At 44.5% G+C, this 144,179-nt stretch overlaps 1 protein-coding gene across 1 annotated transcript; it reads left to right on the top strand.

The window, feature by feature from the left end:
* Positions 1–57,618: 57,618 nt before the first annotated feature.
* On the top strand, positions 57,619–120,363 carry LOC120998911 (vomeronasal type-2 receptor 26-like). Its single transcript, XM_040429789.1, has 4 exons — positions 57,619–57,651; positions 61,904–62,095; positions 113,606–113,729; positions 119,444–120,363. Exons 1-4 carry the CDS (start codon positions 57,619–57,621, stop codon positions 120,361–120,363), a joined length of 1,269 nt encoding a protein of 422 aa, XP_040285723.1.
* Positions 120,364–144,179: the final 23,816 nt, after the last annotated feature.

Genomic DNA, 144,179 nt, shown 5'->3' with positions numbered 1-144,179 from the left:
TGGAAAGAAGACACCCCAAGGTATTCAATGAGGGGCATGGCGAGTTCATAGAATTTTTTTTTTTTTGGCACAAGTTAGCGGAAATTGATATTTTTTATTTTTTTCTCACAAAGTCTCCCGTTCCGCTAACTTGGGACAAAAATTTCAATCTTTCATGGACTCAATATGCCCCTCACGGAATACCTGGGGGTGTCTTCTTTCCGAAATGGGGTCACATGTGGGGTATTTATACTGCCCTGGCATTCTAGGGGCCCTAAAGCGTGAGAAGAAGTCTGGAATATAAATGTCTAAAAAATTTTACGCATTTGGATTCCGTGAGGGGTTTGGTGAGTTCATGTGAGATTTTATTTTTTGTCACAAGTTAGTGGAATATGAGACTTTGTAAGAAAAAAAAAAAAATTCCGCTAACTTGGGCCAAAAAAAAGACTGAATGCAGCCTTACAGGGGGGGGGGGGATCAATGACAGGGGGGTGATCAATGACAGGGGGGTGATCAGGGAGTCTATATGGGGTGATCACCCAACTGTCATTGATCACCCCCCTGTAAGGCTGCATTCAGACGTCCGTATGATTTTTACGGATCCGATCAGTCTATCAGTGGATCCGTAAAAATCATGCGGACATCTGAATGGAGCTTTACAGGGGGGTGATCAATGACAGAGGGGAAATCAATGACAGGGGGGTGATCAGGGAGTCTATATGGGGTGATCACCTCCGTCATTGATCACTCCCCTGTAAGGCTGCATTCAGACGTCCGTATGATTTTTACGGATCCGATCAGTCTATCAGTGGATCCGTAAAAATCATGCGGACATCTGAATGGAGCTTTACAGGAGAGTGATCAATGACAGAGGGGTAATCAATGACAGGGGGGTGATCAGGGAGTCTATATGGGGTGATCACCACAGTCATTGATCACTCCCCTGTAAGGCTGCATTCAGACGTCCGTATGATTTTTACGGATCCGATCAGTCTATCAGTGGATCCGTAAAAATCATGCGGACATCTGAATGGAGCTTTACAGGGGGGTGATCAATGACAGAGGGGTAATCAATGACAGGGGGGTGATCAGGGAGTCTATATGGGGTGATCACCACAGTCATTGATCACTCCCCTGTAAGGCTGCATTCAGACGTCTGTATGATTTTTACGGATCCGATCAGTCTATCAGTGGATCCGTAAAAATCATGCGGACATCTGAATGGAGCTTTACAGGGGGGTGATCAATGACAGAGGGGTAATCAATGACAGGGGGGTGATCAGGGAGTCTATATGGGGTGATCACCTCCGTCATTGATCACTCCCCTGTAAGGCTGCATTCAGACGTCCGTATGATTTTTACGGATCCGATCAGTCTATCAGTGGATCCGTAAAAATCATGCGGACATCTGAATGGAGCTTTACAGGAGGGTGATCAATGACAGAGGGGTAATCAATGACAGGGGGGTGATCAGGGAGTCTATATGGGGTGATCACCACAGTCATTGATCACTCCCCTGTAAGGCTGCATTCAGACGTCCGTATGATTTTTACGGATCCGATCAGTCTATCAGTGGATCCGTAAAAATCATGCGGACATCTGAATGGAGCTTTACAGGGGGGTGATCAATGACAGAGGGGTAATCAATGACAGGGGGGTGATCAGGGAGTCTATATGGGGTGATCACCACAGTCATTGATCACTCCCCTGTAAGGCTGCATTCAGACGTCCGTATGATTTTTACGGATCCGATCAGTCTATCAGTGGATCCGTAAAAATCATGCGGACATCTGAATGGAGCTTTACAGGGGGGTGATCAATGACAGAGGGGTAATCAATGACAGGGGGGTGATCAGGGAGTCTATATGGGGTGATCACCTCCATCATTGATCACTCCCCTGTAAGGCTGCATTCAGACGTCCGTATGATTTTTACGGATCCGATCAGTCTATCAGTGGATCCGTAAAAATCATGCGGACATCTGAATGGAGCTTTACAGGGGGGTGATCAATGACAGAGGGGTAATCAATGACAGGGGGGTGATCAGGGAGTCTATATGGGGTGATCACCACAGTCATTGATCACTCCCCTGTAAGGCTGCATTCAGACGTCCGTATGATTTTTACGGATCCGATCAGTCTATCAGTGGATCCGTAAAAATCATGCGGACATCTGAATGGAGCTTTACAGGGGGGTGATCAATGACAGAGGGGTAATCAATGACAGGGGGGTGATCAGGGAGTCTATATGGGGTGATCACCTCCATCATTGATCACTCCCCTGTAAGGCTGCATTCAGACGTCCGTATGATTTTTACGGATCCGATCAGTCTATCAGTGGATCCGTAAAAATCATGCGGACATCTGAATGGAGCTTTACAGGGGGGTGATCAATGACAGAGGGGTAATCAATGACAGGGGGGTGATCAGGGAGTCTATATGGGGTGATCACCACAGTCATTGATCACTCCCCTGTAAGGCTGCATTCAGACGTCCGTATGATTTTTACGGATCCGATCAGTCTATCAGTGGATCCGTAAAAATCATGCGGACATCTGAATGGAGCTTTACAGGGGGGTGATCAATGACAGAGGGGTAATCAATGACAGGGGGGTGATCAGGGAGTCTATATGGGGTGATCACCACAGTCATTGATCACTCCCCTGTAAGGCTGCATTCAGACGTCCGTATGATTTTTACGGATCCGATCAGTCTATCAGTGGATCCGTAAAAATCATGCGGACATCTGAATGGAGCTTTACAGGGGGGTGATCAATGACAGAGGGGTAATCAATGACAGGGGGGTGATCAGGGAGTCTATATGGGGTGATCACCACAGTCATTGATCACGCCCCTGTAAGGCTGCATTCAGACGTCCGTATGATTTTTACGGATCCGATCATTCTTTCAGTGGATCCGTAAAAATCATGCGGACATCTGAATGGAGCTTTACAGGGGGGTGATCAATGACAGAGGGGTAATCAATGACAGGGGGGTGATCAGGGAGTCTATATGGGGTGATCACCACAGTCATTGATCACGCCCCTGTAAGGCTGCATTCAGACGTCCGTATGATTTTTACGGATCCGATCAGTCTATCAGTGGATCCGTAAAAATCATGCGGACATCTGAATGGAGCTTTACATGGGGGTGATCAATGACAGGGGGGTAATCAATGACAGGGGGGTGATCAGGGAGTCTATATGGGGTGATCAGGGGTGATCAAGGGCTAATAAGGGGTTAATAAGTGACGGGGGGGGGGGGTGTAGTGTAGTGGTGCTTGGTGCAACATATTACTGAGCTACCTGTGTCCTCTGGTGGTCGATCCAAACAAAGGGGACCACCAGAGGACCAGGTAGCAGGTATATTAGACGCTGTTATCAAAACAGCGTCTAATATACCTGTTAGGGGTTAAAAAAAAACACATCTCCAGCCTGCCAGCGAACAATCGCCGCTGGCAGGCTGGAGATCCACTCGCTTACCTTCCGATCCTGTGAACGCGCGCGCCTGTGTGCGCGCGTTCACAGGAAATCTCGCGTCTCGCGAGAGGACGCACCGGCGCGTCCACCCAGAACAACAGGACCGCCGCAAAGACGCAATCCTGCGTACGGCGGTCCTGAGGAGGTTAAAACCCCAGAAAATGATGGCTGTATTTCTAGCTTAAATTGCACACTGACTAATCCAGATGTTGAATATTGCCAAAAAAGAGTTTTTTTGGTAACAGAATATGAAAGCTGTATATATTAAACTTGAATTTAACACTTGCAGATCAGGGAAGAAGTGTTTTTTGGCAAAAAAAAGTGTGTTTTTAAAAGCCTAGAAAATGATGGCTGTATTTCTAGCTTAAATTGCACACTGACTAATACAGATGTTGTATATTGCCAAAAAAGTGTTTTTTTGGTAACAGAATATGAAAGCTGTATATATTAATCACTTGCAGATTTGGAAAATAGTGGTTTTGGCACAAAAAAGTGTGTTTTTAAAAACCCAGAAAATGATGGCTGTATTTCTAGCTTAAATTGCACACTGACTAAGGCTACTTTCACACTAGCGTTCGGAGCGCATCCGTCTGATGTTTCATCAGACGGATCCGCTCCTTTAATGCAGACGTTCGCATCCGTTCAGAGCGGATCCGTCTGCATTATAACTTAGAAAATTTTCTAAGTATGAAAGTAGTCTGAGCGGATCCGTTCAGACTTTACATTGTAAGTCAATGGGGAACGGATCCGCTTGAAGATTGAGCCATATGGTGTCATCTTCAAGCGGATCCGTCCCCATTGACTTACATTGTAAGTTTGGACGGATCCGCTCGCCTCCGCACGGCCAGGCGGACACCCGAACGCTGCAAGCAGCGTTCAGGTGTCCGCTCACTGAGCGGAGCGGAGGCATAGCGCTGGCAGGCGGATGCATTCTCAGTGGATCCGCCTCCATTGAGAATGCATTGCGGCCAGATGGCTGCGTTCAGGACCGCTCGTGAGCTCCTTCAAACGGAGCTCACGAGCGGACACCTGAACGCAGGTGTGAAAGTAGCCTAAGCCTGCAAATGCACCAGATGTTGTAAATTGCCCAAAAAATTGTGATTTTCAATGTCCCAAAAGCTCAGATGCAGTGCTAGTGCACTGAGCTTGAATAAAATGGCTGCCTCCGCCGCCCACCTCTCTGACTTATTAAAGTTATTTTTTTTCGGTCACTGGGCTCAGTGTCCTGCACCCACACAACACAATGGGCCAGATTTATCATGACTCTGACAGCTCACTCCACTTTCACATATGGCTAAAGTCAGTTTTAGCCAAGTCAGATTTATGATCGTCCCTTTAAGACTGTAATAAATGTGGTTTGATGGTAGCAGTTTATCCGTCAGTAAGCAGCTTTACAAAAGTTGCACATCTTTACGAAAAAGTAGCACGATTTACGAAAAAGTTGCATGTTCTATTAAAAAGTCTCATAAGATAAGCATGGTCCTCACTGGAGTGAAAGTGCACATTTTTTTGCGACTTTTTTGAGACTTTTTAAATAGTCCTAATAGTAAATCTGTCTAGAGATTAATTTACATAAGTAAACACGCCCACTTTCAGGAAACTGGCGAGCATAGTGCAGAGCAGTAAAAAGTGGCAAATTTGTGCGCAGTTTTAGCGTTTGCGCATTTTTTTCCGACTTTTTCACTCCATTATTCTGACTTGAGCTAATTCGGGTTCGCTGACAGTTCGGGTTCGCTGAACTCTAGTTACCACCTGTACGTGGATAACTTTTATACTAGTATCCCCTTGTTCCAGTCCCTCTCCGCCAGATCCACGTCCCCTTGTGGGACCGTGCGGAAAAATCAACGCGGCCTCCCTACCCACCCCCTCCAGGTACCTTTTCCCAGGGGTGAGACCCGTGCCCTTACCAGTGAAAACCTGTTGCTGGTCAGATATAAGGACAAGAGGGATGTCCTTGTACTGTCCACAATTTATGGTAACGGCATCACCCCTGTCCCTGTGCGGAGTACCGCGGCAACGGTCCTCAAGCCCGATTGTATCGTCGACTACAATCGGTATATGGGAGGAGTTGATCTCTCTGATTAAGTCCTCAAGCCATATATTGCCATGCGCAAAACCTGGACATGGTACAAAAAAGTTGAGGTCTATTTGGTGCAGGTTGCCTTGTACATCTCTTTTGTGCTGTCCCGGAGTGCTGGCAACACAGGGACATTCCTTCAGTTACAGTATATGAGGCAGTCCTCAAGGACCTGATCTTTTCTGACCGGGAAAGAGCAGGCCGGAGTACCTCGGGAACTGGAGGCGCCCGGATCGTCCCTGGCCAACACTTTCCAGGTGTGGTCCCCCATACTGGAAAGAAGGGACAGACCCAAAAAAGGTGCAGAGTGTGTGGGGGGATACAGAAGGAGATCACTACTCAGTGTGACACGTGCACCGATCATCCGAGCCTCTGCATTATTGGTTGCTTCAGGGAGTACCACACTTCCATGGAGTACTAAATTTATAATCCCGTTCCCCAATTTAGCCACTGACAATCGGATAAAAAACTATGGTTGTCAGACTTGAGACACTAAAACAATTTTTTTTTTTATGGAATATTAGACATATTAGGTATCGCCGCATCCGTAAGAATCTCCTCTATAAAAATACCCCATGATGAACACGGTCAAAAAATAAAATAAAAACGGTGCAAAAAAAGGCATTTTTTTGTCACCTTACAGCACAAAACTTGTAATAGCAAGCGATTAAAAAGTCATATGCCCCCCAAAATAGTGCCAATAAAACCGTCCTCTCATCCCGCAAAAAATGAGCCCCTACCTAAGATAATCGGCTAAAAACTAAAATAAAAATGACTCTTAGACTATGGAGATACTAAAATGTTTTTTTTTTTTTTTTAAAAAGATAATATAGTGTAAAACATAAATAAATTTTAAAAATGTAGACATATTAGGTATCGCTGCATCCGAAAGAATCTGCTCTATAAAAATACCCCATGACCTAACTCCTCAGATGAACACGGTCAAAAAAATTAAATAAAAACGGTACCAAAACAGTAATTTTTTGGCAGATTTTCCATTTTAATCCGTTTTTTTTCCAGTAAAAAAAGCAAGGGTTAACAGCCAAACAAAACTTAATATTTATTCCCCTTATTCTGCAGTTTACAGAAACACCCCATATGTGGTTGTAAACTGCTGTATGACCAAACAGCAGGGCACAGAAGGAAAGGAACGCCGTATGCTTTCTGGAAGGCAGATTTTGATGGCCTTTCTTTTTTTTGGCACCATGTCCCATTTGAAGCCCCCCTGATGCACCCCTAAGTAGAAACTCCATAGAAGCGACCCTATCTAAGAAACTACACCCCTCAAGGTATTCAAAACTGATTTTACAAACTTTATTAACCCTTTAGGTGTTCCTCAACAGTCTATGGCAAATGGAGATTAGATTTCAGAATTTCTATTTTTGATAACCTTGCCTCACAAAAATGTAATATAGAGCAACCAAAAATCATATGTACCCTAAAAATAGTCCCAACAAAACTGCCAGCTTATCCCGTAGTTTCCAAAATGGGATCACCTTTATGGAGTTTCTACTCTAGGGGGGCATCAGGGGGGCTTCAAATGGGACATGGTGTAAATAAACCAGTCCAGCAAAATCTGCCTTCCAAAAACCACACGGCACACTTTCCCTCTACGCCCTACTGTGTGCCCGTACAGTAGTTTACAGACACATATGGGGTGTTTCTGTAAACTACAGAATCGGGGCAATAAATATACCATTTTGTTTGGCTGTTAACCCTTGCTTTGTTACTGGAAAAAATTATTAAAATGGAAAATCTGCAAAAAAAAATTAAATTCTCAAATTTCATCTCCATTTGCCAATCACTCTTGTGCAACACCAAAAGGGTTAACAAAGTTTGTAAAACCAGTTTTGAATACCTTGAGGGGTGTAGTTTCTTAGATGGGGTCACTTTTATGGAGTTTCTACCCTAGGGGTGCATCAGGGGGGCTTTAAATGGGACATGGGGTAAATAAACCAGTCCAGCAAAATCTGCCTTCCAAAAACCACACGGCACACTTTCCCTCTACGCCCTACTGTGTGCCCGTACAGTAGTTTACAGCCACATATGGGGTGTTTCTGTAAACTACAGAATCGGGGCAATAAATATACCATTTTGTTTGGCTGTTAACCCTTGCTTTGTTACTGGAAAAAATTATTAAAATGGAAAATTTGCAAAAAAAATTTAAATTCTCAAATTTCATCTCCATTTGCCAATCACTCTTGTGCAACACCAAAAGGGTTAACAAAGTTTGTAAAACCAGTTTTGAATACCTTGAGGGGTGTAGTTTCTTAAATGGGGTCACTTTTATGGAGTTTCTACCCTAGGGGTGCATCAGGGGGGCTTTAAATGGGACATGGGGTAAATAAACCAGTCCAGCAAAATCTGCCTTCCAAAAACCACACTGCACATCTTTCCCTCTATGCCCTACCGTGCGCCCGTACAGTAGTTTACGCCTACATATGGGGTGTTTCAGCAAACTACATAATCGGGGCAATAAATATAGCATATGTTTGGCTGTTAACCCTTGCTTTGTTACTGGAAAAAATTTATTAAAATGGAAATTTTGCCAAATTTTGCCAATAAATTCTGAAATTTTATCTGCATTTGCCATTAACTCTTGTGGAACACCTAAAGGGTTAATGACATTTGTAAAATCAGTTTTGAATACCTTGAGGGGTTTAGTTTCTAGAATGGGGTAATTTTTGGGTGGTTTCTATTATGCAAAGTGACTTCAGACCTGAACTGGTCCCTAAAAATTTGTTTTTGGAAAATTTCTGAAAAATTTCAAGATATGCTTCTAAACTTCTAAGCTTTGTAACGTCCCCAAAAACGAAAATGTCATTCCCAAAATGATCCGAATATGAAGTAGACATATGAGGAATGTAAAGAAATAACTATTTTTGGAGGTATTACTATGTATTATAGAAGTAGAGAAGTTGAAACTTGGAAATTTGCTAATTTTTCCCAAATTTTGGTAAATTTAGTATTTTTTTATGAATAAAAATAATTTTTTTTTACTTCATTTTACCAGTGTCATGAAGTACAATATGTGATGAAAAAACAACCTCAGAATGGCCTGGATAAGTCAAAGTGTTTTAAAGTTATCAGGTTTGCGTTTTAAAGTTGGTCAGATTTGCAAAAAATGGCCTGGTCCTTAAGGTGAAATATGGCTGTGTCCTTAAGGAGTTAAAAGTAATATCAGGAAGTATTACTTTACTGAGAGAGTAGTGGATGCATGGAATAGCCTTCCTGCAGAAATGGTAGCTGCAAATACAGTGAAGGAGTTTAAGCATGCATGGGATAGGCATAAGGCCATCCTTCATATAAGATAGGGCCAGGGGCTATTCATAGAATTCAGTATATTGGGCAGACTAGATGGGCCAAATGGTTCTTATCTGCCGACACATTCTATGTTTCTATGTTTTTAAGCTAAGTTAACTAACATTACTATTAGCTCGGCTCCAGGTCCAAATGGATTACACCCAAGAGTTCTTACAGAACTCGGTTCAGTTACTGCTGTGTCGCTGTCATACTTTTTAGAAATTCTCTAGGGACTGGTATAGTGCCATATGACTGGTACAAGGCAAATGTGTTGCCAAACGGCTCTAGGCCCTCCACAGGTAATTATAGACCAGTTAAACTTCTATTGTGGCTAAAATGTGTGAAGGACTCTTAAGGGACTGTATCAAGGAGTATGTGACTGTAAATAATATCGTTAGTGATAACCAGCATGGGTTTATAAAGAACAGAAGTTGTCACACTAACCTGATTTGTGATTATGAGAAGGTGAGCAGAAGCCTTGACAGAAGGGCAGCTGTGGAGGTAGTGTTTCTGCATTTTGAAATTTCTGCAAATGAAATGCAATGTGGATAAATGTAAAGTTCTGCATCTGGGTAGTAACAATCTAAGTGCATCATATGTCCTAGGGGAAGTAACAGTGGTAGAATCACTTTTCGAAAAGGATTTGGGTGTACTTGTAGATCGTAGATTAAGGGTTAGAGTAACTCTTAACAGCATACAATGTCAATCAGCTGCTTGTAAGGCTCGCAGGAAATTTTCATGTATTAAGTGAGGCATGGACTCGCGGGACAGGGATATAATATTACCACTTTTACCACTTTGCAAAGCGTTGGTGTGGCCTCACCTGGAATATGCAGTTCAGTTCTGGGCACCAGTCCATAGAAAAGATGCCCTGGAGCTGCAAAAAGTACAGAAGAGAGCGACTAAATTGTTGAGGGGCCTGGAGGGTCTTAGGAAGGATTAAAAGAATTAAATGTATTTACTCTTGAGAAGAGACATCTAAAGGGGCACTGTTCAGTCTCCAGAGAGGTCAAGGCTTCTTTACTGTAAGAACTGAGAATCTATGGAATAGTCTACCTCAAGACGTGGTCACAACATAACAGTGGGCAGTTTTATGAAGGACTTAGATAAATTCTTAAAAGTAAATAACATTAATTCTTATAAAAATGTGCAGAAATCTGGGTCTCACTCGCCTTTTTCTAAAATTTGCTTCCCCACTTATCCCTTGGTTGAACTTGATGGACTTATGTCTTTTTACAACCATGTTAAGTATGTAACTATGTAATAGTTGCATTTCTTCTGCAACAAGGTACCTCTAAATGTAATAATGTCTATCAGCTCCTGAAAAAGATGCTTCTAAATGTATCCTCACTGTTTGCATAGATCTATGTCTACAACATTGTACATGGAAATATGGAGCATGGAAATGAAAAAAAAAATAATTTATGTCTTTGGTACACATGGTCAATATATCATGTTTATACATCTTGTAGACCATCTCTTCATTTGGTGAGACATCTCCTGGTCTTCATGTTCACCATAGAAGAAATAAACAGAAGATCTGACCTCTTACCTAATATCACTCTGGGATACAAGATCTATGACTCCGGTTTGTTAGAACATAAAGCTGTACAGAGTGCACTGAGTATACTGTCAGGACGAGAAGAAGCCGTCCCCAACTACAGCTGTGATGAGAAGAACAACGTGGTGGCTTTTATTGGACACTTGATGTCTTCCTCCAGTCTGTCCATAGTGGAGATAACTGGGATCTATGGCTATCCTCAGGTAAAAAAAGGACAAACACTTGCGATATGCTTTTCTTATACAGTGGACTGAAGGTGAAGGGAAGGTTGTGAAACAAGGGAGTCAGTCACACGCTGGCAATACACAGGGAGAACATACAAACTCCATGCAGATGTTGCCCCTGGTTGGATTTGCTGCCCAGTAACATTGTTACAGTATACTGCTGAAAAACATCTAAAAACAAATAGTAAAATCCTTATAATAGAGATGATAAAGCATGAAAATAGAACAGCTAAACTTACCTGCAAACATATATGTCATGAGGTAATCAAATACAACCACTGTGGGTTAGCTTTGTTCACATGGCTTTTTTTTTAGGCCAGTTTTAAAGATTTTTCACCTGGAAGAGAGCATAGCAGCCCAAAGTCAATTTTTTTATTTTTTTTTATTTTTATCTAATGATGTGTGAAGGAGACTTTGTAAGGTTTCACAGAGTGTCCAAACTATGTAGAAACCCCAATTTACTGTAATGTAGAAACCCAATATACAAAAGCCATTGAAAAGCAATTGAAGGTGTTTGCTTAACGCATTTAGTTTAGATAACACGTCTCATAAATCATGAGTGTTAACTTTACTACATCTGTACTGTGATGTCCCTCGATATGTCCAGTAATAAAAAACCTGAAATGTATGTTTCTCCTTGCTAGTAGTGTTGATCACGAATATTCGAATTGCGAATATCGGCACTTCGAGAATTCGCAAATATTTTGAATATCGCTAAATATATTCGTAATTTTAGGCAAATTTTATGCAAATTTTCTCAATCAAGAAAATAATGCCTGGAGATCATGAATTCACGAATTTTCGAATATATGGCAAATATTCGCGAAATATCGCGAATTCGAATATTGCCCCTGCCGCTCATCACTACTTGCTAGATCAATTTTAACCTCTTAAGGACACATGACGTACCGGTACGTCATGATGTCCTGGTACTTAAGGACACATGACGTACCGGTATGTCATGAATTGTTCCGATCACTGCCGCTCGGCGGGCGGTGATCGGAACCCGGTGCCTGCTCAAATCATTGAGCAGGCACCTGGGGCAAATGCGTCGGGGGGTCCTGTGACCCCCCTATGTCGGCGATCGCAGAAAACCGCAGGTCAATTCAGACCTGCGGTTTTCTGCGTTTCCGGGATATTCGGGTCTCTGAAGACCCGATAACCCGGAACAGGATGGTGATGGTGGTGTGATTTCACTCCACCAATCACCATCCAGCGATCCTGAGTGGTGATGGTGACATCACCACTCAGGATCGCTTTCTGATTGGTCTGTGGGCGGTCCGGCGGCAGATTCAAAAGATGCAGGCGCTCCTCTCCTCCTCCTTTTGTGTTCCGGAGCCGGAGGAGAGAGGAGCTGCCTGCACGTGTGTCTGCCATCGCTGCCAGCACCCCCAGGACCCGATCTCTGCCCCCAGGACCCGATCTGTGCCCCAGCACCCCCCATCAGGTACATAGGGACAGCACAGGGAAAGTTTGTTTTAGGCAGGGAAAAAAAGGGAAAGTTAGTTTCTGAACTTTGATTGCATCACCCTAAGTTAGGGTGTCTGGGGTCCACAGCACAGCTGTGTGACCCTAGACCCCCCAGGGGTGCTGCCACTATAGCCCCCCCCCCGCCCCCTGCCCCCCCCCACCTTTTTTGGGGTGCATTTTTTTCTTTTTTTTTTCTTTTTTGGTGTACGCTGACTGTGGCCGGCACTTAGTGTCTGGCCACTGTTAGCGCATCGCACACATCACCGCTGATCAACTTCGGACGGTTGATCAGCGATTTTGAATTTTTTTTTCACATTTTTTGCCCTTTTTTTTGTTAGTTGTTTTTTTTTTTTCTGTTAGTTTTAGGGTGAGGTCGTGAACACCCTTGCCCCCACACACACGCAAACAAAATAAAGAGTTACACACACGCACATATACACGCAGACACACACTCCCCTATGGCCCGCCGGATGTTCTCGGCCGAGGAGGCATACGCCCAGCTTGCCTCCGACTCCGAGAGTCCCAGTGAGGACGAGGATGACCCCACTTTCCTGTTGTCATCCGCGTCCTCCTCATCATCTAGCGATGATGATGAGCCCCCAAGGCGGCGGAGACGCCGCCAGGCAGAGCAAGGCGACCGCCATGTTAGGGACCCTGTGGCCCAGCCTAGTACGAGCAGCTCTGGGGCTCGTGCTGGTTTCCCGGCCCACCAGTTAAATCCACCGGAGCACCCTGCCGGTGAACTTGTCTGGTGTAGCCCAGAGCGATACGAGCCCGTGATTCCTGATTTTGTAGGCCAATCAGGAATCCAGATTTCCACAGTGGGCTACACTGAATATGACTTTTTTCGTCATTTTTTCAGTAAGCCACTGGTAAATCGGATGGTGGAGCAGACGAATCTGTACGCCCAACAGTTCGTCGCTCAACACCCGGGCTCCTTTTTGGCCAGGCCCGGTGGCTGGACGCCGGTCAGTGCAGCCGAAATGAGGACATTTTGGGGCCTCGTGCTGCATATGGGCCTGGTCAAGAAACCCAGTGTCAGGCTGCACTGGAGTGGGGACGTCCTATACCAGACCCCACTTTACAGTACAGCCATGACCCACTCCCGGTTTGAGGCCATCCGGAAATGTCTGCATTATTCCGATAATGCAGCATGTCCACCCCGAGGTGATCCTGCCCATGACCGTCTGTATAAGATACGGCCGGTCATCGATCACTTTGGGGCCAAATTCATGGAGGCCTATGTACCTGGAAGGGAGGTCGCAGTTGATGAGACTCTCATTGCGTTCAAGGGGAGACTAATTTTCCGCCAGTATGTGCCCTCCAAGTGGGCGAGGTATGGCGTAAAGCTATACAAAATTTGTGAGAGTACCTCAGGGTACACTTACAAATTTCGTATATACGAGGGGCGAGATTCCCGGATTCAACCACCAGAATGTCCCCCCACTCTGGGTGTTACCGGGAAACTTGTGTGGGACCTTATGTACCCACTGCTGGATAAGGGTTACCACCTGTACGTGGATAACTTTTATACCAGTATCCCCTTGTTCCAGTCCCTTGCCGCCAGATCCACGTTCGCTTGTGGGACCGTGCGGAAAAATCAACGCGGCCTCCCTACCCACCCCCTCCAGGTACCTGTCCCCAGGGGTGAGACCCGTGCCGTTACCAGTGAAAACCTGTTGCTGGTCAGGTATAAGGACAAGAGGGATGTACTTATGCTGTCCACAATTCATGGTAACGGCATCACCCCTGTCCCTGTGCGAGGTACCGCGGCAACGGTCCTCAAGCCCGATTTTATCGTCGCCTACAATCGGTATATGGGAGGAGTTGATCTCTCGGATCAAGTCCTCAAGCCATATAACGCCATGCGCAAAACCCGGACATGGTACAAAAAAGTTGCGGTCTACTTGGTGCAGGTTGCCATGTACAACTCTTTTGTACTATCCCGAAGCGCTGGCAGCACAGGGACATTCCTCCAGTTCTATGAGGCAGTCCTCATGGCCCTGATCTTTTCGGACCGGGAAAGAGCAGGCCGGAGTACCTCGGGAACTGTAGGTGCCCGGATCGTCCCTGTCCAACACTTTCCAGGTGTGGTCCCCCATACTGGAAAGAAGGGACGAACCCAAAAAAGGTGCAGAGTGTGTCACAGGAGGGGGATACAGAAGGACACCACTACTCAATGTGACACGTGCCCCGATCATCCGGGCCTCTGCATTATTGGTTGCTTCAGGGAGTATCACACTTCCATGGAGTACTAAATTTATATCCCAATTTAGCACTGACATCGGATAAAAAAAACTGGTTCTCAGACTTGAGACACCCAAAAAAACGAAAAAAAAATATTAAAAGTAGATATATTAGGTATTGCCGCGTCGGTAATAATCTCCTCTATAAAAATACCCCATGACCTAACCGCCCAGATTAACACGGTCAAGGAAAAAAAAAAAAAAAGGTGCAAAAAAAGATTTTTTTTGTCACCTTACATAACAAAAAGTTTAATAGCAAGCGATCATAAAGTCATATAGCCCCCAAAATAGTGCCAATAAAACCGTCCGCTCGTCCCGCAAAAAATGAGCCCCCACATAAGATAATCAGATAAAAAAATAAAAATAAATGACACCTAGACTTTAGAGATACAAAAATTTTTTTTTTGTATCAATAAGGATAATATAGTCTAAAACCTAAATAAATGTAAAAAAAGTAGACTTATTAGGTATCGCCGCGTTCGTAAGAATCTCCTCGATAAAAATACCCCATGATCCAACCCCCCAGATTAACACGGTCAAAAAAAAAAAAAAAAGTGCAAAAAACGATTTTTTTTTGTCACCAAACATAACAAAAAATTTAATAGCAAGCGATAAAAAAGTCATATAGCCCCCAAAATAGTGCCAATAAAACCGTCCGCTCGTCCCGCAAAAAATGAGCCCCCACATAAGATAATCGGATAAAAAAAAAAAAAAAATGACACCTAGACTTTAGAGATACAAAAATTTTATTTTTGTATCAAAAAGGATAATATAGTCAAAAACCTAAATAATTGTAAAAAAAGTAGACTTATTAGGTATCGCCGCGTCCGTAAGAATCTCCTCTATAAAAATATCCCATGACCTAACCCCCCAGATTAACACGGTTAAAAAAAATAAAAAAAACAGTGCCAAAAACGCAATTTTTGGCACTTTTCCATTTCAATCCGTTTTTTCCGGTAACAAAACAAGGGTTAACAACCAAACAAAAGTTAATATTTATTACCCTGATACTGCAGTTTACAGAAACGCCACATTTGTGGTCGTAAACTGCTGTATCAGTAAAAGGGAGGCCGCAAAAGGAAAGGACCGACATGGTTTCTGGAAGGCCTTTTTTATTGACACCATGTCCCTTTTGAAGCCTCCCTGATGCCCCCCTAGAGTAAAAACTCCCTAAAAGTGACCCCATCTAAGAAACTACACCCCTCAAGGTATTCAAAACTGATTATACAAACTTTATTAACCCTTTAGGTGTTCCTCAACAGTTAATGGCAAATGGAGATGAAATTTCAGAATTTCAATTTTTGGTAACCTTGCCTCACAAAAATGTAATATAGAGCAACCAAAAATCATATGTACCCTTAAAATAGACCCCCAAAAAATGCCACCCTATCCCATAGTTTTCAAAATGGGGTCACTTTTAGGGAGTTTCGACTCCAGGGGTGCATCAGGGGGGTTGAAACAGGACACGGTGTAAATAAACCGGTCCATAAAAATCAGCCCTCCAAAAACCAAACAGCGCACCTTTCACTCTACGCCCCGCTGTGTGGCCGTACAGTAGTTTACGGACACATATTGGGTGTTTCTGTAAACGGCAGAGTCAGGGCAATAAAGATACAGTCTTTTTTGGCTGTTAACCCTTGCTTTGTTAGTGGAAAAAATGGGTTAAAATGGAAAATTTGGCAAAAAAATGAAATTTTCAAATTTCATCCCCATTTGCCAATAACTCTTGTGCAACACATAAAGGGTTAACGACGTATGTAAAATCAGTTTTGAATACCTTGAGGGGTGTACTTTCTTAGATGGGGTCACTTTTAGGGAGTTTCTACTCCAGGGGTGCATCAGGGGGGTTGAAACAGGACACGGTGTAAATAAACCGGTCCATAAAAATCAGCCCTCCAAAAACCAAACGGTGCACCTTTCACTCTACGCCCCGCTGTGTGGCCGTACAGTAGTTTACGGCCACATTTTGGGTGTTTCTGTAAACGGCAGAGTCAGGGCAATAAAGATACAGTCTTGTTTGGCTGTTAACCCTTGCTTTGTTAGGGGAAAAAATGGGTTAAAATGGAAAATTTGGCAAAAAAATGAAATTTTCAAATTTCATCCCCATTTGCCAATAACTCTTGTGCAACACCTAAAGGGTTAACGACGTATGTAAAATCAGTTTTGAATACCTTGAGGGGTGTACTTTCTTAGATGGGGTCACTTTTAGGGAGTTTCTACTCCAGGGGTGCATCAGGGGGGTTGAAACAGGACACGGTGTAAATAAACCGGTCCATAAAAATCAGCCCTCCAAAAACCAAACGGCGCACTTTTCACTCTACACCCCGCTGTGTGGCCGTACAGTAGTTTACGGCCACATATTGGGTGTTTCTGTAAACGGCAGAGTCAGGGCAATAAAGATACAGTCTTGTTTGGCTGTTAACCCTTGCTTTGTTAGTGGAAAAAATGGGTTAAAATGGAAAATTTGGCAAAAAAATGAAATTTTCTAATTTCATCCCCATTTGCCAATAACTCTTGTGCAACACCTAAAGGGTTAACGACGTATGTAAAATCAGTTTTGAATACCTTGAGGGGTGTACTTTCTTAGATGGGGTCACTTTTAGGGAGTTTCTACTCCAGGGGTGCATCAGGGGGGTTGAAACAGGACACGGTGTAAATAAACCGGTCCATAAAAATCAGCCCTCCAAAAACCAAACGGCGCACCTTTCACTCTACGCCCCGCTGTGTGGCCGTACAGTAGTTTACGGACACATTTTGGGTGTTTCTGTAAACGGCAGAGTCAGGGCAATAAAGATACAGTCTTGTTTGGCTGTTAACCCTTGCTTTGTTAGGGGAAAAAATGGGTTAAAATGGAAAATTTGGCAAAAAAATGAAATTTTCAAATTTCATCCCCATTTGCCAATAACTCTTGTGCAACACCTAAAGGGTTAACGACGTATGTAAAATCAGTTTTGAATACCTTGAGGGGTGTACTTTCGTAGATGGGGTCACTTTTGGGGAGTTTCTACTCCAGGGGTGCATCAGGGGGGTTGAAACAGGACACGGTGTAAATAAACCGGTCCATAAAAATCAGCCCTCCAAAAACCAAACGGCGCACCTTTCACTCTACAACCCGCTGTGTGGCCGTACAGTAGTTTACGGCCACATATTGGGTGTTTCTGTAAACGGCAGAGTCAGGGCAATAAAGATACAGTCTTGTTTGGCTGTTAACCCTTGCTTTGTTAGTGGAAAAAATGGGTTAAAATGGAAAATTTGGCAAAAAAATGAAATTTTCTAATTTCATCCCCATTTGCCAATAACTCTTGTGCAACACCTAAAGGGTTAACGACGTATGTAAAATCAGTTTTGAATACCTTGAGGGGTGTAGTTTCTTAGATGGGGTCATTTTTGGGTGGTTTCTATTATGTAAGCCTCGCAAAGTGACTTCAGACCTGAATAGGTCCCTAAAAATTGAGTTTTTGTAAATTTCTGAAAAATTTCAAGATTTGCTTCTAAACTTCTAAGCCTTATAACATCCCCAAAAAAATAAAATATCATTCCCAAAACAATTCAAACATGAAGTAGACATATGGGGAATGTAAAGTCATCACAATTTTTGGGGGTATTACCACGTATTACAGAAGTAGAGAAACTGAAACTTTGAAATTTGCTAATTTTTCCAAATTTTTGTTAAATTAGGTATTTTTTGGTGCAAAAAAATTTTTTTTTTTTTACTTCATTTTACCAGTCTAATGAAGTACAATATGTGACAAAAAAACAATCTCAGAACGGCCTGGATAAGTCAAAGCGTTTTAAAGTTATCAGCACTTAAAGTGACTCTGGTCAGATTTGCAAAAAATGGCCTGGTCCTAAGGTGTAAAAAGGCTGTGTCCTTAAGGGGTTAATGTATCAACAGTGGCGCTCTCTAACACTCCATTACAAACCAGAGACAGTCCTGTAGACAGCATTATCTCAGGGTCCTTACCCCTCAACAGCACAGAGCAGCGGGCCGGTTATCAGGTTGGGCTGAGCTCATTTGCATATTTGTACCTATTGACCGTTAAGGTTCTGTATTTGCTCTATAAAAGAGATGACTTTTGAAATGTCTCTAAAGAGCTTCCTGAAGTTCAGTGTGGTCCTGTAATCGGAGGCCACTGCTGCCACAATTCAGTTCCCTAAATGTCGTCCCCCCTAGATATTACAACAATGAGTGATATAATTGCAAAGTGGAACCAAAGCACTCAGCAGTGAAGACCACGTAAAGTTGGAGAATGGAGTCGCTGAGTACTGAGGCATATATTTCATAAAAGTCACTAACACTCTGCTGACCCCAATACAAACCTACTCTGGAATTAACATCAGCACAAAAACTGTACTTTGCCAGGAGCTTCATACTTGGGTTTCCATAGCCGAGCAGCTGTGTGCATTCTGGCTCTGGTGGCTGACAGAGGGGATAAGTGTCCAGCAGATGCACCCATAAATCCATGAATTCCTCTCTAGTACTCTTTTTTCTTATTATTTCGTTTCCATCAGGGTACCAGGTACCAGGTAGGTATCCTGCCTGATCCATTATTCGTAGAAACGTTGGTTCTGAAAGAAGGGTTTATAGTTTATGGTAGTAAGCTTGTGCTGTAGAGCTGAACAAACTAATTTAAAATAAATTGTGTCCGATTTGTCTTATCTAGAGATGAGCGAATTTCAAAAAAATTTGATTCGCTGAAATTCCCAAAAAGATTTGCTTCAATCCAAATTTATTTGCGACAAATTATGTTAAAAAACAGCTATATCCTGGCTGCAGAAAGCCTTTATAGGGGTGTAGAACACTGTGCCTGGCAGTAACATGCATAGGGAGTCTGCTGTGGTAGTGAAATAACAATGTGAGTCCATATGACATGCAGATGACAGGCGTCGCTCTTAGAATCACTGCACACTTCACTTACTTGGGCAGTCAAGGCAAAAACTGACCAAATAACTCAAGTATGAACTCAGCCTTAGGCCTCATGCACGCGACCGTTTTTTTTTTAAGGTCCGCAAAAACAGGGTCCGTGATCCGTGTCCGTTTTTTTCTTCCGTGGGTCTTCCTTGATTTTTGGAGGATCCACGGACATGAAGAAAAAGTCGTTTTGGTGTCCGCCTGGCCGTGCAGAGCCAAACGGATCCGTCCTGACTTACAATGCAAGTCAATGGGGACGGATCCGTTTGACGTTCAATGTAAAGTCAGGAGTTAATATACCATAGGATCTGAGTTTTCTCCAATCCGATGGTATATTTTAACTTGATCGGAACGCCTCTATGTTAGAATATACCAACGGATTTGAGTTAGATCGTCAAAACTCAGATCCGACAGTATATTCTAACACAGAGGTGTTCCCATAGTGATGGGGACGCTTCAAGTTAAAATATACTAAGAACTGTGTACATGACTGCCCCCTACTGCCTGGCAGCATCCAATCTCTTACAGGGGGCTGTGATCAGCACAATTAACCCCTCAGATGCCGCATCTGAGGGGTTAATTGTGCGTATCAAAGCCTCCTGTAAGAGATCAGGTGCTGCCAGGCAGGAGGGGGCAGACCCCCCTCCCCAGTATTTAACTCATTGGTGGCCAGTCCGGCCCCCCTCCCTCCCTCCCCTGTATTTAACTCATTTGTGGCCAGTGCGGCCCCCTCCCTCCCCTGTATTTAACTCATTGGTGGCCAGTGCGGCCTCCCTCCCTCCCCAGTATTATATTCATTGGTGGCCAGTGCGGCCTCCCCTCCCCCCCTAATTAAAATCACCCCCCCATCATTGGTGGCCAGTGCGGCCTCCCCTCTCCCCCCCTCCATAATTAACATCACCCCCCCCCATCATTTGTAGCCAGTGCGGCCTCTCTTCTCCCCCCCTAATTAAAATCACCTTCACCCATCATTGGTGGCAGCGGAGAGTTCCGATCGGAGTCCCAGTTTAATTGCTGGGGCTCTGATCGGTTACCATGGCAGCCAAGACGCTACTGCAGTCCTGGCTGCCATGGTTACTTAGCAATAGAAGCATTATACCTACCTGCGATGTCTGTGACCGGCTGGGCGCTCCTCCTACTGGTAAGTGAAAGGTCTGTGCAGCGCATTGCTTATAGCACAGACTTGTCACTTACCAGTAGGAGGAGCACCCGGCCGGTCACAGACATCGCAGGTAAGTATAATGCTTCTATTGCTAAGTAACCATGGCAGCCAGGACTGCAGTAGCATCTTGGCTGCCATGGTAACCAATCGAAGCCCCAGTGATTAAACTGGGACTCCGATCGGAACTCTCCGCTGCCACCAATGATGGGGGAAAGTGATTTTAATTAGGGGGGCGGAGAGGGGAGGCCGCACTGGCCACCAATGATGGGGGAAGGTGATTTTAATAAGGGGGGGGAGAGGGTAGGCCGCACTGGCCACCAATGAATATAATACTGGGGAGGGAGGGAGGGGGGCCGCACTGGCCACCAATGAATTTAATACATGGGAGGGAGTGGGGCCGCACTGGCCACCAATGAGTTAAATACAGGGGAGGGGGGTCTGCCCCCTCCTGCCTGGCAGCACCTGATCTCTTACAGGGGGCTATGATACGCACAATTAACCCCTCAGGTGCGGCACCTGAGGGGTTAATTGTGCGGTTCACAGCCCCCTGTAAGAGATCGGGTGCTGTCAGGCAGCAGGGGGCAGTCATGTACACAGTTCTTAGTATATTCTAACTTGAAGCGTCCCCATCACTATGGGAACGCCTCTGTGTTAGAATATACTGTCGGATCTGAGTCTTCACGAGTTTCCGCAGAAAATCACGGAAAACAGAACAACGGCCACGGATGCACTGTCATGGTCTTACCTGCTTGCTGCTCTCCTTCGTTTGACATGTGCTGGCGGCCATCTTGGTTTCTGGGTTTCTTGTAGCCTTCCACCCTGCGGCTCCTCCTTCCCCTGGGAGGAGCTGGATGCCTAGCTCATATATATAGGAGGTCTGTGGCTTCAGTTCCTTGCTTGGTCCTCTTGTGTTCACATGCTTCTAAGACTGCTGCTGCTTCTGGTTCCTGATCCTGGCTTCGTCTGACTACCCTGCTGGTTCCTGATCCTGGCTTCGTCTGACTACCCTGCTGGTTCCTGATCCTGGCTTCCTCTGACTACCCTGCTGGTTCCTGATCCTGGCTTCGTCTGACTACCCTTCTGGTTCCTGACCTCTGGCTTCGCAAAGACTCTGCTCGGTTTCACCATCCGTTTGGACTTTTGCTTTACAGCTTTATTTTCAATAAAGCCTTCTTATTTTCATTTATCTCTTGTTGTACGTCTGGTTCATGGTTCCGTGACATTAGGACCAAGCCATGAATTCTGACGGTACAGGGCCATCCTCGCTACCCACGCTGGTTGCCAGACTTGATCAGCAGGATCACCTGTTGGGTCGGTTCGCTGTGGTTTTGCAAACCCTGCTTGAACGCACGGCTCATTTCGCTCCCGTTGCCGATGGGTCGGTTGTCGCTCCTGGGCTCGCTCCTACTGCCGCTCCGGTTGTTGCGCCAGAGTCTACCCCGACACCTGTTGTTGCGCCTGCGGTGTTTCGGGGTATGACCGGTTCTGCCCCTCTTCCACAGCGCTTTGGGGGAGAGCCAACTCAGTGCCGAGGTTTCCTTAACCAGGTGGGCATTTATTTCGAGTTGCTGCCACATGCCTTTCCTACTGAGAGATCAAAGGTGGGCTTCTTGATCTCGCTGCTCTCGGACAAGGCCTTGGCCTGGGCCAGCCCTTTATGGGAGAACAACAATCCGGTGGTTGCCGAGTTTTCCGGTTTTGTTGCTTCTCTTCGGAAGGTATTCGATGTGCCGGCTCGTGCTGCCTCTGCTGCGAAGCTCCTTATGTCCATCAGACAGGGTTCACGATCCGTAGCTGAATACGCCATTGAGTTTCGTACCCTGGCAGCAGAGGTGGGCTGGAATAATGAGGCTCTGGTCGCTGCTTTCTCTCATGGTCTCTCGGATGCCTTGAAGGATGAGGTTGCAGCTAAGGACCTACCAGTTGAGCTCGAGTCTCTTATTTCTTTCCTGATTTTGATTGACACCAGACTCAGGGAGAGACCTTCCTTTAAGGAGAACCTGCGGAGGTCTTCTAACAGATTGGTGCCTACGTTTGCTGTCCCACCCGTGCCTCCCTCTCCTCCCACGCCTCCTGGGGATGACTTGTCTGGGGGTGAACCCATGCAGCTGGGGTTTGCTCGCCTGTCCGAGGGGGAGAGGGCACTCCGGAGACGCGAGGGCCGATGCATGTACTGTGGTCTCGGTGGGCATTTTCGGTTGGCATGTCCGAACCGTCCGGGAAACGCTCGTACCCTGAGATCCTGTCGGGGGCAGATCTTGGGTGGAGTCTCCTCGTCCCCGGTTTCCCGTGTTGACAAACCACTGATCACTGTTGTCCTCTCCTGGGTCGGGGGCTCAGTGACGACCCAGGCGTTGGTGGACTCTGGTGCTGGTGGTTTGTTCATTGATAGTGTGTTCGCTGCCGCCAATTCCATTCCTCTGCAGGCTCGAGGTTCCCCACTGGCTCTTGAGGCGATAGACGGCAGACCCCTTCTGCCGCCACACGTGACTCATGAGACCCTTCCAGTGGGGATAGCCATTGGTGCCGTTCACAGAGAGTCGGTCTGCCTCCAGGTTATTTCGTCTCCACACTACTCGGTGGTCTTGGGGTACCCCTGGCTCCAGAAGCATAATCCGACTTTCGATTGGAGATCGGTCGAGATCCTCTCGTGGTCACCGCAGTGTGGGGCTAGTTGCATCCATGGGTCTGTCAAGTTGCTGTGTACTTCCTCGGACTCTCTGTTGCCTCCTGAATACGAGGAGTACCGGGATGTATTCGATAAGGTGCGCGCGGTTGCCCTACCTCCGCACCGCCCATACGATTGTGCCATAGAGTTACAATCTGGTGCCGTTCCTCCTCGTGGCAAAGTCTATCCACTGTCGGTAGCGGAGAATGAGGCCATGGAGGAGTACGTGAGGGAGGCGCTTTCACGCGGACACATTCGCAAATCTTCGTCCCCGGCAGGGGCTGGATTTTTCTTTGTGAAAAAGAAGGGCGGTGAGTTGAGGCCTTGCATCGATTACAGGGGTCTCAATCGCATCACGATCAAGAACGCTTACCCGATACCCTTGATTTCCGAGCTGTTCGATCGCCTTAAAGGGGCCACGGTCTTTACCAAACTCGACCTGAGGGCGGCATATAACCTGGTAAGGATCAAGGCGGGCGATGAGTGGAAGACCGCGTTTAACACCAGGACCGGTCATTACGAATCCTTGGTTATGCCCTTTGGGTTGTGCAATGCGCCCGCAGTCTTTCAGGAATTCATCAACGATGTTTTCCGTGACCTGTTGCAGCAGTGTGTGGTAGTCTATTTGGATGACATCTTGGTATATTCTGAATCCATGGAGGCCCACATTCTGGATGTCAGACGAGTGTTGCAACGGTTACAAGAGAACAAGCTGTTCGGTAAGCTTGAGAAATGCGAATTTCACCGATCCCAGGTAACCTTCTTAGGTTACATCATTTCCGCTGAGGGGTTCTCCATGGATCCTGAGAAGGTTTCGGCTGTCTTACAGTGGCCCCAGCCCAGTGGTCTTCGTTCCCTGCAGCGCTTTCTGGGCTTCGCCAATTATTATCGGAAGTTCATCAGGGACTTTTCCATGCTGGCCAAGCCTCTCACGGATCTGACCAGGAAGGGCAGTAATTCCCAGGTCTGGCCGCTCGAGGCCATCCGAGCTTTTGAGGCCCTAAAGTCCGCCTTTGTGTCGGCTCCGATTCTGTCGCATCCCAACCCTGGGTTGCCCTTTGTCCTCGAGGTGGACGCGTCTGAGACGGGAGTAGGCGCCCTTCTGTCTCAGCGTAGAACACCAGAGGGTCCTCTGCTTCCTTGTGGGTTTTACTCCCGGAAACTGTCTTCCGCGGAGTGCAACTATCAGATTGGTGACAGGGAGTTATTGGCCATCGTGCAGGCCCTTAAAGAATGGAGGCACTTGCTCGAGGGTTCGGTGGTTCCGGTTCTCATCCTGACGGACCACAAGAATCTGACCTACCTTTCTGAGGCCAAGAGATTGACACCACGTCAGGCCAGATGGGCTCTGTTCTTGTCACGTTTTAATTACGTGGTCTCCTACCTACCCGGTTCCAAGAACATCAGGGCGGATGCCTTATCACGGCAGTACTCCGAGCTGTCCAGGGAGGAGTCGATTCCGACTTCGGTCATACCTCCGAATCAGATCCTGGCCGCCATTCGCACCAGCCTGACCTCTCCCCTGGGTGAGCAGATTTTGGCGGCTCAATCTGGTGCTCCCTCTGGGAGACCCAACGGCAGATGTTTTGTGCCTGAGGAGTTGCGCACTCGGTTGTTGCGAACCTACCATAACTCCAAGACCGCGGGGCATCCTGGAAAGAATCAGCTGTCCTGGGCTGTTTCACGTCTGTTCTGGTGGCCTTCCCTACGTTCCGACATCGCCGCATATGTAGCGGCATGCTCCGTTTGTGCCCAGAGTAAGTCCCCTCGGCACCTTCCGTTGGGCCTTCTGCAACCCATAGCCACCGGGGAGCGCCCATGGTCACACCTGGGGATGGATTTCATTGTGGACCTCCCTGCATCCCGAGGCCATACGGTCATTCTCATGATTGTGGATCGGTTTTCCAAAATGTGCCACTGTGTTCCTCTCAAGAAGTTACCCTCTGCACAAGAGTTGGCCACGATTTTTGCCAGGGAGGTCTTCCGGTTGCACGGTTTGCCTAAGGAGATTGTGTCGGATCGGGGGAGTCAGTTTGTGTCCAGGTTCTGGCGCGCCTTTTGCTTCCAGTTGGGGATTCATCTCTCCTTCTCCTCGGCCTACCACCCTCAGTCCAATGGGGCCGCAGAACGATCCAATCAGGCCTTGGAGCAATTCCTTCGTTGCTATGTCTCCGATCACCAAGACAATTGGGTTGACCTCCTGCCTTGGGCTGAGTTTGCCAGGAACACGGCGGTGAACTCTTCCTCTGGGACGTCTCCCTTCATGGCCAATTATGGGTTCCAACCTGCCGTGTTACCGGAGGTATTCTCTCCCCAGGATATTCTGGCTGTGGAGGATCACCTTTCCGTCCTACGTGCTTCTTGGGTACAGATCCAGAAGTCCCTTGAGGTCTCTGCGCAGCGCCAGAGACTCCAGGCTGATCGCAGACGAGCGCCTGCTCCTTCCTACCAGGTCGGAGACCGTGTATGGTTGTCCACCCGCAACCTCAACCTTCGAGTGCCCACTCCCAAGCTGGCGCCTCGCTTTGTTGGTCCCTTCCGAGTGCTTCGCAGGGTAAACCCGGTAGCCTATGCCCTTGCGCTTCCTCCTGGCATGCGGATCTCCAACGTGTTTCATGTCTCCCTGTTGAAGCCACTGGTGTGTAATCGTTTCACTTCCTCGGTTCCTCGGCCTCGTCCGGTCCAAGTGGGCAATCGTGAGGAATATGAGGTGAGCAATATCCTGGACTCACGCCTGGTCCGCGGTCGGTTGCAGTTTTTGGTCCATTGGCGTGGTTATGGTCCAGAGGAGCGTTCCTGGGTTCCCTCCGCAGATGTCCATGCTCCTGCCTTGCTCCGAGCCTTCCACGCACGCTTCCCTCAGAAACCGTTTTGTGCTCCGCGGAGGAGGGGCCCTTGAGGGGGAGGTACTGTCATGGTCTTACCTGCTTGCTGCTCTCCTTCGTTTGACATGTGCTGGCGGCCATCTTGGTTTCTGGGTTTCTTGTAGCCTTCCACCCTGCGGCTCCTCCTTCCCCTGGGAGGAGCTGGATGCCTAGCTCATATATATAGGAGGTCTGTGGCTTCAGTTCCTTGCTTGGTCCTCTTGTGTTCACATGCTTCTAAGACTGCTGCTGCTTCTGGTTCCTGATCCTGGCTTCGTCTGACTACCCTGCTGGTTCCTGATCCTGGCTTCGTCTGACTACCCTGCTGGTTCCTGATCCTGGCTTCCTCTGACTACCCTGCTGGTTCCTGATCCTGGCTTCGTCTGACTACCCTTCTAGTTCCTGACCTCTGGCTTCGCAAAGACTCTGCTCGGTTTCACCATCCGTTTGGACTTTTGCTTTACAGCTTTATTTTCAATAAAGCCTTCTTATTTTCATTTATCTCTTGTTGTACGTCTGGTTCATGGTTCCGTGACATGCACACAACGGTCGTGTGCATGAGGCCTTAAGCCGAAATCACATGTCCGTGGAACACGGTCCATGAGATCCCAGCCTGGAGTCCTGCTGAGTGCAGGAGCACACGGTGTCATTGGTTGCTATGACGCCGTGCGCTTCGTGCCACTTCTGCTGTACAGTAATGCACTCGTGTGATCTATACGAGTGTATTACTGTACAGCAGCGACGGCACGAAGCGCACAGCGTCATAGCAACCAATGACGCCTTGCGCTCCTGCACTCAGCAGGACTCCAGGCTGGGATCTAACGTACCGTGTTCCACGGACGTGTGAATTCGGCCTAAGGCTGAGTTCATACTTGAGTTATTTGGTCAGTTTTGGCCATAATGAATCTACAGGTTCTTAAAACCCTATGTCAGAGACACTCCCTCCCATCTTGGTGATACTTCGGCAGTGGTTACATTGTTAGAAAATATGTACTGTCATCCAAATTGGATACTTGCTGCACTTGACGTGAGCTCACTGTATACGAGCATTAATCACAGTCAGAGTATACAAGCAATATCCAAAATATTGTCTCAAAAAGGCAATTTATCATTAGAACAACTACAATTTATATTAGATTGGATTAATTTTGTACTTGGTCATAATTATTTTTACTTTGAGTCCAGTTTTTATTTGCAGAATACCGGCACCGCCATGGGTACCAGGTTCGCCCCCAGTTATGCCAATCTGTTTATGGCAGCATGGGAGCAGGACACCATCACCCCGAAACTTGGGGCGGACCTGGTCCTATGGCGGCGCTATATTGATGATATTTTGTTAATTTGGGGAGGATCACATTCATCTCTATTACAGTTCATAGATGAGCTCAACACTAATGGGTTTAATTTGAAATTCACACCAAATATTAATTTACAAACAGTGGAGTTTTTAGATCTACGGATAGAAAAGAGACTAGAAACCTTCGTTTGCAGTACATATCAAAAGGATGTAGCCAAAAACAGCTTTATCCATAACACTAGTTGTCACCTTCCGAGGTGGCTCTTAAATGTTCCCTTTAGCCAGTTTAGGCGTTTAAAAAGAAATTGCACCGAACAAGAGCAATTTGAAGTACAGGCACAATATATGAAAGCACAATTTCTGACGAAACATTATTCAAATGATCTACTTGAAGATTCCATACAAAAGGTGAGACAATTGAATTTTTAAACCTAAGGAAATGCCTGATACTACCCAAAAGGAAGACATGACGGCCAAAATAATTTTACCATTCAATAAAGACTATAGGTTGGTAAATAATATTATTTATAAACATTGGCATTTAATAAAAGAGGATAAGCTTTTGGGCCCTATACTTCCAGCCCATCCTTCAATTGTCTACACCCGGGCTTCAAATTTGGGCCTTCAGGTGGCTCCGACAATAAGGAAGAACACAATAAAATCAATGATAACTCCATGGTCCAACCTGAAAGGCTTCTTCAGATGTGGCTGCTGCCACAATTGTAGACAAACACATTTTGACAGGGACACAAAAGAGGGAGCATCAACCACCAATAATTTCAAATGGGAAATTAAAGAAATTCTGTCACGTAACAGCAAAGCAGTGATCTATATAATTCAATGCCCATGTCCAAAACAGTATGTAGAGCGCACAAAAAGAATGTTTAGGACCAGAATTGTGGAGCATATCAATAATATTAGAAAACAGTCAGAAACACATCCACTATCTAAGCACTTCAAATTATACCATGCAGGTGATCTCAGCAAGATGAGATATATATGCCTATTCAATCGGTCAAGCAAGACTAGAGAGGGGGTGATTTTGCGGCCAAAATGTCCAGACAAGACTCTAAGAAGATTTTTGAGTTTGGGTCTCTGATGCCTCTAGGATTAAACTCAGAGATGGAGATCTTCGGTTTCCTATAGGGGAGGTGGGATGGATTGCACAGGGAGTCGATGCCAGGCTGTGTATCAGTGCATTGACTCCCTCTGCATCTTTCCCCCCTTCCCCAGACCTCTGGAGTCTCTGAGTCTGCGATTTAATTTGAATATTTGTATTTTTTATTTTTTTTGTATTGTTGAGTTTTTAAATGTCTGTATTTTATGGTTTATAATAAGTATTTTTTTTTTAAAAAGGTTACTATTTTGTATTTTTATATACCGTACCTGAAGTAGTGATTATGGGCGTGCAGTTTGCAATCAGCTTGATACTGCACGGTCTGGAATCCAGTTCATATATTATAGTATGCCCAAATAGGGTATTTAAAGGCATGACCAGCAGGCTTTCATTCAGCATTTCATATTCTACTACTGAGGAAGGAACTTATGTTCCGAAATGTGTCTAGTGTGAATTTGACCCAGCTTTCTGTGCGTTTTTTCTAACACTGCAAAAAGGACTTTGTGATTATTCCATCAAATGTATTATTTTGAAGGTGGTGAGTTCAATACCGGCACCAAGGGACATCAGTTTAAAATATCATCACAACCGATCCACCTATGCCGGCATGCCCTACATAGTGTATTAACTTTGTTGCATGGAACTGAACTCTATACAAATCGAACTCTGTTTCATTGATTTCCGTTATTTCGATTAACCCAATCGGATTCTATTATCGACCAACAAATCCTTCCCCTGGCTAATCACGTGGGACGCCACGTAGATCAACACGAGGGATCACTACGAACGAGGCGTCAGTGAATAAGTACGGGCCGAAGGCGAGACATGCACCATCTGGAAGCGCTGTTTGAGCGCAAATTTTCATCATTTAAAATCGCAACGAGGACATTCCTTTGAACATCCAGGTTCCAACTACCGATAAAATCGCACAAAGTTATACGATTATTTAGTAGTCAAATTTTCTACTGGCAAAATCGTACGATTATCTAGTAGTTGAATTTTTGCAGATAGGCGATAATACTGAAAGCAAAGAGGTCATATTTATTTGGAGTACTCCAGTTATATAGATGTATGCGTGAGCTCCGCATTATATGTATCTATATGTATTTATGCTGATATGAAATAAGGTCATGTTTAATATTTTAAAATTTTTATGATGCTTTTATTGGGATAATACATTTTGTATATGCAAAAATACTGTGAGCCAGCCTGATTGATTCATTATTGATTTATTCCTTTTTGATCAGCTGGTAACTGATAGGCTGGGCTCCAGTAGTTTGCTGGTGGAGCTTCTCTAGAATTTATTTATCAACATCTGGATTAGTCAGTGTGCAATTTAAGCTAGAAATATAGCCATAATTTTCTGGGTTTTTAAAAACACCCTTCTTTGGCAAAATCCACTATTTTACACATCTGCACATGTGAAATTCAAGCTTAATATATACAGCTTTCATATTCTGTTACTAAAAAAACACCCTTTTTTGGCAATATACAACATCTTGATTAGTCAGTGTGCAATTTAAGCTAGAAATACAGCCATAATTTTCTGGGTTTTTAAAAACACCTTTCTTTGGCAAAATCCACTATTTTACAGATCTGCACGTGTGAAATTCAAGCTTAATATATACAGCTTTCATATTCTGTTAGTAAAAAAAAACACTTTTTTTTGCAATATCCAACATCTTGATTAGTCAGTGTGCAAATTAAGCTAGAAATACACCCATCATTTTCTGGGCTTTGAAAAACACACTTTTCTTTTCAAAAAACTGTATTTTCCAGATCTGCAAGTGCTAAATTCAAGTTTAATATATACAGCTTTCTTATTCTGCAGCATCAGCACGTGTGAAATTCAAGGGTTATATACAGCCTTCATATTCTTTTTGTAATAAAATAAAAAATGTTGGCAATATCCAACATCTGGATTAGTCAGTGTGCAAATTAAGCTAGAAATACAGCCATAATTATCTGGGTTTTTAAAAAACACAAAATACACCATTTTACAGCCCTTGCAGCATCAACACATGTGAAATTCAAGGGTTATATACTGCTGTCATATTCAAACACCCAGTTTGGACAAAAACTTAAATTGCGGCCTAGTCTGGATCAGTCCGCGTGAGATCACCATTTAGATACCGTGGTTATATCCTTCTTGGGCAAAATACAAAATTTTTCTGGCCTTGAAGCATCAGCACGTGTGAAATTCAAGGGTTATATACTGCTGTCATATTCAGTTATTAAACAAACACCTGTTTTGGGCCTTTGCTGCATATGTCATTGTGAGATACACACTTTACATACTGTGGTTCTATTCTGTTATTTGAAAAACACCCATTTTGGGCAAGATCCTAAATTTGAGAAATATGAGGAGAGCGTCAAATAAAGTACATGGCCCAGATCGTGGTGCTGCTGGTAGAGCTCCTGTTGCAGGGAGAGGATGTGGTCGATCTGTGCCAGCTACACGCACAAGTGAAACCCCTTACTCAGGTGTGAGTAGGCGACAGAACCTGCAGCGGTATTTGGTCGGGCCTAATGCGGCTCTACGAATTGTGAGGCCTGAACAAGTACAGGTGATAGTAGATTGGGTTGCTGACAGTGCCTCCAGTTCACATTGTCTCCCACCCAGTCTCCTGCTTAAAGATCAGAGTTGGCACCTGCAGCCGATGTCCATCAGTCTTTCACCTCACCCCCTTGCAAATCAGCCAAGCAGTCTGAGCCCCAAGTCATGCAGCAGTCTCTTCTGCTTTTTGATGACTTTGTTAGCAGGGTTTCCCAGGGCCATCCACCTAGCCCTGCCCCAGAAGTGGAAGAGATTGAGTGCACCGATGCCCAATCACTTATGTTTCAAGATGAGTACATGGGAGGACCATCGCAGCACGTCTCGGATGATGACGAAACACAGGTGCCAAAATTCCCAAATAAGACAGCTCACGACCTCAGTATCGATGTCCGCATGGGAAAGGAGCAATCCCCATAAGTTGCATAAGAAATAATCCCAGCAGACGTACGGATGGATGGGTGTCTGGCCACAGATTTGTTTCGTAAGGAAACAGACAGGAATAGCGTACTACACTACCAGAGTGCACATCCACTTCCCCTCAAAAAGGCTATCCCCAAGTCCCAGTTTTTAAGGGTTAAAAGGATAGTGTCAACTCCTGAAATACAAACCTTGAGGATGGAAGAGATATCTTCCAGGTTCCAGGACAGAGGTTATCCAGAGGGGGTACTCAGGGAAGCGAGGAGTGCTAGTGAAGATATAATTACAGCCAGGGACAAGGAGGCAGGTGCACGCATACCATTTGTTCACAAATACCACCCATATAACCATATTTTCGATAATATTGTGTGCGAAAACACTGGCATATCCTGGGTAAATCCTATCCAATGGTAGAGGAGTTTAAAAATCCACCTCTTATATGCAATAAACGCAGCCCCAACCTGAGGGATCATTTGGTTCACTCAGATGTTGAAACCAGTAATAAAATACAGATCCAGAGAACTTTGGTCAGTCAAAAGGGAGGTATATTTCCTTGTCTCCACTGCATGAAATGTAGTAATGTACAAAAAGGACAATATTTTTATCATCCACGCACTGGGAAGGTCTATAAGATTAGAGGCTACTACACCTGTGACACAAAAAATGTCATCTATCTTGTCAAATGCCCGTGCGGGTTATTGTATGTGGGAGAGACAATTGAAATGGTGAAAGATCGTATATCTAAACACAAATCCACAATACGGAAACAAAATTTGCTGTTACCTATTCCCTCTCATTTCCATAACCACAATCATTCTGTTGCACAATTGAAATATCAGGTCATAGAGCAGGTATGTCAACCAAGGAGGGGAGGTGATTTGAAGAGATTATTGTTACGCAGGGAGGCCTTTTGGATCCATACGTTGGATACGTTATATCCAAAGGGGCTTAATAGGGATTATGAGGCCATGTGTTTTTAATTTGATTTTCTCATTTGTTATTTTTCGCAGAGTGCAATGCCACGAAGCTAGCCTGGAAAGACACGAATCAGGACGTCAGGTGTTTCTCATCATTAGCTAGTGATGTCTATTACTAATTGATTGATGATGCCATGATCATGTGACTGTGATTTAGGTCTATATAATGTGAGAAAGTGTCAGTGTGTACTGTGCAGTTGAGGAAGGCTGACATGCCGAAACGCGTTCTGTGAACCGTTCTGTGAACCGTTTAATAAAGCACATTCTGAAGAGCAGGTACGTCTGCTGGGATTATTTCTTATGAAACACAGGTGCCAACTGTGGCTTTCGAAAGTGTGCAGACCGACAAGGAGGGCAGGGGTAAAGACTGGGTGAAAGATGATGTGGAGGACGATGAGGTCCTCGACCCCACATGGAATAAAGGTCATGCGTGTGACCTATGTAGTTTGGAGGAAGAGGCGGTGGTCGCACAGAGCCACCAGCACAGCAGAAGAGGGACTAGGATGCAAAAGCGGAGCAGCCATCCTCTAGACCACGGGTGTCAAACACAAGGCCCGCGGGCCGAATCCGGCCCGCCAGACCTTGTCATGTGGCCCGCGCAGCCGCCGCCGATATGCGGCAGGCGAGCGAGCTGGCGGCGGCGGCGGAGCACAGGGAGATGAGCGCTTCCATTGTGGAAGCGCTCATCTCCAGTCATCTGTATCGCCGTCCTCAGAACAGCGATTCAGATGCCTGCCTGTGCTGCGGTAGGGGAGGGAGAGGCGTGTCCCTTTCCCTTCCTCTGATAGGCTGCCGGCCTAGTGCCGGCAGCCTATCAGAGGCCGGCGCAGGCGGTGCTATGACGTCATCGCGCTGCGCTGCCTGAGCCATACAGCGTGGGACACAGGCCAGAAGAGGCCTGCATCGCATCGCTGCCAAGGAGGTAAGTATGTGGTTTTTTTTTTATTATTTTTATTATGTACAATACTTTTACTGGCGGGGGCTGTTATTACTGGCGAAGGGGGGGGGCTGTTTGTTATTACTGGCGAAGGGGGGGGGCTGTTTGTTATTACTGGCAAAGGGGGGGCTGTTTGTTATTACTGGCAAAGGGGGGGCTGTTTGTTATTACTGGCAAAGGGGGGGCTGTTTGTTATTACTGGCAAAGGGGGGGCTGTTTGTTATTACTGGCAAAGGGGGGGCTGTTTGTTATTACTGGCAAAGGGGGGGCTGTTTGTTATTACTGGCAAAGGGGGCTGTTATTACTGGTGGGGGCTGTTATTACTGACAAAGGGGGGGCTGTTATTACTGGCAAAGGGGGGGCTGTTATTACTGGCAAAGGGGGCTGTTATTACTGGTGGGGGCTGTTATTACTGACAAAGGGGGGGCTGTTATTACTGGCAAAGGGGGGGCTGTTATTACTGGCGGGGGCTATTATTACTGGCAAAGGGGGGGCTGTTTGTTATTACTGGCAAAGGGGGGGCTGTTATTACTGGCAAAGGGGGGGCTGTTATTACTGGCAAAGGGGGGGCTGTTTATTACTGGCAAAGGGGGGGCTGTTTATTACTGGCAAAGGGGGGGCTGTTTATTACTGGCAAAGGGGGGGCTGTTTGTTATTACTGGCAAAGGGGGCTGTTATTACTGACACAGGAGGGCTGTTATTACTGACACAGGGGGGCTGTTATTACTGGCACAGAGGGGGTGTTATTACTGGGGGCTGTTATTACTGGCACAGAGGGTCTCTTATTACTGGGGGCTGTTATTACTGACACAGAGGGGCTGTTATTACTGGGGGCTGTTATTACTGACACAGAGGGGCTATTACTGGGGGCTGCTATTACTGGCACAGGGGGGCTGCTATTACTGGCACAGGGGGGCTGCTATTACTGGCAAAGGGGGGGCTGTTATTACTGGCGGGGGCTGTTATTACTGGCAAAGGGGGGGCTGTTTATTACTGGCAAAGGGGGGCTGTTTGTTATTACTGGCAAAGGGGGCTGTTATTACTGGCAGGGGCTGTTATTACTGACACAGAGGGGCTGTTATTACTAGGGGCTGTTATTACTGACACAGAGGGGCTCTTATTACTGGGGGCTGTTATTACTGGCACAGAGGGGCTGTTATTACTGGGGGCTGTTATTACTGACACAGAGGGGCTGTTATTACTGGGGCTGCTATTACTGGCACAGGGGGCTATTATTACTGGCACAGGGGGGTGGGGCTGTTAATACTGGCACATGATTGGGGGCACTATGGGGGCATCTACTGAGGCCACAAAGAAGGGGTATTTTATATGGGCTCTCTGCACAGTACAATTTTATACTGGGACACATGGTGGGTACTATGGGGAAGGGGGGAGAGGAGTACTATGGGGTCATCTACGGGGGACACTAAGAAGGGGTATTTTATACTTGCAAATTATGGGGGACACTGAGGGCATCTACTGGAGCATTTTATACTGGCACATTATGGGGGCACTATGAGGACATTAGCTCAAATGGGGGCATTACAAGGGGGTATTTTTTGCACTGTCACATTATAAGGAGAATTATTACTACTGGGGGGGGGGGCATTATGGTGGGCTTTATTACTCCCCCATGGTATGACCCCCTGGTAGCATCACCAGCCTCTCCCTGCTCTGCTATCCTTCTGCACCTTCTCCAAATACTTATTATGAAATCTTTCTCATTAGGATAAAACACCTCATCAGCTCCACCGAGCCCCCGGCCAAAGTGTGAAAGTGGCGTCCGAGATCCCCAAGGGTCAAGCCAAGTAACTGTAAGTTTTCCGGCCCTTTGAGGGTGACCAAACTGCTGATGCGGCCCCCGATAAATTTGAGTTTGACACCCCTGCTCTAGACAGTACGCCTGCTACTGCCCACCACAGCAAGTGACCGAGCACACCAAAGACAGCTCCAAGGAGTTCCTTGGCGTGGCAGTTCTTCAGACAATGTGCTGACAACAAGACACAAGTGGTTTGCACGCTGTGCAATCAGAGCCTGAAGCGAGGCATAAACGTTCTCAACCGGAGCACAACCTGCATGACCAGGCATTTAAGTGCAAAGCGCGAAACCAAGAAAGGTCTCTGGCTCCTCCTGCTTCCTCTTCTGCTGCAGTCTCGGCCTCTTTATCCACCTCTGGAGTGACAGTGCCACCTGCCACCCCGCAAACAGAGAATCTGCCAGCAACACCAACACCTGGGTCACCAAGCATCTCCACAATGTCCCACGGAAGCGTTCAGCTCTCCATCTCCCAAATGCTGGAGAGGAAGAGGAAGTACCCCCCTACCCACCCATGATCCCTAGCCCTGAATGCCAGCATTTCTAAATTACTGGCCTTTGAAATGCTGTCATTCCGTCTGGTGGAGACGGATAGTTTTAAAAGCCTTATGGCGGTGGCTGTCCCACAGTACGCCGTGACGAACCGCCACTACTTTTCCAGGAGAGCCATCCCTTCCCTGCACAACCAAGTAGGGGACAAAATCAGGTGTGCACTGTGCAACACCATCTGTGGCAAGGTGCACCTCAGTACGGATACGTGGACCAGTAAGCACGGTCAGGGACGTTATATCTCCATAACAGCACACTGGGTAAATGCAGTGGCGGCTGGGCATGAGGCGGATAGCAGTTTGGCGCATGTCCTTCCACCACCGAGGATTGCAGGGCGCTTCAGTTTGCCTTTTGTTGCTTCCTTCTATTACTCTGCCTCCTCATCCTCTACCAGCTCCTCATCCGGTCAGCGTAACACCTTCACCACCAACTTCAGCACAGCCAGGGGTAAACGACAGCAGGCAGTTTTAAAACTTATCTGTTTGGGGGACAAACCCCACACCGCACAGGAGCTGTGGACAGGCTTTGAACAACAGACCGATGAGTGGTTTGTGCCAGTGAGCCTCAAGCCCGGCCTGGGGGTGTGCGATAATGGGCGAAATCTCGTAGTAGCTCTGGGACTAGCCGGTTTGACACACATCCCTTGCCTGGCGCATTGGCTGAATTTGGTGGTGCAGAGATTCCTTAAAAATTACCCCGATATGTCAGAGCTGCTGCATAAAGTGTGGGCCGTCGGTGCGCGCTTTCAACGTTCTCATCCTGCTGCTGCTCGCCTGTCAGCGCTGCAGCATAACTTCGGCCTTCCTGCTCACCGCCTCATATGCGACGTGCCCACAAGGTGGAACTCCACCTTGCACATGCTGGCCAGACTGTGCGAGCAGCAGCAGGCGATAGTGGAGTTTCAGCTGCAGCACGCACGAGTGAGTAGCTCAACGGAACAGCACCACTTCACCACCAATGACTGGGCCTCCATGTGAGACCTGTGTTCCTTGTTGCGCTGTTTTGAGTACTCCACCAACATGGCCAGTGCCGATAACGCCGTTCTCAGCGTTACTATCCCACTTCTATGCCTCCTTGAAAAAACGCTTCTGGCGATGATGGAAGAGGATGTGGCACAGGAGGAGGAGGGAGAAGGATCACTTCGTAGGGATTCCAGCCAGTCATTCCCAAGTGGCTCCAAGGGTGGGTTTCTGTACCAACAAACCCAAGGTACACAATTGTTCAGCCAGGGCACAGTTCTGGAGGATGACGAGGTGGAGGATGAAGAGGAGGAGATGCAGGAGGAGGAACCGTGTTCACAGCAGGGTGGCACCCAGACCAGCTCATGGCCATCACTGGTGCGTGGCTGGGGGGATACAGAGGACACAGACGATACACCTCCCACAGAGGACAGCTTTTCGTTGCCTCTGGGCAGCCTGGCACACATGAGCGATTACATGCTGCAGTGTCTCCGCAATGACCGCCGAGTTGCCCACATTCTAACTTGTGCTGATTACTGAGTGGTCACGCTGCTGGATCCCCATTACAAGGACAACATACCGTCCTTAATTCCCTCACTGGAGCGTGATCGTAAGATGCGCGAGTACAAGCGCACGCTGGTAGGCGCGCTGCTGGTGGCATTCCCACCTGACAGCGGGGCACAGTGGAAGCCCAAGGCGAAGGCAGAGGACGAGGAAGAGGTCGCCAATGCAGCTGGGGCACCGCCAGCACCTCAGAAGGCAGGGTTAGCAGGGCCGAAATGTAGAAATGCTTTGTCAGCACGCCACAACAACCAGCACCACCAGCTGATATGGAACGTCTTAGCAGGAAGCAGCATTTCACCAACATGGTGGAGCAGTATGTGTGCACACGCCTACATGTACTGAATGAAGGGTCTGCCCCCTTCAACTTCTGGGTCTCCAAATTGGGCACATGGCCTGAGCTTGCCCTTTACGCCTTGGAGGTGCTGGCCTGCCCTGCAGCCAGTGTATTATCTGAACGTGTGTTTAACACGGCAGGGGGCGTCATCACAGACAAGCGCAGACGCCTGTCCACAGCCAATGTGGACAAGCTCATGTTCATTAAAATCAACCAGGCATGGATCCCTCAGGACTTGTCCGTACCTTGTGCAGAATAAATGCACCAAAAACCAGTGGTGGCTACCTCGTCCTCCTCCACCGCCTCTTCCACCTACTCTGCTACGTCCACCGCCTCCTCAAATCCTACTCTATATGGAACTCCACCTGATAAATCAATTTTTATTTTTTTTTGTACAAAGTTTAATTTATTTTTAGTAATTTCACTACTTTGTCAGTTACATTTTCGGGTGGAATTCACCAATTTTTGGGTGTGATGTATCTCTGTTACACCTAGTAGACAGTTAAAAAAAATAAAAAATTGTCAGTTACATTTTTGTGTGAACATCAACAATTTTTGGGTGTGATGTACCACTGCTATACCTAGTAGACAGATAAAAAAAAATTAAAAAAATTGTCAATTACATTTTCAGCTGAAATTCACCAATTTTTGGGTGTGATGTACCTCTGCTATACCTAGTAGATAGGTAAAAAAATAAATAAATTTGTCAGTTACATTTTTGGTTGAAATTCAACTATTTTTGGGTGTGAAATACCACTGCTATACCTAGTAGACTAGTAAAAAAAAAAAAAAAATTTGTCAGTTACATTTTTGGTTGAAATTTAACAATTTTTGGGTGTGATGTACTATTGCTATACCTATTAGACTGGTAAAAAATAAATTGTGAGTTACATTTTCGGGTGAAATTCACAAATTTTTAGGTGTGATGTACCTCTGCTATACCTAGTAGACAGGTAAAGAAAAAAATAAAGAAAAATGTCAGTTACATTTTCGGTTAAAATTCAACTATTTTGGGGTGTGATGTACCCCTGCTATACCTAGTAGACAGGTAAAAAAAAAATAATAATAATTTGTCAGTTACATTTTCGGGTAAAATTCACCAATTTTTGGGTATGATGTACCACTGCTATACCAAGTAGACAATTAAAAAATAAATAAAAATAATTGTCAGTTACATTTTCGGGTGAAATTCACCAATTTTTGGGTGTGATGACCCCCTGCTATATACCTAGTAGACAGGTAAAAAAATAAAAATAAATTGTCAGTTACATTTTTGGTTGAAATTCAACTTTTTTTTGGGTGTGATATACCACTGCTATACCTAGTAGACTAGTAAAAAAAAATTAAAAAATTGTCAGTTACATTTTCGGTTAAAATTCTACTCATTTTGGGTGTGATGTACCACTGCTATAGCTAATAGACAGGTAAAAAAATACATAAAATTTGTCAGTTACATTTTCGGTTGAAATTCAACTATTTTTGGGTGTGATGAACCTCTGCTATACCTTGTAGACTGGTAAAAAAAATAAAAATTGTCAGTTACATTTTTGGGTGAAATGCAACTTTTTTTGGGTGTGATGTACCATTGCTATACCTAGTAGACAGTTAAAAAAAATAAAAAATTGTCAGTTACATTTTTGAGTGAACATCACCAATTTTTAGGTGTAATGTACTACTGCTATACCAAGACAAAAACACAGAGATGAAGTGGCAATTCTGGAGGAGCTGCTCAGCCCCTGACACTGTGGCGTGTCTTTTATTGGGGGAGCAGCCCCACCGCATGCGGACCGCAATAATCGACTAACCCCAGCAAAATATGCATACAATGGAGGACGTCGACGCGGTCCACATGCACCACAAGAGCAAACTACACAGAATGTAGCAAATAAACATATGAAACACAGAGAGGAAATGCACCAAACAGAAATGCTACTGACTATACTGGGAAGTCATACATGCAGGTATTAAAAGCTGAGACTTTCGCCAATATGTTCCAGTCAGGAAGATATCGGAGCCCATCAATGCACCACGTCACGGTCACTCAGCATGGCAAAGGGTCCTAGCCGCTACTCTAACTATGGTGTGAACATGGTCTGGGGGTGATATAATTCAGCACACAGCCAAGCCTCCACACAAAGGCCCAGCATGAATACTGTGGTAGTACAATGTGAATGAGGCCAGGCCGTGAGCCACACCTATGCCAGACCATGTGATGGAGGTTACCAGGTGCAACAGAGTGTCCAAACACACTCAAATCTAACAAGACAAAAACACAGAGATGAAGTGGCAATTCTGGAGGAGCTGCTCAGCCCCTGACACTGTGGCGTGTCTTTTATTGGGGGAGCAGCCCCACCGCATGCGGACCGCAATAATCGACTAACCCCAGCAAAATATGCATACAATGGAGGACGTCGACGCGGTCCACATGCACCACAAGAGCAAACTACACAGAATGTAGCAAATAAACATATGAAACACAGAGAGGAAATGCACCAAACAGAAATGCTACTGACTATACTGGGAAGTCACTCTGTTGCACCTGGTAACCTCCATCACATGGTCTGGCATAGGTGTGGCTCACGGCCTGGCCTCATTCACATTGTACTACCACAGTATTCATGCTGGGCCTTTGTGTGGAGGCTTGGCTGTGTGCTGAATTATATCACCCCCAGACCATGTTCACACCATAGTTAGAGTAGCGGCTAGGACCCTTTGCCATGCTGAGTGACCGTGACGTGGTGCATTGATGGGCTCCGATATCTTCCTGACTGGAACATATTGGCGAAAGTCTCAGCTTTTAATACCTGCATGTATGACTTCCCAGTATAGTCAGTAGCATTTCTGTTTGGTGCATTTCCTCTCTGTGTTTCATATGTTTATTTGCTACATTCTGTGTAGTTTGCTCTTGTGGTGCATGTGGACCGCGTCGACGTCCTCCATTGTATGCATATTTTGCTGGGGTTAGTCGATTATTGCGGTCCGCATGCGGTGGGGCTGCTCCCCCAATAAAAGACACGCCACAGTGTCAGGGGCTGAGCAGCTCCTCCAGAATTGCCACTTCATTTCTGTGTTTTTGTCTTGTTAGATTTGAGTGTGTTTGGACACTCTGTTGCACCTGGTAACCTCCATCACATGGTCTGGCATAGGTGTGGCTCACGGCCTGGCCTCATTCACATTGTACTACCACAGTATTCATGCTGGGCCTTTGTGTGGAGGCTTGGCTGTGTGCTGAATTATATCACCCCCAGACCATGTTCACACCATAGTTAGAGTAGCGGCTAGGACCCTTTGCCATGCTGAGTGACCGTGACGTGGTGCATTGATGGGCTCCGATATCTTCCTGACTGGAACATATTGGCGAAAGTCTCAGCTTTTAATACCTGCATGTATGACTTCCCAGTATAGTCAGTAGCATTTCTGTTTGGTGCATTTCCTCTCTGTGTTTCATATGTTTATTTGCTACATTCTGTGTAGTTTGCTCTTGTGGTGCATGTGGACCGCGTCGACGTCCTCCATTGTATGCATATTTTGCTGGGGTTAGTCGATTATTGCGGTCCGCATGCGGTGGGGCTGCTCCCCCAATAAAAGACACGCCACAGTGTCAGGGGCTGAGCAGCTCCTCCAGAATTGCCACTTCATTTCTGTGTTTTTGTCTTGTTAGATTTGAGTGTGTTTGGACACTCTGTTGCACCTGGTAACCTCCATCACATGGTCTGGCATAGGTGTGGCTCACGGCCTGGCCTCATTCACATTGTACTACCACAGTATTCATGCTGGGCCTTTGTGTGGAGGCTTGGCTGTGTGCTGAATTATATCACCCCCAGACCATGTTCACACCATAGTTAGAGTAGCGGCTAGGACCCTTTGCCATGCTGAGTGACCGTGACGTGGTGCATTGATGGGCTCCGATATCTTCCTGACTGGAACATATTGGCGAAAGTCTCAGCTTTTAATACCTGCATGTATGACTTCCCAGTATAGTCAGTAGCATTTCTGTTTGGTGCATTTCCTCTCTGTGTTTCATATGTTTATTTGCTACATTCTGTGTAGTTTGCTCTTGTGGTGCATGTGGACCGCGTCGACGTCCTCCATTGTATGCATATTTTGCTGGGGTTAGTCGATTATTGCGGTCCGCATGCGGTGGGGCTGCTCCCCCAATAAAAGACACGCCACAGTGTCAGGGGCTGAGCAGCTCCTCCAGAATTGCCACTTCATTTCTGTGTTTTTGTCTTGTTAGATTTGAGTGTGTTTGGACACTCTGTTGCACCTGGTAACCTCCATCACATGGTCTGGCATAGGTGTGGCTCACGGCCTGGCCTCATTCACATTGTACTACCACAGTATTCATGCTGGGCCTTTGTGTGGAGGCTTGGCTGTGTGCTGAATTATATCACCCCCAGACCATGTTCACACCATAGTTAGAGTAGCGGCTAGGACCCTTTGCCATGCTGAGTGACCGTGACGTGGTGCATTGATGGGCTCCGATATCTTCCTGACTGGAACATATTGGCGAAAGTCTCAGCTTTTAATACCTGCATGTATGACTTCCCAGTATAGTCAGTAGCATTTCTGTTTGGTGCATTTCCTCTCTGTGTTTCATATGTTTATTTGCTACATTCTGTGTAGTTTGCTCTTGTGGTGCATGTGGACCGCGTCGACGTCCTCCATTGTATGCATATTTTGCTGGGGTTAGTCGATTATTGCGGTCCGCATGCGGTGGGGCTGCTCCCCCAATAAAAGACACGCCACAGTGTCAGGGGCTGAGCAGCTCCTCCAGAATTGCCACTTCATTTCTGTGTTTTTGTCTTGTTAGATTTGAGTGTGTTTGGACACTCTGTTGCACCTGGTAACCTCCATCACATGGTCTGGTATAGGTGTGGCTCACGGCCTGGCCTCATTCACATTGTACTACCACAGTATTCATGCTGGGCCTTTGTGTGGAGGCTTGGCTGTGTGCTGAATTATATCACCCCCAGACCATGTTCACACCATAGTTAGAGTAGCGGCTAGGACCCTTTGCCATGCTGAGTGACCGTGACGTGGTGCATTGATGGGCTCCGATATCTTCCTGACTGGAACATATTGGCGAAAGTCTCAGCTTTTAATACCTGCATGTATGACTTCCCAGTATAGTCAGTAGCATTTCTGTTTGGTGCATTTCCTCTCTGTGTTTCATACTGCTATACCAATTAGACTAGTAAAAAAATTAAAAAAAGTCAGTTACATTTTCGGGTTATATTCACAAATTTTTGGGTTTGATGTACCCCTGCTATACCTATTAGAATGTTAAAAAAAAAAAAAAAAATTTCAGTTACATTTTCGGGTGAAATTCACAAATTTTTGGGTGTGATGATGTACCCCTGCTATACCTAGTAGACAGGTAAAAAAAAAAATTCTCAGTTACATTTTCAGGTGAAATTCACCAATTTTTGGGTGTGATGTACCACTGCTATACCAAGCAGACAATTAAAAAAAAATAAAAAAAATTGTCAGTTACATTTTTGGGTGAAATTCACAAATTTTTAGGTGTGATGTACTACTGCTATACCTAGTAGACAGGTAAAAAAATAAATAAATTTGTCAGTTACATTTTTGGTTGAAATTCAACTATTTTTGGGTGTGATATACCACTGCTATACCTAGTAGACTAGTAAAAAAAAAAAAAAAAATTTGTCAGTTACATTTTTGGTTGAAATTTAACAATTTTTGGGTGTGATGTACTATTGCTATACCTATTAGACTGGTAAAAAATAAATTGTGAGTTACTGTACATTTTCGGGTGAAATTCACAAATTTTTAGGTGTGATGTATTACTGCTATATCTATTAGACAGTTAAAAAAAAATAATTGTCAGTTACATTTTTGGGTGAAATTCACCAATTTTTGGGTGTGATGTACCACTGCTATACCTATTAGAAGGTAAAAAAATAAAAATAAATTGTCAGTTACATTTTCGGGTGAAATTCACCAATTTTTGGGTGTGATGTACCTCTGCTATACCTAGTAGACAGGTAAAGAAAAAAATAAAGAAAAATGTCAGTTACATTTTCGGTTAAAATTCAACTATTTTGGGGTGTGATGTACCCCTGCTATACCTAGTAGACAGGTAAAAAAAAATAATAATAATTTGTCAGTTACATTTTCGGGTAAAATTCACCAATTTTTGGGTATGATGTACCACTGCTATACCAAGTAGACAATTAAAAAATAAATAAAAATAATTGTCAGTTACATTTTCGGGTGAAATTCACCAATTTTTGGGTGTGATGAACCCCTGCTATATACCTAGTAGACAGGTAAAAAAATAAAAATAAATTGTCAGTTACATTTTCGGGTGAAATTCACACATTTTTAGTTGTGATGTACCACTGCTATACCTAGTACACAGTAAAAAAAAAAAAAATCTGTTACATTTTCAGGTGAAATTCACAAATTTTTGGGTGTAATATTCCCCTCCTCTACTTAGTGGACAGCTAATAATTTTCAGTAATTTTTCTGTTACATTCTTGGGTTGACATTTTACAATTTTGGACGTGAATAAAATTTCAGAAATTCTTCCTTAATTGATGCGCGCCACCTCCTTTCATTTGATGCTTAAACTTTAACAAGTTGTCCCACATTTGCGCTTCAACAATTTGTCCCACATTTGCGCTTTACTAATTTGTCCCACATTTGCGCTTTACAAATTTTTCCCACATTTGTGTTTCAATAATTTTTCCCACATTTGTGTTTCAATAATTTTTCCCACATTTGTGTTTCAATAATTTTTCCCACATTTGCGCTTTAATAATTTGTCCCACATTTGCACTTTAATAATTTGTCCCACATTTGCGCTTTAACAGGTTTTCCCACATTTTTGCTTGATTTAAAAAAAATGTAATCCATTTATCTCCCTTGGATGTGGTCTCTCTTTCTCACGCTCCCTCTCCGGCGTTGAACCCTGATTCACCGATAACCGTGATCAAAATGGTATGCTAGGTTACATTGTCAGGTGACATTTTAGCAATTTTGCCAGATAGAAATCCCTGCTCTGCATAGTTGACAGGGAATAACATTTCAGAAATTCTTCATTAATTGATGCGCGCCACATCCTTTTATTCAATGGTTAAACTTTAAAAAGTTGTTCCACATTTACGCTTTAATACTTTGTCCCATATTTCCGCTCTATCATTTTTAATTTTAAACAATTAACCTCCCTTGAATGTGGTCTCTCTTTCTTACGCTCCCTCTCTGGCGTGGAACCCTGATTCACCCATAACCGTGATCAAAATGGTAGACTCAAAAAACAACATCGAAAGTTGAGAGAGAAGATATCCAAATGGATGGTGGACGTCACAGGGACGTGCGATCAGGCAGAAGTTATCTAGAGTCAACAAAGCGGCAGCAGGGCCTCTCCTGTCTAACGTTTCCTCATCCAAAATACCCCAGTGATATCCCTTATAATTTTTTATTAATAATTCCAATAACAGGGCATCTTAAGAGTCTTGTATTGTTATTTATCGTCACTACCTCCCCGAGTCGGGAGTGGGTAATTGCCGCGCGCCCCCTCCTTAAAGGGGTTTTCCAAGTTATATTTATTGATGACCTATCCTCAGGATAGGTCATCAATATCAGATCGGCGGGGGTACGACACCCGGCACCCCCGCCGATCAGCTGTTTGAAGAGGAGGCGTGCGCCGTGCCAGCGCTGCCTCCAATTCACTGTTTACCTTCTAGCCGTTGCATCTGCAGTGGTGAGCAGTTGTAATTACACCTAACCGTCCCATTGAAATGAATAGGACGGCTTGGGTGTAATTACAGCTGCTCACCACTGCAGATGCAACGGCTAGAAGGTAAACAGTGAAGAGGAGGCGGTGTCGGCATCATGTTAATTCCCTGTGCTGGCATCAGCACAGGGAACGAACTACGCATGCGCTAGCTCGCGCATGGGGAGATTTCGGCACTCCAGCTCTGTGACGTCAGCCAGCAAGGAGGAGATTCGGAGGACGCGGGGCGGTGCTGGGCTCCTTTCCGCTGGACTTATCTCCGGATACAGGACTCATATCAGGTCATTTGCATATTGATCAAAAAGGGTTTTTAACACAATAAAAGCGCAGAGAGCTGTGGGGACTGGATATTGCAGATGTGCTAGCGGCCATCTAGCAGTCCATGTCCCCAGCTTTATGTACAAAATCCTGGTGACAGGTTTCCAAAAAGTCCAAAAAATTTCCAAGGCAAGAGATTAGCCATGAAATTGCTGCATTTAGGAAAAATATGGAATCCGAAATAAGGAGACTAAATAACAAACCTACATACAATAACTTAACTAAATCCGAGATGAATGCCATCAAAGAACTACAAGCAATAAACAACATTACAATTAGACCAGCTAACAAGGGTGGGGCAATCGTTGTACTAGACACATCCCAAAATTACTCAGAATGTCTGAGACAATTATCAGACAACACTACATATAGAAAATTGAACTCTGACCCAATACATACTTTTTATAACGATTTAATAAAATACTGTAACAGAGGTTATGCCAATGGCATACTCCTGGAACAAGAGCATAAATGTATCATCAATACTCCAAAACGTTTACCAATTTTCTATTGTTTACCCAAAATCCACAAAGACCCTGTGCAAACACCCGGTAGACCCATAATATCGGGAATAGGTTCAATAACATCCAACCTTTCACAATATCTAGAGAAATTACTCCAACCAGCAGTCAAAAAAATCCCCTCATACATAAAAGATACAACAGATATAATAAAAACATTAGAACAACTGTAATTTCAGAAACATTTGAAATTAGGTACTATGGATGTGAGTTCACTATACACCATCATAGAACATCACCAATGATTGGAAGCCATTAGACAACAGCTAGAAATTGCCAACACACTACAATTAGACCAGATAGAATACATACTGGAAGGAGTAAAACACAAATTGACACATAATTATTTCTGTTATGAATCTGATTTCTACATTCAGGAGAGGGGCTCAGCCATGGGCACCAGATTTACCCCCAGCTATGCAAATCTATTCATGGTGCACTGCTAAAGTGAGGTAATTGCGCCACAGCTGGGGACAAGTCTGGTGCTCTGGCGTCGTTATATCGACAACATCATTTTGTTTGGCAGGATACCGAAGAACATCTAAATGAGTTCCTGTCACAAATTAATCTTAATGACAGGAACCTAAAGTTTACCACCAAAGTCAGTGACACCGAGATTGAATTCCTTGATCTCAAGATAGAAATAAAAGATACCAAACTGCAGTGTAGTACTTACCATAAGCCGGTCATGAAAAATGGATATATACTATACACCAGCTGCCCTCTCCCTGTTGGCTACTAAATATTCCAGCTAGACAGTTTAGAAGATTAAAAATAAAATGTACTCTCAATGAAAATTTTGAAAAGGAAGAGGAAACACTAAAAGAACCATTTCTGGCCAAACAATATCCTGAAAAAACCTTAGACGCAGCCCTAACTAAAGTAAGGAATATGAATAGAGAATCCTTTTTTCTATTTTATTTTTTTAATAAATTTTTTATTTTCAAAAAAGAGAAAACAGTATACGGTACATATTAGATAAGCAAAGCGTCTGACATGACGCAACAGCAAGTACAGAGATCATACAATCTGAGAGAGCAGAGGTAGGACAATAAGGACACGGTACGCATCATAAGATCAGCAGACTTTGTAGACAGTTACATTCTTACAACCCAAGGATGAAAAACAATATAGGAAAATAACTATGTATTCATAAGATCTGTCACAAGATATCAGAAGGTACGGAAAAGTATAGTTAACAGTCAACATAACCCTTTCTTAAATCGAGATAGTGTGAGAGTGCTGGTCAGTGAGAACCTGAATTCCCGCCAGAGTTTCCATTGTTTTACGAATTTTTGATAGTTCCTAGCCTCCCATGCAGAAAGTTCCTCAAAACAATATAATTGATCAACTTTCTGCCTCCATTGTTCCATTGAAGGAAGGGTAGTAGAAAGCCAGTATTTCGGAACCAATAAACGTGCTGCAATAAGCAGTTGTCTAAACAAAAAGGGGGGGGGTGAGTATCAGTGGACTCATTTGTATCATATATGTTAAGTAAAGCTTTGAGAGGAGAGATAGTCACTGAGGTTTGGCATATCTGATTGCTGAGGCGAAAGATTTCCTTACACCAGTCTTTTATAATGGGGCAGTCCCACCAAATGTGGAAGAAGGATCCTCTTTTATCTAAGCACCTCCAACATCTATCCGACGCTGATTCAGAAAAAAGACATATCACGTCTGGAGTTTTATACCATCTTCTTAATAGTTTGTATCCGTTTTCTTGTATAAGGACACATCGAGACATGATATGCAGAGTTAAAAGTATGTCTGGTAGTTTGGAAATAGGAAAATCTTGACCTAAATCTCGCTCCCAATGCTTTATGAAGGCAGGTTTAGTGATAAGTGGTGGAGAGTTCAGCCTATGAAATAGTTGGGAAATCAACTTTTTTGGTGGATTGGGATTGTTAATAAGGGCCTTAGTCCAAACAAGTGGTCGGGAAAAATCACTTCTAGAGATGTGTTGCGAGAGATAGGAATGTAGGTAAGATAGGGGAGAAATGCAATGTTGGTATGGATAAAACTTTTTTTGGAGCTCTGATAAGGATAAGACTTTGCCATCTATATCAAAGAGAGAAGAAATAGGAATAGCAAATTCTTTCATGGATCGAGGGGTATATTCAGTCACCAGGGTAAGAGCTGTACCTAATATGTCTTTCAGTGAAAGGAGGGGGGATGGAAAGGGTATTGAGCAATGTGTGGTTTGAAACCATTTCCATGCCTTCAATGTGGCTTGGATGATGGGTATGGTGAAGAAGGGATATTAATGAGACTGGAATTACCTAATAATAAGGAGCGAAATGGTTTCCCTAGGAGCTCTTGCTCCATCATCACCCATGGTTTGGGATTGGAGTTCCTAAGCCATTCTACTACCCTGGATACAAGAACCGCTTTCCCGTATAACTCAGGTTCCGGTAGCGACATCCCTCCAGACCTTTTAGGGCGAGATAAAGTGTCATATGACAATCTAGGTCTTTTGCCATTCCACACAAATTTGCGGAAGATCTTCCTAAGTGATTCATAATAAGTGTTAGGTATAGGTGTCACAACCAGACAGCTGAGAAGCTCTGACAGGAGCCGTTCAGATCCTCCCCCTTGAGTTTCTTTGTTTTGGTTTCTGTTCCTCACCTCGTTAGGCTATCTCAGCTGTCATGCAGTCAGACTCATTAACTCCCTTTAAATTCTTCCCCATAAGGTAGTAGGGTGCGGCTGATACAACTTCCTGGAATGTGTGTGCATGCTGTCCTCAGCTCCCAGCTCCCAGCTACCAGTTCCCAGTCCACAGTCGTCTGCAGATAAGTTCTGTTTAAGTATTTATGATTTTCTGTTGTCTGGATCCAGGTGACCCTGACTCCCTCCGTGTCTGTGTAGGGAGCCGGTGGTCGTGTCCCCTCACTATTGTAGGGCCTTCAGGTTAAGATAGCCGAGGTACGTGGATATGCGCCCATTCACCTTTGGAGTGGTCGCATAGGCTGAGCAATAAGGGAGAGCGGCAGGTCGATTGCAGGGGTCTCCCTTTTTGTTCCTTAGTTGTGGATCCAGTGAGTCATCGTTTGTATTTGTATCTTCTTGTTTCCTGTACACCATCCGTGACAATAGGTATGGGTAAGACCTGTTGCAAATATGTGAGGCAAGGTATTATTAGAGACATAAGAAGGTTTTTTCTTCCTATCCACGAAATTATATGGGTATTCAGTCTATCTATACTGGAGGATATGGATTGTAGTAATGGAACGTAATTGAGGGAGAAAAGATCAGATACATTGGGGCTTATCTTGATTCCCAGATAAGTAAGGTTTATCTTGATTCCCAGATAAGTAAGATGTGGAGATGACCAATCAAATGTTGAGTCATGTTTTAAACATTGTTGTTTTGCTAGTGGGATTCCAAAACAGATGACAAGTGATTTTTGTTGATTAATTTTAAAGTTAGAGAGAGTACTATAATTATCTAGATGATTTTGGAAAGGGATTGTAAGGGATGCTTCTGGGTTTGAGGTCATAATCATAATATTGTCTGCAAATGCAGCCAACTTATGCTCTCAACCCCCCAAAAAGGTACCTTTTATATCTGGATCCATCCTCAATTGGGTTAATAGAGGTTCAAGGGCTAGTACACACAAAAAGGGTGAAAGGGGGCATCCTTGGCGGGTGCCATTTCAGATACGAAAAGGCTCTGATAAATCGCTATTAACTAAGACCGAATCTGAGGCCTGGGAGTACATGGCGAAGGTAGCTTGAACAAAGGGACCAGGCAGGCCGAATCCCAGCAGAACTTGGTTCAGATAGGACCAATTTATCCTATCAAACTCTTTCTCCGCGTCTGTGCTTAGAAGTAGGAGAGGTTTAGATCGGAGAGCAGAATGGTAAACAATATTGAGTACTCTAGATGTATTGTCTCTACCTTCCCTGCCCCGGACGAAGGCCACCTGGTCCCCATGTATCAAGGATGAGAGGACCGTAGATATTCGGTTCGCTAACATCTTCGCCAGCAACTTAAGGTCAATGTTAAGAAGTGAAATTAGCCTGTAATTAGCACACTGGTTAGGGTTCTTCCCCTCTTTGGGTATCAATGTTATATGGGCCATTGTCATGTCTCTCGATAATTGTTTCCCTTGAAGAGTCGAATTGCACACTGAAAGCAAGTGAGGGAGAATATATTGTTGGAAAGTTCTGTAATAAGAAACAGTCAGTCCGTCTGGGCCTGGGCATTTACTAGAGGGCGCTTGCTTTAATGCCAATTCAAGATCTTCAAGTGTAAACGGTGAGGATAATTTCTGCTTGGACTCTGCCAAAAGAGTTGGAGGTTAAGTGAACTCAAAAAGGAGGTTGTTAAGGAGGAATGGGATTCTGAGGTGGTTGCAGAAGGTAGGTTATATAGGGATTCATAGAATTCCCTAAAACGAGTTTCTATTGATGTAGAGGAGAATAGGGGGGTAACCTGGGGAGAATCTATTTGGTGAATATAATTTGCAGCTTTCCTATTTTTTATTCTACGCATCATGAACTTTGATGCTTTGTCGCCATGGGCGAAAAAGTTGTGTTGTGAATTAAGGAAGTACTTAGCTGACGAATATTGTAGAAGGGATTTTATTTCCGCTCTAATATTGGAAAGTTCCTGTAAATGGGATTCTGATAGGGAACGTTTATGCAAATATTCAAGGGATTTTATTTTTTGGCTAAGGACGTCTAGTTTTTTTCCCATCTCTTTTTTAAGGAACGAACCCAGGCTAATGAAATGTCCTCTAATATAAGGTTTATGGGCGTCCCATAGGGATTGGTTTGATGTTTCTGGGCAATTATTCAAGGTAAAGTATTCTTTCAAAAGGTTGGCTATCTTTTCTTTGGCCATAGTATTGCCCAAAAGTGACTCATTCAGTCGCCATCTAAATTTATTCGGATTTGGGGTAGGAGCCAAAACAGAAAGAAAAATGGGGGCATGATCTGATAAATGGATGTAGCCCAGTTTAGCTTCTTGGCATAACTCCAAGTGAGTTTTAGAAATAAATAAGTAATCTAACCTTTGATATGTCCCATGTACATGAGAATACAAACTATAGTCCCTTGTATTAGGATGCAATGTGCGCCATACATCTACAAGATGTACAGTAGGTTCCAAAAACCTTCCCTTATCCAGCGTAATGCGCTAGCGGATAAAGCGGATCTCTGGGTGGAAGAATCAATTTGTGGAGTTAGGGTAGCATTAAGATCCCCTCCCAGGACCAGCAGACCCTCTGCAAAACTCTCAATAATGGGAAACACTATGGAAAACCATTTAGCTTGGCCTGAATTAGGGGCATAAAGGTTAATGATAGTGTATAGTTGTGGACCTATATTACCCTTGACCAAGATGTACCTCCCTTCTGGATCCTGTAGATGAGATGCATATTTGAATGGTACTTTCCTTTGAAATCCAACACTCACCCCACCAGAAGCGGATGAGTTTCCCACCACAGTAATACCACTGGGAATAGTGAGCATAAGATAAGTTAGGGTAATGGTTAAATTTGAAGTGCGTCTCCTGAAGAAGTAAGACACTAGCCCCAGATTTGCGCAGCAATGTAAAAATCTGACTCCTCTTGGAAGGGGAATTGAGACCCCTAACGTTATAAGACGCAATCGCTAAGTCAGCCATTATAGCTTAATCGATGGGGGTTACCTTGCTGGGGCGCGTCTGCTCCTCCAGGAGACGTACCACACTCACAAGAGAACTGAGCTATCAGGCGGGGCTGGCTGGATGTCAGATGCGTTCTATGTATACTCTGAATTTTCAGAAAAGGTGAAATATGTACCTTAAACAAAATAAAAATAGAAATAAAAACAACATAAAATGAAACAGAAAGAAAAACTGTCAACAGGGTAAGCCTTTTAAGGCAGCTCATCACAATATAGATTGAGGGTCGTAAGGGGAGAAAGGTTGATCAACCCAATTACGATCCCCATCGCACAGAATAAGGCCTCACAGAGGAGGCTATCAGACAGACATAAGAGAGATGTAATAACGAGACCGACACTCCGTAGTTTCTTTGCAGAGTAGAAAACGTCTTTATTCGTCACCCATACGTGACGTGCGTTTCGGCACAAGTGTGTGCCTTTATCATACAACAGGTGATAGTAGCTCAATCCCACATGTAAAACACACCATTTAAATACGCCTTTTAAATAACCCGCCCCCTAATCACATGAGTAATCACGTGACTGTGGCTGAAGGCATCTGCCCCCCCAGTCACATGACCAGTCACATGATCATGACATCATGTTGCTACGTGACACTAATGCAAACAAAACTCAATCTGAGAAGAAAATAGAACAAGGCAGAGTATATTATATATTGCTATGAGATCTGAGTAGTTAAGTCAGCAATCTATTATACAACCAAATGCCCAACATATTACAATATATATATTTTTTGTTTGATCGTCATACGTTCCACAGGCTCGTTTCAAATGAAGCTGTTCAATGAATATTCCTTGTTTAGACCCTTAGGAGCAAGCGTCTCAAGCCGGTGGATCCAATATGCTTCACGTAGGTGGAGCATCTGGATTTGATTCCCTCCACGTCGAGGTAAGGTCACTTCCTCTATAATTTGAAAACGCAGTTGTGAAATGCGATGTTTTTTCTCAATAAAGTGTTGAGGGATAGGTAACAAAATTTTCTCTTTCCTAATTGTGGATTTGTGTTTCCCCACTCGATCTTTTATGCGCATTGTGGTCTCTCCAACATAACACAACCCACACGGACATTTTAGTAAGTAAATGACGAAACTACTGTCACATGTAAAGTGGCCCCGAACTGGGATTTGTTGTCCTGTGTGAGGGTGTGATATGTTGGAGCCCTTAATAACGCTTGAACAATGGACGCAGTTCAGACAGGGAAATGTTCCCTTCCTGACTGTGGAGAGAGTAAGCTGTCGTAAAGAAGTCCTGTCACTACCTATGTCCGCCCGAATGATTTTATCTTTGATGTTCTTATTACGTTTGTAACACATCATAGGTAGTTCCCTAAATTCCTGGATTGTGGGATATGATCTTTGTAAGATGTTCCAGTGTTTATTAACCACTGCTTTTACTTGATCCATCCAGGGATGATATTTGACAATCAGTGGTACTCGCTGTCCTTTCTCTGTCTTTTTTTGTTGTTCTATAGGGTTTTCTACCTTGTTTCTCTGTTCCTGAGAGGGGTAGCCTCTATCTACAAATTTTTGTGTCATTTCCTGCATCCTAAGACTACGTGTGTCTGAGTCCATTACAATGTTGCCACTCTTTTAAATTGCGAATATGGCAGTGATTTTTTTACGGCTGGAGGGTGATTACTGCGGAATGATAACAGGCTATTTCTGTCTGTTTCTTTGACATGTAAATCAGTTGTGATCCTGTTATTCATTCCCCTGATCACCCATGTATCAAGAAAAGATACACGTTGTAAATCTTGGTGCACCGCCATACGCAAAAAATATCATCGATAAAACGTTTCCAAAATATACAATGGTTTTGATATAGCACATTTGGGTAGATATACTCTCTCTCAAAATGTGCCATATAACAATTTGCGTACGGCGGTGCGGCATTGGACCCCATCGCGGTCCCGCACCGCTGCTGGAAAAATGTGTCCTGAAATAAAAAGTAATTGCGTCGCAGAACAATAGAAAGTAGAGACAGAAAAAAATCCCTCTCAACCCTAGTGTATGTGCTCTCATCTAATAGAGCTTGAGTTGCCTCTAGGCCTTTTTCATGAGTAATGCTAGTATATAAGTTACATACATCGAGGGTGACTAGGATACAATCTTGTGACAGCTCAATCTCCCTTATTGTCTCCAAAAAATGTTGTGTGTCCCTAAGGTATGAGGGGGCCTTTTTTGTGAGAGGGGTCAACACTTTATCGAGAAATATTGCAGGGGGAGAAAGGACCGTGGCTGCAACAATGGGGTGTCCAGGTGGCTGCTCCAAGGATTTATGCACCTTGGGTAGTGTATAAAATACGGGTGTTACAGGATGTTGGTTGATTAAAAATTCAGCTAACTTTTTGTCGATGACACAGTGTTTCAAATTATCATCCACCAACATTTCACAACTGCGTTTTCAAATTATAGAGGAAGTGACCTTACCTCGACGTGGAGGGAATCGAATCCAGATGCTCCACCTACGTGAAGCATATTGGATCCACCGGCTTGAGACGCTTGCTCCTAAGGGTCTAAACAAGGAATATTCATTGAACAGCTTCATTTGAAACTAGCCTGTGGAACGTATGACGATCAAACAAAAAAAATATATATTGTAATATGTTGGGCATTTGGTTGTATAATAGATTACTGACTTAACTACTCAGATCTCATAGCAATATATAATATACTCTGCCTTGTTCTATTTTCTTCTCAGATTGAGTTTTGTTTGCATTAGTGTCACGTAGCAACATGATGTCATGATCATGTGACTGGTCATGTGACTGGGGGGACAGATGCCTTCAGCCACAGTCACGTGATTACTCATGTGATTACGGGGCGGGTTATTTAAAAGGTGCATTTAAATGGTGTGTTTTACATGTGGGATTGAGCTACTATCACCTGTTGTATGATAAAGGCACACACTTGTGCCGAAACGCGCGTCACGTATGGGTGACGAATAAAGAAGTTTTCTACTCTGCAAAGAAACTACGGAGGGCCGGTCTCGTTATTACATGTCTGTGGGGATCCGACCTATTGCACCCGGACTTTAAAGTAAGCACAGTGCCGTCCATTTCTTCAGACATAAGAGAGATGTCAAGAACGGCTCAAATATAAGTAGGTATAATAGGAAAGGAGAGAAGATACAGTGAGAAATGGAGGGGAGTAAGCAATATGACATATGAGGATAGAAGTGTTTCAGAAGAGATGAATGAATAAAGGATAGCCCAAAATTATCATGTAGCATATTGTTTAGTGAAAAAGGAAATATCAATGAACCAGTTCCTATGGAGTGAACTGAATACTTCTCCGCTTGGCCTTCTGCGATTTGGAGTACGAGGATGCTCAAAAGGTACGATCATTGGAAGCTCTGGTAACTCCAGGATGTCTTGGTATAACTCCCAGTTCTCTATTTCCATGGGCGGAATCTGTAGGTGGTCGAATACTCCGGCTAAATCGGCAAATGCGGAGATAGTGAGACGGCGACCAGCATGGGCGAAGGTGAGACCAAACGGAAAGTTCCACTGATACAAGATCTTGTTAGATCGAAGCCAATCGGTCAGAGGTTCCAAGGTACGGTGTTTTTTTAATGTTGAAGGAGCTAAGTCCTGGAAAATCGAAACAGGCGATCCCTCGCATACTATATTATCTTGATTTCTGGCCGCTTCCAGCACTGCTGCTTTAATCTGAAAGTTGAGAAAACTGCAAATTACATCCCTTTGGGGTTCGGACGGCTTCGGTTTAGGCCTCAACGCTCTGTGAGCGTGATCGATAGTGATGTCCATCAGTTGTTCCGGGCCTAGTAGGGACTTGCACAGCGCCATCACAGTAGTAGATATATCTGAGGCAAGGACTGTTTCAGGTATCCCCCTGAACCGAAGATTATTCCTACGTCCTCGGTTTTCTTGATCCTCCATAGCACTGTGGAGGTCATTTAAGTGAGTATGGCACTTTTGTAGAGAGGACGCAGTGGCTGATTGGTGAGCCAGAATCGCGCCCTGGTTTGTCTCTTTGTTATGTTATGTTATGTTACTAAGTCCTTGTATAGCGCTCTAGAGGAACTCAATCCGATCGAAGCGCTTGTGGACGGCTATAATGGTGGGCCCCTACGTCATCCTACACAAATAGCCAGGTCTTAACCAGCTTCCTGAATTCCAGGTAATCTGGTGTTGTTCTGATATGTTCTGGGAGGGAGTTCCAGATTTTGGGGGCTAATACTGAGAAACGCCTGTCCCCCCTTGTCTTGAGGCGGGTTCTTGGCACCGACAAAAGGGAGGCTGAGGTGGATCTCAGTTCTCTAGGAGGATGGTAACGTGTTATCTTTTTTTGCAGATAGATGGGGCCTGTTTTGTAGAGAGCTTTGTGTGTTAAGCAGCACAGCTTAAACTGCACTCTCTCTTTCACTGGGAGCCAGTGGAGTTCCCTGCGTGCTTTTGTAACAGAGTCTGTCCAGTCTAGTTTCTTGATGAGCCGGATGGCTCTGTTTTGACAGAGTTGCAAAGCTCTCAGATCTTTCTTTGGTAGCCCCGCATACATTGCATTGCCATAGTCCAGGTGGGAGTTGACTAGCGCTCCCACCACGACCTGTCTGCATGTGTTGGGGAGAAACGGTAGGGCTTTTTTTTAGAAGGAATAGGGCGAAGTTTGCTTTCCGTATTACTTCTTTAATCTGGGGACGGAGGCTCATTTCTTGATCCAAAATTATCCCCAGACTCTTTCCTTGTGTAGCGATGGCAACGTTTTCCCCAAAGATAGATGGGGCGGCAGCCTCAGGTGTTTTATGTAGTGCAATAAGCTCAGTCTTGGTCGGGTTGAGTTTGAGGTGGTTATGTGCTAGCCAGTTCCTGGCCTTATTTAGTCCTTCTTGCGTGAGTTTATAGTCATCAGCGGATTTCGATACTCTCAAAAGGATCTGTGTATCCTCCGCATAAGACTCATAGCTGATGTTATACTCCTTCAGAATGGCGAGCAGAGGTCGGACATAAATGTTAAAGAGTAATGGCGAGAGGGGGGATCCCTGAGGGACTCCCCACTCCACCTTCTCGACTGGGGAAAAGAATGAGCCCAGTTTGACTCTCTGAGTTCTGTTTTTCAGGAAAGAGTCAAACCAGGCAAGTCCGTGGTTATCTACTCCAATGTCAGCTTTTAATCTATTTAGGAGGATGGAATGGCTGATAGTGTCGAAGGCTGCCGACATGTCTATGAGAACCAGCCAGGTCCCCCCTCCCTCGTCAGCGACCCCTAGGGCTTCATCCCAAAGGCTGACCAGGGCTGATTCCGTGCTGTGTGTTGGCCTGAAGCCCGACTGATGTTCATCTAGAAGTCGATGCTTTTCCACGTGCAGCTGGAGTTGGCTTGCCACTGCTATCTCCATGATATTAGCTATTAGGTGGATATTGGTAATCGGTCTGAAGTTGGCCATCATATTTATGTCTGCTCCTGGTTTCTTGAGGAGGGGAGTTAAATTCCTAACTTGAGAGTCTCGGGGACGCTACCACTGAGAAAGGAGTCATTTATAATTGTTAGAATTAACGGGGCAATGGTGGTCGTGCATTCAATAAGAGATTTAGTTTGGATATTGGAGAGTGGATAAGTATCTTTGGACATGTTTTTCATGCTTTTAGTTAGGTCTTCAAGTTTTAATGGGCATAGAGTGAAGGTGTGGGTAGGGTTTGTCACGTTGTTCTCTATGGGGGGGACAGTTGCCTGTTGAGCTAGCAGGATGTCGTTTTGGATGTCATCAACTTTTTGTTTAAAAAATTTCGAGATGTCGTTGCAGAGGTCTTGGGATTCAGGGATAGTGGTTTTAAGGCCATCAGGGTTAGCTAGATCGAAAATGATCTGAAAGATCTTTTTAGGCTTTTGAGCAGCGTTTTCGATCTCGCTAGCAAAATGGTCTTGTTTGGCCTTGAAGATTGCTTTGTGGTAAATCGTTAGTTGGGTCTTATATTTTAGCTGTGATTCTTCTATCGGATTTTTCCTCCATGCCCTCTCTAGTCTGTTGCATTCTATTTTCACTATTTTTAGTTCTCTCGTATACCACGGTGCTTTTTTCCCTGATTCCTTTACCAGTCTCAAGGGGGCATGTTGGTCCGCCGTTTTTTTGACGATGTCGTCAAATTGTAATGTGCGTTTCTCACAGGGCAGTTTGAGGTCGATTTTGCTGATGTGTTCTTCTAGGGTAGGTAGAATTTTGTCATATGTCAAGTTGTTGTTATTTCTTCGCCAATTTTTTTCTCCTGTGGTTGGCTGCTTTGTATTAATTGGGATGTGGAGTTCGAAGGCTATGAGCCTATGGTCAGTCGAGAGCAATTCTTCGGGATCTTCTACCGTTAATTTTAGATTTTTTTCAAAAATCGGATCGAGCAGGTGACCCGCTTTATGTGTGGGTTTGTCAACCCTTAAAGTGAGCTGGGCTAAGTCGAGCTGTGTGGTGACTTTTTGGGCTGAGGTATCTTGTTTATCGTTGAACCAAAGGTTAAGGTCCCCTAGAATAAGAAGTCTATGATGTTTTATTGTGAGATCCGTGGCCCATTCTATGAAGTTCAAAATTTTTCATCAATTACTTTGGCAGTAGGTGCTTCCATTTGGAGAGAACACCTATCCGTGAATTGTTGACAGTAGGGCCTCTGTAATTTCCTATTCACTACTTATGCTTCAATACTTTCCGCTCGATTACATTTAATTTCATCCATTAACCTCCCTTTCATGTGGTATCCTTTTCTCAGGCTCCCTCTCCAACCTGGAACCCTGATTCCCTGCCACCCGTGATCACCATGGTAGGCGCATAAAAGAACATCGAAAGTTGATAGAGCAGATATCAAATTGGATCGTGAACATCACGGGGACGTGCGACATAGTGGGGCAGTAAGTGTGCACACGTCTACACGAACTGACTGACAGGGGTCAGCCCCTGCAACTTCTGGGTCTCCAAATTGGGCACATGGCCTGAGCTTGCCCTTTACCCCTTGGAGGTGCTGGCCTGCCCTGCAGCCAGTGTATTGTCTGAACATGTGTTTAGCATGACTGGAGGGGGTTATCACAGGTTATATTTCCCAATGTTTTGCGGTGTACCCTAATTTATAAAAATAAAAATTAAATTTAAACCAAAAAGCAGTGTAGGCTACCTCCTCCTCCTCCACCGCCGCTTCCACCTACACCGCCACATCCACCGCCTCCTCAACCTCCTACTCCATATGGACCTCGTCCTCCTAGATCAAGATTATTATTTTTTTATTTTTACATATTTTATGTTATTTAAAGTCATTTCCCTATTCAAATTTGTTTTAAGAGCACTTGTCATGCTCTTAACCACATTTTGATGCCATTTGCAGCCCTCTAGCCCTTTCCATGACATTTTTACAGCCATTTTAGTGCTCAAAAGTTCGGGTCCCCATTGACTTCAATGGGGTTTGGGTTCGGGGTCAGGTTCGGGTCAATTTCGGTTCCCGAACTCAAACTTTTTTGTGAAGTTCGGCCGAACCTGTCAAACTCAAACATCCAGGTGTCCACTCAACTCTTCTCCCTATCCTTTCCCTACAGCATGAATAATCTTTCCCTGAACATGTAAATCATTTTTTCAGCACAATGAAGTCTTTCCTATCACTGTCCCTAGCGCCTGCTGACGTCTCTTCCTGCACTAAGTGCGCTGGAAAATGGCAGAATCCCAGATGGCTGAGGCTATTTATAGGGCTGTGACATCACAGGGCTGGCTGCTGATTGGCTGCTTGCAGGGCCGGTTTTAGACAAAGTGTGACCCTGGCCAAAATTGAAAGTGGGGCCCCAAATCTTGAAATATTGGACGAGCAGTCTGACAGACCTTTGTAGGCACGGACAGCGGTTGTAACCACAGCAGCTGAGTGTAGAACGCCACATTATATCTCTTTAGCCTTTCCACTGTAAGCTGCTGATCCTGCAGCCTCTTTGGGTATGTTCACACAGAGTATTGTCTCTGCTTAATAAACCTAATGCAGAATCGCATCAGGTGTTTTTGGATGTGTATTTTTTTCTAATTTTATAACAGACTTTTTGATGCAGTTTTGGCGTGGATTTTCATTCCTTCCCATTTTCTTTCTTTTAAAGTAATTTTTATTGGTTTTTGCAATTTTTTAAAGCATAAGGGAAGATTGTACACATGAGAATATTATCAACCATATTTCACATATGTAGTCTCATATGATATGTTAAAACAAAACAAACAAATAAAGAGAGGGTACATGTATGGATATTACCAGGCATGAGGACAATCTTTAATGCTATCAACATTTGTTGTAAGTAAGAGGATCGTGTGATTATGCTACAGATACGGAAATAGGTTCATTACAGGATCTTGATTGTGAAACTCTGGAAGACGGCAGTCATACCGGATATTAAAGATATCATAAACATTGTATCCAAAAATTACTCTTGCTGTGGAATACATGGCTGAAACATTTCCCCAGACAGTAGATTGCGTTCTGTGTGTGTCAAGGATTGGTCAAGAGAATTGACAAATGGAAACTCACGTCAAATTCTTTATTCCGTCCTTCCCATTTTCAATGGGAATTGTGGACATGGGCCCCATGTTATGAATGGCCTGGGCTCTTCTGTTTTTCCAATCTGCAAAAAAAGGTGTTGTCCCATCGGGCCCTTGAGGTGAAGGGAGAGCACAGTGTGCATGCGCGGTCATCCTCCATTATGCTATGAGTGTTCTGATAACAGCTGATCACTGGCTCTGCTATTTTTAGAAATTCTATAGCAGTGAATGGAGATAATGCTGCGCATGCACACTGTTATGGGGGATCTGTGGATGTCACACTGTTATGGGGGATCTGTGGATGTCACACTGTTATGGGGGATCTGTGGATGTCACACTGTTATGGGGGACCTGTGGATGACACACTGTTATGGGGGATCAGTGGAGGACACTTTTATGGGGGATCTGTGGATGACACTGTTATAAAGGACCTGTGGATGTCACACTGTTATGGGGGGATCTGTGGATTTCACACTGTTATGGGGACCTGTGGATGACACATTCTTATGGGGAATATGTGGAGGACACTGTTATGGGGGATCTATGGAGGACACTGTTATGGGCGATCTGGGGAGGACACTCTTATGGGGGATCTGTGGAAGAAACTGTTATGGGGGATCTGTGGAGGACACTGTTATGAGGGACCTGTGGATGACACACTGTTATGGGGGACCTGTGGATGACACACTGTTATGGGGGACCTGTGGATGTCACACTGTTATGGGGGACCTATGGATGACACATTTTTATGGGGGATCTGTGGATGACACTGTTATGGGGGATCTGTGGAGGACACTGTTATGGGGGATCTATGGAGGACACTGTTATGGGGGATCTGTGGATGTCACACTGTTATGGGGGAACTGTGTTGATCGAATTTTTACAACAACCGGGAACCTTCCCTGTGATGCACAGCTATTTGTCCTGTTCAAGGTGTTGTCCCTGGTGCTGAACACAGAGCTGAAGGCTGTTAGGTTGTTGTGGGATTTTCTTGCTTGCAGATTTTGCAGTGCAGCATGAACTTATCACTGGCAGCAGCTATATGAAACAGACCTCTCTGAATGACCCGTCCCTTCCTATGCTTTCCCCGATAAAACCCTGAATCTACCTATTTATGTCCCTATGGAATCCCTATACACTACCTACCGCACCTACTGTAATTGACTAGCATCAGAATCCTGCCCTCTGACTGGCTGACAGGCTGTCCATCAACCTTTCAGCCAATCAGGGCTAGCACCCTCCTCCCCCGCCCTCCCAGGGTCATGTGATCTTTCATCTTTCCTTTGGTTTTCCCCACCAATTTCCACAGTAAAATGGCCTTGGTAGCGTTTTGGCGCTATGTGTTTGAAGTAAATCGACAAATCTTCAGATTAGTTTGAGAGCAGGATGTTTGTGAAATTGGTAATGAATCTGATAAATTCAGAATCGGATAAATCATCCTTAATCTGCTTTCTAAGTTGTAATTGGGTCTCCTGTAACCTAACTTTACCTCCAGTCTTGCTACTAGAGGTAAACCAAACCCAGGCAGACATTAATGTGTATAGATAACTTTAGGGTCTGACCCGAGGATTGCTTCCATTGGATACACATGTCATTCTTAGTTTGATAACACACAATTCTCACATTTCTTTGATGTTTTCTTGTCCTGTTTTCTCCCTACAGATCAGCTATGGAGCGATGGATCCCATCTTCAGTAACAAGCTCCTGTTTCCTTATTTCTATCGCACAGTCCCTGATGGGTCCACTCAGTATGAAGCCATTGTCCTCCTACTGAAGAACTTTGGCTGGAGCTGGGTGGGGATGGTGACAGTAGATGATGAGAGCAGCCAACGAACCAGCATGGAGCTCTACAATGTAATAACACGGAGCGGGGTCTGCATAGCTTATAGAGAATCTGTTAGTGATTTTGCCCATTTCAAAATATCTATGGCCTCCAGGAAGGTGTTATATCAAATACAGAAGATTCACTGCAATGTGATTATATTTGTTGGTAGCTCATATGGCTTAGAGTCATTGCATTTTATATTGTCAGATGACTTAAATCCTAGAAGAGTTGTAATCATGCTCTCAGTTATTTTCCCTAAAAGATTAATCTTATATACTACATTTCATGGATCTTTGCAGTTCACTCTTCACAAAGGAATAATTCCAGGTTTACAAGAATATTTACTCACAGCCGGTCCTCTAAAATATCCAGAGGTTGAGCTGATGTTTGAAGTATGGAATAAATATCTTTCTTGCAGCTCTAGACAGTATTTATCTTTTAGACCATGTAATGAAAGAGATGTTCTAGGTAATGTGGATCGCTCCCTGTATGATGTAGACAATTTCCGTTACACATTCAGTGTGTACTCTGCGGTGTATATTGTGGCTTATGCCTTACATCATCTGATCTACTCACATAAAATACAAGAACATCTCCAAATATTTACCACCCAAAATGTCAAATTGAAGGTAAGATTATTCAGACTTTTCCAACATTTTCTGTCATATTCCAAACTCCAGTAACACTAGTAATACACATAATTTTGTGTGACTGTCTGCTGTAACCCTCACTAGCAGTAAAACAAGGAGACCTCATTTAATAACATTTACTTAGTCAATGAGAGGAGCAGAAAATGAGGAGATTGCATGGTTGCCCAACATGGTGGCCCCACATATGTGCCCCATTTTGCCACTCATTAGTTCTTGGCCCTTATGTTGATAACAGTTTTGTGATCCACTTGTTAATGAGGGCACCACCCTACCCTGACAGCATTACTGGGGGTGATGCCAACCATCACAGCAGTCCCATGCAGAGCTCAGTGTTGTACTGCTAAGTGCTGAAGAGCAGTTTGCTGAACCACTGAGGGGAGGGGCAGGAGAGGTGTTATAATGCAGAGTATGGAACCAGAAAGAGAGAGTATGGAATAACTGCATATAGTACCAGAGTAGACTCTTGAGGAAGCAGTAAGAAAGTAGGACCTTGAGGCAAGAAGTGGCTGGAGGGAAATCTTTAAAATATATGGCGCTTGACAGGACCTGTGTAGCAATAGCCAAATGCAGCCACTGAGAGCTGGTGAGAGATGTTGGTAGCCATTGCTGTGTCAGTGGATGTGACAGAGGAAATTACAGCAGGAAGTAAGAGACTAACCACCATGAAGCCGATCCAACCAAGTCTATCAGATTGAGTGGATTAGTAGAGAAGAGACACAGTACCATACCTGGAGAGAGCTATACTGCTCATTAGGAGACATTATCAATGTTTAACATTTATTGTGAAATCTAAGGTTTGGAAAGATTTTAGAGACTCCTAGGAATATGATTACTGTAACAAAATGCTCAAATCAATATGTCAGACTCAGACTCATGTCTACTGCCTTTAGCTGAACCAATATATAAGAAGAGTTCAGTTTATAACTTCTGGTGGAGATTCCATTCACCTTGATGAGAAAGGAAACTTTCCGACAAGATTTGATCTGGTAAATTATCAGGTATTTGCTAACCGAACCGTGGGGAGACAAACAGTGGGACATCTCCGTGAAGACAAAGGTCATCATCAGTTTCTTATAAATGAGAGCTCAATTATTTGGAAATCACAACTTCTCCAGGTGAATTTAGTGTCTGATTCTTTATTACACATTAACAACTGTCATCTGTTTATCCAAGACTAAAACGTTTTAACAGACCTCTTCAGTGTGGCTGGACCATAGTGAGGTTCATACTTACCAGGACCCCACCTCTAGATCTGCAGCTCTCCATGGCTGCCTCGGCAGGTACCAGGTCTCTCGGAATAAAGATCCTGTTGATGGGCATCACAGTGATGTACCAGTGATTGGCTGCAGAGGTCACATGACACCTGTCAATAGGGTATTGATTCCCAGAGACCCAGGACCTGCTGAGGTGGCCATGGAGTGATGCTGCCGGGATCCAGCAGCGGGGATCAGGTAAGTATGAACCCCACCGCTGGTCCAGCCAAACTGAAAAGGTCTGTTAAAAAAGTTTAGTCTTGATAACCCCTTTAAAAATACATACCCATTATAGGTATATTGATGTGGACCCCCCTAAAGCTGCAAAAAATCTCTTCTGGTCTCACCTCCATGTATACGTCAGGCTGACTTAAAGCTCAAATCGAAGAGAGCCTTATAAATACGGTGGAAGAATGAAGTTTAAAGAGTTTGTCCAAATGTAATATATCTACAGGGCCTGCGTACCCTCAGTTAGGTCATTAGAATAAAATTTTACTTTTATTAAATCCAATTTTTGCACTTTTTGTTTATTTGTTGCTTTATAGGCAATTTAATCTGCACTAAATACCCAATTCTGCTTAGTTGTAAGCTGCCAAAGGTTCAAGTTACCTTGACATCTAAAACTGAGCCAACAGGGTAAGGACTGCTGACCGCCCCTCCCCTGCCTGAGCTCACACACTGCTCCCCCTCCCCTCTCCGATCTTCTGCTTCTACAGGTTAGACTGCTGACGGCTGCACTGACATAATAGGAGAATTGGAAACATTTGAAAATGGATGAGGAACTAAGATGGGAGTCCCCGACCCTTCCCTCCTTTCAATGGTTGATCATTGGCTGAGGACAGAATACGCTAGCATGCTGGAGCATGCACCATAGTATTACTGATCGCATCATTGTTTGCGTGTTTGTTTGCCATGTGGTGTTGACATGACGCCCAGCACGTCATTATGGGGGGGAAGGACCACCACCACTTGTTACTAGTTTACTCTATCAGTATGGTGATGTGGGGAATAGGACATATCATCACTGGGGGGAGATTTAAACTAGATGGCGTGGCAATGCATCCAGGTTTACGACACCCAACTTCAATTAGTTTTGCTGCTACATACAGAAACCAGCAGCAGACCTGGTCGGAAGTCCCCTGAAACACATGGGGACTTTGATTATTCTAATCCTGGGAACCTGACTAATCCCTTGACAGCAGGACTGGTACCACCTGGGTCAGGGCTGGACATAGGGCTCCCAGAATAGTGAGGAAATGTCCAGACGGGTGGCCTTTGTTGGGCAAGGTGCTCTGCTTAGCTGGACGAAATAGTTCAGGCTAGGCCGAGCAGGGTGAGAGGAGGGATAGCCTCATCCTGCTGTTACCTAGAGAAAAGAGACCCGCACTGTGACCCCTTCCTATTCACTATTGCACTCCCACACACTGTCTTGTATCTACAGAAGTGGTAAGACTGCTCCATTTTTATTTATTGAGCACCACTGGGTTAATAATCACTATTTGGATGCAGCATTATGTAAGCAACTGGTACGGCCTACTGTGTGGTCAAAATATAGAGGGAGATTTATCAAACTGCTGTAAAATTGAACTGGCTTAGTTGCCCATAGCAACCAATCAGATTCCACCTTTCATTTTCCAAAGGAGCAGTGAAAAATGAAAGGTGAAATCTGATTGGTTGTTATGTGCAACTAAGCCAGTTCTACTTTACAGCAGATTGATAAATCTGCCCCATAGTTTTTACTAAGATGTACTAAAAGTTATGTTTTATTATAATCACTAGGGGTGAGTGAAGCACGCTTCAGATCCGAAGTCAATTCGTTCTCCAACTTTGTTTTAATGCTGTATGGGCTTTGTCGGACGAGACTTCGGTGAAGAACTTCGACCTTCGATTCTACATCTTTAGAAACATTATAAAACAGCAATCGGTACCGAGGTACTAGTCTGTACTGGAGCCGGCTTCGGTCGCGAGGTACTAGTCTGTACTGGAGCCGGCTTCGGATTGCTGTTTAAAAAAGCTCTTTGCCGAGGTCTCTTCAACTTAACAAAGTTTGCCTCCAAGAAGCCCATACATTTTATGGTGTACAGATACAGATCTCCATACAACATTAAAACTAAATTAGGGAACAAATCATCTTCGGTTCGTGGATTAGAAGCGCGATTCGCTCAACTCTAATAATCACACTGTGATTCGCAGGTCTTCTAGATATATTATGTGTACTTTTGGGTGTCATTTACATATTCAACCAGGATCTTAATTGACCATGTATTGTCTAAATATTGTCTGAATTTAGCAAAAATTGGGGCATGGTGGAAAATAGGAAAACAAGTATTAAGTCCATGTCAAATTGTTCACCACTCCAGCTGTTCCATCCCGGTCTTCCCTTTGGTGATTTAGCAGCACTGATGTCATGTCTACAACACCTGACTGCTGCAACCAATCACTGGCCTTCAACAGTGTACCCATAAGGTAGTAATTGGCTACAGAAGTCATATGTAATTGAGGTGAGGTCATCACTTCAGCCCTACTGTCACAACCGCTAACCCAGCAGCAGTCGTGTCGCACCAGACGGAGGGGAAGGGGGACCCTTATCTACGGATGGGAATAGTATGGCCACCCCTGATTAACCCTAAGCTGGCACCTGTCTGCCCTGATACCCTAGACGGGGTGTGAACCCGTGCGGCGAGCAGGATGCCTAAACCCTCAGTCACCCTAACAAGACTAGACTGGGGATCGGCCGATGGGAGCACTAGTCACCATCGCTCGCATCTAGGAGAACAACTGGGGAAGACAGCAACAAACAAACAATCAAACAGCGGAGATAGACTTATCCAGTCACAAGCAGAGAAGGCGATCCCAATCACGACAGTCCACGCCGGACAAGAGCTCCACAGCAATACCGTCAAACGATCTCCTTCCAAGGTCAGAATAGCACTGGAAGAAAGGACTATATCTGGCAATGACTGCAAGTGAAACTGAAACTAATATAGTAGCTGGGAGTGGCAGACAGGACTCACCTGAGAAGGATGCCTACAAACTCCCAGTCAGGACAAAAAGGTTCACAAGGCAAAACCCGGATGACATACCCTGAACCACGGAGCAAACTCACAAGCTATCGCGAGTAGCAAGTCGCTGCGACCTTCTCCTCCCAGACCTGTCTGGATCAGTCACAGTCGTGACAGTACCCCCCTTTCTACGAGGGGCCCCCGGACCCTCAAGAGCGGGCCTCTCCGGATGGGAGCTATGAAAAGCTCGAATGAGTCTGTCCGCTTTTATCTCTGATGCTGGAACCCACATTCTCTCTTCGGAACCATAACCTCTCCAGTGCACCAGGTACTGAAGAGAGCGGCGAACATATCGTGAATCAACAATCTTTTCTACCTGAAACTCAAGACTGCCATCAACAACCACCGGTGGAGGCGGTAGTGGCAATGGTTCAGGAGGTTCTACATATCTCTTAAGCAGGGATCTGTGGAAGACATTATGGATCCTTAGAGTCTGAGGTAGCTCCAGACGAAAAGCCACCGGGTTAATGATCTTAATTACCCTATAAGGACCAATAAATCTCGGACCTAATTTCCACGAGGGAACCTTCCACTTGATATTTCTGGTAGACAACCATACCAAGTCATTCACCCCAAGGTCCGGACCTTCAGAGCGCTTCCTATCAGCCACACGTTTGTATCTACCACCAATTCTCTTCAAACTTTCTTGCACACTCTGCCACACTGAAGAAAGTGAAGACGCAAATCGTTCCTCCTCGGGAATCCCAGACGGCCACCCTTCACTAAACGTACAAAACTGAGGATGGAAACCATACGCACCAAAAAATGGTGACTTATCGGTGGATTCTTGACGACGATTATTAATGGCAAACTCGGCTAACGGTAAATAAGATGACCATTCCTCCTGATTTTCGGAAACAAAGCATCTCAAATATGTCTCTAGGTTTTGATTGGTACGTTCAGTCTGACCGTTGGACTGTGGATGGAAAGATGAAGAAAACGACAGATGAACCCCTAAACGAGAACAAAAAGCTTTCCAAAATTTAGAAACAAATTGGGTACCACGATCCGAAACAATATCGGAAGGGACCCCGTGAAGCTTCACGATGTGGTCAATAAAAACCTGAGCCAGTGTGTTAGCATTAGGCAATGCGGCAAGAGCAATAAAGTGCACCATTTTACTGAATCTGTCAACAACTACAAGAATAATAGTCTTCCCCGCTGATACTGGTAGATCCGTAATGAAATCCATTGATAGGTCCAAGGGCTGTTGGGGATGGCCAGAGGTAAAAGACGCCCTGCCGGACGAGTATGATCTACCTTAGAACGAGCACAGGTAGCACATGCAGACACAAAATTCAACAACTCCTGGCGCCACTTAGGCCGCCAGAACCGACGAGACACTAATTCAGAGGTTGCCCTACTACCTGGATGCCCTGCCAGTGTGGAGTTATGGTGTTCTTTTAGTATCTCCAGGCGTAAATTTTCTGGCACAAACAGTTTACCCGAGGGACAGGAGGCCGGGGCATCCCCCTAAACTTCCAACACCCTCCCTTCTAAACCTGAGTGTAATGCAGATACCACCACCCCCTTTTGCAAAATGGGCTCTGGTACATCAACATTACCCCCTCCAGGAAAACTTTGAGACAATGCATCCGCCTTAGTATTTTTTGCCCCCGGGCGATAGGTTATTACAAAATTAAACCTAGTAAAAAATAACAACCACCGAGCCTGTCTAGGGGTGAGACGTTTAGCAGACTCCAGATATAATACGTTTTTGTGATCAGTAATCACTGTGACGGGATGAACCGCCTCCTCCAAAAAATGACGCCACTCCTCAAAGGCCAACTTAATAGCCAAAAGTTCCCTGTTGCCAATATCATAGTTCCTTTCTGCAATAGACAATTTCTTCGAAAATAAAGCACACAGACGCCATTCACCAGGGGACGGGCCCTGAGATAGCACCGCTCCCACACCTCTACAATAAAAGGAAGCGAGACATCTGGCTGTACGAGAATAGGGGCCGAGGTGAATCTCTCCTTCAGAGATGTAAAGGCAGTTTTGGCTGCATGTGACCATTTGGAAAAATCGGATCCCTTCCGGGTCATGTCCGTCAGTGGTTTGACCACCAAGGAATAGTTCTTTATAAACTTTCTATAAAAATTGGCAAACCCCAGGAAGCGTTGCAATGCCTTCAGATTCTCAGGCAGATCCCAGTCCATAATCGCCCGGACTTTCTCTGGATCCATGCGGAAACCTGAATCTGACAACACATACCCCAGAAATGGCAGTTCTTTTATGGCGGACACACATTTCTCAAATTTAGCAAACAATTTGTTGGCCCTTAATATCTGCAGCACTTGTCTCACATGGATCTTATGTGTATCCAGATCCGGGGAATAGACCAAGATGTCACCAAGATATATCACAACAAATCTCCCGATAAGGTCTCTAAAAATATCGTTGACAAAATGTTGGAACACCGCAGGCGCATTAGTAAGACCAAATGGCATGACCAGATTTTCATAATGCCCTTCCGGAGTATTAAAAGCCGTTTTCCACTCATCCCCCTCTTTGATGCGAACCAGGTTATAGGCTCCTCTGAGATCCATTTTGGAGAACCATTTAGCACCAGCAACCTGATTAAAGAGGTCGGGAATGAGAGGAAGAGGATAGGGATCTCGGATAGTTATCCGGTTTAATTCCCGGAAATCCAGGCAAGGACGCAGGCCCCCATCTTTCTTTTTAACGAAAAAGAACCCTGCAGCCACGGGTGAAGAAGAGGGTCTGATGTGTCCCTTAGCCAAACTCTCCGAAATATAATCTTGCATAGCCTTCCTCTCCGGGCCGGAAAGATTGTATAACCGGGTTTTAGGTAGTTTTGCCCCAGGTAATAGATTAATCGGGCAATCATATGGACGATGAGGTGGTAACCCCTGACAACCCTTCTCAGAGAACACATCCATAAAATCTGACAGAAAGGCAGGTAAAGATGTTACAGAGAGTGTAGAGCACCTACTACTCAAGCAGTTGTCCTTACAATGTTCACTCCACTCCACAATCTCCCCGGCCTGCCAATCCACCACTGGATTGTGAGTCACCAGCCATGGAAGCCCCAATACCATAGGAGCCGGAAGACCGTCCAGGACATAACAAGAGATATGCTCTTTATGGAGGTCCCCTACCTGCAGATGGATATTATGGATGATCTGAGTTAACTCTCTCTGAGTAAGAGGGGAGGAGTCGATGGCAAAAGCAGGAATAGTTCTGCGTATCGGTTCCGGAGTAAAACCCAGAGCCTGAGCAAACCGTGAATCCACCAAGTTGACCCCCGCCCCACTGCCCAAAAAGACGGAACAGATCTCAGTCTTATTGCCCGCCTCAACGGTAGCGGACAACAAAAACTGAGACATGCGTATGGAGGAAACGAATACGCCCAGACTGTTATCCTCCGCACAATCTGGGGACTCTAGTTTTCCGGCGGCTGCTTTGTTTGTGGTCTATTGGGTTCTGAGGGACAAACCTTTACAAAATGACCCCTCCCCCCACAACGAAAACAAACCTCTGACCTACGGCGGAACTTAGGAGGATTCACCCGTCTAGTGGCGCCCCCTATTTGCACTGGTTCGACTGGATTATAACAAACCGATCCCTACCCTATAGAGGCCTCCGTAAAATTTAATAGTCTCTCCCTGAGTCGTCTGTCGATTCTTATGGACAGGGACATAGCAGCCTAAAGTGACCCAGGGACCTCGTATACCGCCAGCGCGTCTTTTAATTTTTCAGACAACCCCTGGCAGAACTGACTCCTAAGGGCCGAGTCGTTCCACAATGTATCAGTAGCCCACCTACGGAATTCAGAACAATATAGTTCAGCAGACCGGTTCTCCTGCTGAAGTCTACGTAGCTTAGACTCAGCCAGTGAGACCCTGTCCGGGTCATCATATACGAGACCCAGGGCTTCAAAAAACTCCTCCACCGATCGTAAGGGCGGAGAGTCTGATGGTAGGGAGAAAGCCCAAGCCTGCGGATCTCCTTGCAGGAGAGAAATTACAATGCCCACCCGTTGTTCCTCACCGCCGGAGGATCTAGGGCGTAACCTGAAGAACAATTTGCAGGCTTCTCTGAAGGTTACAAATTGGTCTCTCCCTCCTGAGAACATATCAGGTAAAGCCACTTTTGGCTCAGGAGTACCTTGGTTTCCCGTAGCAACGGTGGAACCCAAGGATTGCTGCTGCAGCACTGATGCTTTTAATCCTGCCACTTGCAGGGACAACCCCTGTAATTGTTTCGCCAAAACCGTAACCGGATCCATAGTGGAACAGAAAAATGCAAAGCAAAACAGCAAGCAAAAAAAAAAAGAAATGTCACTTTTTTTCTTTTTTTTTTTTTTCTTTAAAAGGCCAGATATACTGTCACGACCGCTAACCCAGCAGCAGTCGTGTCGCACCAGACGGAGGGGAAGGGGGACCCTTATCTACGGATGGGAAATAGAATGGCCACCCCTGACTAACCCTAAGCTGGCACCTGTCTGCCCTGATACCCTAGATGGGGTGTGAACCCGTGCGGCGAGCAGGATGCCTAAACCCTCAGTCACCCTAACAAGACTAGACTGGGGAACGGCCGATGGGAGCACTAGTCACCATCACTCGCGTCTAGGAGAACAACAGGGGAAGACAGCAACAAACAATCAAACAGCAGAGATAGACTTATCCAGTCACAAGCAGAGAAGGCGATCCCAATCACGACAGTCCACGCCGGACAAGAGCTCCACAGCAATACCATCAAACGATCTCCTTCAAAGGTCAGAATAGCACTGGAAGAAAGGACTATATCTGGCAATGACTGCAAGTGAAACTGAAACTAATATAGTAGCTGGGAGTGGCAGACAGGACTCACCTGAGAAGGATGCCTACAAACTCCCAGTCAGGACTAAAAGGTTCACAAGGCAAAACCCGGATGACATACCCTGAACCACGGAGCAAACTCACAAGCTATCGCGAGTAGCAAGTCGCTGCGACCTTCTCCTCCCAGACCTGTCTGGATCAGTCACAGTCGTGACACCTACACATAAAGATCAGCCAGGAGGAACAGAATGGTGGTTCATACAAAGGCCGGTCTTGATTTGACACATTTATTTATTCAATGAGTGACTATGTAAATGAAGGGCTGGCTACACTTGGCCATTATACAACATGTACTAATAAAACTACTGCTGATCTAAGTTAAAGCTGTTGGCCATTTTATAAAATAACTTCAATAAAGCTGTAACAGACACTGTCCTAGGAAACCCCAAGCATGTCTTATCTCAGCTTTTTGTTTCAACGTCCCTCTCTGTCCATGGATGGACCTGTAACCTGCAGCCACTGGTGGCCACTGTGTTCCTGGAGATCAAAATGGTGATGGTCACAAGATTTACCCGTGTGTCTCCTGCCATTAATGTATTCTCTTCTGCTCTTGTGCTGAATGTTATTTAACTCAGATAGATGCAGTGGAATCTGCTGGACCTGTTTATATACTGAATGCTTTCAGGGCAAGCACAGAATATGAGATACTTCCAGGGCAGCAGTCATGTAGGTAGATCATGTGACTGGTGCCAATTGACCACAAGCATTAAGATTTGTAGTTCCCACAGTGGGGTTCAGAGCTGTACATCTACAATTGGATGGCCAATCCATTATATAAGTGTGATGTCTGGCAGAGGCAATATACCCTCTCCACAAGCAACAAAGTCCATAGCCATAAACAAGCGTTACCTTTGCTATCACACACAGTACCTTGTGATCCTAAACAGTCTACAGATGGCTGTCCTCTCTCCCTCAGGGGTTCTCCTAGCACACCTGCTTTGTTCTGGCAGCCAAAGGAATGTTTTGTTATTTTATCTTTCCTTGGTGTCAGATTCTGTCATGCTCACAAACTGTAGCTTCACCCTCAGCTTGAGCCAGACTGATCTGAAAAATGGTCTCCATGCCACATAGTAACTTTTTGCTGCTTATAGACAACAATTTGGGGATTACACAGTGCATAGCACATTAAAGAGGACCTTTCACCTTAAAAAACATTGTGAACTAAGTATGCTGCCATGGAGAGCGGAGCCCAGGGATCTCCCTGCACTTACTAATACCCCTGGGCGCCGCTCCATTCTGCCGTTATGCCCTCCGGTATCTTCACTCACTAAGTTATAGTAGGTGGTGTCTTCCCTTGTCCTGTGGGCGTCTCCTTCTCCTAGGCTGTAGTGCTGGCCAATCGCAGCGCACAGCTCACAGCCTGGGAGAAAAAAACCTCCCAGGCTGTGAGCTGTGCGCTGCGATTGGCCAGCGATACAGCCTAGGAGAAGGAGACGCCCACAGGACAAGGGAAGACACCGCCTACTATAACTTAGTGAGTGAAGATACCGGAGGGCATAACGGGAGAACGGGGCGGCGCCCAGGGTTAATAGTAAGTGCAGGGAGATCCCTGGGCGCCACTCTCCATGGCAGCATACTTAGTTCACAATGTTTTTCCAGGTGAAAGGTCCTCTTTAACCCTTAAAAAATAACTGTTGTATTTTATTTTTTTTGGATTGTGGTGATTAATATCACTTTGGTGGCCCTATTTCAACTTTTCACTGTGTATTCAATTGCACTTCTCCCTGTCCCTGCACTTGGCAGACGCTCCCTCACTCAGCAGAGCTGGACAATGCAGAGTGGAAGCAGCGCACAACAGGGAAGGTAAATCTGCCATCTGCTCAGTGTATAAATGAAAGCAACATGTGCTGCAGGAGATTAACCCTTTAGGAGGAAGGGCTCTGGTTACTGACACTTTTGGGGGGCTATTGTTACTGGCTAGTGAGGGCAGACGGGATTAGCCTCAGGGTGAGGGCAGTGGCGGCCATCTTAACTGAATAGTGAAATTGCAGTTTTATGCAGACTGGTTGCTAAGGGCTGAATCTTATTAAATATGGGGTAAGTCGGTCTAATAGTAACTGATTCTGGAATATCATGTTATTAGTAACTACATATATGAAAATTGAAATTAGGGTCTAAATGTCACGGTTATCCTTTAATAACAAATGTTAAACTCTAACACCTGTGTCTTGAGGTGTTACTTTACTTTCTTCACCACCCCTTTACTGGTGTAATATTGTGACCATTTTTGAACTTTTTAAAAAGTTACAAATGATACATCTGTCTTAAATCAGCCAAACCAGACTGACAGGTCCCGCTATTTGAAGCCTGAAGCCTGGAGTACATGGCTTAGGATTTCCCCCATAGCGCCAGTCAGAGCTCCGTGCGTCCTTGCAGCCTCCTCATTCCGCTTTGGTGTATAAGGGACCACTCTGATGAATTATTCCTTCTTGTCTTTAGTCTTCTATTTGGTGTTCTGTGATTTCACCTCTGCTATCATTTTGTAGTAGGAGAAGTTTCCTCTGAAACCTGTCACTTGTCTGTGATACATGGTCTTAGATTATCCAGAACGGCCCTTTTATTTTTCATTAGGGAAATGACTGTGTATCTTGAAACATTAGTAAATGTCAGTGCTTTGTCAGCTTCCACTACTACGTCAATAGTGATGGACAAACATCTGCTGGGACGGTTCGCGAAAGCGATCAAATGTTCGCGAACCACAAATATGACCTGTAAGTTTTTCAGGTTCGCCTGCCTTTAAAATGAATGGGATACGCCATTCAGGTCATATTTGCAGCCACAAAATACTTACTAGATGTGCACACATAGTCCCACAACATGGACACTGACATACCAGAAGTATTAAGCGAATCTGCGATCTACAAACCAAATTTTTTTTATATGCGAAATTTCGGCAAAGTATTAACCGCAAGAGCACATGCGCTAGGAAGGCGCGGCCTACAGCAACTGGTTTGCACCGACTAGAAATTACATGGATGCGATGGTTGGAACCAAGTTCAGAGACGAAGAGGAAAAACTCCTGGTGACTGTAAGTAATCTTACAAGCGCTGACAGGTAGGTACTCCCCGCTGACAGCCAATTTGGATAGCACTTATCCTGGGTCACACCTGGACTCTAGCAGGCCTCACCCACTGGTGCGCCTGTACTCAAGCTAACTGGGATTTTTCTGGTCTCTTTAGGGGGTCTGAGTTCGACTGACCAGCCCCCTTTTTCCTTTTGGAATATTCGTATACAAGCCTTAACCACCATTAACTCGTATTTGCAATCCCCCCCTCTCATTTTTTTCTATGTAATGCAAGCTCCATCTATTGCTTGTTATTGCTTATGTACATCTCCCCTGATAAGTTCGCTGAATGAAACTTGACACGTCGGGAGTTTACCTTAATAGGGTGTACTAGGGATTTCGCCCGGACACAGGGAAAGGCATCTGTACAGGGACGCTCCTTGCGGGGCAAGTACCTCGTACAGACACGTAGGGCGTTATAGCCCCTGCTCCTCTAGGAGGGTGATTTAGGGTCTTTTTGCTCCCTATTCCTGTCTATGCTGAGGTCTACACGCTGGCACCGATCCGGTATGGTAACATATTAACACTGTCTACCGCTTGATATTTGCAGCACGAAAGAGACTCTATCATCCAAGTCTACAGCATTTATGGGTGAGAAGGTTCCTTTTTATGCTATATCTTTTTTGTTACCATCCAGCGTTTGTTTGTCTAAGCCTTAATGGGCTGTCTTTTGTTTGTTTGTATTAGAGGCTCTCCTTGCTAGCGCTTATCTATTTTAGAAATACATATTAAATGTTAAGTTTTACCCCTTTGTCCCCTAGGTGATCAGTACATTTTGCCTGGACTAAAGGGGCCTTACTGCAATCTTATCAGTTAAAATTACCCAAAAACATAACAATATTTAAAATACGAAAGCACACATTAGAACTGAAAGAACTATTTACAAGTCTGAGCAACAAATATGGCTCTAAGGCAACTGTTTGAGTTGGTCATGGAGGTCCAACAACTCCTGCATCCCATTACGGTGCAGCACCTCCAACTCTTCCGATCAAGATTCCTCTGCTGCAACCGTATCTTCCGCTGGATCTGCTCGCGGATCTCCTGCTTGGCTTTCTTGTCCTCCTGCTGCAGCTATATGATTTTTCATTTTAATTTAACGAGTGTTAGGATAAGAAAAAATATATAAAAATATTACTTGTGAGACGGTCTGACCAACTCTCCACGTCACGGGTTCCCCTTTTCTTCTGCCGGACCGCAATACAGGTGGACTAGTATAACCACCACACATGAGCCGAGGCTTAATGCTGGGTAAAACAAGTCTGAGTATATTGGCACACACGCATCCAATTATACAGTGCACAGAACACCTCCCCCACAGCCTGGGAGATGATTGAGTTTCAAACTAAGCCAACCCCCAACTTACCTAGGACAGAACAATACAGTATCGTAAAATAATCCTTTGATGTGATTTTCCTGGACAGTACAATACAGTATTGTAAACCCCTTTGTTGATGTGATTTTCTTGAAAAGATGCAGGTTCTTGGCATTCCAAGGGGAGGGGGGGGGTCTCCATTTGGGAGACAATCACCCGAAATGAAGGAAATACGAAAAAAGTGCAAACGAATCCATAGTGAAAGGGCTCACCTTCACACTGCTCCCCCCTTGTTTACAGCTCTGGCAGACATATTGGGACCCTTTCGGGTCGACTTAGGGCTGTCCGGGTAGTACCTGATATAACTTACGCTACCAACTCTGTCTGTCTGGATAGGCCATCCGCATTCCCGTTCATCTTTCCAGGCAGGTAGTGTATAGTGAAGTCGTATGGTTGTAGGGCTAGACTCCACCTGAGGAGATGGGGATTGTGGTCAGTGATGAGGGTGAATGCACGGCCATAGAGATAAGGTGTCCGTTTTTTCGGTGCCCATACGAGAGTTAGGCACTCTTTTTTGATAGCTGCATAACTGACCTCCCTGGGCAATAGTTTCCAGCTCAAATAGGCTACTGGGTGCTCCTCCCTGTCCTCTATGACCTGGCTTAACACTGCCCCAGTCTAAACATGGAAGCATCTGTATGGACGATTAAACGCTTGTTAGGATCTGGGGCAGCGAGAACAGGTGCATTTACAAGAGCTTGTTTCAAGGTTTGGAAGGCTGTCTCACACTCCGGGGACCACAGGACCTGTCGGGGTAAGTTTTTCTACGACAGGTCTGTCAAGGGCTTGGCCAGTGCGCTGTAGTCAGGAACAAAGCATCTATAGCAACCGGCTGTCCCTAATAAAGCCATAAATTGGGTCTTGGTACTGGGAGTGGGCCAATTGGCAACAGCCTCAATTTTAGCAGGCTCCGGTCGTTGTTTCCAACATCCTACCCTGTGTCCCAGATACTGAACTTCAGCCATACCAATGTGACACTTCTCGGGTTTCAAGGTCAAACCAGCTGCTCTGATCCTGTCCAATATGGTCCCCATGTGTTCTAAGTGGGCTTCCCATGAGTCGCTGAAGATTGCTATGTGGTCTAGGTATGCGCTTGCATAATCCTGGAGATCATGAAGGAGACGATCTACCATTCTTTGGAAGGCATTCTTCATTCCGAACGGCATGACCCTAAATTGGTACAAGCCGAATGGGGTGACGAAGGGGGATTTCGGAACAGCATCCTCAGTTATGGGAATTTTCCAGTAGCCCTTGCATAAGTCAATAGTAGTTAGATACTTCCCTCTAGCAATACTGTCCAACAGTTCGTCTACCCGGGGCATCGGGTAGGTGTTTGTAACCGTTTTATCATTAAGTCGCCAATAATCTAAGCAGAAGTGGGTCATACCATCTCGCTTCAGTACTAGTACCACCGGTGAAGCCCATGGTCTTTCAGAAGGTTCAATGAATCCTAAGAGGAGCATTTCCTTTATTTCTTTATGCATCCCTTCCCGGACTGCCTCAGGGATGCGGTAGGGGATTTGCCTCAACGGAGCCTGGCCTGGAGTCTCTACCCTGTGGGTTGCTAGTCTAGTGTATCCGGGCTCCTGAGAGAACATGGCCTGTTTAGCTTCCAGAAGGGTGATCGCCTGTGTCCGCTCCTGCGGTCCCAGCCGCTCCCCCAAGTGCACCAATACTATGGCCCTTTCTCTCTGGTCACTCCCCAGCAGTTCAGGTAACGGTAAGTTATCTGTATCCTCAAAAGCTGCCACCTCTTCCTCTCTCCCTTTGTACTCCTTGAGCATGTTGATGTAAAATGTGTGCTTCACATCCTTGTTCTCACAACTGGCTACAGTGTACGTAGTGTCACATGTCTTCCCAATAATCTGGTATGGTCCCTGCCAGACAGCCTGTTGTTTGTCATGCCAAAACGTATCTTAGCTTGTCACTGTGGAGTGATCAAGCTGGTAGACGATCATAAGGCGCATTACCACGACCCGGTACAGGATGCAATAAAGTTTATTTTGAGACAACGCGTTTCGTGGTCTCGACGGCCCTTTTATCAAGTCTACATGGAACATAGATAATAGGAAAAGTACAGTAAAAAATAATAATAATAAATAAAAACATATATATGTACGTTTCAAAGTTGTATATGGAATTTGGTATAGACAGATGTGTACATGTATATGTACGTTTAAGAGTCGTATATGGAATTTAGTATATAGTTATATATTTGCATGGATGAATATATAGATATTGATAAAACATATAGATATCGATAAAACAGGGGAAAACACACTCCATTGGGTGGGCGGGTGCATCAATAATTATAAGAATATATAAATATATAAATGTATTATATAAATATATAAATCTCTCTGTATACATTCATAAATAAATAGGTTAATTATAAAAAATATATAAAACATAGATTATAAAATATTCAAATACTCGGTTAGGTGAGTAGATATCTCATTGGTACTGATTCATTAGTACATGTGAAAATACCGTATATATATATACAAACCGGATTCCAAAAAAGTTGGGACACTATACAAATCGTGAATAAAAACTGAATGCAATGATGTGGAGGTGCCAACTTCTAATATTTTATTCAGAATAGAACATAAATCACGGAATAAAAGTTTAAACTGAGAAAATGTACCATTTTAAGGGAGAAATATGTTGAATCAGAATTTCATGGTGTCAACAAATCCCCAAAAAGTTGGGACAAGGCCATTTTCACCACTGTGTGGCATCTCCCCTTCTTCTTACAACACTCAACAGACGTCTGGGGACCGAGGAGACCAGTTTCTCAAGTTTAGAAATAGGAATGCTCTCCCATTCTTGTCTAATACAGGCCTCTAACTGTTCAATAGTCTTGGGCCTTCTTTGTTGCACCTTCCTCTTTATGATGCGCCAAATGTTCTCTATAGGTGAAAGATCTGGACTGCAGACTGGCCATTTCAGTACCCGGATCCTTCTCCTACGCAGCCATGATGTTGTGATTGATGCAGAATGTGGTCTGGCATTATCTTGTTGAAAAATGCAGGGTCTTCCCTGAAAGAGATGACGTCTGGATGGGAGCATATGTTGTTCTAGAACCTGAATATATTTTTCTGCATTGATGGTGCCTTTCCAGACATGCAAGCTGCCAATGCCACACGCACTCATGCAACCCCATACCATCAGAGATGCAGGCTTCTGAACTGAGCGTTGATAACAACTTGGGTTGTCCTTGTCCTCTTTGCTCCGGATGACATGGCGTCCCAGATTTCCAAAAAGAACTTTGAATCGTGACTCGTCTGACCACAGAACAGTCTTCCATTTTGCCACACTCCATTTTAAATGATCCCTGGCCCAGTGAAAACGCCTGAGCTTGTGGATCTTGCTTAGAAATGGCTTCTTCTTTGCACTGTAGAGTTTCAGCTGGCAACGGCGGATGGCACGGTGGATTGTGTTCACTGACAATGGTTTCTGGAAGTATTCCTGAGCCCATTCTGTGATTTCCTTTACAGTAGCATTCCTGTTTGTGGTGCAGTGTAGTTTAAGGGCCCGGAGATCACGGGCATCCAGTATGGTTTTACGGCCTTGACCCTTACGCACAGAGATTGTTCCAGATTCTCTGAATCTTCGGATAATGTTATGCACAGTTGATGATGATAGATGCAAAGTCTTTGCAATTTTTCGCTGGGTAACACCTTTCTGATATTGCTCCACTATCTTTCTGCGCAACATTGTGGGAATTGGAGATCCTCTACCCATCTTGGCTTCTGAGAGACACTGCCACTCTGAGAAGCTCTTTTTATACCCAATCATGTTGCCAATTGACCTAATTAGTGTTAATTGGTCTTCCAGCTCTTCGTTATGCTCAAATTTACTTTTTCCAGCCTCTTATTGCTACTTGTCCCAACTTTTTGGGGATTTGTTGACACCGTGAAAATTGTAATCAACGTATTTTTCCTTTAAAATGATACATTTACTCGGATTAAACGTTTGATCTGTCATCTACGTTCTATTACAAATAAAATATTGACATTTGCCATCTCCACATCATTGCATTCAGTTTTTATTCACAATTTGTTTAGTGTCCCAACTTTTTTGGAATCCGGTTTGTAATTAGCTGACGTATATTATTGGTAAGACTGTCATATGTTGGCACATATTTGGCAGGAAATATTTGCGTATTAAAAAATACCTGTGTTACCCTAGTTTTTTTGTGCAGCTGGGTGTGTACTGGGTTTGTCATGCCAGACCGGTTTAAGCACCATAACCTTCTGTCCAATTTGAAAACTACGGTGTCGGGCCTTCTGATCATATCATGCCCACTGGCGTCGTTGGGCCACCTGAAGGTCCTCGCATACCATCTGAGTCAATGCCTCCATACGGTCTCTCAACTCCAGCACATATGGTACTACCGGGTCCCTGCTGACTCTGTGGCCCCCTTCCAGTGCTCCTTAATAAATCGAGGGGTTTCCTCGCTCACGGTCGGTTTAACAGCTCAAAGGGTGAGAAGCCCGTCGATTCCTGTGGCAACTCCCTATACGCAAAGAGGAAATGAGGCAGGAAACGCTCCAAGTCTCTGTAAGCGGCCGTGAATGTCTTCAGCATTTTCTTCAGCGTTCCATTAAATTGCTCACAGAGACCGTTAGTCTGGGGATGATACAGGGAACTCATCAGGGGTTTTATCCCACAGACCTTCCATAGTTGATGTGTTATGGTCACCGTGAATTGGTTACCCTGGTCAGATAGAATTTCTCAGGGAAATCCTACCCTTGAGTATACCTTAACCAGGGCATCTGCTACTGTCTCAGCTTCAATATTGGGGACCCCCTACTGCTTCGGGGAACCTAATGGCATAATACACTATGGTTAGGATATAGCGTTCTCCTGAGCGACTAGGTTTAGCCAGGGGACCTATTAAATCCTCCGCTACCAGACTAAAAGGTTCTTCAATGATGGGCATGGGAATCATTTTAGCTTTAGGGTGGTCCCCTCTCTTACCCACCTGTTTGCATACTTCACAAGTTTGACAATATCGTCGGACATCATTAGAGATTCCTGGCCAGAAAAAGTTTTGGGTCACCTGGTATGATGTCCGCCGAATTCCTAAATGGCCAGCTAAGGGGATGTCATGCTCAATTCTCAACAGCTCCTGCCTATACTTTTGGGGAACCATTAGCTGACATTTCTGTTTGGGCCCTGAAGCATTGGTCCTAGAATCAGTTAGCCTATACATTCTGCTACCTTACCACACATACTGCTCCCCCTCCAGGCCCCCTTGATCAGTTACAGCTTTTTCCCGGTATTTGAGTAAGGTGGGGTCTCCGACTACCTCTTTTCCAAAATTCTCAGGGGTATTCCAAGGTAGGGGCTCTACTGTCGCTGTCGGGGAAGTGGATCTTGCCTGGAGCTTGCAAAGGATTTTCTGCAGCGTGACTCTGGGCTCTGGTAGTTACAGCGTGTATCTCCTGGTTGGGTGTGGGCATAAAGGCAAACGTAAGAGGACCCAAATCATTGCCGAGTATCACATTGGTGGGCAAATCCTTCATGACCCCGACCTTCACAGTTACAAATCCCACACCCCAATCCAAATGAACCTGGGCAGTAATGATTCTATAGACGGCTCCCCCTGCCACCTGAACAGCAATAGATTTTCCCGGCTGCTCATTGTCGTAGTTGAGCAAATGTCTCTGAATCAGCATGATGTTGGCCCCTGTATCCCGGAGGCCTTGGACAGTTTGGCCATTAACCATCACCAGTTGACTGTGTTTTTTTCAGTTGTCCCCACTGGCTGCCTGTACAGGATTATCTTCATGAAAAAACCCCAGGGGCTCTTCTCTGATTAACTCCCGGGACTGCCCTGCCGTTTGTACCTGCTGGACGATTCCAAATTGGTCGGGGTTGTTCCAGTGGACAGTCCCAGTGTTAGTGTCCCACTTGCTTGCACCAGAAACAGCGAGGTCCAGTAGTCTGTTGAGGTCGATAGGCCTCTGCTGCAGGTCGCTGAGGTGGTTGATGGCTCCCTCCTGGTGGTTGTGCTGGGGCCTCGACCCAAAGTGGTTGGGGTTTGGAGAGAGGTCATTCGGGTGTCCGGGCCTCCATGTATTCTTCTGCCATCCTGGCCGCCTCTTGCAAGGTAAGAGGGTTATGGTCACTCAACCACTCCTTTACATCTGGCTGGAGCCATGTGAAGAATTGTTCAAGTAGTACAATTGTAACAAGTGGTAGCCTGACCGCCATTCACCCAGTGGGTGGTTGCCCTATGCAACTGGCAAGCCTGCTCTGCGTACAAGTCCGACTCAGGCTTCCTGGAATTTCAAAATTTCTTCTGGTACGCCTCTGGGTTTACTGCGTACCTGGCCAGGAGTGCCTCTTTTAATCGTTCATAGCTACTTAGGTCCTTATCAGGGATGGCTCTGAAGTCATCAGCTGCTTTACCAAACAGTTTTCCAGCCAAAATTGGGACCCATTCCCCCTCTGCTACCTTATGCAGGGCACATTGTCACTCAAAATCAGCCAAATACCCATAAATTTAGTTTGTGTGCTCCTCAAATGCTTTAAACGCGCTGTTCGGGGTTAACACAGGAACTATTCTGTACCATCGCTGTAGTTCTCTATGCCTCCACTAGACGGTTTTGTAATTCCCTTTGTTCATTTGCATTTTTATTCACACTATCAATGATGCGAAAGAGAATCTCAGGCGAAGGGTTTGGCCCGAACTGCGCTAGCCGTTCCCTTATTTCTCTGTCCACTTCGCTTTCCTCTGTACGGACAGCCGGGGTTACCACGACCAAGTGCTCCCTGTCCAGCTCCATTAGCTCGCTGATGATGAAACGCTTGGCTTTATTGCTGGCACTGCCTCCACGTACTTTCTGTATTTCTTTCAAAGTGTTGCACTTAAGTTGGGTGTAGCAGCCTTCCAGGCATGCTGCTCTGATTCCCGCCTAGAATTATGTGATAGCCCCGCTCCAACATGCGCTGCAGGATAAAGATGCAAGCATATAATCACAAATGTTTTAACTACAAGTATTGAAAATAATGTCCTCAACAACACAGCAAAAAGTATTTAAGTCTTTGAAGGGGAAATATTAGATTTACTGTTACCGTTATAAGATCGGATTACATTGCAATTGTATGTGTGTGGGGTCTGAGCAATCGGATATTGGCCACCTGAGCAGAGATGTACCTGTCTAGTGAAGTGATGGTACGGTATGGGGTGTACAGCTGGTTCACCTCCCCATGGTGCACCCTTCTCCTGACCAAAAGGACACAAACTCTTATCTATATACTGTGTGTGTGTGTGTGTGTTTGTGTGTGTGTGGTACATAGTGTGTGGCAGGAAAATGGATGTGCAATGTGCATGTGAGAGATATTTCTCTACTGTCCATACATACATGCTACAGACGTAGTGGTGTGATGTACCAGCAATACTTAGTGCACCAATCAGTAATATCTACTCAGACCTGATAAAATGTGAAGTTGTATGTATTGCACATAAATATGCGCATTATTCGCAATTGCGAATATATTAATACACCCTATCTGCATATAAAGCTATTGATCTGCCATGCATGCGAAATGTAATCAAAAACAGTGATCTACAGGGAGTGCAGAATTATTAGGCAAGTTGTATTTTTGAGGATTAATTTTATTATTGAACAACAACCATGTTCTCAATGAACCCAAAAAACTCATTAATATCAAAGCTGAATATTTTTGGAAGTAGTTTTTAGTTTGTTTTTAGTTTTAGCTATTTTAGGGGGATATCTGTGTGTGCAGGTGACTATTACTGTGCATAATTATTAGGCAACTTAACAAAAAACAAATATATACCCATTTCAATTATTTATTTTTACCAGTGAAACCAATATAACATCTCAACATTCACAAATATACATTTCTGACATTCAAAAACAAAACAAAAACAAATCAGTGACCAATATAGCCACCTTTCTTTGCAAGGACACTCAAAAGCCTGCCATCCATGGATTCTGTCAGTGTTTTGATCTGTTCACCATCAACATTGCGTGCAGCAGCAACCACAGCCTCCCAGACACTGTTCAGAGAGGTGTACTGTTTTCCCTCCTTGTAAATCTCACATTTGATGATGGACCACAGGTTCTCAATGGGGTTCAGATCAGGTGAACAAGGAGGCCATGTCATTAGATTTTCTTCTTTTATACCCTTTCTTGCCAGCCACGCTGTGGAGTACTTGGATGCGTGTGATGGAGCATTGTCCTGCATGAAAATCATGTTTTTCTTGAAGGATGCAGACTTCTTCCTGTACCACTGCTTGAAGAAGGTGTCTTCCAGAAACTGGCAGTAGGACTGGGAGTTGAGCTTGACTCCATCCTCAACCCGAAAAGGCCCCACAAGCTCATCTTTGATGATACCAGCCAAAAACCAGTACTCCACCTCCACCTTGCTGGCGTCTGAGTCGGACTGGAGCTCTTTGCCCTTTACCAATCCAGCCACGGGCCCATCCATCTGGCCCATCAAGACTCACTCTCATTTCATCAGTCCATAAAACCTTAGAAAAATCAGTCTTGAGATATTTCTTGGCCCAGTCTTGACGTTTCAGCTTGTGTGTCTTGTTCAGTGGTGGTCGTCTTTCAGCCTTTCTTACCTTGGCCATGTCTCTGAGTATTGCACACCTTGCGCTTTTGGGCACTCCAGTGATGTTGCAGCTCTGAAATATGGCCAAACTGGTGGCAAGTGGCATCTTGGCAGCTGCACGCTTGACTTTTCTCAGTTCATGGGCAGTTATTTTGCGCCTTGGTTTTTCCACACGCTTCTTGCAACCCTGTTGACTATTTTGAATGAAACGCTTGATTGTTCGATGATCACGCTTCAGAAGCTTTGCAATTTTAAGAGTGCTGCATCCCTCTGCAAGATATCTCACTATTTTTGACTTTTCTGATCCTGTCAAGTCCTTCTTTTGACCCATTTTGCCAAAGGAAAGGAAGTTGCCTAATAATTATGCACACCTAATATAGGGTGTTGATGTCATTAGACCACACCCCTTCTCATTACAGAGATGCACATCACCTAATATGCTTAATTGGTAGTAGGCTTTCGAGTCTATACAGCTTGGAGTAAGACAACATGCATAAAGAGGATGATCTGGTCAAAATACTCATTTGCCTAATAATTCTGCACGCAGTGTAATGTAAAATTACTTACAGTGATCAGGAGTTCTTCCTCACATTCGCGAAAGTTGCTGCCAACCATTTTCTCCAGTCTCAGGAAACCTAGCGTAGTTTGAAAAATTTAGCAAAACTAGGCCACACCTGTATTGCGCATGCACAATACGCGATTATTACATTGCTGATTTTCACAATCAAGAAAATAATTTGCAAATTTATGGCGAATATTTGCCCAAAAAATTGCGAAATATCACGAATTCGAATATTGTCCCTGACGCTCATCACTAGTTAAAGAGGACCTTTCACCAATCCTGACATTGTGAACGAAGTATCATGACATATACAGCGGCGCACAGGGATCTCACTGCACTTACTATTATGCCTGGGCACCGCTCCGTTCTCCCGTTATGTCCTCCGGTATGTTCGGGGACTTGGTTATAGTAGGCGGAGACTTAGGGGACTTGGTTATAGTAGGCGGAGTCTGCCCTTGTTCTGCTGGGCGTCTCCTTTCCTAGGCTTTAGCCCTGGCCAATCGCAGCGCAGAGCTCACAGCCTGGGAGAAGGAGACACCCAGCAGAACAAGGGCAGACTCCGCCTACTATAACCAAGTCCCTGAACATAGAGGAGGACATAACGGGAGAACGGAGCGGCGCCCAGGGATAATAGTAAGTGCCTCTGTATATGTCATGATACTTAGTTCACAATGTCAGGATCGGTGAAAGGTCCTCTTTTATATAAACACATTTATTGACTAAAAATTTTAATTAATAAAAATACACATAAAACACACCGTACTGATAACGGATCAAATCTCTTATCTAGTAACTTGTAGAATATTAAATCAATACGCAGTTGATATTTGTAGTGTCCTTAATCAAAAACCAATATTCATTTCTTTTGAAATCAGAGAACGATGATGTGGTCTCCTGGGTAGATCTTCCCTCCCCCTAAATTCTTCAGGATTCCAACTTGCATTTACCCCTCTTGAAAAAAGAAAGAAAAGAAAAAAGAAAAAAGAGATATAATTAAGAAAATAATAATCAATATAGCACCAAATATTGGATATAGTGTCATCTGAAATATGAGGTTTTTGTCATCACAATTCACATAAATGGAATATAAAAATTATATAATTGATATAAACATATACCATATATGTAAAGATAGCAATATTTAAAAAAAAAAAACGCACAAAAAACGTAGGTGCATTTTTTTTTTTTGGGTGGGGGGGTTTGTGTTCTTGTCCTCCATTTATTAGAAAACCCATTTTAATTTAATTTTAATAAAATTTATATGTTATTGGATTTTATTTGATGTTGGTCATTTATGTACTTTCAACATGGATATTTAGCTATAGATGCCTATAGAAAGAAACCCTCTGCGATATGTTTAGTATTATCCTATTGGAGTAATCCAGTTCTGGTCTTCCGTCTATGCGACAATTGTCTGCATCTCCGCCTTCAATCAGTAAAATTTCCTTTAAAAGGAGTTCGAAAAATGTCCGCTGCCTACCACTGAGGAAGGAACCAGCATCTCCGAAATGCGTTTGGTGTGATTCTCTATGAGCAGCGAACAATAAGAAAGGCCAAAGACTAATCGTAGTCATATATTCCTAAATCTGATATTCGCCTATTTCAACAGTGCAACAACAAGCCATATTGCTCCTCTGCGGTCAAGTGTTCCATGCCAGGCTGTACTCTGGATACCTCTTGGTGAATCAAAGTACCAGCTCCCGATCACGTGGGACGCTGTACAAGCACGTGGTCTATACCCGGCGGTCAGGGCCAAGCGACTCTAGCCTGGACTCAAACACATTGTGTGATCCCAAGGAGTGGTAACTAGTGATGATCGAGCACCAAAGTATTCTGGTGTTCGGCCTGAACACATTGCTCTATTCGTGTGCTCAGCCGAGCACCTGAGTATAATGGAAGTCAATGGGAGACATTCAGGCAACCCCTGCTCTGAAGAGGGGAGGGTGCCTGGTCCATTGGAAAAAGTCAGAAAGTGACAGAAACACCACTGAAATGGATCAGGAACAACATGGGGACGATGTCTGGATGGATCTTTGACTCCCAGGTCGCTGCTGGGAACCATGTTGTCCGAGTTGTGCACCACTTTTACAGACTGACAAAAATACGCACAAAACCCCCCAAAAATTCAATTTTACAGGAAAAACTGTTAGGAAATATTCTTTCTTGTATATTCAATTGTATATAAAGCTCAAGTGCTGCAAAAAATTACAAGCAAGAGGCACTCCGAAACAGCCTGTATATCACATAAAGGAGGGCATCATACACACCCTTGAAAAATTATGACTGATAGCCTGCTGGTTACCCTCAAAAACATTTGGAGCAAGGGCCTGCTAATCTGACCATCTAAAACCTTAGGGGCGAGGGCATGCTGCTGCATTGGTGACTCTAGATAACATCTGGGCGATTGCACGTCCCTGTGATGGCAACGATCCATTTGGATGTCTGCTCTATCAACTTTCGATGTTCTTTTCTGCGCCTACCATGGTGATCATGGGTATTGGGGAATCAGGGTTCGATGCCGGAGAGGGAGCTTGAGAAAGGGATACCACATCCAAGGGAGGTCAATGGCTGAAATATGATTGGCCGTTGTTGCCTTGCCGCTATTTTTCCTAATTGTGAACCGCCCAGAGAGGGTGGGACAAGTTATTAAAGCTCAAGCATTTAAGGAAGGCAGCAGGCGCGCGGCAATTTCCCACTCCCGACTCGGGGAGGTAGTGACGATAAATAACAATACAGCACTTCTAAGCGGCCCTGTTATTGGAATGAGTACACTTTCCGTTAACGAGGATCTCTTGGAGGGAAAGTCTGGTGCCAGCAACCAACTTTCTCCCAGCCTCCACAATGTTCACCCAGTGTGCCATCATGGTGAGGATTGTTTTGACCAGACTCTTGGCTACTGAGATTGGACTTGTAGGTAAAGGCCTGCTGCCGCTTCGTTGACTCTAGATAATATCTAGGCGGCGATCACACGTCCCCGTGATGGCGACAATCCATTTGGATGTCTGCCCTATCAACTTTGGAGCAATTTTTCAACAAGGACCTTCGGTATAGCACCGTTTTGCTTGTCCTCTCCACCAGAGGAATGAGAAATGAGAAGTTCTCTTTGTAGCGGGGGTTGAGAAGGGTGAACAACCAGTAATATGTGTTGTCTAAAATGCGCATATATTGTGTGAGTCGCGGGAAAGGCAGCTTAACATGAAGTCAGCCATGTGTGCCAGAGTACCAACAGGCAAGACTTCGCTGTCGTCTTCAGAAAGTGAGCTGAAACCTGTAAAATATTGTAGGTGAGGGCCTGCAGGTGAGCTGACCCTGTAAAATATTATATGCGAGGGCCTGCAGTTGAGCTGACCCTGTAAAATATTTTAGGTGAGGGCCTGCAGGTGACCTGACCCTGTAAAACATTATATGCGAGGGCCTGCAGTTGAGCTGACCCTGTAAAATATTATATGCGAGGGCCTGAAGTTGAGCTGACCCTGTAAAATATTTTAGGTGAGGGCCTGCAGGTGACCTGACCCTGTAAAACATTATATGCGAGGGCCTGCAGTTGAGCTGACCCTGTAAAACATTATATGTGAGGGCCTGCAGTTGAGCTGACCCTGTAAAACATTATATGCGAAGGCCTGCAGGTGAGCTGACCCTGTAAAACATTATATGTAAGGGCCTGCTGCTGAGCTGACCCTGTAAAACATTATATTTCGAGGGCCTGCTGTTGAGCTGACCATCTAAAACACTAGGGGCGAGGGCTTGTTGGTGTGCTGACCCTGTAAAACATTATAAGCAAGGGCCTGTTGCTGAGCTGACCCTCTAAAAGATTAGGGGCGAGGGCCTGGTGGTGATCTGACCCTCTTAAACATTACATGCGAGTGCCTGCTAATGAGATGAAGCTCTAAAACATTATATGCGAGGGGCTGCAGGTGAGCTGACCCTGTAAAACATTATATGCGAGGGCCTGCTGCTAAGCTGATCCTCTAAAACAATATATGTGAGGCCTGCTGGTGAGCTGACGCTCTAAAACATTATATGCGAGTGCATGCTGTTCAACTGATCCTATAAAAAAATTTGAGTTGAATGCCTGCAGTTGAGCTGACCCTATTAAAAAAATTAGAATGGAGGGAATATATACAATCGAGATGAGGAGGAGGAGGAGGAGGATGAGAAAACAAGATTCAACCATATACTCTTTTTTTGTGGTGGAAAAGGTGCATGGGAGTACACTACAGTAGATTGAGTACATTATAAATGATATATTGAAATTGCCTTTATGTTCATCAGCTCAGCTCTGATTTATCAACGTTTTTTAAAACCTCACAGAGGTCTGACATCAATGCCCACTCCTCGCTTGTGAATAGTGGGAGTTGACTCGAAAGGCGATGACCATGTTGCAGCTGGTATTCCACAACTGCCCTCTGCTGCTCACAAAGCCTGGCCAACATGTGGAACGTAGAGTTCCAACGCGTGCTCACGTCGCACAACAGTCGGTGAACTGGTAGCCGCAAGCACTGCTGCAGCGTTGACAGATCGGCTGAAGTTGTAGATGACTTGCGGAAATGGTCACACAAGCAGCGTGCCTTTACTAGTAGCTCTGCCAAATTGGGGTAGGTTTTGATAAGTTGCTGAACCACTAAGTTTAAGACGAGGATCATCCACCGCACCAGACGTGTTCCACATTCAGGCCGTGAACAAGGTCTCGGGATGAGACCGAAACGTTGGCCTTAGCCTATTTCTGGATGGAACATTAAATAAATACAACTATTTACTAAAATCGAGTGCCGCGGTCATATATATTATATATTGATTGCCATTACCGCTGAGCACCGGAACCTAGCTACAGAGTGCCGTCCAAACAACCTTAAAAAAGACGTGGGCTAGGCATGGGATTTGTGTCAGGTTGCCGAGCTCCAAAGCCGCCACCAAGTTACGGCCATTGTCAGACACAACCACTCCTGGTTTTAGGTTGAGTGGCGAGAGCCACAGCTCAGTCTGTTCCCTTATACCCTGCAACAGCTCTGCGGCAGTGTGCTGTTTGTCCCCTAAACAGATCAACTTCAGCACGGCCTGTTGATGCTTACCCACAGCAGTGCTACACTGCTTCCAGCTAGCGACTGATGGCTGACTGCTGCTGGAGGTGGAAATGGAGGAGGAGGAGAAGTGGGGGTTGGAGCCAGTAACATAGCTGCTGGCGGAGACCCTGATGGACGTAGGGCCTACAATCCTGGGCGTGGTTAACCCCTGTGTCATCCTAGGGTACGACTTACTCCCAGCCTTCACAACATTCACCCAGTGTGCGGTAAAGGAAATGTAGCATCCCTGGCCACCAGCACTTGTCCATGTGTCCGTGGTTAAGTAGACCTTCCCAGTAACTGCGTTGGTCAGGGCACTGGTGATGTTCTGGGACACATGCTAATGTAAGGTGGGCATGGCACACCGTGAAAACTAGTGGCGGCTGGGGACTCCGTACCGAGGGATGGCCGACATCAAGCTGCGGAAGGCCTCAGTGTCTACAAGCATAAATTGCAACATTTCAAGGGCAAGTAATTTCAAAAGTTGCGCATTTAGTGCTTTGGCCTGTGGGTGGGTGGGTATTTGTGCTTGCGTTCAAATGACTGTGTTATGGACATTTGGACGATGCGCTGGGACGGGGAAGTGGATGTTGTTGCTGATGGTTCATGCAAAGGTCCAGGTGCATCCGAGCCTTCTCCTTCAACAGGGGATTGTCCAGCAGTGCGTAACACAGTGGAAGAGGAGGCAGTGGTGTGACCCAGGCGTTTGGCCCACTAATTAGGGCGATTGGATGCCATGTGGCGGATCATGCTGGTGGTGGTGAGGTTGCTAGTGTTCATGCCCCGGCTAATTTTGGTACGGCACAGGATGCAAACTACCACTTTTTTGTCATCTGCATTTTCCTCAAAAATGTGGCATACTGCAGGACACCTACCCCTTGGCATGGTAGATTTACGCATGGGGGTGCATGGTGTAACGGTTGCGGGCCTGTTTGGTGTGGGCCGACTTCTCCCTTTTGCATCCCCATTGCCTCTTCCAGTCTGTTGCGGTGCTATGGATCCCTCCCTCTCTGTACTGCTGTCCTCACTCGGCTTCTCACCTTCCCATGTTGGGTCAGTGACCTCATCGTCAACCACCTCCTCTTCCACTTCCTCACTCTGCTCATCCTCCTGACTTGACCTAACCACAACCTCAGTGATTGACAACTGTGTCTCATTATCATCCACCTCGTGAACTAATGATTGCTGTTCACCACCCTCATCTTCTTGAGACTGTGAAGGTTTAAGAGGTTGGGAATGAGGGCACAATATCTCAGGTCCCTCTTCAAGCGTGCTGGGCGCAAGGGCCAAATGTAATAGTGGCGCTGGAAAGAGCTACTCGGAATATCCGAGTGTGGAATCACTCGTTTTGGCAAGCCTCTCCATGGTGGGAGAAAGGATGATCAGAGTGAGGATTTGGTTGACCAGACTCTTGGCTACAGAAACTGGACTTGGTGAAAGAGAGGGTGGTGCTTAACCTACTGGAAGCATTATCTTCAGCAATCCAACCGACCAACTGATCGCACTGGTCCGACTTGGACAGTGTAGTCCTGACGCCGCCCAGCTAAGTTGGACATGAAGCTGGGTACGGTGGATGTTTTTTTTTTTCTGGTGCACTGGCAGCAGACACAGTTTCATTGTGCCCAGGGCCACAGCCTTTGCGTGCACCATCAGCATCACACCCACTTCCCCATCCCTTAGTGCTCGCCTTCTTCATATTAATGATTTTGTCACTAGATGTGGCACAGATTGTTTTACCGTTTTCTGATGCAGGACAGTATATGTCACAGAAATGAGAAAAGGTGGAACGGCTCACTCTCTATATACACAGATTGGTGCCTGGGTCCAAATTAGAATCACCCCTTCAAACTAGTAACAATCTAAGTAATATTGGACCGGCACTCAAACATATGGGTTCACGCTGAGCAATAAATTTAGGTAAGTAGTGCAATTTAAAAAAAACATAAAATACATATAAAAACATATAATACACACAATAGTGGGATATGAGATAATGTTTGAATTAACTTGTAATAAAGTCCATACAATGCAGTTGGTGAATAGTTAATGTCCCATGATTCTACGATTAAGTAGATGGAAAAAATCGATGGAAAAAATCGATAGAAAAAACCCATATGTTTTTTTAAATTGCACTACTTACCAAAATTTATTGCTCAGCGTGAACCCATATGTTTGAGTGCCGGTCCAATATTACTTAGATTGTTACTATTTTGAAGGGGTGATTCTAATTTGGACCCAGGCACCAATCTGTGTATATAGAGAGTGAGCCGTTCCACCTTTTCTCATTTCTGTGACATATACTGTCCTGCATCAGAAAACGGTAAAACAATCTGTGCCACATCTAGTGACAAAATCATTAATATGAAGAAGGCGAGCACTAAGGGATGGGGAAGTGGGTGTGATGCTGATGGTGCACGCAAAGGCTGTGGCCCTGGGCACAATGAAACTGTGTCTGCTGCCAGTGCACCAGAAAAAAAAAAACATCCACCGTACCCAGCTTCATGTCCAACTTAGCTGGGTGGCGTAAGGACTACACTGTCCAAGTCGGACCAGTGCGATCAGTTGGTCGGTTGGATTGCTGAAGATAATGCTTCCAGTAGGTTAAGCACCACCCTCTCTTTCACCAAGTCCAGTTTCTGTAGCCAAGAGTTACCCACTGAGGAAGAAATAGGGATCTATTTCGAAACGCGCCTGGGATCGATTGGATATTCATATAGAGTCTGAAATTTGAAGCATGGCCATGCAATATTGAAAGAGACCTTGGAAATTATCATCCGAAACAAATGCAAGCAAATTGTCTGGTGATCGATTTCACTAACGGCTGGCAACTGACAAATATTCATGATCCAAAAGATCGAAGCTTCATCACAACGTTAACCGAGATTGATAGAGTCTGTATTATCTGAAAAGAAAAAGGAAAAGAAACAGCTCACCTCGTGAAAATTGAAGCGATCATATGGAGACCTGATTTCAGGATGTCAGTTAAGTAACTACACTTTGCCACCGATTAAAGCGACACCGAGGTAAGCGCTCTCACATGTGGGACGCCACACAACTGCGCCAAAAGTGAATATTCTACTCAATATAGTCAATGACTGCTTGCTATTGATTTTTTTCCTTTGGATTTTTTGTCGATTTTTTTCTATCGATTTTTTTCCATCGATTCTTTCTATTGATTTTTTCCATCTACTTAATCGTAGAATCATGGGACATTAACTATTCACCAACTGCATTGTATGGACTTTATTACAAGTTAATTCAAACATTATCTCATATCCCACTATTGTGTGTATTATATGTTTTTATATGTATTTTATGTTTTATTAAATTGCACTACTTACCAAAATCTATTGCTCAGCGTGAACCCATATGTTTGAGTGCCGGTCCAATTTTACTTAGATATGTCACAGAAACCCACAGAATATGGACAATTAGGCCCAGATTATTGGAATTTGCCCTAAAGAAACAGTTTTCGGATGGCGTACCTTATATGTCACAGAAAACAACACACTATGGACACTAGATTAGGGCCAGATTATTGGAATTTACGGTAAAGAAACTGTTTTCGTATGGAGTACTGTATATGTCACAGATGTGTATTACACGCACACTATAGACAATAAATGTATCGCTGATTATTTGAATTTACGCAAAAAGACACAGTCTGTGGATGATGTACGTCATGTGTAGTTCCGATCACTGCCGCCCGGCGGGCGGTGATCAGAACAAGGTGCCTGCTCAAATCATTGAGAAGGCACCCGGGTACAATGGCATCGGCGCTGCCTTCTGGTGACAAGTCTGTGAGATCCAGCCCCTGGATCTCACAGGCCGGAAGCTGTAATAGTAATGCACACTGTATTACTCATACAGCTAATGCATTCCAATACAGAAGTATTGGAATGCATTGTAAAGGGGATTAGACCCCCAAAAGTTGAAGTCCCAAAGTGGGACAAAAAATAAAGTGAAAAAAAAAGTTGAAAAAATAAAGTTTCCCCCCCAAAAATTAAAAGTTTCAAGTAAAAATAAACAAAAACTTCAATTTCCCCAAATAAAGTAAAAAAAAAAAATGATAAAAATTAAGGGGGAAAAAAGTAGACATGTTAGGTATCGCTGCGTCCGTATCGACCGTCTCTGTAAAAATATCACATGACCTAACCCCTCAGATGAACACCGTGAAAAATAAAAACTGTGCTAAATAAACAATTTTTGTCACCTTACATCACAAAAAGTACAACAGCAAGCGATCAAAAAGGCACATGCACACCAAATAGTTCCAATCTAACCGTCACCTCATCCCGCAAAAAATGAGACTCTACCTAAGACAATCGCCCAAAAAAGCTGTTATTGTGTAAAACTTAATTAAATTTTAAAAAAGTATACATATTAGGCATCGCCACGTCTGTAATAACCTGCTCTATAAAAATATCACATGACCTAACCCCTCAGGTGAACACCGTAAAAAACAAACAAAAAAAACGGTGTAAAAAAAGCCTTTTTTTTGTCACCTTACATCACAAAAAGTGTAATAGCAAGCGATCAAAAAGTCATATGCACCCCAAAATAGTGCCAATCAAACCGTCATCTCATCCCGCAAAAAATGAGACCCTAGCTAAGATAATTGCCCAAAAACTGAAAAAACGATGGCTCTCTGAATATGGATCTGCAAAAAAAGAAGGTTAGTCATCACCTCCCAGTGCGCAGGTGCACGCTGCCATGGCAAAGACCTAGAGGAAAAAAGAGACAATGCAGCAGCACCATGCAAATCAGATAAAGTACAACAATGTACAAAATGCATTGGCCAAGTATCTCACGTTATAAATAAGCATAGCATTAGCACTATAATTTTTGTGACTATGGCATTGTTGTACTTTATCTGATTTGCAGGGTGCTGCCGCATTGTCTCCTTTTTTTCCTCTAGGTCTTTGCCATGGCAGCGTGCACCTGCGCACTGGGAGCTGCTGACTAACCCCCTTTTTTTGCAGATTTACAATGTTGGAGATGTGGCACTCCAGCGAGTCGTGCACTCCTGATTAGCCTGTCTGCCCTATAGGCTGATTTTAATTAGTTTCAGTATAAAGCTGTAGCGTGCTCTCACTACATTCATTGGAAGCTGTCTGGCACAAGGAAAGGTATAGAGTGGGCTCGGCTGCATGTTGGTACCTGCATCCCTTGTAATGGAGGTCATTATGGCACCATAAATGGTAAAAGGCAGAGTGGATCAGCATGCATGTGGATCCAACACTCCCTGAATTTTATGGCGGCCATTATGGCGCATAACAGGTCGTATTTAGTGTTAGGACCCGTCTAACAGAGATCGCCTTGACGTACGGCAGACGGGCTCAGATGGTTTTGTACAAAATGCATTGGCCAAGCATCTCACTTTATAAATAAGCGTATCATTAGCACTATAATTTCTGGCATTATTGTACTTTATCTAATTTGCAGGGTGCTGTAGCATTGTCTCTTTTTTCCACTCAGAATATGGAGACACTAAAACATGATTTTTTTTGTTTCAAAAATAAAATAATCATGTAAAACTTACATAAATAAAAAAAAAAGTATACATATTACTTATTTCCGCGTCCGTAATTACCTGCTCTATATAAATATCACATGACCTAATCCCTCAGGTGAATACCGTAAAAAAAAAAAAGGTGTAAAAAAAACACCTTTTTTTGACACCTTACATTACAAAAAAGTGTAATAGCAAGCGATTGAAAAGTCATACGCACCCCAAAATAGTGAAAATCAAACCGACATCTCATCCCACAAAAATCATACCCTACTCAAGATAATCGTATGAAAAAACTATGGGTCTCAGACTATGGAAACACTAAAACATGATTTTTTTTGTTTAAAAAATGAAATCATTGTGTAAAACTTACATAAATAAAATAAAGTATACATATTGGGTATTGCCGCGTCCGTGACAACCTGGTCTATAAAAATACCACATGATCTAACCTGTCAGATGAATGTTGTAAATAACAAAAAATAAAAACTGTGCCAAAACAGCTATTTCTTGTTACCTTGCCTCACAAAAAGTGTATTATAGAGCAACCAAAAATCATATGTACCCTAAACTAGTACCAACAAAACTGCCACCCTATCCCGTAGTTTCTCAAATGGGGTCACTTTTTTGGAGTTTCTATTCTAGGGGTGCATCAGGGGGGCTTCAAATAGGACATGGTGTCAAAGAACCAGTCCAGCAAAATCTGCCTTCCAAAAACCGTATGGCATTCATTTCCTTCTGCGCCCTGCCGTGTGCCCGTACAGCAGTTTACGACCACATATGGGGTGTTTCTGTAAACTAAAGAATCAGGGCCATAAATAATGAGTTTTGGCTGTAAACTCTTGCTCTGTAACTGTAAAAAAATATTTAAATGGAAAATCTGCCAAAAAAGTGAAAATCTGAAATTGTATCTCAATTTTACATTAATTCTTGTGGAACACCTAAAGGGTTAACAAAGTTTGTAAAATCAGTTTTGAATACTGTGAGGGGTGTAGTTTCTAAAATGGGGTAATTTTTGGGTGGTTTCTATTATGTAAGCCTCACAAAGTGACTTCAGACCTGAACTGGTCCTTAAAAAGTTGGTTTTTGAAAATTTCTGAGAAATTTCAAGGTTTGCTTCTAAACTTCTAAACCTTATAACGTCCCCCAAAAATAAAATGTCATTCCCAAAATGATCCTAACATGAAGTAGACATATGAGGAATATAAAGTAATAACTATTTTTGTAGGTATCACTATGTATTATAGAGAAGTAGAGAAATTGAAACTTGGAAATTAGCAAATTTTTTGAAATTTTGGGCAAATTTAGTATTTTTTTATAAATAAAATGAATTTTTTTACTCCATTTTACCAGTGTCATGAAGTACAATATGTGATGAAAAAACAGTCTCAGAATGGCCTGGATGAGTCAAAGCTTTTTAAAGTTATCACCACATAAAGTGACACTGGTCAGATTTGCAAAAAATGGCCTGGTCCTTAAGATGAAAATGAGGCCGGTCCCTTAGGGGTTAAAAGGACTTTGGGATCTTTGAAAAGCTTTTGGTAGTAAAAACATCACATTTCTCTCCCTGCAGTATCTATCCCTTCCTCAGCACGGATGTCACTGAGACTGATCTATTTAGTGCAGGTAAAAATATCTTGCTGCTCTAAAACACACACAGTAGTCCTTAAAAGGACTTTTGGGTCTTTGAAAAGCTTTCTGCGAATAATAAATGAGAATTTCGCTCCCTACACTGCCTTTCTCTTCCTACCCTCTGCTCTCCCTGACTATGACTATATAGCTCCCGATGATGCGTTCCGGCCAGCCAATCACTAATGCCAGCAGCCAACTTGGCAGTACTTACCTCCCCGTTTATTGGCTGCTTAGCAGCCGCGAAATGTGCGGGAAGGACCATCGAGCATGGCGCTCGAGCACCTGCGGTAATCAGTCAAGTACCGCCATGTGCCGAGCATAGCGATGCTCGAGCCGAACAGTTATTTGGCCGAGCATGCTCGCTCATCACTATTGGTAACGTAACCATTATCATTACTATGTGTTGCCATACACACTATGAATTGTTACTATTGCCACTCAACCAATATCGAGGTGATTTAAAAGAGGCTGTAATTTCTCTATACAGCGGTCTCCGATATACAGGTCACTATCAATACTATATGGAGTATCAAGTTGCAAACACGTTACAACTTTATTATTGACGCTGCTCTATTATAAATATATCAGTGATTCATGTATACTTGCTGTGGCCACACATTGAATATGTTTAAATACATATGAATCTTGCAGTCTGCATTTACCCGCCAAATATATGAACAGCAGCGGAACGCTTCAATTCAGATCAGCATTATCAGAGACTGACCCGTTGTCTGTTATCTAAGAACTGAATCTACACTCAGCATTGGGTCCAGCTGATCCTATATACATACACGAAACTGAATTAGAAGACATTTTGTTTTCTTTGCATCAATTTTTATTTTATTCTTTATTTTTTATATGAATCAGCAATAGAAATGTGTATTATTGCAGAGAACCTGTAATTGACAATATGAACAATTAAGAGATTATACTTACCAATATTCACTATCTTTTTCTGCTTCTTTCAACCTATAACAGATGGTTATCATCGTTCTCTGAACAAACAATTTCAAAAGAAATGATTATTAGTTTTTGATTAAGGGCACTACAAATATCAACTGCGTATTGATTTAATATTCTACAAGTTACTACATAGGAGATATGATCCGTTATCAGTACGGTGTGTTTTATGTGTATTTTTATGAATTTAAATTTTTTGTCAATAAATGTGTTTATATTACCATAAATTAGAGTACTCTGTGTGACACCAGATACACTCACGTTCCTCTGCCATGGCTGCTGTGGCAGGGTGGGGGATAGGAGCAGTTCCAGCTCCATCAGCAGCAATTCGAGTTGAGTCGCTGATGAGCAGCTTTCTTCACCTGCCCAGACAGTAGTGTGGAATCAGAGCGGGTGTTTAATGCGGCGGGGGCCATAGTTACCCCAAGAAGAACTCGCCTGTCCACCCAAAATGTGGAGAGACTGACCTTTGTCAAGATGAATCAGGCGTGTATCAGCCAGGATTTCCAACCACCAATGCCTGATGCATCAGAGTAGATGATCCATGGTGCCACACCAACACTTTGACAAAAGAGACCGGTTTCTTCTGGCAACCCGCCTTAGCTACTATTCTGATGCTGCCACCTGCCTATTGCCACACATCTGATGCCACACATCAGTGCTCCTTATTTCACCCACAATCTTCAGCTGGTATTCGGATTGCCACGCACCTCCCCACTCTGTGACCGGGTCTTTCTGTGGTCTCCTGATGCTGCTGCCACATCCACACTATGTCACCTTGCCACTCTGTGTGCTCCTGATGCTGCTGTCACCTCCACACTATGTCAGCTTGCCACTCTGTGGTCTGCTGATGCTGATGCCACTTCCCCACTCTGTCACTTGGTCACTCTGTGATCTCCTGATGCTGCTGCCACCTCCATACTATGTCATCTTTTACTCTGTGGTCTCCTGATGCTGCTGCAGCCACCACCACTCTGTCATTGTGCCACTCTGTGGCCTCCTGATGCTGCTCATGCCACTTCCACACTGTCATTGTGCCACTCTGTGGTCTCTTCATGATGCTTCCACCTCACCACTATGTCATAGGGCCATTCTGTGGAGTTCTCATGATGTTCCCAATCTCCCCACTTCATGACTGGGCCACTATTTTGCCTTTAGGCCTGGCTGACATCATCATTTATTTGACACTTCTTCTGATCTGTCAGAAGGAAGGAAAAAATAGACGCACAACGGATCCTTTCTATATAGCACCTGTAATGCCTGTATGGTCCCATCAGAATTGGCTTGTGATTTGGTAGCCAAAAGCAGGAGTGGGTACAAAGCACAGAAGACATGCAAATATTCCATTCATGTGTCATCTCTGTTTTGGATCCACTCCTGTTTTTTTTTTTGGCATAAGCAATACTGATGGAATATTGACCAAATGCTGACCGAGTGAAGCCGGATGCTCCACAGACAGCATCCGTTTTTTGGGGGCTATTGTTCTGAAGGATCAGAGGAAGGGCAAAATAATCAGTGATGTCAAGAAAAACGTATGGTTGACGCCCTCTCCACTCTGTCTGGGGGGCTCTACTTGTGTAAGCGTTTTAAAGAACAGGTTTTGTAGTGTCACGTCCACACACACACAGGGGGAAGGGTAGTGACCACTGCACTCCACCCTCACCCCTGGCCCTGCCTACTTGCCTCACGAGTCCTGATGACAGGGGACAACTGGACGGCAGTCCCTAACTTAGGATATGTGCAGGGAAGACAGACAAGACAAAATACGGAAAATGAACGGACCGGGTCAGAACCAAGAGAGCTACGCAGTACAACGGATTAAGCAAAGAATGGTCAGGAGAAGCCGGGGTCAAATACCAGTAGAGTAGCGAAGTACAAGAGGAGTCCTAAGAGAGTAGTCAGGTGGGAGCCGAGGTCACAATACCAGGATGGATGCGCAGTACAGGAGGAGCAGGCAGAGGATCGTCAGGGAACAGGATCAGGTAAGTATTCAGTAGTCCAACAAATAGGCAGGAACCTAGAAATTAACAGGCAACCTGTGGCCAGCAGGCTGCCTGTATTTATAGTGGGGAGTGAGGGTCATGTGACGTGGCCAGCGTCACATGATCGACAGGCCAACCAGTCGAGCACCGAGTGATCAGCTCGGCGCTCAAGGCAGACTAGGAGCAGGAAGCCGTCCAGCCAGCAAAGCCGCCCTGGGAATGAGGTCAAGCACAAATCCTCATTCCCAAAGCTAAGCAACAGGTCTGTGACAATGGGGGACCGAGTGCACCTTCGGAACCCCGTGACAGTACCCCCCCTTTTACGAGGGGCCACCGGACCCAAGACTTCAGGCGATGGCTTTTCAGGGTGTTCTAAATGAAATTTACGAACAAGTCTAGGAGCATGAACCTCCCTAGCAGGTACCCAAGATCTCTCTTCAGGTCCATACCCGTTCCAGTGAATCAGGTACTGCAAGGCATTACGCACCTTCCTGACATCCACTATTTTAGACACCACATACTCGACAGCATCATTAACAAGAACCGGCGGAGGCGAGGCTTTTGATGGTACTACCGGTTCAAAATATTTTTTAAGCAGAGATTTATGGAACACATTATGAATGTGGAATGACTCGGGCAGCTCCAACCTAAAAGATACCGGGTTAATCACCTCCGTGATCTTATATGGTCCAATAAAACGAGGAGCAAATTTTTTAGAAGTTACCTTGAGAGATAGATTCTTGGAGGACAACCATACTTTATCCCCAACCTGAAAGTTCACCCCCCTTGAACGTCTCCTATCGGCCTTGAGTTTTTGAGAACTTTGAGCCTTTTCTAGGTTTGATTGAACCCGGGCCCAAACTGTGCACAGTTCGGAGGAGAGTTTATCCGCTTCAGGGTTAGAGGAGGAGACGGACGACCCAGAATGAAAACGGGGATGAAAACCATGGTTACAAAAGAAAGGGGAGATCCCAGCAGAAGAATTGACACGGTTATTCAAAGCGAATTCAGCCAACGGAAGGAATTTGACCCATAATTGCTGGTCATCAGCAACATACAACTTCAAGAATTGTTCCACAGACTGATTAAGGCGTTCAGTCTGCCCATTACTCTCAGGATGGTAGGCGGAAGAAAAAGACAATGAAATTTTACATCTTTGACAGAAGGCCCTCCAGAATTTGGACATAAACTGCACACCCCTGTCAGAAACAATGTTTTCCGGGATGCCATGTAAACAAACAATCTCTCTCACAAAAATAGACGCCAGGGTTTTAGCATTCGGAAGTTTAGACAGGGGAATGAAATGAACCATCTTGCTAAATCTATCGACTACTACCCTGTCCGGCGTGGACTGTCGTGATTGGGATCGCCTTCTCTGCTCGTGACTGGATAAGTCTATCTCTTATATAGTTTGTTTGTTGCTCTCTTCCCCTGCTGTTCTCCTAGACATGAGTGATGGTGACTAGTGCTCCCATCGGCCTTTCCCCACTCTAGGCTTTTGTTAGGGTAACGGAGGGTTTAGGCATCCTGCTCGCCGCACGGGTTCACACCCCGTCTAGGGTATCAGGGCAGACAGGTGCCAGCTTAGGGTTAATCAGGGGTGGCCATACTATTCCCATCCGTAGATAAGGGTCCCCCTTCCCCTCCGTCTGGTGCGACACGACTGCTGCTGGGGTAGCGGTCGTGACAGTTAGCTTGTGAGTTTGCTCCGTGGTTCAGGGTATGTCATCTGGGTTTTGCCTTGTGAACCTTTTTAGGGGTTCATCTGTCGTTTTCTTCATCTTTCCATCCAATCAAAACCTAGAGACATATTTGAGATGCTTTGTTTCCGAAAATCAGGAGGAATGGTCATCTTATTTACCGTTAGCCGAGTTTGCCATTAATAATCGTCGTCAAGAATCCACCGATAAGTCACCATTTTTTGGTGCGTATGGTTTCCATCCTCAGTTTTGTACGTTTAGTGAGGGGGGGCCGTCTGGGATTCCCGAGGAGGAACGATTTGCGTCTTCACTTTCTTCAGTGTGGCAGAGTGTGCAAGAAAGTTTGAAGAGAATTGGTGGTAGATACAAACGTGTGGCTGATAGGAAGCGCTCTGAAGGTCCGGACCTTGGGGTGAATGACTTGGTGTGGTTGTCTACCAGAAATATAAAGTTGAAGGTTCCCTCGTGGAAATTAGGTCCGAGATTTATTGGTCCTTATAGGGTAATTAAGATCATTAACCCGGTGGCTTTTCGTCTGGAGCTACCTCAGACTCTAAGGATCCATAATGTCTTCCACAGATCTCTGCTTAAGAGATATGTAGAACCTCCTGAACCATTGCCACTACCGCCTCCACCGGTGGTTGTTGATGGCAGTCTTCAGTTTCAGGTAGAAAAGATTGTTGATTCACGATATGTTCGCCGCTCTCTTCAGTACCTGGTGCACTGGAAAGGTTATGGTTCCGAAGAGAGAATGTGGGTTCCAGCATCAGAGATAAAAGCGGACAGACTCATTCGGGCTTTTCATAGCTCCCATCCGGAGAGGCCTGGTCTTGAGGGTCCAGGGGCCCCTCGTAGAAAGGGGGGTACTGTCACGACTGTGACTGATCCAGACAGGTCTGGGAGGAGAAGGTCGCAGCGACTTGCTACTCGCGATAGCTTGTGAGTTTGCTCCGTGGTTCAGGGTATGTCATCTGGGTTTTGCCTTGTGAACCTTTTTGTCCTGACTGGGAGTTTGTAGGCATCCTTCTCAGGTGAGTCCTGTCTGCCACTCCCAGCTACTATATTAGTTTCACTTTCACTTGCAGTCATTGCCAGATATAGTCCTTACATCCAGTTCTATTCTGACCTTTGAAGGAGATCGTTTGATGGTGTTGCTGTGGAGCTCTTGTCCGGCGTGGACTGTCGTGATTGGGATCGCCTTCTCTGCTCGTGACTGGATAAGTCTATCTCTTATATAGTTTGTTTGTTGCTCTCTTCCCCTGCTGTTCTCCTAGACATGAGTGATGGTGACTAGTGCTCCCATCGGCCTTTCCCCACTCTAGGCTTTTGTTAGGGTGACGGAGGGTTTAGGCATCCTGCTCGCCGCACGGGTTCACACCCCGTCTAGGGTATCAGGGCAGACAGGTGCCAGCTTAGGGTTAATCAGGGGTGGCCATACTATTCCCATCCGTAGATAAGGGTCCCCCTTCCCCTCCGTCTGGTGCGACACGACTGCTGCTGGGGTAGCGGTCGTGACATACCCAAACCACAGTCTTACCCTCCGCCAGCGGTAGGTCAGTTATAAAATCCATCGAGATATGGGACCAGGGTCTACTGGGAATAGGTAGGGGTCGTAGGTTACCAGCAGGGCGAGTCCTAGGTGTCTTAGACCTGGCACAATCCTCACAGGCTGACACGTAGGACTTGACATCCCTGGTCAGAGTGGGCCACCAATAGGATCTAGAAACCAGATCCTTAGTGCCCTCAACACCCGGATGTCCACAAAAGGCAGAATTGTGACACTCCCCCAACAGCTGGAGACGAAATTGTATGGGAACAAACAACTTATCTGTTGGGGTGGATGCCGGTGCCAGATGTTGTTCAGCCTTAATGCGAGCCGAGATATCCTGGGTTAGAGCTGCTAAGAAGATGTTTGCTGGTAGGATGGATTCAGGCGACATCTCAGTGGGTTGAAAGGCATGGAAGCTCCGGGATAATGCGTCTGCATTTACATTTTTACTTCCCGGCCTGAACGTAATGGAGAAATCAAAACGGGTAAAAAACAGAGCCCATCGGGTGTCGGGGATTCAACCTCTTAGCCGACTCGAGAAACATTAGGTTTTTATGATCAGTGACAACAGTTACTCGATGCCTTGCCCCCTCCAAAAAATGCCTCCACTCCTCAAATGCCCATTTAATAGCCAGCAGCTCCCTATTCCCAATGTCGTAGTTTCTCTCAGTGGGAGAGAATTTCCTGGAGAAGAAGGCACACGGTCTCAGGTTAGTGAGGCTAGCAGGACCCTGTGAAAGAACTGCTCCTGCACCGTCCTCGGACGCATCTACCTCCACAATAAAGGGTCTCTCCTGATCAGGCTGGATCAGAATGGGAGCGCTACTAAATACCTTTTTTAATGTTGCAAATGCAGAAATGGCCTTGGTAGACCAATTCTCCAAATCCGCCCCTTTCTTAGTAAGGTCGGTCAATGGCTTAGCAATTACAGAAAAATTCATGATAAATTTACGATAGTAATTAGCGAAACCCAAAAACCGTTGTAAAGCCTTTAAGGATGAAGGCTATACCCATTCCTTAATTGCTAAAACCTTACCAGGAACCATCTTAAAGGCGTGAGGAGTCAAAACATGCCCTAGAAACAGTATCTCCTGTACACCAAAGACACATTTCTCTTGCTTAGCGGATAGCTGGTTCTCCCTCAACACCTCTAATACTTGTTTGACATGAGACACATGAGATTCGAAATCAGGAGAGAATATCAAAATGTCGTCAAGATAGACAATAATAAATTTACCTAAAAACTCTCTAAGAATATCGTTCATTAAGTTTTGGAACACAGCTGGGGCATTGCTGAGTCCAAAAGGCATCACCTGATATTTAAAGTGTCCTATCGGAGTATTGAACGCTGTCTTCCATTCGTCTCCCTCTTTGATTCAGATTAGATTGTATGCCCCTTTCAGGTCAATCTTGGAAAACCAGGTTGCCCCCAGAACCTGGTTAAATAAATCCGGAATCAATGGGAGAGAGTATCTATTTTGGACAGTGATCTTATTTAGTCTCCGGTAATCAATACAAGGCCTAAGACCACCATCCCTCTTTTTAACAAAGAAAAACCCTGCTCCCATAGGAGAGACTGAAGGTCTAATATGCCCATTAGCAAGGCTCTCCTTAATATAATCTTCCATAGCCTTGCGTTCCGGCCCTGAAAGATTATAAATTCGCCCTTTAGGAAATTCGGCACCCTCTATTAGCTCTATGGTGCAATCATACGGTCTATGGGGCGGTAGAACCTCTGGAATAGGGGATGAGAATACATCAGAATATTCTTTAATAACTGAAGGTAATGTATTAGACCTTACTGAAACCCCAGCCTGGACCACGGACAAGCATGAGTCACACTTAGGTCCCCATTTCACCAACTCTCCTTTGAACCAATCAATTGTGGGGTTATGTAAACGGAGCCAAGGCAACCCTACTACCACCTCAACCGGTAGGTTCTCCAAGACAAAAAGAGAACATCTCTCAGAGTGGCACACACCCACGGTCAGAGAAATTTCAGAGGTACATGACCTCACCGTACCACCAATCAGGGGAGTAGCATCAATAGCCATGACATGGATAGGTGTAGGTAAAGCAAACATTGGAATACCCAATTTACTAGCAAATTCTAAGTCAATAAAGCTGGCCGCTGAACCGGAATCAATAAAGGCCTTACCCGGCCACTTATTAACCCCCAGAGAAATTGATATGGGTACTAAAAGCTTATATTTAGAAAAATCAGGGTGTACCTGGTCTTTAGGTTGTCTTGCCTTAGGAGACTTGTCAGAGAGGACCCTCTTAGGACACTTGTTGATCCAATGGCCAGGATCTCCACAGTCGAAGCACTCTCCGCCTCTTAGAACAGAACTGTCGTTCCTGTCGTCTCTCTCTAACTCGTCGGTCAAGTCGAACAACTAGGGTCATCATCTCCTCTAAGGTCTCTGGAACTTGATAACTGACTAATAGATCTTTTAAAATATCAGACAGACCAGACATGAAATGACTCTTCAGGGCTGGTTCATTCCATCCTGAGGGGACACACCACCGTCTGAATTGGGTGCAATACTCCTCCGCAGGGAGATGGCCCTGAACCAGTGCCCTAAGAGCCGTCTCGGCTACCAGGGCCCTGTCTGGTTCGTCATAGAGGGTACCCAGGGCCTGAAAAAAACCCTCCACAGAAGTCAGACAACTGGCCCCAGGAGGTAACGAGAATGCCCAGTCCTGGGGATCACCCTGTAGTAGAGAAATAATAATCCTCACGCGTTGGCTCTCGGGACCGGAGGACACGGGGCGCAAACGGAAGTAGAGTTTGCAACTCTCCTTAAAGGAGAGAAACCTCCTCCGGTCTCCAGAAAAGGGTTCTGGGAGCTTTATCTGGGGTTCAACATGTGGACTGGGGGGCAGAGGAGTGGAAGAACCTTGCCCTAACTCAAAAGAACGGAGTTTCCCTCCTAGCTGCTGCACCATCTGTGTCAAGTTAGAGACATGGTCAGTCAGGGTAATAAGAGGATTCATGATACAGTGGTTATTGGGCCTGTTAATCTGTAACGGTCACGTCCACACACACACAGGGGGAAGGGTAGTGACCACTGCGCTCCACCCTCACCCCTGGCCCTGACTACTTGCCTCACGAGTCCTGATGACAGGGGACAACTGGACGGCAGTCCCTAACTTAGGATATGTGCAGGGAAGACAGACAAGACAAAATACGGAACATGAACGGACCGGGTCAGAACCAAGAGAGCTACGCAGTACAACGGATTAAGCAAAGAATGGTCAGGAGAAGCCGGGGTCAAATACTAGGAGAGTAGCGAAGTACAAGAGGAGTCCTAAGAGAGTAGTCAGGTGGGAGCCGAGGTCACAATACCAGGATGGATGCGCAGTACAGGAGGAGCAGGCAGAGGATCATCAGGGAACAGGATCAGGTAAGTATTCAGTAGTCCAACAAATAGCCAGGAACCTAGAAATTAACAGGCAACCTGTGGCCAGCAGGCTGCCTGTATTTATAGTGGGGAGTGAGGGTCAAGTGACGTGGCCAGCGTCACATGATCGACAGGCCAACCAGTCGAGCACCGAGTGATCAGATCGGCGCTCAAGGCAGACTAGGAGCAGGGAGACACCCAGCCAGCAAAACCACCCTGGGAATGAGGTCAAGCACAAATCCTCATTCCCAAAGCTAAGCAACAGGCCTGCGGGCAATGGGGGACCGAGTGCACTTCGGAACCCCGTGACATGTAGCCATCTATGTGGAATCAGCTGACGATGGTGTAAAAGGAGATCTCTTCTTCTTGACGCTAACATCGACCTGTAAGGCTGAGTTCATAGTTTTTTGGTCAATTTTGGCCCTGTGACTGCCTAAATAACTGAAGTGTGCAGTGATTCTAAGAGTGACGGCTGTCATCTTCATGTCATACTGACTCACAGTATTATTTCACTGTTCAGAACGGATCCGTCTGCATTATAACTTAGAAAAATTTCTAAGTGTGAAAGTAGCCTGAGCGGATCCGTTCAGACTTTACATTGGAAGTCAATGGGGGACGGATCCGCTTGAAGATTGAGCCATATGGTGTCATCTTCAAGCAGATCCGTCTCCATTGACTTCCATTATAAGTCTGGACGGATCCGCTCGCCTCCGCACGGCCAGGCGGACACCCGAACGCTGCAAGCAGCGTTCAGGTGTCCGCCTGCTGAGCGGAGCGGAGGCTGAACGCTGGCAGACTGATGCATTCTGAGCGGATCCGCCTCCACTGAGAATGCATTAGGGCCAGACGGAAGCGTTCGGGGCCGCTTGTGAGAGCCTTCAAACGGAGCTCACGAGCGGACACCCGAACGCTAGTGTGAAAGTAGCCTTAACGGTACCAAAATTGGACTTGCTTTTTTTTGTAATTATCATAGGGTCAATAAAATGTGTCATTCTACATACACTACACATTCTACACAACCTCAATTTAACTTGCCCTCCTATGGACACTCTGCACACTGGTACTGATGAACTAAAATTTAATGAATTGTGCAATTGTAATCAGTAGCAAAATTGTAACAGTTTTTTGTAGTTAATAGAAGCATAGTTAAACGTCCCTTTCTACGAACACACTGCACATTGGAATTGACGTGCTAAAATACACTGAATTGTGCAACTATAAAAAGTAGAAAAATTTAACAGATTTTTATAGTAATTAACTGGTTAAAATAAACATGCTCTTCTATAAAAACAATGCATACTGATATTGATGCCCTAAAATTCATTGAATTGTGCAATTTTTTAATAATATCAAAATTGCAGATGTTTTTTGGAAACAGAAAGGCAACATTTTGCAGTGTATGCTACAAAATATACATAGCTGATGGTGGTTCTCAGAATATGTCTGTAAAACACTTATTAATTGAAGCAGCTTTCTAACAGATTGTTGGAAAAAAAAGGCTGACTCATGCACAGAAAATAGGAGTACTGTTGTCACGGTCTCTCCCATAACAGAGGTTAGAAGCTCTGAGAGACTGGCGTGCTGCCAGTCTCTCAGAGCTTCTAACCTCTGTTATGGGAGAGGTTAGGTTATCTGACAGTCTCTCTGTATCCACTTGTTGCAGTGTTGTTGTTAGTAATGGCCACACCTCTTATCCTATGTGTAGCTTATAGTCATTACTGATCTCTATTTAGTCTGGACTCTTCTTACCATGCGGTTGATATTATCTGCCTGGAGTTGGAAGAGCTGCTGTGAGTCCCTCATCTGTGTTCCTGCTCATCCATTTTCTATTGAAGACAAGTGTACTTCTCTTTGTATTTTGTTGTTCCCATTTTACTCGTTGTTTACTAGGCCTCAGGGAGACTCTGGTTCGTTCATCTGGAAAGGAACCAGTGGTCTCAGACCCAGTCACTACTCCTAGGGCTTTCCATGGTTTCTAAGGCCTAGGTTTCTGGTGTATGAATATTTCCACCTTCAGGGTCTATTCATTCTGACAGGCGTCAGGGCAAGGTTTAGGGTTTCCTAGGTGGTGACCTCTATCCTTTTTCTAGCTGTGAGGCCTAGTTTCTGGTCTTTTTCCTTCTGTTGTCATTCTGGTGTTCCTCCCCTCCCCCTACCTACCCCTAACTGTCTCATTGAATGATCTTAGTGGAGGGTCTTTGTGTCTGCAGTGCCAGCCATGAACAGCTGCCCCCTCCCACCTCGTAAGACATCCAGTCCCAGTACACTAACTGTCCCTATGCACTCCCTATTGATACAACCTGACTTTCTACCTAGTAGTTCAATCTACCTAACTCAATTTCACTGTCCCTGCAAGGACCTAAGATGACTGGATTGTATCTGCAATCAGTGTCTGGCAAACACATCTTCTCACATCAGTGGCTGAGCTTCACAGCTAGCACAGAGCCTAATAGACCAGCAAACATTCTGCCTCCTGATTGGCTGTCAGGCTGCCTGCAAAGATAACATGACCTGTCTGAGCCATGTGATCTTTCATCCTTATACTCCTTGTCCTGTTTCCCTCTTTATTGTACTTCATTTTGAAAGTAAAATGATCAGTGCTTATTTAGGCAATTATGATTCATTTGGAAGAAACATTTTGTGAGATTCAGTTAGAATCCCGTTAGTGTAGAAAATATTTCCTCATCTCATGACCCAAATCAAATTTTATGACCAATTTCAAGAAATTCGTTCATCTCTGTTTTTTATTATTTTGAGGCATCTCATGCTACAGCACTTCAGACCAAGACTGGTGTTAGAGATGCCTGGCTTGATAAATCTCCTTATTTTGTCCGTGTGTACAGAGTCTCTGCTGTTTTTTCACTTTGTTAAAATGATATAATCGTTACAGTTTAGGAACATACATAATATTCATCATTTACAGGTATTTCTAAATTGTGAACATTTTTTTCTAGGGTACTTAGCATTCCATGACCAATTCCTTCTGAATTTACACCCAAAGCTATTAAAATAACTTAGCGGTGAACTAGCAAAATCATTAACAGATTTATTTAACCAATCACTGGTAACAGGAGTCGGCCCAGAAGATTGGAAATTAGCAAATGTTGTGCCCATTCACAAGAAAAGTAGTAGGGAGAAATCGGGCAACTATAGGCCAGTAAGCCTGACATCAATAGTGGGAAAATTAATGGAAACTATACTTAAGGAGAGGATTGTGGAACATCTTAAATTCCATGGATTGAAAGATGAAAAACAGCATGGGTTTACTTCAGGGAGATCATGTCAAACTAATCTTATTGATTTTTTTGATTGGGTGACTAAAATAATAGATGGAGGAGGTGCAGTAGACATTGCTTATCTAGACTTTAGTAAGGCTTTTGATACTGTCCCACATAGAAGGCTGATCAATAAATTGCAGTCTTTGGGCTTGGACTCCCATATTGTTGAATGGATTAGGCAGTGGCTGAGGGACAGACAGCAGAGGGTTGTAGTCAATGGAGTATATTCAGACCATGGTCTTGTTACCAGTAGGGTACCGCAGGGATCTGTTCTGGGACCCATATTGTTTAATATCTTTATCAGCGAAATAGCAGAAGGCCTCGATGGTAAGGTGTGTCTTTTTGCTGATGACACAAAGATTTTTAACAGGGTTGATGTTCCTGGAGGGATACACCGAATGGAAAAGATTTAGGAAAACTAGAGGAATGGTCAAAAATCTGGCAACTAAAATGTAATGTTGATAAGTGCAAGATAATGCACCTGGGGCGTAAAAACCCAAGAGCAGAATATAAAATCAGTGACACAGTCCTAACCTCAGTATCTGAGGAAAGGGATTTAGGGGTCATTTTTTAGAAGATTTAAAGGTCAAAGAGCAGCAGCAAATGCTAAATGCCGAATATCCAGGTGTCCGCTCAACTCTACTTAAAGGTAGGCAGACAATGCCATAGAGCAGCAGGAAATGCTAGCAGAATGCTTGGGTGTATAGGGAGAGGCATTACCAGTAGACAGAGGGAGATGCTCATGCTGCTCTACAGAGCACTAGTGAGACCTCATTTGGAGTATTGTGCTCAGTACTGGAGACCATATCTCCAGAAGGATATTGATACTTTGGAGAGAGTTCAGAGAAGAGCTACTAAACTGGTACATGGATTGCAGGATAAAACTTACCAGGAAAGATTAAAAGACCGAGACAGAGGGGATATGATAGAAACTTTTAAATACATAAAGGGAATCAGCAAGGTAAAAGAGGAGAGAATATTTAACAGAAGAAAAACTGCTACAAGAGGACATAGTTTTAAATTAGAGGGGCAAAGGTTTAAAAGTAATATCAGGAAGTATTACTTTACTGAGAGAGTAGTGGATGCATGGAATAGCCTTCCTGCAGAAGTGGTAGCTGCAAATACAGTGAAGGAGTTTAAGCATGCATGGGATAGGCATAAGGCCATCCTTCATATAAGATAGGGCCAGGGGCTATCCACAGTACTCAGTATATTGGGCAGACTAGATGGGCCAAATGGTTCTTATCTGCCGACACATTCTATGTTTCTATGTTTTCTACTGTATTTTGCTTCCATCTGCAAGACATAGTTTCCTTGTTATTTAAGGCCTTATGCACACCGCCGGATTTTCCTTCCACATCTAATCCACATTTTTAGTGGTTCAAATGCGGGCACATTCATTTCAATAGTCTGCAAAAAATGTAGACAACCCACTGTATCTCAGTGCTGCAATTCTGCAAAAAAAAATAAAAAATAATAGTAAAAAGAAACGTGCTACACTTGTCCGTTATGCAGAAAAGGATAGGACACTCCTATAAAAGGGAGAAAGAACATGATGACATGTACAGTACACTAGCTTTATGCATGTTTTAAGGATCAATAGTTTGTGGACCACAAAACACATATGGTCTTGTGCATGAGGACTAAGTCAAGAACTTTGAAAACAGAATACCTGCTGCATACTGTACATTTTGTAGTCTAAGGCCTCTTGCACATCTCCTTTACCAGTGTCCGGCAGGCTGATCCGGCAGAAAACAGATTGACAGTCCCATTAAATACAATGGTATTCAATGGAGATCTGGCTGCTACCCAGCACATATGCATGCAGTGTTTGTCCAGCCGAATCTCCGCATATTTGCCAGGTAGTGGCTGGATCTCCGCTGGATCCCTTTAAAGTAAATGGGGCCAGCAGGCATTGCAGTAACATCTGGGTATGGCCAATCTCTGCTGGAACAGCCTAGTTGAGAATGGTAATGGTAGTGTGAAGCTAGCCTAGGACATTTCCTGCTTATCCAGCCCTACTCCTGGATTGGCTAGCACTGCTCCCATGAGCAAAATATCACACACCTTAAAGACGTTTCCAGATTTTTGTTTTATTTTATTTATGTAACTCACTGGCAACAAACGGGGGGAAATGCTCCAAACCCAGACACTGTAGCGTGTCTATAACCGGAGTAGCAATTCCTCTGCATGCGGTCCACCGATAACGGCAATCCCCAGCAAAAAATGCGTACAATGGAGGATGCCGGGGCGGACCACATGCACCACAAGGACATCTTACACAAAATGATACATTGTGCAGATGAAAAAATATATTAATACAAAAATCACTGCAGAAAATGCACCAAAATGATACGCAACTGACAATACTAGCTAATTCCTCAAGCCGATGTTAAGCTAAGGACTTTTTAGCTGAGAGTTTTTAGCATTGTTCAGACCTTGTTCACACACCACAGGTAGTTTAGTGGTAGGACTCCATACTTGCTGAGACACCGTGACGTTGTGCATGAGGGGCTCCAATATGTTCCTGGCTGGAAGATATTGGCAAAGTTCTCAGCTTTTAACATCAGCCTGAGGAATTAGCTAGTATTGTCAGTTGTGTATTTATGTAACTCACAGAAATTGGGACCTGCTTAGAAATCTATACTCATCTAGTCCCCATTGCTGGGTTCTGACTCCCTCGCTCCAGGGCTCTTCGTTGGACTTCTGGTCTCTATATGTCAACTTCCTGCATGGACAGGGTCACTTTATCCTCTGTTTCCACTGAGTGGCCTCAAAGGTGACATATCTCCACGCAGTACATCACCCAGCAGTGATGTCCCACTTTGGAACATATCACTGTTGAGACCAGTCATTGGCTGGGACCAGAAGTGCAGTGTAGACAGCTTGGATGTCAGAGGGCCATAATGGAGTAGCGGGGACTGGATGAGTATGGATTCCTCTACAGGTCCCAATATCTGGAGTTTATATATTATAAAAGGGAGAGCACCTTTATGTATCAAAAGTCAAGCATTAAATACGTATATGTACATGTGTATATGACTTTTCCAGACACCGCGCTCCACCTGTAGTGAGAGTTGCCTCCATGGATACTGGAAAGTCCTACTGGAAGGAAAACAGAAATGCTGCTACTACTGTGCCCCCTGTGCAGAAGGCGAAATCTCCAACCAGACTGGTGAGTTGGGACAATTTCATATGAAAATACAAATCTACAAGATGGGCATTAGCACCGATCAGACAACATTCATTTAGAGCTCATGTGTTCAGATGTAGCCAACATTATCCTGGCTCCAGGCATGCCAGGAGGGTCACTGTAACATGATCACTGTAATATCATTTTGTTGCATTAACGCGTTAAGCCAATCAAGATAACATTGGCTACATCTGTATGTCGGGTAGATCAGTCATATTTTGGAAGGGGCCATTTTGCTAGTTTCCATTCCTTCAGGTGTTTAATATGAATATCATATAGAGGAATCCATATTTTTATCATTCTCCATAGAAGGTTTTTTGTAAAAGGGATAAAAGTAGTGAAGATTAAATTGATTGTAAATTATTCTATATAAATTTCACAAAAATTCTTCTGTCAAACAAATCCGTAGTTTAGGCAATTTGCTTTTTAGGAATTGCCAAAACAGCGATTGCCATTTTACTGTTAAGATGCAAGAGAAATCGAGCGGGGAAGATGGGGAAGACAGATCACATGACTCTGGGGGAAACCCTGGCTGGTGGGCTTTGCAGACAGCCTATCATGTGGCTGGATAGATATTGTCCCATCAGGCTCTGTGGTATGTCTGAAGCACAGATGCCATTGTGAACTTGTGTCACATGAGTCTGTCTGACTCGGCAGACCCCAATTACAAACTCAAGCCAGCCATCTTAGGGTATTGCAGGGATAGTATAGGGACATACTTAGTTTGGTAGATTGAACTAATAGATAGAGAAATGTCAGGGTTTTATCAGTAGAGAAGGAGAACATAGGGGCCTTGTTCTGTGTGATTACCTGACAGTGAGGGCATCTAGAGCTGTTCATGTAATGCACTGCAATCACAGAAATCTTGCAGAGTCTCCAAAAATATATATTTATTCTGTGCATGAGTAGCTAGCCTTTTTATCTTTATTCATAAAACCTCACCATCAATAGTTAGTGTTTTATAGGCATATGCACAGTACCCCCAGCAGCACACATTTTGCTGGATATTCTGTGCAGTTGCACTTTTTTATTTTTTACAAACCAGTTGCAGTTTTGCTCCCGTTCAGCACAATTCAGTGCATCAATATCAGTGTGTTTCTAGAAAGGCCTTCTCCTCACCCACCCAAGGCTTCTTCCCTGCATCACTGTGATGTCGGGGGAGGCAGCCTTGGGAAGTTAGGGGAATAGCAGACAGCGGGGAAATGTGGCGGACTTAGGCACTTTCAAAAGGGAAGCCTGCCCAATGGGAACTTGGAAGCTGTTTTTCATAGGAATAAAAGTGCATTTCCTGGACATGAAAACACATCCAGATGACATAGAGGTATGGTTATAATGCTTTTGCAATGTTCTGATGGCCATTGCTGGTAGCTATATTAGTGACATTTACATGACAGACTCAGTTAGTAGGTGGGGACAACCATGGACAGTGAGCCCTTAGGCTAGAGCCCAGCCCGCTGTCCCTACCTACTTGCAGTAGAAGCCCTATATAGCTAGACCGCAACGGGTCGACAGTCCCTACGCTATTTAAGTGCAGAGATGCACTAACAAACAAGACAGACAAACCAAATACCAGAGTCGTACATAGATGGGTCAGAACCAGAGAAGCTATGGAGTACCAAACCAGATACAGAGAGTGGTCAGAAGAGTCAGAGGAACGAGCAATCCAATAAGCACAGAAGCAAGGAACCAGGAGCACAGCTAGTGAGTCAGAGACTATCACTGCACTGGTGTATGGTAACTTCTAGTCATCTATACAGTTTTGTGTACATTCAAATTGTTTAAAATTGTCTCGTTGTCTACATGACTGTGTGCCCTTCCTCCAGCACATACTCTGTTACCATGCAGTGGGTGTGGATCCATTTTACCAATGAACCGGTTTGGTTAGGAGTAACACTAAGGCTGAGTTCACACGGGCGTTGCGGGAAAAGGTGCGGGTGCGTTGCGGGAACATGCGTGATTTTTCCGCGTGAGTGCAAAACATTGTAATGCATTTTGCACGCGCGTGAGAAAAATCTGCATATTTGGTACCCAAACCCGAACTTCTTCACAGAAGTTCGGGCTTGGGATCGGTGTTCTGTAGACTGTATTATTTTCCCTTATAACATGGTTATAAGGGAAAATAGTAGCATTCTGAATACAGAATGCATAGTAAAATAGCGCTGGAGGGGTTAAATAAAAAATAAAAAATTTAACTCACTTTAATCCAATTGCTCGCGCAGCCGTCATCTCTTCTGTCTTCATCTTAGCTGTGTGCAGGAAAAGGACCTGTGGTGACGTCACTCCGGTCATCACATGGTCCGTCACATGATCTTTTACCATGGTGATGGATCATGTGAAGACCGGAGTGACGTCACCACAGGTCCTTTTCCTGCACACAGCTAAGAACAAGACAGAAGAGATGCCGGCTGCGCGAACAAGTGGATTAAGGTGAGTTAAATTATTTATTTATTTTAACCCCTCCAGCGCTTTTGTACTATGTATTCTGTATTCAGAATGCTATTATTTTCCCTTATAACCATGTTATAAGGGAAAATAATAATGATCGGGTCTCCATCCCGATCGTCTCCTAGCAACCGTGCGTGAAAATCGCACCGCATCCGCACTTGCTTGCGGATGCTTGCGATTTTCAGGCAGCCCCATTTACTTCTATGGGGCCTGCGTTGCGTGGAAAACGCACAATATAGAGCAAGCTGCGATTTTCACGCAACGTATAAGTGATGCGTGAAAATCACAGCTCATGTGCACAGCCCTATACGTAGAAATGAATGGGTGCGTTCACCTCCCGCATTGCACCCGCGCGGAATACTCGCCCATGTGAACTCAGCCTAAGGGCATGATCCTGTTAGTCCTGTGGTATTCACTCTTTAACCCCTGGATCCGGACTTTGCTAAGGAGGAGCCACCAAACTACTACCAATTGAGATAGTTCTAGTGCATTTGGTGGCTGACCAACAGGGTCGGACACACCAGTGAAAAGCACTGAAGGATCAGGTAATATGTGTAGTCAGGAGATGGGCCGAGGTTAGAGCAGGCAGCATACAAGGATATCCGTGAGACAAGGCTGATATCAGGACAGGTGGCAGTAGGGTAATCCAAGAAACAGGTTTAGGTCAGGGAAGGCAACTAGAAGTCAGAGTCGGTAGTCAGGCTGGAGTAAGGTAAATGGGTAGTCAGACAGAAAATACACTTTTGTGTTTTACTAGAGAATAGAAAACCTAAAACTCAAGCTCCCTTTCAGAGGGGAGGGCAACTTAAATACCTAGGGACAGGGTGGGAAAGGATTTGGACGTGCACATGCTGACCTTTCAAGAGGCTGAGAGTAAGCCCGCATGTGCACTATCGAGCAGGCCTGGAAGCCTTTAAAGGGTTTCTACCACCACATTTTGACCTAATTAGCTGTCAGACACTAGCGATCTGCTAGTGTCTGCTGGACCTAACCATGCTATTGTAATTCCTTTCTCTGCAGCGGTTACCCTAAAAAACGTAGTTTTATTGGAATGCAAATGAGCCTCTAGGTGCTATGGGGGCATCTTTTCAGCACCTAGAGGCTCCGTCCACTCACCATTTCTATCGCCCAGCGCGCTCCAGCCCGCCCCTCTCCTCTAGATTGACAGCCTACTCGCGCCTGCGCCATGTGCTTCTGTATTCGGCGCAGGCGCAGTGACTGTTGGACTGCTCCCTGCGCCAGTAATCGGCGCCGGAGCAGTGAAGATGCCGGCACAGGGAGACAGTCACTGCGCCTGCGCCGAATACAGAAGCACACGGCGTAGGCACAAGTAGGCTGTCAATCTAGAGGAGAGGGACGGGCTGGAGCGCGCTGGGCAGCAGAAATGGTGAGTGGATGGAGCCTCTAGGTGCTGAAAAGACGCCCCCATAGCACCTACGTTTTTTAGGGTAACCGCTGCAGAGAAAGGAATTACAATAGCATGGTTAGGTACAGCAGACACTAGCAGATCGCTAGTGTCTGACAGCAAATTAGGTCAAAATGTGGTGGTAGAAACTCTTTAAAGTAGGATTGGCTCGCAGAAGACCATGGTGGGTGGAACCAGAGCTGTGGAAGGAAGAGGAGTGGGGCCACTGTGAGTAGTGCAGTGTCTGGGCCTACAGGAAGGAGTGAGGCAGCGGTGGGCAAAGGATATCAGTACAACACTATTTCCTGACCCCATGGACTTCTGGGGAGGAAAATTGAAACAGTGACTAGAAGTTGCCCAATTTGCTTTTGCTGAATTGTCTTGTCAATACTTCACTGTGATTTCAGAGAGAGGTTTCAGCTCAGCAGGTGCCGTTATTACACCCAAATAGGCAACATTGTCCTGCACCATTGTCGAAAACATTACCTTTATCAAAATTAATCAGACACATGGATGCCTGAGGATTTGCACACATTTTACCATGATGACAATGAATTATCTGCTATTGTTGACAGTAGATGTTTATCACCAACCTAATGAAGCAACTGCTGATAAATGTATATGAATCCTAAGATAAATGTGAGTAAATGGGCCAGTTGTCCTAACACCATAACATGTCAGTATAAAAACTGCCCATGAAATACAAAGAAATTGTAATCAAGGGAATGTTATGGCAGTTGGTGTGGAAACACTGTACCAACCAACCGGTTTGACTTTGGGCTAGATCTAAGGGTGTTATCCAGCCAGTCCGCAAGTATTTACACTTATCCCCAAACAGGGATTTAGACTTCACTGCAGGGAACCACCAGGCCGCTACCTTCTGGATTAATCACAATGTGGTTGGGAAGCTGACTTTTGGGAGTCAGAGACACTGGTGCAGGGCACCGAGAGATCAATCAAACTCATAGTCAGTGACAGGCCAAGGTCAGGACAGGCAGAATCCATGCAAATCTAAGAACCATAACCAAGGTCACGGCAAGCGGCTCTGGATCAATATGAAAAATCCTGCACAGGTCAGGTTAGGCAACAGAGAAACAATCAAGAAACAGGCAGAGGTAGGCACCACTACCAGGGAAGATGCCTTAAATATCTACTGGTTGCTAGTCATTGGTTGGTGAAGATTAGGATGTAAAGCAGCAGCAGTGAGCTTGAGCCGCCCGTGTAACAGGGGAATTATCATATAATTAGGTTAAGTAAAAATTATGTATAGCTATTGAAGGTCCGCAGTGCAGTGTCCAGATGTCCTCTCCAAATATCCCAACAACCGATTACATACTATCAGTACACTTGTATATTTCATTATAGTCATAAAATAAGTATCACAATTAAAATTTCCTTTTGAGATTAAAAATAAAAATACATGTAATGAAAGGATATTTAATCCAGCTCAGCACCATGGGAAAGTTCATCTAATCCTATTAAAAAACAAAACCTCATGAAGCTTTATAAGGGTAAAGGTTCAAAGAATCTGGAGCCCCAATGCAAAGAGGCAAAATGAGAAAACCTGGCTACATCCTCAAAGGATACAAAATGTGGGTCATTAAAGGGGTTCTGTAGCTTTTTATTACTGGTCATGTATCCTTTGCAGAGATCATCAGCATCTGATCGGTGGGTTTCCGACACCTGGGAATTCTGCCGATCAGCTGTTTGAGAAGGCAGTGGCGCTGGATGTAGCACCGTGGCCTTCTTGCTGTTTCCCGCAGGCCAGTGATGTCATGACTACTACTATAAATTGACATTTCCGCCAAATTTACAATGGTAAAATATAATCATTTCTTGATTGCAGATATGGAAACATGCTTAGTGTGTCCTAACGATCACTGGTCAAATGGAAGAAGAGATTCCTGCGTTCCAAGACCGATTGAATTCCTGTCTTATGGAGACACACTGGGGTCATCTCTAATTATTATAAATCTTACATTTTGCCTTGTGACTATAGTTGTGTTGGGGATATTTATAAAAAATAAAGATTCTCCATTTGTGAAAGCCAATAACCAGAATCTCAGTTTCATACTTCTCCTCTCACTCATCTTCTCATTTTTATGTCCTCTCTTATTTATTGGACTTCCCTCAGATATATCATGTCTCCTCCGACAAGTGGCTTTTGGAATCATTTTTAGTCTTGCAGTTTCTTCAGTCTTAGCTAAAACAGTGACTGTAGTCTTAGCTTTTCAAGCCATTAAACCAGGCAGGACACTGAGGCAGTGGATGAAGAGACACCTCTCCACATCCTTACTTGTTATAGGTTCATCTGGAGAAGTTTTGATCTGTGTCCTCTGGTTGTTTTATTCTCCACCATTCCCAGATTATAACACTGGAATAGAGGTTGGAAAGATAATCTTACAATGTATTGAGGGATCTGCCATTGCTTTCTACTTGTCCATCGGCTACATTGGATTTCTGGCAATGATGAGCTTTATTGTAGCTTTCTTGGCCAGAAGACTTCCAGACACCTTCAATGAGGCTCAGTACATCACCTTCAGCATGCTGGTCTTCTGCAGTGTGTGGATCTCCTTCATCCCGGCCTACCTCAGCACCAAGGGGAAGTACATGGTGGCTGTGGAAGTTTTTGCAATCTCATGTTCCAGTGCTGGACTTCTAGGCTGTATCTTCATTCCCAAATGTTACATTATTCTAATGAGACCAGAACTCAACACAAAGTCCAATATAAGGGTCATAAGAAGACATTGTACAGGAGAATTTTGATTTGTGTTTCAATGTACAGTTGTAGCCGAGCTAAACTTGACTCTGATAACACATGGCACGGTCTTATCCTGGTTTTCTCGTGACAAAAACCATTGAAATCCATTGAAAAGTTAGTTACCTTTCTCTTCCTATTATTTACTTAATGCGTTAACCATCAAGTTTAGCTCGGCTGCATCTGTATTTATTACTCTAAATTTGTATTATTTAGTTATATATCTACTCTCGTATCGGTCTGGATCTTCCTCAATCTGTTTTTTATTAAAGGGGTTATCCGAGTTAAATCAATATATGTTAAGGTGGCTTAAAACATTATAAAAAACACATTTCTAATGTACATTCATTATTTATTCTGCTGTGTTTCCACACGCCCGATGCGGGTCACGTGACCCCTGACGTCACTCACCAGGCTCCGGCGGTGACGTCTCGTTTACAGGCTTCTCCCTGCTTGAGGTAGGGGCCCGACTCTGTAAAGGAAACGTCAGAGCCTTTGGTGCCCGCCCCTGTCTCTCTGTATCTGGCTGCCGCGGCTCCTGTGAGGGATCGCTCATACGCGATCCTTATCAGTGCCGGCAGCCGTGAAGAAAGATTCCATGGATTCCAAAGCTCCCTCCCTCCGGTCCACCAGTGTGCCCGCTGCCCTGCATCTGGCGATCTGTACTAGCCCCAGCTGGTAGCTCAAAACCACCCCCAGGAACATCACAGAGGAAATCACTGTCCATAATATAGATATTTCTGTGATATAGCTTAGATACTTATAAGTGGCATAGAGCTTAGATACATATAGGTGTCATAGAGCTTAGCTACATATAGCTGTCATATAGCTTAGATACATATAGGTGTCATAGAGCTTAGATACATATAGCCGTCATAGAGCTTAGATACATATAGGTGTCATAGAGCTTAGATACATATAGCTGTCATATAGCTTAGATACATATAGCTGTCATATAGCTTAGATACATATAGTTGTCATAGAGCTTAGATACATATGTGTCATAGAGCTTAGATACATATAGCAGTCATATAGCTTAGATACATATAGGTGTCACATAGCTTAGATACATATAGGTGTCATAGAGCTTAGATACATATAGCTGTCATATAGCTTAGATACATATAGATGTCATAGAGCTTAGATACATATAAGTGTCATATAGCTTAGATACATATAGGTGTCATAGAGCTTAGATACATATAGGTGTCATATAGCTTAGATACATATAGATGTCATAGAGCTTAGATACATATAAGTGTCATAGAGCTTAGATACATGTAGGTGCCATAGAGTTTAGATACATATAGTTGTCACAGAGCTTAGATACATATAAGTGTCATAAAGCTTAGATACATATAGCAGTCATATAGCTTAGATACATATAGGTGTCATAGAGCTTAGATACATATAGGTGTCATATTGCTTAGATACATATAGCCGTCATATAGCTTGGATACATATAGGGGTCATATATGACTGCTATAAGTATCTAAGCTCTATGACTCTTATATGTATCTAAGCTATATGACAGCTATATGTATCTAAGCTCTATGACACCTATATGTATCTAAGTTATATATCAGCTATATGTATCTAATCTATATGACTGCTATATGTATCTAAGCTCTATCAATGATATATGTATCTAAGCTATATGACACCTATATGTATCTAAGCAATATGGCTGCTATATGTATCTAAATTATATAACACCTATATGTATCTAAGCTATATGACACCTATATGTATCTACGCTATACGACTGCTATATGTATCTAAGCTCTATGACACCTATATGTATCTAAGGTATATGACTGCTATATGTATCTAAGCTATATGACATCTATATGTATCTAAGCTATATGACACCTATATGTATCTAAGCTATATGACATGATCTATATGTATCTAAGCTATATGACTGCTATATGTATCTAAGGTATATGACATCTATATGTATCTAAGCTATATGGCAGCTATATGTATCTAAGGTATATGACATCTATATGTATCTAAGCTATATGACTGCTATATGTATCTAAGGTATATGACTGCCATATGTATCTAAGCTATATGACTGCTATATGTATCTAAGCTATATGACATCTATATGTATCTAATCTATATGACTGCTATATGTATCTAAGCTATATGACATCTATATGTATCTAATCTATATGACAGCTATATGTATCTAAGCTATATGACATCTATATGTATCTAAGCTATATGGCAGCTATATGTATCTAAGGTATATGACTGCCATATGTATCTAATCTATATGACTGCTATATGTATCTAAGCTATATGACATCTATATGTATCTAATCTATATGACTGCTATATGTATCTAAGCTATATGACATCTATATGTATCTAAGCTATATGGCAGCTATATGTATCTAAGCTATATGACATCTATATGTATCTAATCTATATGACTGCTATATGTATCTAAGCTATATGACATCTATATGTATCTAATCTATATGACTGCTATATGTATCTAAGCTATATGACATCTATATGTATCTAAGCTCTATGACACCTATATGTATCTAAGCTATATGACATCTATATGTATCTAATCTATATGACTGCTATATGTATCTAAGCTATATGACACCTCAGTGCAGTTTCTAGGTAAAATTTCTCTCAGGGCGAGTGTCAAAAAAACTCCCCCCCCCCCTCAAAACTGCTCGATGAAATAAGTGTCTCCCCATTGTAAAAGACTCAGGCTCTCACTCACAGCAGGCTTCTTTCTCAGCACTGCTCCGGGCGGGCGGTAACAGGCAGGCAGTGCGGGCGGCGGTGCTCACCTCACTACTGTACGTCACGTGACGTACAGTAAGTGAGCGCCGCCGCCCGCACTGCCTGCCTGTGGGGGGACATTATTTTTAATAAGGATCACTATGGACATTATTTTTAATAAGGATCACTATGGACATTATTTAGAATGGAGGCTGCTGTGGGTGTCATTATAACTGTATAATGCCTGATAGGCCTAGTCCTGAGTTATATTACCCTGCCCTGTATAATAATGTACCCTGATACCCCTTAGTTATATTACTCCAGCCGGGTAATATAACTAAGGGGTATCAGGGATGGGTACATTATTATACAGGGCAGGGTGATATAACTCAGCTCAGGACTAGGCCTATCAGACATTATACAGTTATAATGAGTAATGACACCACAGCAGCCTCCATTCTAAATAATGTCCATAGTGATCCTTATTAAACTTAATGTCCCCCACAGTGACAGTGGCCCCCATTTTCATGTCTCCCACAGTGCTCCCCCCCCCATTGTAATTAATGTCCCCCCCCATTGTAATTAATGTCCCCCCCATTGTAATTAATGCCCCCCCATTGCAATTAATGCCCCCCCATTGCAATTAATGCCCCCCCCCATTGTAATTAATGCCCCCCCAGACCATCACTCGCCTCACAGCAGGCATCAGCACTGCTCAGGGGCTCAGGGCGGGCGGTAACAGGCAGGCAGTGCGGCGCTCACTCACTCACTGTATGTCACACGCCTGCGCCGCCTAGTGGGAGGAGCAGGCGCGTGACGTCAGTAAGTGCCACCCGCACTGTCTGAAGAGTGAGAGGACTCGGCACTCGGGCACAGGTCAGGCGAGATGTCAGAGGGAGGCAGGGCCGGTGCTAGAATTTTTGCCGCCCTAGGCAAGATAAAAATTGCCGCCCCCCCTTATCAGACATCACATATGTTCCACCCCTTTCTCAGCTTTTAAATTAAAATAACTGCTATGCTTCCCTTACGGTTAATCCAGCTTCTTGTAGCTGTCTTTTTGCGGAATGGAATTGCGGACTCATACATTTCTATGGGGCCGCAATTCCGATCCTGAAAAAAATAGAACATGTCCTATTCTTGTCCACAATAGCAGACAAGAATAGGCATATTCTCTTAGTGCCGGCAATGTGCGGTCCGCAAAACACATACGGACGTGTGAATGGACCCTAAATGTGAGGTAAATTAGTTTCCAATGTAGTATTAATAACTAAACAATTACATAATAAACATATTACATTGTCTACTTACCACCAGGACAATAAGATGATCTGGTCTCTGGCTGCAGTCTGGCTCTGGGGACTCCCTTGTCACTCTCTTCTCCCCCCCCTCCCTTGTCACTCTCTTCCCCCCCCCCTCCCTTGTCACTCTCTTCTCCCCCCCCCCTCCCTTGTCACTCTCATTCTACCCCCCCCCTTGTCATTCATTTCCATTCCCCCCCCCTTGTCACTCATTTCCATTCCCCCCCCTTGTCACTCATTTCCATTCCCCCCCTTGTTACTCATTTCCACCCCCCCCCCTTGTCACTCATTTCCATCCCCCCCCCTTGTCACTCATTTCCATCCCCCCCCTTGTCACTCATTTCCATTCCCCCCCTTGTCACTCATTTCCATCCCCCCCCCCTTGTCACTCATTTCCATTCCCCCCCCCCCCCCCCTTGTCACTCATTTCCACCCCCACCCCTTGTCACTCATTTCCATTCTCCCCCCCTTGTCACTCATTTCCATTCCCCCCCCTTGTCACTAATTTCCATTCCCCCCCCTTGTCACTCATTTCCATCCCCCCCCTTGTCACTCATTTCCATCCCCCCCCTTGTCATTCATTTACATTCCCCCCCTTGTCATTCATTTCCATTCCCCCCCCCTTGTCACTCATTTCCATCCCCCCCTCTTGTCACTCATTTCCATCCCCCCCTTGTCACTCATTTCCATTCCCCCCCCCTTGTCATTCATTTCCATCCCCCCCCCCCTTGTCACTAATTTCCATTCCCCCCCCCTGTCACTAATTTCCATTCTCCCCCCCCTGTCACTAATTTCCATTCTCCCCCCCCCCGTCACTAATTTCCCTTCTCCCCCCCCCCCGTCACTAATTTCCATTCTCCCCCCCCCGTCACTAATTTCCATTCTCCCCCCCCTGTCACTAATTTCCATTCTCCCCCCCGTCACTAATTTCCATTCCCCCCCCTGTCACTAATTTCCATTCTCCCCCCCCCCCGTCACTAATTTCCATTCTCCCCCCCCCGTCACTAATTTCCATTCTCCCCCCCCTGTCACTAATTTCCATTCTCCCCCCCGTCACTAATTTCCATCCCCCCCCCTGTCACTAATTTCCATTCTCCCCCCCCCCTGTCACTAATTTCCATTCTCCCCCCCCCTGTCACTAATTTCCATTCTATTGTCACCTCTAGTGTAGCGTGGCCGAGCTCTGGTCGGTCCGCAGTACAGGAGCATTTGTTTCCTGTACCCGGCCGGACTGAAAGGAAGTGCACACTAAGAGAGCACTTCCTGTCAGTCCGGCCGGGTACAGGAAACAAATGCTCCTGTACCGCGGACCGAACAGAGCTCGGCCACGCTACATTAACATGAGCACAGAGCAGAGACAGCAGGCAGGAGATTCTTTAGAGGAGCGGCAAGCGCTCAGCCGCTCAGGAGGCGCAGCATGACTGGCGCCGCCGGCCGGCAATTATATATAACCAATTTTTATTTTTTTACACCACACAGGGCGCCCCTGCCGGCGCCCCCCTTCTGACAGCGCCCCGGGCGGCCGCCCGTCCCGCCCGCCCCTAGAAACGGCCCTGTGACACCTATATGTATCTAAGCACTATGAATGCTATATGTATCTAAGCTATATGACACCTATATGTATCTAAGCTATACGACTGCTATATGTATCTAAGCTATATGACATCTATATGTATCTAAACAATATGACAGCTAACATTTTTTATTACTCATTCCAAAAACAGAGCATCTTAAGAGTCCTGTATTGGTATTTATCGCCACTACCTCCACGAGTCGGGAGTGTGTGATTTGCCCCCCACCCGCTTGCCTTGCTTGGATGTGGTGGCCGTTTCTCAGGCTCCCTCTCCGGAATTAAACACTGATTCCCCGTTACCAGTAGTTTACAATGGTTTTGAGCAGACAATTACATCGAAAGTTGATAGGCCTGACGTCCGAATAGATCGTCACCGTCACGGGGACGTGCCATCGGCCCCAGGTTAACTAGAGTCACCAAAGCGGCAGCAGGTCCTCGCCCCTAAGGTTTTAGATGGTCAGATCAGCAGGCCCTTACTCCAAATGTTTTTGAGGGTCACCAGCAGGCCATCAATCATCATTTTTAAAGAGTGTGTAGGGTGCCCTCCTTTATGTGTAACTAAGGGTGTATCGGAGTGCCTCTTCCTTGTACTTGCACTTTATATTCAGGAAAGAATGTTTTCTATCAATTTTTCCTCTAAAATCGTTTTTTTCCCCTTGGTTTTTGTGCGTATTATTGTCATTATGTAAAAGTGGCGTACTATTTGGACAACATAGTTCCCAGCAGCGACCAGCGAGTCCAAGATGCATCCATACATCCGCCCCATGCTGTTACAGAACCATTTCAGTGGTGTTACTAACAATTTCTGACATTTTCTTATGAACCAGGCCCCCTCCCGTCTTCAGAGCAGGGGGTACCTGGTTTAATGCTCGGGTTCTCCCATTGACTTCCATTATACTCAGGTTCTCGGGTTGAGCACCTGAATATCACGATGTGTTCGGCCCGAGCCCCGAGCACTAAGGTGCTCGATCAACACTAGTAGTTATATCAGTGAAATGTGTATGACAGAAACCCTTTACATTTGTCTCCTTTTCTAAATGATTATGCCCTTTGTCTGGCACATACCCTGTTTCCTCACCCCATGGACTTCTGGGGAGGCATTGTATTGTCTTCTCCAGCCTCCATTGTACTGTCGTACAGAGTATTCAGTGAGGCAAATGGCATCTTCCACCAAATGTAATGAATTATTAATAGCTGCAGGTAAAGATTGTCTCATTTTTTAAATATTGCCCAGTTCCATGTCTTCACCAAATCTAATTCTGCTGTATATTTCTGGAAACCTTTCTGTAAAAAATGTCTAGTTTTCAAAAAGGTTGCACGGTTCCGTGATTTCTCCCAAAATGTATTCGTCTCTATGGCAGTATTACTTCTTGACAGCTGTCTGCAAAATTTGTTTAATTTTGAAATTCATTCTTCTTCTTAATTCATTCTTATGCGCCTTCACCCACATTGTATTCTTCTCTATGGCATTGGTACTTATGGCCATTTGTGTCTAAATACTGCTTCATTTTCAAAATGTTGCGCAGTTCTGCGCCTTCAACCACATTTTATTCTGCTACATAATATTTGCACTTCTGGCCGGATGTCTTTTGTTAAATTATTTAAAATTGTCTTGTTTTGTACATGACTGTGTGCCCTTTCTCTGACACATACACTGTTTATGGGCAGTGGGTGTGAACCTACTATACCAACAGACCGGTTTGGCTTAGGGGTAACACTAAGGGCATTATCCAGTCAATACTCTGGTATTCACCCTTTAACCCCTGACAGTGACAAACTTTGATGCAGGCAGGTAAGAGACATCAGTGAAACGCAGCGAAGGATGAGATAATATGTGTAGTCTGGAGATAGGCCAAGGTTAGGGCAAGCAGTATACAAGGGTATAGGAGAGACAAAGCCAAGGTCAGGACAGGCAGCAGGAGGGCAATCCGAGAAACAGGCTAAGGTCAGGAATGGCAACTAGAAATCAGAGTAGGTAGTCAGACTGGAGTAAGGTACATGGGTAGTAAGACAGAAAATACACCTTTGCATTTTCACCCGTTTAGGCCACTGTTTTCAGTGAGTTTTCTGTCTTTATGTGTATGGAATGTGCCACTTTATTTTGTTGGTAACATTCTTTTGCACCTGGTAGCTTCTGTGTCACGTGGTCTGTTGTGGGGGCGGCTCACAGCTTTATCCTGCCTCAAAGTAGAAAATAGTAGAAAAACGGCTCCAGAAAGCAATTTTCATCCTCTTACAAACTTCTCCTTTAATTCATAATATTCAACAGCAGATACCGTCACTTCATATGCAGAGCTCGTTTACGCGTTTCAGACAATTCGTCCTTAATCGTAACATGGTATCATGGTGGAAAGCATGGTTTAAATGCTACACTTGTCCCACCTCCCTGCAGGGGGGGGAGATCCTTCATTGGTTAATCCACCATGGTAACACCTGTCACCCATTTACATATTGGATTTCGTATTTCCTTCACACTGGGATGTCATCCTACGCCCTATTAACCCCTGCCACTCTTGTTCCTCTACATAACACATTAGGGCTTGACATGCACAGATTAGTGCCTGGTCAGGACCAGAAAACGCACCGTGTGAACGGCTACATGTTACATAAATCACAGGTAATAACAATCCACATTTGGTTTTTCACCACATTATATGTAACTACACTGGGACATGACATGAAGGTCTCAATGCTGGATCCATAACATATATTGCAGTCATTGGTATATGTACATTGATTCCTTCTTCAGGTTCAGGCCCGCAGGAACCCTCGTGTTTAACCTAAAAATCCAATATGCTTCACGGAGGAGAAGTTTCTGATGAAAGTCTCCTCCGCGTAGGGGTGCACTCACTTTTTCTATCCCATAGGCACAAAAGGATCTAGTTCGGCGGGCGTGAACCTGAACAAAGTGTTTGGGCTCCCACCCTGTCTAATTCCCTTTCCCCATCCCTCTTTTCGTCAAGAATAGGTGGGGGGGGGGGGCAATTGGCTGAGTTACATTGGTTTTACTAAATGTGGGGGCAGCCCATGCAAGACATGCAGTTTTCTTGTCCCCAAAAAGCATTTTGACAACTTTGATCACTCCCTTAGTTTTGCTATAAAAAGCTATATTAACTGTAATACCAGGGTCGTGGTGTCCATTATTGTATGTACTGAGTGTGATCTCATGTATGTGGGAAGTACCACACGGAAATGCATAGGGTATTAGAACACCTCAATTATATTGCTAACTCCGCTCTGATAAATATCTCTAATGCGGCCAAACACTTTGTTCAGGTTCACGCCCGCCGAACTAGATCCTTTTGTGCCTATGGGATAGAAAAAGTGAGTGCACCCCTACGCGGAGGAGACTTTCATCAGAAACTTCTCCTCCGTGAAGCATATTGGATTTTTAGGTTAAACACGAGGGTTCCTGCGGGCCTGAACCTGAAGAAGGAATCAATGTACATATACCAATGACTGCAATATATGTTATGGATCCAGCATTGAGACCTTCATGTCATGTCCCAGTGGAGTTACATATAATGTGGTGAAAAACCAAATGTGGATTGTTATTAGCTGTGATTTATGTAACATGTAGCCGTTCACACTGTGCGTTTTCTGGTCCTGACCAGGCACTAATCTGTGCATGTCAAGCCCTAATGTGTTATGTAGAGGAACAAGAGTGGCAGGGGTTAATAGGGCGTAGGATGACATCCCAGTGTGAAGGAAACACGAAATCCAATATGTAAATGGGTGACAGGTGTTACCATGGTGGATTAACCAATGAAGGATCCCCCCCCCCCTGCAGGGAGGTGGGACAAGTGTAACATTTAAACCATGCTTTCCACCATGATACCATGTTACGATTAAGGACGTATTGTCTGAAACGCGTAAACGAGCTCTGCATATGAAGTGACGGTATCTGCTGTTGAATATTATGAATTAAAGGAGACGTTTTTAAGAGGATGAAAATTGCTTTCTGGAGCTGTTTTTCTACTATTTTCTACTTTACCGTACCTGGGGACTCACCCAAAGACTCCTGAATACGGGCAGAAAGGCCAGATACAAGGTGAGCTGGAAGAAAGTGTGCTTCTTTATCCTACCTCACATTGCATTGGTGATACCACTATGGAGGCATGTGAGAGCCTGGCTGTGAGTTGGTTTCTAGCACTGATTCAGACCCTGTTCACACACCACGGGCAGTTGAGTGGTAGGACCCCAAGCGTGCTGAGACACCGTGATGTGGTACATGAGGGGCTCCGATATGTTCCTGACTGGAAGATATTGGCAAAGTTCTCAGCTTTTAACATCGGCCTGGGGAATTAGCTAGTATTGTCAGTTGTGTATCATTTTGGTGCATTTTTTGCAGTGATTTTTTGGTATGTATATATTTTTTCATCTGCACAATGTATCTTTTTGTGTAAGATGTTCTTGTGGTGCATGCTGTCCGTCCCGGCATCCTCCATTGTACGCATTTTTTGCTGGGGATTGCCGTTGTCTGCGGACCGCATGCGGAGGAATTGCTCACCCGGTTATAGACACGCTACAGTGTCTGAGTTTGGAGCATTTTCACCCGTTTAGGCCACTTTTTTCAGCAAGTTTTTTATATGAGAGACAAAGCCAAAGTCAGGACAGGCAGCAGGAGGGCAATCCGAAAAACAGGGAAAGGTCAGGAATGGCAACTAGAAATCAGAGTTGGTAGTCAGACTGGAGTAAGGTACATGGGTAGTAAGAAAGAAAATACACCTTTGCGTTTTACTAGACACTAGAAAAACTAAAACTCAGACACTCTCCCAAAGGGAAGGGATCCTTAACTACCTAGAGAAACCAACCTATTGGCTAGGGAAGGATTTGGACGTGCGCAAGTTGACCTTGCAAGAGGCCAAGAAGAAGCACACATGTCCTATAGAGCAGGGATGGAGACCTGTAAAGTAGACACCAAGGCTTGGCTCACAGAGGATGCCAGAGGATGGAGGAACCAGAGTTGTGGAAGAGAGGGGAGTGGGGCTGGTCACTGTGAGTAGTGCAACATCTGTGCCAACAGAAAGAAGTGAGACAGCAGGGGCAATGTTATCTCCTGATCCCAAGGATTCCTGGGAAGGCAGATTGAAACAGTGGCTGGAACTGGCCCAGTTTGCTGTCACTGAACTGTCTTGTCCAGCCTTCATTGTAATTGCAACTCGTCAGGTGCCGTCTTTACACTCAAGTGGGCAAAATTATCCTGTGTAAATGTCCAACACATTACCTTTGTTAAAAAGAATCAGGATCATGGAGGATTTTTACACATTTCCGCCTGATCACAGTGGATAGATATTTATCGCCAAACCAAAGAAGCGAATGCTGATAAATGTTTATCTAGGATTAACTCATAAAAAGATGTAAATCGTTTGACGACCCAATGTATTGAATGGATAACTAGATTAATAAGTGTCGCTAAAAAATAACCTTTATTTGGTATCCCCTAAAATGATTGTGAAAGTTTTTATATATCATAAAATATAGTCCTATCCCCTTTGTTACTCGGGGATACTACACCAGATGGACAGCTAGCAAACTGCAGGATCCGCCATCCACCTGGGGATTTATTTTTTCTGTAACGAGTGACCAATATATATGTGTTATGACATGTCTTCCAATGGTGTCAGGTAATGGTTCACACTGTGCCCCATATCTATATTGCGTCTGATGGTACGTGTAGTGCGTGCATTGAGCACAATAGATAGTAGAATTGATCCGTACTTGTACAATCTGCACTGTAAGCGAGCTGATGATAACCCCAGTTAATTCCTTGGCTTGGTATGGGGGGTTATACAGTCACTGTATGAGTCTTTTGAGCCGCCTGTAGTCACTTCATATATCACTTACCCTCTGGTGCTCCAGCGATGAAGAGGTGGGGCAGGGGAGTGCCTGACCTGACACTTCCCCGAAGCTGATTGGATCCCGCGATGCCGGCACAGCCCAGAGGGGGCGGGAATAGGTCTACATAAACAGGCACATTGAGCGGCCGTGTTACCGCCATCCCCGTGCCGTAGGCTTTGTCTCTGTGTGCTGCACGCTTGATACTAACAGTGTGCAGCATGTCTGAATGTTTGTCTGTCTGCTGCTGAAACAAACCGCTCCTGATGAAGAGGCTAATGTTTAATAGTTGCCTCAGAAACGCGTTGAGGGTTTAAGTATAGGACAGCAGTAATACAGTCCTAATCAAAAGTTTAAGACCACTTGAAAAATGGCAAAAAATCATATTTTACATTGTTGGATCTTAACATGGTTCCAAGTAGAGCTTCAACGTGCAACAAGAAGAAATGAGAGTGAGACAAAACATTTTTGGAGCATTCAATTAATTGAAAATAACGATTAAACTGAAACAGGCTGTTTTTCAGCTGATCCAAATTTTAGGACCACATGCTTTTAAAAGGCCAAATCTGTGCACAGATGTGGATTCATTGTCATTTTCTGTCAGGTAGTCACACGTTGTGATGGCAAAGGGAAAAAAACTCTCCCTTTTTGAACGTAGTCGAGTTGTTGAACTGCATAAGCAGGGTCTCTCACAGCGCGCCATCGCTGCTGAGGTGGGACGCAGTAAGACAGTGATTTGGAATTTCTTAAATGATCCTGAGGGTTATGGAACAAAAAAGTAAAGTGGAAGACCCAAAAAAATTTCATCAGCACTGAGCCGGAGGATCCAATTGGCTGTCCGTCAAGACACTGGACGATCCTTGACCTAAATTAACCACCTCAGCTCCCCTAGCTTAAACACCCTTAATGACCAGGCCACTTTTTAAACTTTTGCACTACACTACTTTCACCGTTTATTGCTAGGTCAAGCAACTTACCACCCAAATGAATTTTATCTCCTTTTCTTCTCACTAATAGAGCTTTCATTTGGTGGTATTTCATTGCTGCTGACATTTTTACTTTTTTTGTTATAATCAAAATTTTACGATTTTTTGCAAAAAAATGACATTTTTCACTTTCAGTTGTAAAATTTAGCAAAAAAAACGACATCCATATATAAATTTTTCTATAAATGTATTGTTCTACATGTCTTTGATAAAAAAAAAATGTTTGGGTAAAAAAAAAATGGTTTGGGTAAAAGTTATAGCGTTTACAAACTATGGTACAAAAATGTGAATTTCCGCTTTTTGAAGCAGCTCTGACTTTCTGAGCACCTGTCATGTTTCCTGAGGTTCTACAATGACCAGACGGTACAAACACCCCACAAATGACCCCATTTCAGAAAGTAGACACCCTAAGGTATTCGCTGATGGGCATAGTGAGTTCATAGAACTTTTTATTTTTTGTCACAAGTTAGCGGAAAATGATGATTTTTTTTTTTAATTTTTTTTTCTTACAAAGTCTCATATTCCACTAACTTGTGACAAAAAAATAAAAACTTCCATGAACTCACTATGCCCATCACGAAATACCTTGGGGTGTCTTATTTCCAAAATGGGGTCACTTGTGGGGTAGTTATACTGCCCTGGCATTCTAGGGGCCCTAATGTGTGGTAAGTAGTTTGAAATCAAAATCTGTAAAAAATGGCCGGTGAAATCCTAAAGGTGCTCTTTGGAATGTGGGCCCCTTTGCCCACCTAGGCTGCAAAAAAGTGTCACACATGTCGTATTGCCGTACTCAGGAGTAGTTGGGCAATGTGTTTTGGGGTGTCATTTTACATATACCCATGCTGGGTGAGATAAATATCTTGCCAAATATCAAATGCCAACTTTGTATAAAAAAATGGGAAAAGTTGTCTTTTGCCAAGATATTTATCTCACCCAGCATGGGTATATGTAAAATGACACCCCAAAACACATTGCCCAACTTCTCCTGAGTACGGCAATACCACATGTGTGACACTTTTCTGCAGCCTAGGTGGGCAAAGGGGCCCACATTCCAAAGAGCACCTTTAGGATTTCACCGGCCATTTTTTACAGATTTTGATTTCAAACTACTTACCACACATTAGGGCCCCTAGAATGTCAGGGCAGTATAACTACCCCACAAGTGACCCCATTTTGGAAATAAGACACCCCAAGGTATTTCGTGATGGGCATAGTGAGTTCCTAGAATTTTTTATTTTTTGTCACAAGTTAGCGGAAAATGATGATTTTTTATTTATTTTTTTCCTTACAAAGTCTCATATTCCACTAACTTGTGACAAAAAATAAAAACTTCCATGAACTCTCTATGCCCATCCCAAAATACCTGTGTTTGCCAAAGCATATGAACATTGCCGCCTCCTCAGCTCATATGCCTCGTCAAACGTATCTTTTACTGCAGAGGAGAAATCTCGTCTTGCAGCGCCGCATACACCGACTTTTGTGTAATCTGACAGCAGCGCAATGCTCCTGTCAGAATGCACATCAGTGCTGCAGCTAGTCGATCGGTTGGTCCACCTGGAATGTAAAAAAAAAAAAAAAAGAAAAAACCAGGCCGCAACGCAATAAGTTTTATTAACTTCATAATAACTTTTGAACGGAACATATAAACTTTATTAAACTTTTTGAACTGAACGTTAACTTTTTTGCTTACTGGTGTTTTTTTTTTTTTTTTACCTTTTTATAGGACAAACCTCTCCTTCCCCATGGGAAAATGTGCAAAGCGCAAATCGGCCAAAGATGTGGCGAAGTACATTATGCACTTTATCCCAGGTGAAAGGAGAGGTTTGCAGCAGCTGTGAGTGAAAGGGCCCTAATAGCCCTGTGTGCCTGTCCTGTAGGATGCAATCCCTATGCTAAGTGTACCTGTGTGTGGTACTTCCGGAAACACTCTCCATAGCATAGGGCAGGGTGGTCAGGGCAGTCAGGACAGAAATAGCGGGTGTCACGCCTTATTCCACTCCTGCTACAGACACGACATCTTTTTCAGGGTGACTGTTGGGTTGAGGTACCGGCAAGGACACTGGGGAAATGTCGCTCGTGTAGACTGGTGGATGGGGCCACAGAACCTCCTGGATACAGGAGGTTCATCGATGATCTCTTCCTGAAATTTGAGGAAGGATCGTGTTCTCCCAGCCTTACTGTAGAGAACAAAACTATTATATGCAGCCAATTGAATTAAATATACAGACACCTTATTATACCAGCATCTGGTGCGTCGGGAAACTAAATACGGAGACAACATCTGGTCATTGAAGTCCACCCCTCCCATGAGCGCATTATAGTCGTGGACACAGAGGGGCTTTTCAATGACACGGGTTGCTCGCTCAATTTGTATTGTTGTGTCTGCGTGAATGGAGGAGAGCATGTAAACGTCACGCTTGTCTCTCCATTTCACCGCGAGCAGTTCTTCGTTACACAAGGCAGCCCTCTCCCCCCTTGCAAGACGGGTGGTAACGAGCCGTTGGGGGAAGCCCACGCGACTAGTTCGCACGGTGCCACAGCAGCCAATCTGTTCTAGGAACAAATGCCTGAAGAGGGCCACACTTGTGTAGAAATTGTCCACATAAAGATGGTACCCCTTGCCAAATAAGGGTGACACCAAGTCCCAGACTGTCTTCCCACTGCTCCCCAGGTAGTCAGGGCAACCGACCGGCTCCAGGGTCTGATCTTTACCCTCATAGATTCGAAATTTGTGGGTATAGCCTGTGGCCCTTTCACAGAGCTTATACAATTTGACCCCATACCGGGCGCGCTTGCTTGGGATGTATTGTTTGAAGCCAAGGTGCCCTGTAAAATGTATTAGGGACTCGTCTACGCAGATGTTTTGCTCAGGGGTATACAAATCTGCAAATTTCTGGTTGAAGTGGTCTATGTGGGGCCGAATTTTGTGGAGCCGGTCAAAAGCTGGGTGGCCTCTGGGACGGGAGGTGGTGTTGTCGCTAAAGTGCAGGAAACGCAGGATGGCCTCAAATCGTGCCCTGGACATAGCAGCAGAGAACATGGGCATGTGATGAATCGGGTTCGTGGACCAATATGACCGCAATTCATGCTTTTTGGTTAGACCCATGTTCAGGAGAAGGCCCAGAAAAAAATTTAATTCGGAAACTTGGACTGGTTTCCACCGGAAAGGCTGGGCGTAAAAGCTTCCCGGGTTGGCGGATATAAATTGAGTGGCATACCGATTTGTTTCTGCCACGACTAAGTCCAAGAGCTCCGCAGTCAAGAACAGCTCAAAAAATCCCAGGGCCGAACCGATCTGAGCTGTCTCAACCCGAACTCCAGACTGGGTGGTGAAAGGGGGAACTACAGGTGCGGCTGAAGTTGGGGACTGCCAATCAGGATTTGCCAGCACCTCAGGGACTCTAGGGGGTCTACGGGCCTGTCTGCGACGGGGTAACTATTGCATGAGCCACCGTACCAGCTTCAACTGCCCTTCTGGTGCTCGCCACTTCACCATGTTGTACGGCAGTGCTGGTACTAGGTCCAGGGAGGGCTGCGCTGCTGGTGTATGCCTCACCACGTGATCCGACAGCGCCAGCCCCACTCTGCTGCTCTTGAAGCGGATCCTGCGCAACCTGTGGTCTAGCGACACGGGCCGAACTTTGGGTCAGACTGCCACTGCTTTCTACAGGTTCATATTCTGACCCGCTAGATTCGTCAGATGAGGGTTCCCATTCCTCATCCGACTGGGTCAGAATCCTGTAGGCCTCTTCAGAAGAATACCCCCTGTTTGACATTTGGACTACTAAATTTAGGGGTATTCCCTGAGACTACCCAAGAAAAAAAGCAAGCCTGTCTTACAAATGGGAGGCTAGCGAAGTACCGGAGGCCGCTGCGATTGATAAAAAATATCAAAACTGATTTTTTTATCGCCGCAGCGCTTGGAAAGTGATTGTGCAGTGATCAAAAAAATATATATTTTTTGTCACTGCGGCGGGGCGGGCGTGGGTGAACGCACGTGTGGGCGACCGATCAGGCCTGATCGGGCAAACACTGCGTTTTGGGTGGAGGGCGAGCTAAGGTGACACTAATACTATTATAGATCTGACTGTGATCAGTTTTGATCACTTACAGATACTATAAAAGTACAAATGCTGATTAGCGATACGCTACTCAGCGAATCAGTGACTGCGGTGCGGTGGGCTGGGCGCTAACCGACGCTAAACTACCTAACCAAGGGACCTAAACTATCCTAAAACCTATCAGTCAATACCAGTGAAAAAAAAAGTGACAGTTTACACTGATCACTTTTTTCCTTTCACTAGGTGATTGACAGGGGTGAGCAAGGGGTGATCAAGTGCTAAGGGCTCTTTCACACTTGCGTTCTTGTCTTCCGGCATAGAGTTCCGTCGTCGGGGCTCTATGCCGGAAGAATCCTGATCAGGATTATCCTAATGCATTCTGAATGGAGAGAAATCCGTTCAGGATGCATCAGGATGTCTTCAGTTCCGGAACGGAACGTTTTTTGGCCGGAGAAAATACCGCAGCATGCTGCGCTTTTTGCTCCGGCCAAAAATCCGGAACACTTGCCGCAAGGCCGGATCCGGAATTAATGCCCATTGAAAGGCATTGATCCGGATCCGGCCTTAAGCTAAACGTCGTTTCGGCGCATTGCCGGAGCCGACATTTAGCTTTTTCAGAGTGGTTACCATGGCTGCCGGGACGCTAAAGTCCTGGCAGCCATGGTAAAGTGTAGCGGGGAGCGGGGGAGCAGCATACTTACCGTCCGTGCGGCTCCCCGGGCGCTCCAGAGTGACGTCAGGGCGCCCCAAGCGCATGGATCATGTGATCACATGGATCACGTCATCCATGCGCATGGGGCGCTCTGACGTCACTCTGGAGCGCCCGGGGAGCCGCACGGACGGTAAGTATGCTGCTCCCCCGCTCCCCACTACTACTATGGCAACCAGGACTTTAATAGCGTCCTGGGTGCCATAGTAACACTGAACGCATTTGGAAGACGGTTCCGTCTTCAAATGCTTTCAGTACACTTGCGTTTTTCCGGATCCGGCGTGTAATTCCGGCAAGTGGAGTACACGCCGGATCCGGACAACGCAAGTGTGAAAGAGGCCTAAGTGTGAAAGAGGCCTGTTTGTGTGTACTCACTGTGATGTCTGCTCCTCTGCTGGAACCAACCGACGAAAAGGACCAGCAGAGGAGCAGAGAAGCCATTTAACACATTATATTTACAAATATAATGTGTTATCTGGCTTCTGATTAGATTTTTTTAAAATCATCAGCTTGCCAGCGACGATCATTGGCTGGCAAGCTGATGACCTGATTCCCCTCTAACTTTTGCCGGCCCGCGATGCGCATGCGCGGGCCGGCTTTGAGCGAAATCTCGCGTCTCGCGAGATGACGCATATATGCGTGACTGTGCGCAGAGCTGCCGCCTCCGGAACGCGATTCTGCGTTAGGCGGTCCGGAGGCGGTTAAGGCCCTTACTGGTGCTGACTGCAGCCCCATAACCATCAGATGGCATCTGAGACTGAAGGGCTTCAAAAACAAAAAACGTCTTCAAAGACCTCGTCTTCTTGAACGCCACAGAACTGCTCGTTTGGACTTTGCAAGTGAGAACCAAACATGGGACATTCAAAGGTGGAAGAAAGTTTTATTCTCTGATGAGAAAAAATGTAACCTTGATGGTCCTGATGGTTTCCAACGTTACTGGCATGACAAGCAGATCCCACCTGAGATGTTTTCTACGCGCCACAGTGAAGGGGGCGCCATCATGGTCTGGGGTGCCTTTTCCTTCAGTGGAACAATGGAGCTTCAGGAAGTGCAGGGGCGTCAAACGGCCGCTGGCTATGTCCAGATGTTCGTAAACTAGGAAAAAACGGCTGGCACTCGCTATGTGGTTGCACATCAAACAACTATTTATTAGTAATTAACCGCTAGTTCAACAGTAGATATTAGCAGAAATACATGCACTTAAACATTAAAATAACATTGTTAAAAGAACCCCTAAAAAATAAATAATATAAAATACAATAACACTGGACTGGTTGCGTCACGAACCGTACCAAAGTAATGTCTCTTGAGACAGTATAGTGTTCCTTTGCCAGTTTGCAGTATGTCTCCAATTCAGTGTACTGTCTCTTTAAATAAGAAAATATAGCCAAGTCCACAAGCTATTTTAGTTGTTGGGGGATATCATCTCCCTCTCTATGTTTACCGTCAGTAGTTCTTGTATTACTGGATATTGTGGCCTTCAGTAGTTGGGTATGTGGTGAATTCACAGAAAAGTTTTGGCTTACCCACATAAACGACACTCCGGCCGTCTGATTCAGCCGCTTGTTCCACTGCTCGCTCTCGGCGTCCCCGCTCTCTGGCGTCTGTCACGTGGTGTACCAGAGATATCGCGGGACTTGGGAATTTCAGTCCGATATTCTTAGTCCGATATTCCTATGAGAGCTGCAGGTCGGATGAAGAAATGGAGCGCTCCACTTTGTAAAAGATACTTTAGATTTCATCCATCATATCCAGAAGCTTGATGTTGGCAGGGATATAACGCTAAACGCATTTCGAGGACTTCAATCCTCTTCCTCAGTAGCTATATCCCTGTTGTTGAATCCCCTCCTTTTATACCGTCATGAGTGATCTGCAAAAACTGGGCTGGAATCACTTATTCTTATAATGCGATTTTTGGTGCGGTTTTGAAAACGCACCTGCGTTTTTTGTGGCATCGAGACCGCAGCCTCTTAATTAGTATTAGTGTGGCCAGACCATGGTCAAAATCAAATATAACATGTCAAAAAATCAACAACAATATATACAATTTTATATAAAAAACAATATAAAATATACCGCAGGAGATCAATCATTTATAAATAAATAAGAACAAGATAGTACTATAATCTATAAAGACTTCTATATATCCAAGGGTCTCATCCTCTACATATTGTATTCATATCTATCCTCCAATAGTAGTATTTGTAGTGGAAGATAGTGTAGGTGGCGGCGTGCCTATCGGCAAGAGGGGATCACAGCGCCGGTAAACGGCCAAACGTGAGATCCCCAATTGACTGAGAGGCACACCGCCTAATCTATAAGAAGCCAAAGATTTCCAGCTCGGCGTTTAAGCCTACTGGCATCAGGCTTCCAAAATTATAGATTTGCTTGGATTCTGCCCTAGACATCCGCTCAATATGGTTTCCACCCCTCCAGTGTCTATCGATTTTTTCTAAAGCCACAAAGGACAGACCTGTAGGGTCTTGTCCGTGAGCCTCTTTAAAGTGCCTTGAGAGTGAGTGTTTTTCATAACCTTTCTTAATATTGGAAATATGTTCCAATATCCTCACTCTCAAGGTCCTTTTAGTCCGTCCAATATATTGCCTTGAGCACGGGCATTGTACTAAATAAATAACGCTCACAGAATTGCATGTGAGAAATTGATCAATCTCCCATACAAAAGAATTTTGTGTGGAGGATACCCTCTTGGTATTCCTTGGAATTTTTGTAATTTTGCAGCAAATACAATGTCCACATTTATAAAAACCTTTCAGATTAGTTAGTCTGCCAGTATTTGATGTCACTATCTTTTTAGTTTTAATCGATGGGGCTACTTTTATCCCTAAATTGGCCGCCCTCGTATATATTATCTGTGGTCTGGCTGGTATTAGCCTGCCCATTATTTTGTCTTGTAGCAAATGGTGCCAATGCCGTTTAATAATTTCTTCCACCTTCCTTCTTTGCGTCGTATAAGGAAGGATAATTCTGAACTGGGAGTCTGTTTCACTTTGTTCTGCTGTTTTTACAGTTAATAATGAGTTTCTCGGTAGTTTCCTCACTTTCTCCAATGATCCTTCTAATATATTGGTCGGATACTGTTTGGCCAGGAATTTATCCCTCAGGTGCATTGCTTCTAATTCGAACTGAACCTCTTCGGTACAGTTCCGTTTTAATCTACGGAACTGTCCGAAGGGTACATTCAGTAACCAATTCGGCAAATGGCAACTAGAATGCAAAATGAATGCATTCCGGGCCGTAGGCTTTTGATATGTCTTACATATATATTTGTTTGCTGCTCGCACGCCGCCACCTACACTATCTTCCACTACAAATACTACTATTGGAGGATAGATATGAATACAATATGTAGAGGATGAGACCCTTGGATATATAGAAGTCTTTATAGATTATAGTACTATCTTGTTCTTATTTATTTATAAATGATTGATCTCCTGCGGTATATTTTATATTGTTTTTTATATAAAATTGTATATATTGTTGTTGATTTTTTGACATGTTATATTTGATTTTGACCATGGTCTGGCCACACTAATACTAATTAAGAGGCTGCGGTCTCGATGCCACAAAAAACGCAGGTGCGTTTTCAAAACCGCACCAAAACCGCACCAAAAATCGCATTATAAGAATAAGTGATTCCAGCCCAGTTTTTGCAGATCACTCATGACGGTATAAAAGGAGGGGATTCAACAACAGGGATATAGCTACTGAGGAAGAGGATTGAAGTCCTCGAAACGCGTTTAGCGTTATATCCCTGCCAACATCAAGCTTCTGGATATGATGGATGAAATCTAAAGTATCTTTTACAAAGTGGAGCGCTCCATTTCTTCATCCGACCTGCAGCTCTCATAGGAATATCGGACTAAGAATATCGGACTGAAATTCCCAAGTCCCGCGATATCTCTGGTACACCACGTGACAGACGCCAGAGAGCGGGGACGCCGAGAGCGAGCAGTGGAACAAGCGGCTGAATCAGACGGCCGGAGTGTCGTTTATGTGGGTAAGCCAAAACTTTTCTGTGAATTCACCACATACCCAACTACTGAAGGCCACAATATCCAGTAATACAAGAACTACTGACGGTAAACATAGAGAGGGAGATGATATCCCCCAACAACTAAAATAGCTTGTGGACTTGGCTATATTTTCTTATTTAAAGAGACAGTACACTGAATTGGAGACATACTGCAAACTGGCAAAGGAACACTATACTGTCTCAAGAGACATTACTTTGGTACGGTTCGTGACGCAACCAGTCCAGTGTTATTGTATTTTATATTATTTATTTTTTAGGGGTTCTTTTAACAATGTTATTTTAATGTTTAAGTGCATGTATTTCTGCTAATATCTACTGTTGAACTAGCGGTTAATTACTAATAAATAGTTGTTTGATGTGCAACCACATAGCGAGTGCCAGCCGTTTTTTCCTAGTTTACGCATATCTCTTGGACTGATTGAGTGAGCAGTCCTTCGGCTAGAGCACCCCTACCATACCGAGGAGGGTGGTGAGCTATCCACATATTTTCTATATTTCTATGTCCAGATGTTGCAGAGAGGATTCCTCATGACTGAGGGCCCTCGTCTGTGTGGTAACGACTGGGTTTTTCAACAGGACAATGCTACAGTACACAATGCCCGCAGGATAAGGGACTTCTTCCAGGAGAACAACATCACTCTTTTGGCCCATCCTGCGTGTTCCCCTGATCTAAATCCAATTGAGAACCTTTGGGGATGGATGTCAAGGGAAGTTTACAAAAATGGACAACAGTTCCAGACAGTAGATGGCCTTCGTGCGGCCGTCTTCACCACTTGGAGAAATGTTCCCACTCACCTAATGGAAAGGCTTGCTTCAAGCATGCCGAAAAGAATTTTGGAAGTGATAAACAATAACGGCGGAGCTACTCATTACTGAGTTCATGTTTGGAAGTTGGATTTCTGTTTTGGGGGGTTTAGTTTTTTTTGGGAGGTGTGGTCCTAAACTTTTGATCAGCTGAAAAACAGCCTGTTTCAGTTTATTCATTGTTTTCATTACATTGAATGCTCAAAAAATGTTTTGTGTCACTCCCATTTCTTCTTGTTGCATGTTGAAACTCTACTTGGAACCTTGTTAAGATCCAGCCATGCTAAATAGGATTTTTTGCCATTTTTCAAGTGGTCTTAAACTTTTGATCAGGACTGCATCTGAATTTTTCATAGCGCACATGAGACAGCTAGAACTAATATGTTATAGCCAGCAAAGCTAATTTGGCATAGCCAGCATTAGTTAATTGGTGGGTGGATAGAATTGGAGGCTCACAAAGAAACAGGTGTGTGAGAGACTATTGGTGACTGCTTGTTTGTTGAATGATATGAGCGACAACACTAGGTCCAGGTGCACATATTAGGTAACATAGTTACCAGATACACAGGGTGGTGACGATCATAAACCACCTGTGCTGTCTGCACTGAATATATACTCCTCCTCCCCCACATTAACACTAGTTCCCAGGTGGATAGCGGAGCCTGCAGTTTGCTAGCTGTCCATCTGGTGTAGTATCACTGAGTAACAAAGGGGATAGGACTATATTTTATGATATCTAAAAACTTCCCCAATCATTTTAAGAGATACCAAATAAAGGTTATATTTTAGCGACACTTATTAATCTAGTTAACCATAAATGTTTATCTATCCTAAGATAAATCTAAAAATGAAATAATAGAAGGACAGAGTAGATGGACCATGTGGTCTTTTTTACTGTCAATCTTCTTCAGTGTTTTTATGTTCTCATCTGGTGTCATGGAGATAGAATATTCGAGTGATGGAAAGCAATGAGATGTCAGGTTTTGTTATCAGAGACAAAAAAATCTATGAATATACTGTGCAGGTCATTTAATTATTTATAAACTAGACATTAAAGAGGACCTTTCAGCGATTCTTACCCTATGAACTAAGTATACAGACATGTGGAGCGACGCCCGGGGATCTCACTGCACTTACTATTATCCCCGGGCGCCGCTCCGTTCTCCTGCTATGCCGTCCGGTATCTCCGTTCCCTAAGTTATGGTAGGCGGAGTCTGCCCTAGCGCTGGCCAATCGCATTGCAGAGCTCACAGCCTGGGAGAAAATAACCTCCCAGGCTGTGAGCTCTGCGCTGCGATTGGCCAGCGCTAGGGCAGACTCCGCCTACCATAACTTAGGGACTCCGCCTACTATAACTTAGTGAGCGGAGATACCGGAGGGCATAGCAGGAGAACGGAGCGGCGCCCGGGGATAATAGTAAGTGCAGTGAGATCCCCGGGCGCCGCTCTACATATCTGTATAGTTAGTTCATAGGGTAATAATCGGTGAAAGGTCCTCTTTAAGCCCGTTACAATAACGGGCGCTAGAACAGTAGTGCATAAACTTTAGTAGGAACAGTCTATATTAAATAGTAAGATCATTTAACCACATTGTATTTCTTGTCTTATTTTTTTTTGTCGAAAATATTTTGGAAAGAAGTCAAAAGTAAATTAATAATAAAATTAAAATGGAAACGTATATATCACAATACAGTAAGTATAGTTTGTAACAATCTGCAATATACAATACCTGAAGCAGATATTCAGGA

This window comes from Bufo bufo, chromosome 4 (genome assembly GCF_905171765.1).
Source record: "Bufo bufo chromosome 4, aBufBuf1.1, whole genome shotgun sequence".
In the NCBI taxonomy this organism is placed as follows: Eukaryota; Metazoa; Chordata; class Amphibia; order Anura; family Bufonidae; genus Bufo; species Bufo bufo.
The sequence above is the reverse complement of the archived record's forward strand: the minus strand, read 5'-3'. Positions and strand labels throughout refer to the sequence as shown.

Excerpts from the sequence above, each read along its gene's own strand:
- LOC120998911 (XM_040429789.1), top strand. The coding sequence starts at position 57,619 with ATGGTCTTGTTTGGCCTTGAAGATTGCTTTGTG. Across the intron at positions 62,096-113,605 it reads CCAGCATGGAGCTCTACAAT|ACACCGCGCTCCACCTGTAG; the intron begins GTAATAACACGG and ends TGACTTTTCCAG. Across the intron at positions 113,730-119,443 it reads CGAAATCTCCAACCAGACTG|ATATGGAAACATGCTTAGTG; the intron begins GTGAGTTGGGAC and ends TCTTGATTGCAG.